We start from the raw sequence: 121,896 nt of genomic DNA on the forward strand, positions 1-121,896 counted from the left end.
TGTTCGTCATACGTTTTAAAGTTCAGTGTGAGGGGAAAAATGCTTACTACAATGGTTCTCTCAGCTGAGTTGGAAGACAATTTCATTCATTCTTTTTATCACTACAGAAAGTTAGGTCAGTTACATTTTGATGTTGGTCCCGGGTTTGATTTCCAGTATGATAATACTAATAAAACGTTTCAGCAGTAAGACTATTTGAGATATGATCATTTTTTTAGGATTGGTCGTGTAGTCATTTTGATACCGTTAAACATGTTAGCGATCTCTGAATTCAATTTTAATTTGTACCTTTTTCTTTTCTCATTTTAGATATTTGTTTTATTTGCCTATTCCGTTCTTTGTTTTACCTTACCGTTTCCTATTTGAATATGGCTACCTCTGGCTTTACTGTCTTGCGAGAAATCAATAGATATTATCGGCGTTTTAATCTTGAAGGACGAATGCTGGAAATTCAAATCAATGCTCCGACCAGTGACACCGATATTGTTGAGTGGGTTGAGTCCTCCTTTCAACAGATGTTGGATTACTTATTGGAAAATATCGACGAATCATCGATGGTTGGATTATCTATTTTATCTCATGATGAATAGAACAAGCCGTTTTATTTATTTTTTCGGCGTGCAAGTAATTTGACACTGGAGACTTTATGGGCTTCCTTGATCGCATTCTTCAAAGTAACGATAGTTTTCTGATGAACGAACCGTTCATTGTACATTTTCATCATGTGGATGTGCCCCGTGGATTTGGAAGAATACGTAGAGGTCTTTTATCAAATGACGAGTTACTAAAACGCAAGACTGGCATTTTGCGTGTAAAAAACACCGACAAGAAATGTTTGGCTTATGCAATTGTGATTGTTATTGGCCTAAAGAAATATAAGGATACAAATAAGAAACTGTACAGACAATATCAGGACCAGAGGAAGTGTGTTGTTCTTCCTGACGTACATGAACTTTTGTCTAGATCCTCAGTGAATTTAGATCATGAGGGATCCGTGGAAGAATTGCGAACGCTACTTGACCGATTATAAACTCACCGTATACTCCAGCTTTTCCGGAGAAGATATTCTGTATGAAGGGCCGGGTGGCGAAGACCAAATTCCAATCAATTTAATGTGCATCAATTCTCATTATGACATCATCACGTCATATACGTCTGTTTTTTCTACCAACTATTACTGTGCTGCATGCCACAAAAAATATGATCATGTTAATAGACACGTTAAGAACTGTTCGGCCATGTGTGAGAAATGTTTGCAGAAACCGCCATGCAGTAAGACCAATACGGAGAAGCAGTGTCCAAAATGCAATCGTGAATTTTATGGTGAAACATGCTATACAAATCATCTGACTGTACCATATCATAAGGTCCAGCCAGTATACAAGATGGTAAAACAGTGTTCCAAATGTCTACGCATTTATTCGTTTGTCCGTACAGGGGAAAGGCAACATGATTGTAAAGATTATTTTTGTAATGTGTGTCATAAACACGTTTTGTCTATCCACCAATTCTACATGAAGCCTGATACGACTCAATTAAAGCCTGGAGTTCCATCAGTGTTACATGCCAAGAGGGCTATGATTGTCTTCTATGATATCGAAGCCACACAGGATACTTTCTTCGATGAAGACACGTTCATTCATAAGCCCAATTTACTGGTGGCCCAACAAGTATGTTACAACTGTGTTCAAGATGAAGATATACATCATCCGTGTGAAGTTTGTGGACAGCGGGAAAATAGTTTTCAAGATGATCCGATCCATGCCTTTCTTGCGTATTTACGTCAACCACGACCCAACATCAAGCTTATTTTATCTTTGGCACATAACTCTAAGGGATATGATGGTCATTTTATTCTTAAATCTTTAGTGGAAGAACATAAATTGAAACCTACTTTGATCTTAAACGGAGCAAAAATTTTAAGCATGAAAGTGAATCACTTATCGTTTATTCACTCCTTAAATTTCATGCCAAGGGCTTTAAATGAAAATGAAATCTTTGTTTTACGTCCAACGGTTATGCCGGTTAGGCTAATAGAGACGATGATGATGACTAATGAATGAAATGGTGGAATGAAGAAAGTGGGAGGAAACGGGAGAACCCCGGGAAAACCCACGCACACGGCCAATGGCTTTAAGTAAATTATCTAAGGCATTTCATTTACCAGCGACCAAAGGATATTTTCCACACTTTTTTAATACTGCTGCAAATCAAACGTATGTGTGAAAATTACCGGATATCCATTATTATGGTGCAGATGAAATGAAAGTGGATGAACGAAAAAATTCATGACATGGTACAACGAACACCAGAACGATACGTTTATTTTCCAAGAAGAATTGGTGAACTATTGTGTTCAGGACGTCAACGTACTTTAAATGGCTTGTATATCTTTCATGACCACTTTTGAACAAGAAACTCACGTCAATTCTTTCCTGGAGGCTATCACTTTGGCGAGTGCGTGCAATTTAGTATTTCGACGAAATTTCTTAAAACCCAATACTATTAGCATTCTTCCTGCACGAGAATACCGTCACAGAAATAATCAGTCACGGATTGCTTTGCAGTGGCTTACTTACATGGAAGAAAAAGAGGGCCATCCAATTCTACATGCTGAAAGAGGGAAAGAAGTTTATGTTGCTGGTTTTCATCTGGACAGCTACTACAAACATCCCGACACTAAAGAGGAACACGTGTATGAATTTGAAGGCTGCAGAAGCCATGCCTGTCCTCTATGCGTCCCTACAGGCCGTGATCAGCCCATTTATGATAACTCCGAAGAAACGATGAACTATCGCTACGACAGAACACAGCGTAAAATGAAATTATTACGATCCATGGGATATAAAGTACATGAAATGTGGGAATGTGAATTTCGTCAAGTGTTAAAATCCAATCCAGCATTGGCCTCTTCTTTAAGCACATATCCTTATACTAATAAGACACCATTAAATCCAAGAGACAGCTTCTACGGTGGTCGTGTTAATGCAATTAAATTGTATCACGTCGCAAATGAAAATGAAGGTGAAGAAATTAAATTTTCGGATATCGTTTCACTGTATCCTTATGTGAATAAATGTGGACGGCATCCAATAGGGCCCACGAATATATCTACAGGGAGATCCAGAAATGCCCGACATTCAAGATGTCAACGGATTAGTCAAGTTGAAGATTTTGCCTAGCAGAAATTGTGTTTCATCCAATACTTCCATTTCGCTCAAATAAGAAGTTGTTGTTTCCACTTTGTGCTGCCTGTGCCACAGCATTAAATCAAGATTCCGAATGTACACATACCGACAGTGAACGAAGTCTAACAGGAATGTGGGTGTCCTATGAAATTCAAAAAGCCATTGAACTTGGGTATCAAGTCATTGAAATTTACGAAATTTGGGATTACGACATCACCGTATATGATCCAGAAACCAAGACTGGCTGATTATTCAGCGAATACATTAACACAGTTTTGAAATCTAAGCTAGAAGCTTCTGGATGGCCCGCCAATTGCGTCACCGAAGAAGAAAAGCAGCAGTATATTCAAATGGTACAACAACGTGAAGGCATAACTTTGGATGCAGCAAATATAATGACAAATTCAGCACGTCGCAGTATTGCAAAACTCTGTTTGAATGCCTTCTGGGGACGACTCGCTATAAGAGACAATTTCAGCGAAACGACCATCATTAATGACCCCAAAGAACTGTATCAAAAGTTAACTGCTCCAGATATAAAAGTCAACCAAATTTTACCTGTTAATGATTCGTTGTTATACCTTGTTGGCAGTATGAAGATGATGTTCCAGTAGAAAATCACAATGCTAATGTTGTCCTTGAAGCATTTACAACGTGTCAAGCTCGTCTGCTACAAGAATTGCTTTAGAATTGCTACAAGAAAGAGTACTATATTTCGATACAGATTCCGTAATATTCACGCAGCGACCATCAGAGCCCACAATAGAACCAGATGTATTTCTTGGTTCAATGTCAAATGAACTGGAATCAATTGGACCAAAAGCATACATTAAAAAATTCGTGTCTGGTGGCAAAAAACAATACGCTTTGGAAATCTACGACCCCGACACGAAATCAATCAGTTATGTATGCAAAATTCGTGGATTCACACTCAACTATACTGCAAGTCAAAAATTAAATTTCAATAGTCTGGAGCAAATGACCGTAAATCAATCCAGTGAAAAAATCTCCATTAACACGCCACACAAAATTTACAGAACCCACGATAATCAGCTTGTCTCAAAACCTGAAGAAAAGAAGTAGTTTCAACTATAAAAAACGCCGATTAATACCAGACACATACGAAATATTGCCCTATGGGTATGGAAAAGCCAGAACAGAATAACAGCCATATTTTTTTCTAATCCCACCAACATCACCTCCTAAAGATGGGCAAAGAATCAACCGCAACACGAAACATGCTTCAACGATGCACGAGCGGAGACAAAATCAGGTGATATCACCTTGCAGAAACCAGTGAAAAAAAAAAGGAATTCAGGTACGTCATATTTGCTTTGCTTTTCTCACCTCACTCTCTCTTGATCAGTTAGTTTATGTTCTTGTTCGATGTTAATAATCTGTTTTTCTTCTTTCACAGGAAACAAAATAAATATTACCATGTATATTCATATGTTTTTATTTTTTCTTTAGAGAATTTGTACCTGTCACGGTCCGTTTTTCTTTGAAGAAAAATAGATGCACACAAAGATGAAGAAAAATAAATTCTGTATTCTATTTCACATGCTAAAATAAATGTATAGAAGCATGAAAAAAGTAATTCTGTGTTTTCTTTCAATCCTAAAATCAAATTCTTTTCCTGTATTGCGATTACAATTTATTTTTTCTGAATCAGTTTACCGGTAAAATAAAATTTCTAAAAATATTTTACGGTAAAAAAAATCAAACTAAATTTTTTATTTCAGAACTTTTTTTCGTGTACGAAATTAAAAAAAATGTGTACAAAATAAAATTCTGTTTCAGATTTTGTGTAGGAAACAAAAACTGATTGAGAATATTTTTTGTGTACAAAATAAAATTCTGTTTCAGAAAATTTTTTGTGTACGAAACAAAATTTGTTTCAGAAAATTTTTTGTGTACGAAACAAAATTCTTTTTCAGAATTTTTTTTTGTGTACAAAACAAAAATCAGTTTTCGTCACGAAACTGCTCCGACTAAATGAATCGATTCATTCTGATAGTGTTGGCAACGTTGGAAAATCTCGCTAAATAACGCTCAGGCACTGAGTTACAGCGAACACAACTAGATTCGAAACAACAACCCTAAACGTCTGATTCATCTCTAAATACAGCCAACTAAACAATAAGATGTTTATACGTTTTAATGCCAATGCTTAGCACTGAGTCAGCAACGTTTCCTTCAAGGTCAAAGTCGTACACGAAATAAAAAAATGACAACACAGACTTTCTATCTTTCTATATGAAACATTAACCTAGTATGAAAACTGCTCACACCGAATTATGTAATGTAACATAACCTGCCAATGTTATTTTCATACGTGAAATTGCTCGCACCGAAGGTGGCATGGTGGCTTGGCGCTAATTTCTGATGTGTGAGGTCTCTGCTTCAATCCGCAAGCAAGTAAGTTTATGATGTTTTCTCATTTCATCATTTCTCATCATCGTTTCAAGGGGACGTTAAAATTTGCTAGCACTAGCACCAAGAATCAAACTCGGGACCATTACATAGTAATCAACAAACTAAAACTTCTCAATGGGGCACGGTCGCTTAGCGCTTGTCTCTAATGTGTGAGGTCCCTGCTTCAATCCTCAGTCAAGTAAGTTCATGTTTTCCCCTGTTTCGTCCTATCATTTCTCATCACCATCGTTTTCGCTGGGGACGTTAAATTCAACATGTCCTAAACTAGCACCAAGAATCGAACTCGGGACGATCGCAAGGTATCCATGTTCACCCCTGAAGCGGAACAAAATGGATCACAAAGTACTTATCAAATTTAAGGGAATAATTTTAAATACGTCTCCATATAACGTAATAAGGCTCCAAAATCAATACTCATCAAAGGGAACGATGACTCCCAAATTTAAAAAATAAACCATTGTACTCTATTATATAACAAAAATGTCTCGTGAAAGATAATAGGATAAGCTAAAAAAAAACTTCTAAAATTGATATTTGCCGGCTTCGGATGAGGGAGACCGCACGTGATAGGTAGATACGAATTTGAATTGAGTTTAATTGATTTTGAGTTTAACGTCCCTTTCAGCAGCGAGGCTATATGAGACGGGATCTACTGATTAACGTGGAATCCGAACTACATGAGCTCCTGCCGGGAATCGAACCATGATCTCCCAAGTAAGAGGCGCATACGCTAACCGCTTAGCCACGAAGGAACTCCAAAGTTTTCAAGTTTCGTATTAATACTAATACTAATTCATACTATTACTGGAGTCTACTAGTTCATAATGTAATAGATCATCAAGAAAGAGATCAAAGACCTTGTTTTAGTAATTTTATACTCATAACAAGAAACAAAACAAGCCATCATAACCTCCAAGCTAAAAATCCCAGTTCACTGACGTAATACGAACACATTAGTTCAAACCAAATACCCCTAAGTCATTCGCACGAGTAGAGAGCGCGGTGGCTGAATGTTAAAGCGTTCACCTCTGCTGTATGGGGTCCCTGGCTGGATCCCCGCGAAAGTAGTTTTATGGTGGATAACATTATGCTCAGGGTTCTCCCTTTCCTCCCACACTCTCATTCCTTTCTCGTGGTCACCGTCTCCTTTAACCTAACCAACATAACCGTGGGACGTAAAACTAAAGATTTCATTTGCACCAGTGTTAGTCCATCTCATCAAAGGGATAACAATCTCCAAATTTTATGGCATATAAGGAAACGAAAATAAATCTGTGCTATTTCGTAACGTAATAAATCATCAAGAATATGTTTTTAATAATTTTAAAGAATCATCATAACCTCTAATCCAAAATTCACAATTCAATTACGTCCTAGCCGGGCCAAGGTACCTCTGACTCATTTGCAGCAGCGTGCATGGCACCTGAATAAGCATATGCAAAATTTCCATAGGTTACGCAATCCCGGGCCAAAGCATCCCTGATTCATTCACTATGGTCCATGAGGCCCCAAATTGAATAATTAAGAGTGCGGTAGGGTAAGGCCCTTACTACTATAGACCGTGTAGCCTAAATGATGAAGTAGAAAATGAAGTAGGCGAGGATGTTAAAGGATTTAGTATTCTTAGGGATGAGTATGAAAAGGCTATATCTGAGATTAGGAATGGAAATGAAACGGTAATAGAAAACATACCAATGGAATTCATTAAAAAAATAGGAGACAAGGGAAAGAAATAATTGTTCCGTCTATGCAATGAAATATATTAAACAGGAGAATGGCCAAATTATTTTCTGAAAACGATCATGGTACCGATGGCTAAGAAATCGAACCCAAAGAGATGTGAGGATTACAGAACTATTAGTCTCATATCTCATGAAGGTAAAATTCTGCTCCGAACACTCAACAGAAGGTTATATGAAAGAACAAATAAAGAAGTTGAGGAGGAGCAGTTCGGGTTCAGAAGAGGCAAGGGCACAAGAGATGCAATTGGATTATTAAGGGCGATCGGTGAAAGATTTATAGAAAAAGGGAAAGAGGTGTATGTTGAATTTATTGATCTAGAAAAGGCTTTTGATCTAGAAAAGGCGTGAATTGGGAATTATTGTTTGGAGTTCTAACGAAGATAGGGTTGGAATGGAAAGATAGAAGACTCATAAGAACTTATACATGAAAAAACAAGTAAGTCTTAGGATAGGAGAAGAACTGACGGAAGAAAGTGCAATTGGAAGTGCAGTTCGACAAGGATGCTGTCTGTTGCCAACACTATTTAATGTCTATCTAGAAGAGATAGTGAAAAAGAGCCTATATGATGATGATGGCATTTCTGTAGGAGGTAGAATGATTTGATGCATAAGATTTGCAGACGATATGGCGCTTGTTACAGAATCTGAAAAGAAAATCAATAAAATGTTAGAAAAAATGAGAAAGGGCTTTGAAGAATATGGGATGAAAATAAATGTTAGAAAGACAAAAGCCATGGTGATTGGAACGAAGGAGTCTGTGTCAAATATAAAAGTGGGAGGGGAGAAAATTGAACAAGTGAATAGTTTTCGATATCTGGGAAGTATTCTTAGTAATAACGTAAAGTGCTAACGTGAAATAAAATCAAGGATAGGAATGCCGAAAAAAGCCTTTAGGAGGAAGAATGTTTTGTGTGACTTTGAATAAAGAGTTGAGAAAAAGACTCATAAAATGCTTCGTGTGGAGTGTTGTACTGTATGGGGTGGAAATGTGGACATTACGTAAAGGTGATGAAAATCGACTGGAAGCCTTTGAAATGTGGGTGTGGAGAAGAATGAAAAGAATTTGTTGGGTCGAGCGGAAAACGAATGAGAGGGAGTTAGAAATGGTGGGTGAGAAAAGAACACATTTAGATATTATTAGGAAGATTAAGGGAAACGGATTGGGTCATTGCCTAAGAAGAAATTGTATTATGAGGGACGTCCAACAGAGTATGGTGGCGCGAAAGAGAGGGAGGGGCGAAGGAGACTACAATTAATGGATGATATAAAAACAGAAAGATCATACGCGAAGACGAAGAAGTTAGCGGAGAACCGTGGAGCATGGAAGCTTCTCAGTTGCGGCAAGTGACCTGCCAATAAAGGCAGAATACCTATGATGATGATGATGTATGTGTGTTAGGGTTACAGTGTTCTTTCATACTATGTATTAAATGTTATTGTGTGCATTGCAAACTGAGTAAAAAGACAAAGTAGACACAAAAATATAAATCAGAGGGGGAGAGCAAGGAAACACTAAATGTTGGTTAAAATCCAGTAAAAGTGACTTATCGCTTTTGCAATGCATGTGACAGTGACATTAATATTGCAGCTGAAGAGAAAACTACACTACAAAGACATGCAGAAACTAGAAAAGCATATCGACAACGCGAACGTATTAGTGAGACAGTAATGTCCCTCACACGTGAGTCTGTCAAAATAAATAAGAAATTAAAGAAGTAGAAGTTCTTCTTGCGGCATTCTTTGCCGAGCATAGCATTTCTTTTAATGTTATAGAACATTTGTCTCTTGAATTAAATCATTCTGCCCAGATTCTCATATTGCCAAGCAATTACGTGTGGTTGTTCAAACGCTACAGAGATTGTAAAACACGTTTTAAGAGAAGAAAGCTAAGCTACGTTATGTTATTTACTAGGGAAAAAGAATGTTTCGGCAATTGTAGACGAATCAACAGATACTAGTGGTGCATTGTGCAAGTCGACTCAGAAGACAGAAATGTAACATATATTTTTTTTTTACTTTAATGCGATAAACTAGGTAAGCGCTACTAATTTATGCGACTCCTTCGTTCAAGCTTTCGAATCGAAAAATATTCCGTAAAAGGAAAACCTTATAGGTTTTGCTTCTGACAGGGCTAGTGTCATAATGGGGAAACATCATTCTCTTTCAGTTCTTTTAAAGAGAAACATAGCTGATTTGTTTGTTTTGAAATATTTTTTTCCATTCTTTTAACTTATGTTCATCTTATGCTTGTTCTAAGCTTCCACGGGAACCAGAAGATTTGGTTCATGATATGTTCAATTATTTATATATGAGCGTAAAGCGTCTAGAAGCTTTTAAAGAAATTCAGAGTTTGTCTATATAAACCCGAATAATTGTTACACCTAAGCCAAACTAGAAGGTTCTATCTTGTGTTAGCTGTTTGTCGAATGTTAGAACAATATGATGCTCTAATTCTTTTCTCTATTAATGAGGTTACCTAGGATAAATTGCTCGTATCCAGTGCTATATTTTTAATATTGAAATTCCATTACAATAAATTATATCTTCAGTTTCTTCAATTTGTTTTACCTATTTTCAATATCTAAAACAAACAGATGCAACGTGAGGAGCCTCAACTTCATAATCTTAGGTCTTCTATAGTTTCCTCATTGCGAATTATCCTCGACTGCTTATAACAGTACGTGTTTCGTGTCCTACAGATCCCTAGGTGGGCATGGGGATTTACAATGGTCCGGGATTCGATCCTCTACGATTTATACGTCTCCCTTAAACTTTATTAACGGTTTGGATCGTCCACCAAAGCCGACCATATAGCCACTGGACAACACGGTTCAGAGTTCGGGTCCGAACGTTCTGGGAAATCGACACAAAAGCTGATTCTAATTGTATTCTCAATGCCGATGCAATTTAATAATGTGAAATTTTTATATTGCACAGACGCTGGTTATTTCTGCTGGAAAGAAAAGTAAATTAGGTTAATTCTTAAGAGTAGCAAATGTAAATTTATACCATGATAATTATTTTGGTAAAGTATCGCAAGATTTCACTTTTCACTTTAATTACAACACTAAAACTGCATATACATATACATCTTTATAATTGGCACTTTAATTTGAATGATTGAATATGATAATATAATTTAACACTCGGCCCATTAAATATTACTGTAAGCGCGGAAGGCGCGGTAGTCGCGGTTTTCCGGTTGTGTTCCGTTACATCGTTGCCTTTAACAATTTCGCACTGTCGCTTTTCACTCGCTTTGGTGCTGAAGGAAAATCATTTTTGGTGATTCCAGGGGAGATGTCCTGAAGGTTGGGGGTGAATTCCCTTGTTGTCATTCTATCTTCTTTGCGATGGACAGGAGGACGCTTTTTACTGCTCCACTGCTTCTCATCATCAAGACGATTTTAAAGTTAACATGATTTAAGATCTCGAGGTTTCTTCTTAAGACCACATTTTCATTGTTATCAACGCACTTTTAATGCATTATAGCGTTGCACTTAACAACGTAAGAAAATGAATAATAATACACTCAGTGTTGTGTGTTTACTCGTTCAAAACAGCTTGCATGGTAACTCGCTGTTGTCATATCAGAAACACTTGTCAGACTAACTTAACTTTTCTCTCCGTCTCCTCTCGTTCCTACGCAGTCGATCGGCTCACGATGAAGTCTGGTGATGACAAAGTTAAAGATAGCTATCACAATTCATAGGCAGGAATTTTTAGAGACGAAGTTTGTTTCCTGTGCTGAATTTTAGCACTTTACTTGGAGAGACGAAAGGATCACCAAGATCTCCGTCGCAGACGAGAGGCACACACAAATATGCATATTCGTCTGTTTGCTGAGAGAAAAATTTCTACGAGTGCTTTTATACGAGGTTCACTTGAAAATTAAAAATTTTCTTCATTAATAATCGGTCAGCTAAACCATATGGTTATATTGACGCTCGACAGGACGTATGTTTTGAGGGGAAAGAAAACAAACAGAACCCTGCAACAATGATCACTTCACTATTGTCATCAAATTTCTTCGACTGGTCTCCAAAGGGTTAACATCAATTAAGTATTCTTGTGATGATACGGTGAAAAATTTTTAAAGTTCATTCGGAAGTACGGTAACCAACACGTGGGCCATACTAGACGAATTTCGGATTACGATTGGGCCATAGTTTTCATAAAGTTTATTAATGTCTTTTATTATAGTAATTTTTATCGTTTTAAAATATTTAAGTGCCACAATTTCAAACACATCAAAATATAAACAAAATTATTATTATTTTCTTTCAAAATAATATATTTGAAGATTTGAATAACTAATTACTGGCGTGGTTTACCATTAAACACATATATTATATTTATAAGTATATTAAATAGTTATTGTAACCTAAGATATTTATTAATATAGTGCCTTGTGCCCTTACGTTTCGCATGAAATAATTTAATTACTATTATCAAAAAACATTCATTTTCAATATTTACTTTCATTTAAAATAACTTCGAACACATTGGAAAACTAACACAATAAATGTATACTTGTTTTCATTTTTTTATTAGTAGAAGTATTATTTTAATTATTATTACTACTATGAAACAAATATATAGCACACAAATTAAATCCAAGTAAAAATACACGTAAATATTTTCAAAATATTAGTTACGATATCAAAATTTTACTTAAATCTACAACAACACTAATTAATCATGATACTTTACATTTATTACATTCTGGTTAGGAATTAACCAAGAATGGAGTGAGCAGTGGATGGTTTGTCAGACCATTACACTTTTTAAAGTGTCTGCCCTCCTAAATTTAGAAGATACTACCCACATAATTATTATAGTTATCTGTTTCCCGTCCCCGAGATGAGGTTTAATTTTAGAGTAAAAAGGTTAAAATTTAAAAGAATAAAGACGGGTATAATACGAAAATTGCCTACTCCGGGCTTTAAACAAATATAAAATTACCCAAGATGGGAGGGAATCTCGTCTCATGTCTTGGCGAGCCACTTGGCATATTATTCCTTATTCAATAAAAGTCACTTAGTGGGTCACGGCCGTCTACTAACGCCGATCGTAACAGAATAATTATTATATTGACGAAAATATTGAAATTAGACGGACTTCTTTCTTTTCTTTCTTTTTCTTTAAAATTTATAGTGCTAAACTGTGATCTCCAGTTCCTGTTCTGTGTTCTCGTAACATTGAATGTGTTTGTCGTTGTCGAAAATGGAGTGCTAGGTGTAGAAGTGTGTGATGAAATAGATTTTTTTTACCCTATACGATTAATATAAAACAATGAATGAAATTAACAATGATGCATAATTTGGAAAAAAAAATATATTGCTATACAACTTTTTTTTTGAAATACCAAAATCATTTCAAGTGTCGATTTCATAAAATACAAGCAGTCTGGCTGAACGAAGTTTTTATTTCTCCTACACCTACCCGAGGTTTTTTGAACACAAAAACAATTTCGAAAAACTTCATTTGCCAATAAACAACTAATGTGAATGTATAAACTACTATGTGGTTTTCATCAATTCTGGTTGCTTTAAGAAGCAGTAGCTTTAAACACAGAGTTGGTTTCTCAATGATTATGATCACTGCATTACACGAGAAATTGACTAACTTTTTACTGCTTGACTTGCGATTACTTTTCTTTCGGGATGTTTCTCTATACGCACCAATTTCACTGTATTCAGATTGAACACTAAATTGCCTTTTTCGTTTCACTAAATTTTTCCATTTACCTGTGTGCTTGACCTTTTTACTGCATCTCGATCAGCTGATGGCATATCACTGATAGTAGTTGATGATTGACATTCAATTTTGCTATTACGTTCACTTTCAAATCGCTTAAACATAAGAGGTTTATTCACCCAATTACCACGTTCTTCCTGAAAAGGTTTGTGATTTTTGTTAACTGCAGGTTATGCGTGGTCAACACCTGATCCTTTTACTAAATCGTTAATTGCTAAGATGCTAGCATGATTCGATTTGAAATTTTGATGACCTTTTTCAAAAATACCTGCAGAATATTGGTTATCATGGTGCAACAAAACAACTTTACGGTTACGACTACTTGTCTGAGCATTGGTGTGACTGTGACATTTATTTCCCAAAGAAGATTTGGAAACAAACTTGGAAAATTTAGAAAGACAATATAACATACGTTTAACTCTTTTTAATTTTTGTCTGACTTTATGTACTTTCTTTGTATGTTGCTGGTGCTTTTTGCCATAACGAGCTTGTAAATTATATTTCCTTACAATTTGACAAACAACATTTCGTAACCTACTGAGATTTTCTTGACAGATTTTTAATTTCTTTTCCCACGTTACTGAGTTATTATTACTATTATAAGGCCAAGGCATAATGCCATTTTTACTATTTTCTAAATTCACAATTTGTGTGCAAGTGACTACGCAGAAAGTAGCACATCTCATTTGTTTCATCCGTATTTCTTTAACTTTCAACTCACAGCTTTAAAAACTACTCTTCTCTTGACGCACCTCTACAACCGTGACAGCCACAAAAAATAAACAAGTTTTGTGGAATATAACACATTCTAATTTACAGGATAGCAAGGTGCCGTAGAAGCCATTTTGCTGTAACAAACACAATGCACTACAAGGATGCGTGAATGGGCTACTCTCGCCTCCATTTTAAACGTAATTTATTACTACTCTCGTAAACCTTTTTGTAGTGAAGCACGCATTGCACCCATGAATGCTTTTCGTTCCTTTACAAAACAAACAAACAATAGCGGAAGCAGCTGACCGCTGACTCACACATACAGCTGCAGTAGACGTGACCAACTCGCTGTTTCGGGGTTGCGATTGAGAAACCTTTCTAACAGCTGGGTTGAGTTCGTTACTTTTTTTTTTTGCTTTGCTCCTATCTACAATAACACTATTCGAAAGAGAGAGAGCAAACTCCTTGGCCTTGTTTAACTCAACATTAAGATGACAGAAATCAGGAATTATTTCTTTTTCTACATTTAATTCACTATCGGATATTTCTTCAACCTGTTCAAAATTATTGTCAAGAAATACAATGTTGGCTCGATTTAAAACAATAGGTGATGACTGAGAACTAACACATGGCAAAATAGTACAACTTTCAACACATTCATTTTTCACTGCTCGTGCATATGATTTTTGAGCTACGGGGGCAATGCCCCACAAAATACCTTCAAACTCAGGTCTAACAAATTCTAAATTATTTTTAGCAAATTTTATTTCCAATGGTACTGTTTTGCTTTTCCAATTCTAGCGATTTTGAATATTTCCTAAATTACTAACTTTTACAGAAGGATGCACAAATGTTACAATTTCAGGAGAATCAGTAAACCTAACCCGTTTTGGTGGTACAGTTTTACAATTCGCCTTCCGGTCATCACTGGAATCCTTATTACAACTAACATTCTGATATTTTAAATGCCTTTTATATATCCTTTCAGCTAACGTTTTTTTGAACTGCCTACTATGTCTAAATTTTCGTAATGGACTTTCAACTTATATTTAATGTCTGACAAAGAAACACAATCAAATTAAAAAACACATTCATCTTTGACTTTTTGATAGAGATCAGATTTACGTAATACACGCATTTTAGCAAACAATTTTATCTTCAATTTCAGCCCTATATTCTATGTTCCTTTCTAAAAGAGATTTTGCAATTTCCTGCTTAGCTCTTTTACGAATTTCGCACACTTCCTGACCTATCTTTAAAGCATTCTCGACTTCTAACTAGTGCTCTCAAACGGGTCGGGTTACGGTCGGGTCTGATCAGGTCAACTCGGGTCGGGTTGTCGGGTCAGGCTACTTGGGTCGGGTCAGTCGGGTCAGCTCGGGTCGGGTCAATCGGGTCAATTCGGGTCGGGTTATTCGGGTCAGCTCGAATCGGGTTGTCGGGTTGGGTTATTCGGGTCGGGTTGTCGGGTCGGGTCAATCGGGTCAGCTCTGGTTGGGTCACTCGGGTCGGGTTGTCGGGTCGGGTCAGTTCACTTTGGTCAACTGAGCTTAGGTTGAGTTTAAACTCGGCTGGAGTCGAAAGCTGCTGTTTTTCACTAGCTGCCTAATTAAAAATAGCAATTTTCAATTGATTGTATAGAAACCATAAATCTATTTTGAACACTTGCAGCTAGTGTTTTTATGATAATTGCTTATTTTTGTACTTGTGTGTACTTTAATTTTTAAATGTGGAAGATTGATTTTACCAATCGACTGTAATATTAATATCTACGCCAATATGGAGTCTGGATTTAGAACAAAACTAGAAGTTGTTTAAGCAACGGCAAAAGAGATATTGGATATCGACGACCAAGCCCAAGCAGAGCCGCGGTGGCTCAGTGGTAGAGAATTCATCTCTGGTGCATGGTGTCCAGTAGCGTAGCTAGAGTTTTTTTCGGGGGGGGCAATGAAGGGCCCAAGAGAATTTTGAGGGGGACATCTCATATATATATATATATATATATATATATATATATATATATATATATATATATATATATATATATATATATATGTGTGTGTGTGTGTGTGTGTGTGTATTCAAGGTGAATGTTTCCATCTTTATTGTTCATGATTTTACTCTTTGGAAAACAGTGAAAATATAAGAATTTAGTACCTCAAACAACTAGGATTCATTAATGCAATTGATTTCTAATATAAGTAAATAGTTATTTAATCATGGCGTTTAAAATATGTGTAGCTGGTTGACTTAAGTGGAAGCAAATACACTTTTACAGGTAAAGAAAATAACTTATAGGTTCATGCCTCTACTTGAAGAGGATCTTTCTATTCGTGTGGGCAGCAGCAAACATATCCACAACTTGTTAAAGGTCTAACGATTTAGCAATTTTCTTCTCAATATACAGTAACACTAAGTTTTTCAACCTATCATGAGTTATTGAATTGCGTATACAAGTCTTTAATCTTTTCAAAGAAGAGAATGACCTTTCACATGTAGCACTAGAAACTGATATAATCACAGAGATGATACCTAGCTTGTAGGTTTCTAGGAATGCGTTTTTGTAGACACAAAGAAGATCAACGAAATTCGTAAAGGAATCAGCTTTCGTTTTCTTCTCGTCTCCACACAACTTAATTGTTAGAGCAACCCACATTATGCTTTATTTCTTGTTTAATTATGCTTTTTTTTAAATTATGCTTTATTGTTAATTTCAATGATTATTTTACATTAATCGTGTATAATGTATATTTATTATACAGTAGAGCGTCGATTATCCGAAGTAATTGGGGGACATGGGTGTTCGGAAAACTGGTTTGTTCGGATAATCGAACTGTACATGTTTATTTGCCAAAAAGAAGTACTGTGCAGTAAATTCATTAATAAAAACAGGCATCTCTTTAGGTATTACAAAGTAACGTACAAAGGCAACTTTAGTAGGAATATATAGTATGTGGTACAGTTTATTAAACAAAAATATGTACATATTACATACGCATTTTGCATGAACAATACACACAGTACACAAAATTAACGTTTAAAAAAATCCTTTAAGCGAGCGAGTACACAGTTCGGTTAAGCGGTCGTTCGGTTGACCGACGTTCGGAAAATGTACATTAAATATTCAAATTTCTTGATCTATTTATTGATATTTTTTGCAACTAGTTTCTCTCATATTTAATGAACTTTCTACTTAATTCGTTGTAAAGAGATGTGCTTTGCTCGAATAAATTTTTTCTATCATTTGTGTGCGCCTTACAGGTACATATATACAGAAAGGGAAAGTAAAAGATGCCACCAAAAAGTACAGAAAGTGCTTAAGTTCAAAAAGTAAACATAACAACACAGTGATGACGCCAGAGGGGGGCAAGGGGGGCGAGCCCCCCCTAGTAGCTACTTCTGCCCCCCTGACTGCCACCTAGACTGCCCCCCAGACTCGTACAATCTTTAAACATTCTTCATGTAGTATTATATATCAGTATCATAACCAATCTCATTGATAAATTGTAGTCTACTTTCCATGAATTTACTATGTGGCAGATTAATCCTCAAGCTTTCTTCTTTGAGCGTCTGGGTATGCACGCACATTATCTGTTTTCTAATTTAGCCCCCTTTGAGGTAAATTTTAGTTATACTTCTTTCTTATGATTTTTAATAATTGTGCCTAGCGAACAATAGTAGATTTGGTCGACTTGTTTTCTTCTCATTGGATCAACTTCGATTGGAAACAAAAGAAAGGTAAAACCAGTTACGTAACTTGTTTGTATTTGTCCAGGTTTGAAGTTTTCAGTTTCATATTTTGTTTTATTTAAAACTTCTTTTTTCTGAAACATTATTCTCGGCTTCCAATATTCAGAGGATGTGCTTATAACAGCTTAGTTTGCAACTACCAGGGCTTAATTTTTTGACGGAGATAAAAAGAGTTGTGTTTTCCCTTCCTGCAAATGATAATAACAAAATTATGGAATGAAATTGATTCCCAATAAAATGTATTGTCAGAGTGCTGATCTTTAGTTAGTAATTGGTTTATACTAGTGCTCCTTTACGTATTTTGTTTCAAAGTACTGACGTGACGTCTACCATATTGACTAGGAACTGCTGAAAAATTCGTAGCCCAACCCAGGAGTGCACGTGGATTGGTGAAGTTTTACTTCTTCTTCTCTTCCCCCCGAGAGTCAATATACTACCTTGTACAGTGCTCCAGCTTTTGCAGAAAAGTTAAAAAAAAAATCTAGATTTCCTCGCACCACTGTTCGTAGCACTACTCCTATCAGATCTAAAATGGCGTCTTTCAAGTGTTATTTAAGTTTGGGAAATAAGTACACGTAATAGTTAGACGGAGCTAAATCTGCGGAATAAGAATGATGATCTAGACATTGAAATCCTAGATTATGCAATGTCAGTTATGTTCGCAGGGGCTTGATGGACAGGTGTATTCTCCTGAAGGAACAGAATTCCTTTCTTTTCATTTTCCGCAGCGTTGAACTTTGAATCTTTCTTTCAGTTTTGTAAGTAATGTAGAGATTCTGGATTAAATATCTGACCATTGAAGAGGTAGTCTACCACTCCATACTTATACCAGAAGAATGTTCCAAACAGTTTCTCAACCTACTTCTGTGTTTTGAACTTCTTGGGGCGATGGAGAAATGAGTGCTACTACTCCATTGACTTTTGTTCCGATTCAGGATCATAGTGGTACAACCATATTTCATCTATGGTTACTATTCGTCAGCGAAATTGATCAGCATTACGGTCAAATTGGAAGAATACTTCTCTTAATGCCGTTACCCTTTTACTTTCCTGAAATATATTTTGGGAACCCATTATGCCGAGAACTTGCGCATACCCAAGCCATTCTGAATTATGCTACCGACGAGTTCCAAAGAAATGCCCAGAATCTCTGACACAAGTTTTGCTGAGAAGGTAAAAACTGAGAAAGCGGGGTGCAGACCTCAGACTATAATAAATATAAATAGCTTAAATTATTTTTGTCACACAAAAACTGGGGTGGCCTAGGCCCTCCGGCCCCGGGCTATATCCACCACTGGCTGAAATGCTGCAATTTTCAAGAATAATGTCACAAATTGCATCCATGATTTCAGGAAGAGTCATTGCTTTTAATCATCCTGGATGTAAAGCATAATTTGTTGCGAAATTGCTACGTTTATACTAAGCCACTTACTTCTTCACCACTATATATAACGGAGGAGAGTCCCGTGGTGTTTCACTGATTTCCTAATTAATTTACTTCGGTGACTTTCCTTGGTTGAACAAAAATGTTATAACAGTGAGGATCTGGATGTTCGTGAAATTATCTGTTTGGGCACACATAATCACTTCAGAGGCCTGAGAAACAATAAAAATTTCACTATTCTATTAATATGAAAATTTATATTTGTACAGAGAGAGAGAGAGAGAGAGAGAGAGAAAGAGATACCTAGCATATAGACGAATGTGTTACTTGTAGCATACGCGAAAGTAATCCAATTTATGTTTAGGCTTCAAAAGTTTCATTGAAAAATATTTCATGTGCAGTCGTTACTTATTTGTTAGTTACAAATTTTATTTGAAATAAGTTTAATTTATAATCATATAGATCTAACATAAAAACAGCAACGAAATACACAATGTAATGTAAAATAAGTCAAACGTAATAAATATGTCATTTTTCGTATGGCAAATAGCCGCCCCCCGAAAATGTATCTGCACCTCCTTTGCCCCCCTAAGAACTTAAAGCTGGCGTCGTCACTGTAACAATATAGTATGGAGTTCTTGCATACTATTCATTGTTGGCGGAAAAATTTCTTCTTTTTCTTTTTTCTTTTTTCCACATCAAAGGATTACACCGAAAAGTTTACAGAAATGAAAATAAGCTTTTCATTGTTGCATTGTTATGTTCTCAATGATTTTGCATTGTAAATATTGGCTTTAAAAAATATTAACAAAGTATGTTAAACTTTCAGTTAAAGAGAATTTTCCAAGAATTGTGCTAATATATTTTATATTATGTTTTATGCTTTATTTTCTAAAATTATGCTTTTAAAACTAGTTTCTCAATGTGAGTGCATTTTGGCTTTCACCCAGTGTCGTGACCATAGTGCTCTCAAACAGGTCGGGTTACGGGTCGGTACGGGTCGGGTTGTCGACTCGGGTCAGTTCGGGTCGGGTTGTCGGGTCAGGCTACTCGGGTCGGGTTGTCGGGTCGGGTCAGTTCGGGTCGGGTTGTCGGGTCAGGCTACTCGGGTCGGGTTGTCGGGTCGGGTCAATCGGGTCAGCTCGGGTCGGGTCAATCGGGTCAGCTCGGGTCGGGTTATTCGGGTCCGGTTGTCAGGTCGGGTCAACCGGGTCAGCTCGGGTCGGGTTATCGGGTCAGGTCAATCAGATCGGATCACGGTTCGGGTCAGTCGGGTCGGGTCGGGTCATCGGGTGGGTCAGTCAATTCGGTTCACGGGTCGGGTCGGGTCGGTCTTCAACCCGACCCGTTGAGAGCACTACTTCTAACAATGTAAATGTTTTTTTTCTATATCCGAACTGAGTTTCTACTATTAAATACTCTGTTTCTTTCCATATTTTCCGCATTTCGTATAAAACAGGTATTATTTCTCTATTTACGGACATGATGATTAATTTACTAATGCCAGAAAAACAAAATAGTACTGAAAATGCACTACAAATTTATCTTAATAAAAAAATACAATTGGCGTCGCCTTTATGCCATTTTACCAAACGTTCCTTAGGTATAGGGCGCCATTTTATAACAATACGTGGTTCGTGACCTACAGATCCCTAGGTGGGTTTGGGGATTTATAATGGTCCGGGATTTGATCCTCTACGATTTATACGTCTCCCTTAAACTTTAATAACGGTTTGGATCATCTACCAAAGCCGACCATATAGCCACTGGACAACACGCTACAGAGTTCGGGTCAGAACGTTCTGGGAAATCGACACAGAAGCTGATTCTAATTGTATTCTCAATGCCGATGCAATTTAATAATGTGAAATTATTATATTGCACAGGCACTGGTTATTTCTGCTAGAAAGAAAAGTAAATTAGGTTAATTCTTAAGAATAGCAAATGCAAATATATACCATGATAATTATTTTGGTAAAGTGTACGCAAGATTTCACTTTTCACTTTAATTAACAACACTAAAACTGCACAAACATATACTACTTTACATTTGGCACTTTAATTTGAGTAATTGAATATGATAATAGAATTTAACACTCGGTTCTTTAATTATTACTGTAAGCGTGGAAGTCGCGGGTTTCCGGCTGTGTTCCGTTACATCGTTGGATTTCACAATTTTGCACTATCACTTTTCACTCGCTTTGGTGCTGAGGGAAAGTCATTTTTGGTGATTCCAGGGGAGATGTCCTGAAGGTTGGGGGTGAATTCCCTTGTTGTCATTCTATCTTCTTTGCGATGGACAGGAGGACGCTTTTTACTGCTCCACTGCTTCTCATCATCAAGACGATTTTAAAGTTAACATGATTTAAGATCTCGAGTTTTCTTATTAAGACCACATTTTCATTGTTATCAACGCACTTTTAATGCGTTATAGCGTTGCACTTAACAACGTAAGAAAATGAATAATAATACACTCAGTGTTGTGTGTTTACTCGTCCAAAACAGCTTCCATGGTAACTCGCTGTTGTCATATCAGAAACACTTGTCAGACTAACTTAACTATTCTCCCTGTCTCCTCTCGTTCCTACGCAGTCGATCGGCTCACGATGAAGTCTGGTGATGTCAAAGTTAAAAATTGCTATGGCAACCCATAGGCAGGAATTTTTAGAGACGAAGTTTGTTTCCTGAGCTGAATTTTAGCACCTTATTTGGGGAGACGAAAGGATCACCAAGATCTCCGTCGCAGACGCTACGCACACACACATATGCATATTCGTCTGTTTTCTGAGAGAAAAACTTCTACGAGTGCTTTTATACGAGGTTCACTTAAAAATAAAAAAATTTCTTCACAGGCCGGTAGCCAGCCCAAAAATGTAGGGGGTTCCCGGCTGAAGATAGGGGGGCCCGATCCAACCATTTATAGTTCATCACCATATTGTAGTGCATTTGCAAGCCTACCGTGAAAATTTTAGGGGAGGCTAGCGAAAATTTAGGAGGGGCGCCCCCTAAATTCCCCTGGATAGGACCTGTTTCTTCATTAATATTCGGTCAGCTAAACCGTATGGTTACATGTTATGTTGAAATTTATGTCCTCAAGTCTGTAGAAATTGCAAATATTGACTATCGAGATCTACGGATTTCTTTCCTATAAAAGAAATGAATTTGGGGCAAAGTACAACTATCTTCTAGGTGAACACACAAAAACATTTAAATTACGGTATCTTGACTTCTATATCGATTGAGTTCATCAAACTTTGGCTCGTTTCTTAATCGATGACTCATTTATTAAGTCATTGCAGGTGTTGGATCACAGTAAAATTCAAGAGGTTCGATCTATTGCTCCACTTGCTTCCCTTTTCCCTCGCTTACTGAAGGATGATGAAATTGAATAAAGTGACATAGATTGGCGATTTCTGCGTAACGCAGACATTCCTTGTGATAGCAGAAGTACAATAACAGACTTTGTGATGAAGTAAGAAAAAATGTATGCTGATTCAAAGCCAGTATTTCCTATATTATCAAAGTTTATCTGGTGCCTATTAAGTCTTCCCCATTCAAGTGCCACAGTGCAAAAAGTATTTTCAGCTGGGAATAGAATAAAAACAAAATTAAGAAAACGCTTAAGCGTGAAAACAGTATGTTGAATTCTTCACACAATAAGATTGTTCTTAAAATCGGACTGCCATTCTTTACCGTAACAAACTCGTTGTTTTGGATGATTAGTAACGAGAATATGACAGTGAGAAGGTTGAGCAGATGACGTGACAATATAAATTCCTTTGTTGGTGAAGGAGTGACCAGCGTTGATGAAAAGTTTATTAAAATGTTATATTAAATGTATTTTGCATTCATATAATTTAATTATATAAACACGCCCAGTGGCGGCAGATAAGGTTCATGGGGACTGTCTACCTCCAAAGGATCACCTAATCATGGGAAACGTTCTTTATAAAATTTGCTTTGAAGCAATTAAAATTCAAATTTATGTTTTGAAGGTGTAGCTTTTATTTCAAATGAAAATGATAATGGAATCTGGACTGCTTGTTATAACCATTTCCCCCTTAATAATGCAAAATTCCCCCTGGATTTACACTGAAAAGCCGCCACTATATATCTACTGCTCTCTCCGGGGCTTTCTTGTCTTTCTTTATCTTTGAGTTTTTTGCTTTTCCAACTTTTCTGTCGGAGTTCGACAGTGGCCGTTACGGCGAGTGCATCGTTTTTTGTGTGCTCTGTGAGGAAGAGAGTTGATTGGGCCTTTCTATATATATACACAATACTTACACGAAGGATCTTATAAAATAGAGGAACTGCCCTTACGACAAAATCTTGAAGCCATACGTCAGAGTTTCGCCACCCCTACTCTGCCCACTCAGCCCAATAGGTTCGCAATGTTTTGAGCCAACAATCATGGCGGAAACGAAAGTAGCCAATCAGACAATGGTAGAAACTAGAGTAGAAAATCAGACGTGCCGATGCTCGGTTGCTTTTTGGCTTCACCGATTTAATACGATGAAGATACATATGGACCGACTCTTATTTAAAAGATCCTTGAATTACACTCTTTTTCTCCATTTACACGTTCATACATTCCCTTCTTTATTCAACACTTTTTTCCATTCGTTTTACACTCCCACCATTCACCTTTTGCCCTGCCCATCTTTTTCTTCAGGCCTCTTTAACTGTTCGAACTTCTCTTCCGATTTTTACCTTTACCCTATTGTGTCATACTTCTCTCCTGATTCGATTTTTTCCCGATTGTGACATTACCTTTTTCACGTATTTTTTTCCTTTATCATACTTATTACTTTGTACATGTCATATACCATAGTACTCATCTTATAACTTTTTATCATTTCCCCTCTAATCAAAGCATTATATTTTACATGTTTAATTACCTTTGTAAATTGCCGATAAATCTTTTTCAAGACAGCGACAACATTCTTTGGCGCCACTTTTGTGACGTTTCTATAAATAAACAATGAAGTAAAGTGGGAGTTCGGCAAGGCTGTTGCAGTAGGTGCCTCGTGTCTTGTGGTGCTCCGTGAGGAAGACGGCTAAGTGGGACTTGCTATACACCTACACTACACTTACACTTTCTGTTACATTTACACGTACATACATTCCCTTCTTTTTATACGCTTTCTTTTTTTCATTTTACACTACCCATTTAGCCTTAATTTTTGCCTTGTTCATCTTGGCTCTTCGCCTTCTTTCCCTGTCTGAACTTCTTTCCCGATTTTGACCTTTCCCTAACTTTGACTATTTTCCTGACTTGTGTCATTTCTTCCCGATTGTGTCCTGTATTTTATTCTATTTTGTTTTTGAATCATAAATCCTCTGTTTGGGGTACAAATTTGACAATTTAGCGTTTCCAGCACACATGACTAATAAGCTGGTGCACCCACCTATTTGTCTGATAATAGTCATAAGACAAGACAAGACAAGTAAAGTGAAGACTAGACGAATACGGTTTCGCGCGTGGTACTGTGTAGTCGAGTGACTACATAATCGCGAGTGAAGTGCTGAGTGTTATTAATTGACGTGTTTCCTTAATTTGTTCTACTAGTGACAGTGATTCATATAATTCATATTACGCATTATATGATATAGGGAAGTGTTAATCATGGCTGAACAATCGGGAGGAGACCCTCCTCCTGCACATTCCATGGTCACGGACCCTCCCACAGACACTACATTTGCTGATTCTGCAATCCCTAGAGGTCACCGTTGAAACTATACCACCCGTGAATCTTTACCAAAACCATCACTTTCCAGATTTCGTAGTGCACGTGACATCTGATCCTTCTTCTAATACCAATCCAAATATTGGGCGCAAACACCCCTTCAGTCTTGGTAGACTACTATTTCACAATAAGGTTCCAGGAATAAAATCTTTTCAACCTACGGGACGAAATCTGATTAAAGTGCTTTTTTATACCGGACAGCAAGCTAATGACTTTCTGACTAACCCGATTCTACGAGAAAACGGATGAAAAGCATAGATACCAACCTACGCCACACATTCCGTTGGCGTGATCACAGGAGTAGATACTGACATAACGGATGCTGAACTCAAAACAGATATAAAAAGTAGGGCAGAAATAACGCATATCCGCCGCATTTATCGCCGGCATGATAATGAGTTCGTCCCCACCACCACAGTGGTACTTACTTTTGCCTCTTAAACTCTGCCAGAGGAATGCTCGCTCTACTATGCGAAATTCCGAGTAGCAACGTATATCCCCTCAGTCAAACAGTGCTGGGGGAGTGTTTCCGCCTGGGACACTGTAAAGTTGGGTGCCGCTCCAAACAAACAATATGCGCTAAATGTGGAGATTCACATGATACTAACACTTGCGTCAAGCCACTTTGCTGCATCAATTGTCACGGACCGCATGCAGCCACTGAACGCACCTGCACGGCCCGGAAACGACATGAGCGAATTAATCAACTCATGGTATTGGAAAAATTATCTTATAACTAAGCGCGAAAACGAGTACTTCCATTGCAGCGCTCATCTCCTAGCCCTTCCTTGGGTGTACCTAACTCTAATTTCTACTCCCCACTCCTTGCACTACCTCAGCAGCTCACGCCTGAGCGCCAGCCTATTCCTTCCTCTTCCACGAAAGTGAACACCCTTTCGTACCACTTTTCTCCCAAACCCCAACGACCTCCCTCTCGTAAAGAAATAGAACTCCACGATGAACATCGTCACATTCTTTCTGCAAAACGACGACGACCTACTGGACATGATTCTATCCAATCGGCTTCACAGAAACAATCATTTATTCCAACCTCGACCAATTACTCTTCCTCAGAAGAACGTGCCTTAATAGGTTCTCCAGGATCCTCTTCGGTTAGACGGACTCGCATGTTCAGAGGAGATACCTTGTACACCGGCTCTTCGAAGCCAATTTGGAAGCAAGAACGTGATACTAGTCATGCCAAGAAACAGGAACTATTACAGGAATTGCATCAGTTAACTCCCAAACTTCAGTCCGACACCCAGCCACTTACCGCATTAGATTTACAGGCGTTACTACTACGAATTATTCGCTTTCTGGAACATATCCAAGAATGACTCAGTTGCAGCAGTTAAGAATAATACAATGGAATCTCCAACAATTTCGTGGCAAGGAGGTGTTTTTTATCGCAAATATGCCGCTTTTTTACTCCGGCTATCATACTGTTACAAGAAAACTGGACCCGCCTTGAAGACAACTTAAGAATTCCTGGATACCGAGTTTATCACCGTCCTCGGGATGACCACTACGGAGGGATCGCCTTGGGTATCCACACATCCTTACCGGCTCGTGTTATCTCAACACTTCCACCAACCGGGTCAACAAAAATACAAGTGCTCGGAGTGCTGTGTGCTGGACTCACCTTTATCAACATCTACGCCCCACCAGACAGCCCTCCTACAACTCATTACTGGCAACAATTATTTACTTCAATCCAAGGTCCCTGTGTTATTGCGGGTGATCCGAACTGTAAAAGTGTAAAATGGGGCAATCGTTACACCAACGTAGCTGCCCGGAACCTTCTCGCTGCAATGGACCATACAACTCACCTCATTGCAAATGATGGGACTGCTTCTCGCCTCCCGAACCTCAATGGTTATCCCAGTGCGCCTGACATCAACATCCTCAGTTCTGCTCTGTTTGCAAACCATAGTTAGAGTGTCTATGGATATACAGGTGGCAGCGATCATTTTCCTATTATAACTACATTTGAAGGAGTTACTTTTCCGAGAACACCCAAGGCTCACCTTTCGCCCTATGCTCCAACCGTTTCTCGCATTCCTCAATCATACAATCGTACAACATACCAGAATTCGACCGACGAACTTTTCCGGTATTTTTCAGTACAAGTCACTTCTATCGACACCTTTTCTTTCATACATATTATTGAAGCAGCAGCATCAGGAGCCTCCACATCTACTTCTCAAATTCCTGGCCAGACTCGAACCCAAGCATCCCGTTCCCATTTTCCTTGGTGGAACAGACGTTGCCAACAACTCCTAAACGATAGTAAACAGAAGCAAAAGGCATTTTTTAAAGAAAAGAGTCAACAAACATGTGTACTCTATCGCCAGTCCCATGCGATGTATAAACGATACATCCAGCAACGTCGCAAACAACACTGGCAACTATTTTGTGCCACGCTCCACCCACAGGCTACTTCGTCTTCTATCTGGACATTTATACGGAACCAAATTACAGGATCTCCTCCACGCGCAGTTCCTACTGACAGTCTACCGCCTTGGATTGATGAATTTCATCGCCTTCTCACGCCTCCAGAACCACTGAATGACAGACGAACTATACAACCTCTTCTTGATCCGGAGTGTGATTCACCAATCTAAAAGAATATCACCATCCAAGAACTGAATCTGGTGTTAACTGCTCGGTGATCCACAGCTCCTGGGAGAGATCAGATTATATATCGACACTTGTACGACCTATCTCCATATGGTCGATCCGTACTTCTTCAAATCTACTCTCAGATATGGAGGACAGGACACATTCCATCTTCATGGAAAGATTTAGCGGTAGTCCCTCCACTTAAACCACACAAACCTATCGGGTTGGCTCAGAGTTATCGTCCGATTACTCTTATTTCATGCGTCGTGAAAGTTTTTGAGAAGATCATCCTCTCTAAATTGAACTGGCACTTGGAATATTTTTCAGTCTTCCCACCCACATTAACTGGTTACCGGAAAGGCATGTCATCTTTGGACTCGGTTGCTGCTCTTCTTCTCGATATCTGGAACACATTGCAACATCGACAGTATTTGATTGCTGTTAAATTGGATCTGGAACATGCATATGACTGCATCATTCTCGATCGCCTCATCACTCACATGGCACAACTCCAACTTCCTACACCTTTTCTCCGATATACTCATAATTGGTTGGCACAGCGTCGCATCTACATTAAATACCATAACAGATATTCTTCTTATCATTCAACATCATTGGGTATTCCTCAAGGGTCTAGTCTCTGTCCCAATTTATTTAACATATACACACTCTCTCTCCATCAACGACTTAGAAAACTGGTTCGTATTCAACAATACTGTGATGACATGTTGTTATATCTCAAAACTTCCACCATAGTGGACGGGATACGCATATTGCACGACGCTCTCCTAGAACTTCACTCCTGGACCTCTGAAAATGGCATGTCAGTCAACTGGGCGAAATCTTTTTGCACTCTCTTCACCCGGAAACGTTTTCAACCTCCAATTCATCTCACGGTAAATAACACTCCTTTACCAGTTACACCTACTTTACAATATCTTGGTTTTCATCTCGATTCAAAACTAAATTGGAAGCATCATCTCAAAACAATAGCACTTAAAGCCCAACCTTATGTTAAGTTGCTGTCTTGCATCAGCCACAAGGGGTGGGGAACAGATATATCCTCCTTGCAACAAGTCAGTACTCAATGTGCGGATGCAAAACTTCAATATGGCGGAATATTACTCTCTCCACTACCCAAACGGATCAGCGAACATCACATCCGTCTTCAAGCCACAACACAGCGAATTATATTCCGACAACCTAAGACGGCACCTTCCTCCGCACTTTTAGAAGAAACGAATAATTCCTTTCCCAGTGAAAACATATTTTGTGGCTAAAAATGCCTCCTGCAACGCATATGCTGCACCTCATCCCTATTATTACCGAAATTACAATTCCTATACAATAGCAACCTTCATACCAGACTTCCATATTATAAACAGCTATCTTGGATATATCGAGCATTCGTTAGTATTCATAAAAGGCTCAATCAATTGCATCGAGGACCGAAGCTACCATGTTATACTGCACAATATAATACTCTTCTACATTCTCCCACACTTGAGCAACCGGTGGTCCCTTTCAAACGTCTTCGCTCCAATCAGCCTCAGATAGTGCGCCATCTCTGGGAACACCACATTCAATCTCATCACTCCAATACCGTTTTAATTTACACGGATGCTTCTAAACAGCATACCGAACATGGATCTGTGGTTGGAGCAGGAATTTATATACCAGCGCTTAATTACGCAGAAACTCACAGACTTCCACCGAATACATCCATCTATTTAGCAGAAAGCTGGGCAATTCGCACGGCATTGAAAGTCGCCCTACAACGAAAACTACCTATCGTGGGTATTTGTAGTGATAGCCTTAGTGAGTTACAAGGAATATGTAGAACCCCATGGGCATCTGCCAATACAAGGTTACATATCAATATTCGCCAACAGCTTCGAATATTACATGACAATCATCAAGTGGTTACGTTAACCCTTTCGGGATCCTATGGTACAATTTGTACCATATGCACTTTTCATGGTACATTGCGTTATTTCTCTTCTATTTGAGCTTTTTCGTCCGGGTTTTTTTGTTTTCCAAGTCTAGAGTCCTTGTAGAAGACATTACATATGGTTTCAGACCGTCCTGCGTCCAGACATAGGTGGTGATGACGTCATAAGTCAAAAATTTCTCTTCTCATTTTTTAAGCCTATGTTCAATATTTTTTGGCGGGCTTATTTTTCTACGTAGAAGATTGAAATTTTGCACAAACATTCAGTCCACCGAGTAGTATTTAACAGATTTTTTGTTCCGATGTCAGTGCTAAAACAGAGGGGGAAATAGAGGGGAAAAGGGGTAAAAACAGGGATTTTTTACACCCAAAATCCCGTTTCTCGTCATTTCTCCGCCTCACATACATGATAGGACCACGTGAGTCATACCGTCTGAAAGGCCGTTCCATTGTAAAGAGAATGACGGTCGAATTATTATTCTAGGGTAATTAGGGACGTCTCAGGGATTTTTTGAAAAATATACTTCTATATAGGGAAATATGGGGCATTGTCGGTATATATATATTTTTTGGCGGGCTTATTTTTGAACGTAGAAGATTGAAATTTTGCACTAACATTCAGTCCACCGAGTACTATTTACCAGATTTTTTGTTCCGATGTCAGTGCTAAAACAGGGGGGGAATCAGAGGGGCAAAAGGGTAAAAAAGGGATTTTTTACTCCAAAAATCCCGTATTTCCTAATTTTCCCGCCAAAAAAACATGATAGGACCACGCGAGTCATACCGTCTGAAAGACCGTTCCATTCTGAAAAGAACGACGGTCGAAATATTATTCTAGGGTAATTAGGGCCGTCTCAGTGAATTTTTATCCAAATATACTTCTGTATAGGGTAAAAGTGGGGCATGGTAAAGAAATTTTTTCTGGCGGGCCTATTTTTTCACGTAGAAGATTGAAATTTTGCACAAACATTCAGTCCACCGAGTAGTATTTACCAGAAATTTTTTTCCGATTTCTGCGTAAGAACAGGGGGGGTCCAGAGGGGCAAAAGTTGAAAAACGGGAAATTTTGCCCCAAAAAATCCCTTTTTCAGGAATTTCCCGCCTTAGATACATGATGGAGACATATGAATGGTACCACCTGAAAGGCAGTTCTATTCTGAAGAGAATGATGGGCGAAACATGACCCTAGGGTAATTAGGGATGTCTCAGAATTTTTTTCCCTGAGATCATAGTGTTTTATGGTACTTTGGGGCACTGTGGGAATTTTTGATAAAAATTCTCCCGCCCTTACTATTCAAGATAGAAACTTGAAATCTGGCACACACATTCAGTATACTATGTGCTTTTTATCAGATTTTTTTAGATGGCTACTATCACAGAGGGGGGGTCCAGGGGGGGCCAAAGTTCGAGAAAAAAATTTTCCCTCCGAAATTTTCACTTTGACATTTTTTTCCCGCTTCTGGTATATGGTATGAGCACGCAAGTTGTACCATTTGAAAGCCAGCTCTATTCTGAAGAGAATGAGGTATGAACCATGATCCTAGGATAAATAGTGACGATACAGTAGCTGCTTGACTGAAAGTCTAAAAAATGGCCCAAAAAGCCAGGATCCGGAAAGGGTTAATTCATACGCCCTCACACTGCGACATCCCAGGGAACGAAGTTAGCGATATCCTGAGCAGATATGCAACACAGCATGGCACACCGATTGATCTCCGGCTCCCAGGATCTTCTTTCGCCGAGATGCTGCTCCAGAAACGGCAAACGGAATGGCGAACCTACCAACAACAACAACGAACAGGACCAGAAATTTATTATTGGCAACTTGAACCGACTCCCACCACGAGAAAATGGGAGGCCCCTCATAATTGGACAAAAAAATATCATTGTTTATATTCTCGCCTTCGTCTACATACTGCTCAGACTCCCATACAGCAATATAAACAGCAGCAGCGTTTGTCACGTTTGTCTTATCACGTTTGTCTTATTGTGCAGAAAATGAAGGTTCTATTGACCACCTGACCTTTCAGTGCTTTCTAACGCCTGGTTACCGTCCGATACTCAACACAGTCATTCATTCTGTTTATTTCACTAGCCCCGTAACAGTGTCTTTCTTACTAGCTAACAAAAACCACCTTGTTCTTTATCATCTGCTTCAATATTACATAGTGAACAACTACGACTTGTAATGGTGTCAAAGTGATCAACAGTGCAGTGCTCTTGTTATTCCTAGCAGTTTGTAATATATAGTTTCTTCGACATAGTTAGTGTTCCACATGAAGTGATTGTTTTGATTGTGTTTATTTATTTTGTTCCCAAATTGATCCTGGACCATTCCTTTCTACACGTATAGATACCCATTTAACCGTCTGTATTGCTCAGCTGACGAGTTCCTGCAGCATCAAAACATTGAGAGAGAGAAGACAAGACAAGATAATTGATCAGTCTGGCAATACTGTTTACGCTATAAAGCGTACAATCCCAGGCCTCTCTCATATCTGAGTATATAAATTATAAATATATATTTACGAATCAGGTTAGTATTTCATTCAAATATTTTTTACTTTAACAACCCTTCTCATTGTTCCGAATATTTCTCGCCGGGCCACGTGACAATATCCAACGTTGTATAAATGAAATTCAAGGCATTCACTCGAAATTATTGTTAATAAATTCGTAGTAAGCTCTTGCAAAATCCTTCTACAGTTTGCGTGATCATAATATGGGCTTCAATAATAAGAATAATAAGAAGAATCATATACAGTGCAAAATGGAAATTTACTATAAAGATCCAGGGGTTAAATTCCAAAGTTGGGCGTCCGTTTCCAGCAAAATTTTTAAAATTTACAGGAAAGATATGGATACTTTGATCATTTGTGTGCTTGATAATATATGAGAGTCTCGAAAAATCTGTTTATTTCTTATATATAAGCGGTTATAAACATGGCACTACACGGTGAGCGGATGGAACTACTTGGCGCAAGGTAACTGAACAGTTGCATTGTGGGAAAGAAACGAGCATTTATGTTATCAACATGGCGAATGTACAAGGGGAATTAACTAACAGTTTTAACATTTGTGAAGCAATACGTTGATAACGAGCAAAATCTTTTAAAAGTTTGTGAAGAGCACGGATTAATGAACCTAATAACAAATTGCAGAAAGTGTGGAAAGGAGATAACAGCGAAAATACGTGGCGAAAGCGGACGCCCAACTTCGGAATATATGCCAGATCCAGAGTTGGTTCAGGATCCTTCAATGTCGATTCATTAATTTTCACCTTACTCCACCTCTTCTCATGCCTATTATCTGTATTTACAACGATCTAGGTTATCTGGCATTTTATATCTCATTCGTCCATAACAATAATATGTAATGCAAACTGCACATGTGCTATATGTATTAATAACTTTGTAAGATTTACGTAAGAACTTTCGGTAAATGTTTAGCAGACGGTGTCCAAAAGGCGTAAAAAATGCAAAATTTAAGGGGGAAATTGAAGATGCAAGTACTTAGACCTAGCATAACCTAACCAATACAATACTAACCTGAACTAACCTATTAATAATAATAATAAGGAAAATGCTATCACTTTCGGAAAATATGCTGGATCCCGACACTAATATAATCTAATTTCAAGTAACCTAAACTAACTTAATGTGAACAGAAACAACCGAAATTATAACATTTTTTTAGAAAGAATACCCTTCTGTTAAACATTGTCCGAAATATTTAATAATATTCTTATAGAGTATTGTGGACATAATTGAAATATGATGTACGTGATATCTGAGATGCGTATTTACTAGGAAATATAGAAATGAGAGTGGAAACTAGTATTTACGTATTCTGCCCCAAGGTTATTACAGAGGTATTCGTACTTGGTGTTGGTTTACTTGGGGCATCACATTTTGGAAGATTTACAGGTAAAGTTCAATACTTTGCATGAAAAGACATATTTATAAAGAAAAAATACTGTAAGCGATAGAACTAAATACAAATAATACACCTGTATTTTATGTGGCAAGGTTTTATATTACTGGTCCCCCTTACCATTGAGCAGTAATAAAGACAGAAAACAACGTTCCCTGCGGGGCTCTAACCCGCCTTCACTCGCTAACGCTCGCTCTACAATACCGTGTAAATTAAATGCATAAACTTTATTACAGAAAGAAACCAAACCAGCTACTAACCTAAAGTAGGGAGCTAGCTTTAATGCGAGGCTGAGGAATTCAGAGTTGATTGACAGGTGCCCCACTCACGTCACCACGAAACGGTCACTCGACAATCTTGGGCAGGGTTGCCAGTTCTTTGTAAAAAAAATCACCTAATACTCACTTAATTCAAAGAGTTTATGCACATCATGCAATCGCTATCGAAAGATTTTTTTAACTCGTCATTTACAAACTTGCATAAGCAGTTACCGTATTTGGGTACATTTTGCATATTATTCACTTCTGTATTTTATAGCTACTCGCGTGGCGGACTGGTCTAGCATTTTAGTCTCCGATTCCAATATAAAGGGGTCAGTTCCGCTGGGGACAGCTGAATGGAATGGTTCAAATCCCACTTTATGCAAGAAAAATGTAGGTTCTACATTTAGAAGCTTCTAAGCTCGTTAGAGCGTTAATTCTTATAAATAAATAAATAAATAATATAAATAATAATAATAATTTTAATTCTTATTAATAATAATTATATCTAAGAATATTCCGCTCTTTCGAAGGTATTTTGTTGGCTCTAAAAATAGCATTGTCTTTGTATAATATATTTATTTACAATCTAATTACAGAGCTTATATATATCACTTGAAATAAATAAATTATATACATTCCTATTAACACGTAACAGTTTACAAGTGCAATGAAGAATATACCGGTATGTTTTATGTTTACGTTCAATTAATCATTATCACTAGAGACCAGATGTTTAGGCATTAAAAACCTGGAAAATAGGTAGGCAAATAGGCACTTAAAATTTATAAAATAGGCACTAAAATGTAACTCAAAATAATGAAGATACATACTCAATACAATTAAAAATAATAAATTCACGTCTTAGATAATGTTCAAAGAATATAGAAACATAGGCTACCTGTTTGTGAATATCTTCTTTTCCTGTATATATGAAAACGAAGCTTGCCACATATTCCGAGTATATTTGGTAAATACATTCTCTACTGCACTTTTCCACTATACATCAGTCCAAATTTTATATATTTGTCAGTACACACAGCAATCCAAACTTTTACAGCACTTTATTAGTACGCATAGCAGTCCAAAGTTTTACGGCATCTTATCAATATAAACAACACTTATATTTCTCGGAAGAGGCAGAATCCTTTCTTGAAATTTTAAATTATATACTTTCTCCCAATAAAGTCTAATTTGGAAGAAAATTCATAGAATAGGCAATATTAGGCACTAAAGCAATTATTTAGGCAGGAACGGGCGAAATAGGCAAAATAAAATTGTCCTAAATTGAAATTATAACCTTCAAAACTTCAAAACCGATTTAAACTTCAAAACGTTATTTTTGATTATATTTTTAATATTAAAGAACAGACATTTTGTCTAACATCCGGTCTCTAATCATCACTATCGGACATGCGCTGAGCAAGTTCAGAATCCGAAGACGAATTCTCGTCCTCTTCGCTTATATCATCATCACTGTCAATACCACCAAGTTCAATTACAAAATTATCTATGGTATCCTCTATTAATCCATCTTTCTCCCAGAACTGCTGCTCCACTCTAATCACGTGGTTGTTGTACCCCTCCCAATCCTCCGGTGTCACAGACTTCAGAGCATCTCTGGTCATTTCCTCCAATCTAGTCAAAGGCAAATCCCCTGTTGGATTATTTTCCCTAACAATTCTTTTGATTTTTGCCCAAGCTAGTTCAATGGCATTAAGTTCACACATGTAAGGCGGAAGGCGAAGTACGTTATGACCATTGATCTTCAATAATTCATCAATGCGATATACTTTCTCCTGTGGCTTATGTTGTTCAATCAGCTGATGTAGTTCAAACTTCTTCATATTTTGAGAAAATGGAACTTGGTTGTCTTGAAGCCAGTTCATCATCTCCTGTTTTACAGCATACTTTGATGGTGGTTTGTTAATTTGTATGTTGTGGTAGGGAGCATTATCAAGAACAATGATACTTTCTTTAGGAAGATTCGGGACAAGTTTTTCCGTAACCCATTTCTCAAAATTAAGTGAGTTCATTTGTCCGTTGTAGTCCCCAGAAGCCCTTCCTGCTCTAAAAGTTAAACTTGCCCTATCAATAAACCCACTACTTGCTCCAGCATTCACTAAGATCAACCTGTTCGAAGAACTTGGGTTTGAAGACACACCGTGTAAAGTTTCACTCTGCCAGCATTTCCCAAAAGTCAGATTGTTGTCTACCCAACTTTCGTCTATGTAAACGATATTTCTATTTTGTGACCTGTAATTTCTAATGGCCCTCAAATACCTTCCCCTCCAATTCACAATATTTGGACGCTCGATGAGAATGTTCCTATTACTCCTGCATCTTTTCCACTGAAACCCCATACTATGAAGCAACCGCCGTAAAGTGTGAACCTTCCACGGGAAATCAACTTTTTGTTTGATGACTGGCAATAACTTTGGTGCACTTGGAACAATTTTCTTCTGCAAATAGAAGTCTTGAATGATATCACGTATAACGTGCCTGTCAAATTCATCACAATGAAACCTATACTTTTCCGCTTTAGGTCGTTTTTTACCTGGAGTGGTGAGTGATGATTCACCAGCGTCCATTCCCTCTTTCCGTATGTTTGTCACACTTCGCACAGAGATCCCTGTATAGGTGGACACACGCAAATTAGGATTTGATAATAAATGCTTCAGTTTTTTCTCCCTCGCTTCTTCGTCGCACTGTACTATGACCTTCCTTATTACTTCCCTAGCTTCGCTGTGTATAGTTTGCACTCTCTTACGCTGTGAAGCCATTGTCAAATGATTAACAAGCAATAAAACCGCAACCACAACAGCACTCAACAAATAACCAACTCACACGAACTCTTCAGAATGACATTCACGTGACAATTTTCTACTCCTGGCAACGCTGGCATATAGAAGGAGGGTAAGGGAATGTCGCAAGAGTCAGGTAGAAAGCATGTTGGAATTTTTTCCCCTCTACCTCAGCCCCCGCTGGTAAACAAGCCTGCTCCCTATAGTACATGGGGGACAACCTTCCAATTTTATGTCTATAAATTATGGTTACCAGTGTAAAATCTCAACAGGTGCTTCACTACCGGTAAAACAAGTGAGTGCATATGAGAAATTACGATATAAACGTATGCTTACCGACAATAAATAAAATTCGAATGCAGAACTTATAAAAAAATATTCCACTCCTTTTTTTAGGATTTTTAATTGATAATCACTTGAATTGGCACGACGGTATCCTTAACGTGGAATCTAGAGCTAGTAAAGGAGTTTATTTAATTTGTAGATTATGATTGTGCGTAAGTTTAAAGTTACTTAAAACTGTTTATTATGCGTAAATTCTCATTTAAGCTGTGACACGACAAATTGGGGTCATCAGTCCTCCATTGTATTGGATTGCATTGCATTAAAACCCTATTGAAAATACAAAACATATGTAAGAATAATGGTAGGTCTCCTTAGTCGTGCACATTGTAGGTGAATCTTCGTTAAATTAGGAATTATGACAGTACCTGCAATTTTCATATATATTAATGTTTGGTTTACATCAAGGAAAACAATTATATTTACAATGAAATAGGGTACTCTCTTATTATTCAAACTAGAAACAGGAATAGTTTAGGATTATTTAGATGTGAATATAGTAAGGCACAAAAGATCTTTTTCTGCATGTCTATTAAACTTTATAATTTTCTTCCTATATTTCTAAGAGAACTTCAATTTCTGGCTTTTAAAAAACAAGTACAGAAATTACTTATTAATAATTGTATATATAGTGTTGAAGAATTTTTGAACTCAAAATTGATAGTTTTAATATTTGCGTCTGTTGTCCAGTGATCTTCGTTTACACTATGGTATATTATGGTTTGTTATATATTTAACTCTAAAATTCTCAATTTTTATCTGTTTCTGTTGATTGTAATACATCTGATGTTCTCAGATATTTCTGCAATAAAATTTGTGATTATTATTATTATTATTTTCAACCGGCGGTGTACTTGTACACAGTGTACTCAGGTTGTATTTTATGCTTACAAGTTGAACGCTAGTAGTATGAAACCATGACAAGTGGTACTGAAACCCGTATCATTGCTAAAACTTCCTTGTTTTCAATACCCTCGTTTAAGTATATACCCGGTGTCGCTGATGCGCCCGTTTCCGTGGGAAACCCCCGTCGGTAACGCACGGGCCCTTCAGCTTCGCCCTGCCTGCCCTGGTTTGATTAGGTAAGATTGATGCTTTTAGTGGCCATCTAGTTCAAGGGTTCTTTTTCTTGCACTGCAGTTGTTATACATACATATGAACGCTGTATTTATACGCTAATCATAAAAGGATTAAAATTTTCCAGAATTGCTTATGGTTGCTCCCATGAGATCTAACTATGCCATTTGAATTATTTTCATGTCCCCAGTGCAAATTATTTAGGAAGCAATACGAAAAATTAGGAAAAGAATTCTAGTTTTTGAACAATTATTTCGAGTGGTGCACCGAAAGTAAAACTACAAGATGTAGTGTGTGAAATGGTTATAGTAAAGTACAACTGATATTGTATTAGAGTACTTTATAAGCTATCGAAGAAGTGTGTGGTTTAACGTCCGACACGGATTTTTACTTTTTTTTTTTTTTAAGAAAATTGTGTTATATTTTACAGTTTCTTTCACGTCAAGCAGCCATAGAGAAAAGTGTATAGACTGTTGGTATGTCCTTCATGTTGGCCCGTACAAATTTCAAATTCAGATGATTACCTTACCAAAAATTAGGGGGGCGGCTGAGAGAGTAAATCCAACCATATTATAGTTGATCACCGTATAATATAGTTCATTTGCAAGCCTACCGCGTAAATTTTAGGGAGCAACAAAATTTACGGTGTGCCCGGCGCCGCCTAGGTACGGGCCTGGACCAGTTTGAAGTCGAGTTGACCCGCACATTTTATCTTTCTGTGCAATTCAAAACAAAACGAGGGAGCGCGGTGGTTTGGGGTTCCTGGTTTGATCCCAGCTCGCAGCGTGTGGACTTTGTGTTGGACAAACACCGTGATCGTGGGTTTTCTTCATTCCACCATTCACTCATCTCTCATCAACACCGTCTCCTTTAGCCTAATCGGCATAATCGTGGGACGAGAAACTTAAAGATTTCATTTCATTTCCAAAACAAAACGGTACCAAAATTTCTAGCTAATATGTTCCAATTTGTACCACTAAAAGTAGAATTTGTACTCCCACCAATTTCGAGGAGGTTAAACTTTAGATGACGGGGCTAGCATGATGTCAAGCTGATCCGCACAATTTATTTTTCTTTGCAATTCGAACCGGAAGGGTATCAAAAATTTGCACCCAATACATGCCAAGTTGTACCACCAATTTAGAATTTTTACAATCAAAATTTCGAAAAAGAAAAATTAACTTTTCATGAAGTTCCAGCTTGACATCAAGCTGTCCCACACAATTTATTTTTCTTTCCAATTCGAACCAAAATGATATCAAAAATATGCTCTCAATATGTTACAATTTGTACCATCAAAGTTAGAATTTTTACCCTACCAATTCGAGAAATTTGAATGTTTGATGATGGGTCAAGCTGGTCAGCACAGCTTATTATTCTTTCCGATTCGAATGAAAATAGTATCAGAAAGTTCATACATGGTATGTACAAATTTGTGCCACCAATATTGCAATTTGTATCCCCACCAATTTCGGAAAAGGTGAATTTCTGTTGGCGGGTCAAGCTGGGCAGTACACCTTATTTTTCTTTTGAATTCGAATCAAAGCTTTATCGAGAATGTGTACTCAATATGTACCACCAGAACTAGATTTTGTATCGACCAATTTCGAGAATTTGTGAACATTTTATAGCCTGCGAGGTAGATGTTAAGCTGGCCTTCAAAAGCTAATTTTTCTAATTCGATAATAAACATACCAAAAATTTATACTAAATATGTGCTATTTTGTACCACGAAAACTAATATGTGTACTCTCAGCTCCACAATTTATTATTTCTTCCAATTCGAATAAAACGGTACCAAAAATTTGTACTCAATATATTAGAACATGTATAGTCAAAATTATGATTTGTACTTCCACCAATTTCGAAAAATTTGAATTTTTCTATCGCTGATCAAGCTTGCCCGCACAACTTATTTTTCATTCAAATTCGAATCAAAACGAGGGAGCGCGTTGGCTCAGTAGTAGAGCGTTCACCTCCGGTGCTTGGGGTTCCTGGTTCGATCCCAGCTCACGTCGTGTGGACTTTGTGGTGGACAAACACCGTGGTCGTGGGTTTTCTCGGGATTATCCCGTTTCCTCCCACTTTCTCCATTCCACCGTTTCTCTCATCTCTCATCATCACCGTCTCCTTTAGCCTAAGCGGCATGATCGTTGGACGTAAAATTTCGTTTCATTTTTCGAATCTAGACGATAGCAAAAATTCATAGCAATCTGCGCAATATGTAGCAATCTGCGCAAGAAAGATTAAGATTTTATCCCCACCAATTTAGAGAAATTTGAATCTTATGTCGAATCAAACTGGCCGGCGAATTCTTGCACAGTACTAGAAAGAATAAAGCAAAACATTATCACAAAACAATTGAGTAGGTAGGGAGTACATTAAATAAATATCATTGGGTTTTGTAGAACTTTGTTGGGGGAGAGAGGTCAAACATCTACACGTGTTGTTTACCCCATAATATTTTATGAATAGTTGATTCTTTTCTCCAACAGTCTGTGATCATGGAGAGTATTAATTTTTATTATGGAACTCGTTCAAAGGATTGGTTTGGTGTGAAGTCATCACCATCTACTCATATCTCCGTTTCGGTAACAGAATTTAAATTTCAATTTTGCCGATACAAATTGATACAAACTCAAGCATCAATAATAATCAGCAGAAAAATGTGTATTTAATGGAACCAGTCAAAAATTCGTTTGCAAAGTGCTGGCGTTGAATTTAAAAGTATGATTATGGTCACTACCATCAAATCAAATAGATCCACATATTTGAGTTAAGACTTCAAATTTACTGAATTGGTAGAGGTTCAATTTTAATTTTTTGTTTCAAATTGTGCAGATCTTTCCTAGGCAGTTTCCATTTGAATTCTAAACAAGCGCTTGCATTGGAAGATTTGACATGGTGACATATTGGCTGTTCGTTAAATAACAACCTATAAACTTTATTCATACCTGATTTTCCCGATGTAGGTTATATGCAAATTTTTCGTGCCATTTTTACTAATTCAAGAGAATCGCTTTTACGCATGCTTGTTCGATTTGAATGAAAAAAAAATTGGCGTGCTCGCGTTCGGCGATGGAAATTGGAATTTCTAGAAACAACAAATTCTAATTTTGGTAATAGCAATTGGTATATATTGTCATAACTTCTTGGTAACATTTAAATTGAAATTTGTAAAAGAAATGTGTTACGCGATCCAATTTTGACATCAAGTTGGCCCGAGGAATGAAACCTCAAATATCGCTAATTTATTGGAGGGTAGGAATTTAACTTTAGTAGTACAAATTGGTACATATTGGTTACAAATTTTTGATAATGTTTTGGTTCGAATTGAAAAGAAGAATTACTTGTGCGGGCCAATTAACGTCTAGCTGATCCGCTATTGAAAATTTAATTTTTCGACATTAGTGGGGGTACGAAATTCTAATTTTGGTGGTAGATATTGGGTACAAATTTTTAGTACTGTTTTGGTTTGAATTGGAAAGAATATAAATTTTGTGGGTCAGCTAGACGTCAAACTTACCATGCATTAATACTGTAAATTTTTCTAAGTTGGTAGGGCTACAAAAACTAATTTTGATGGTACAAGTTGGTATATATTGAATAAAAATTTTTAGTACCGCTTCGGTTTGAAGTTTAAAGATAAATATATTGTGCAGGCCAGCATGACGTCATACTGGCCCTTCGTGAAAATTTCAAAATTTTCGAATTTAATGGGGCTACAAATTCTAATTTTTTGTAGTACAAATTGGTACATATTGGATACAAATTAATAGTACCGTTTTGGTTTGAATTCGAAAGAGCGATAAACTGTGCGGGCCAGCTTGACGTGACCCTGGCCCTCCATGAAAAATTCAACTTTTTCGAAATTGGTAGGAGTACAAATTCTACATTTTTTTGTACAAATTGGGTACAATGTTTAAGTACCGTTTTGATTTGCATTGGAAAGAAAAATAAACCCTGCCAGCTTGACGTCAAGCTGGCTCTCCATGAAAAATTCAAATTTTTCGAAATTACTGATGGTACAAATTCTAATTTTGGTTGTGCAAATTGGTACATATTGGGTACAAATTTTTGGGAATGTTTTCATTCGAATTTTAAATTTGTGCGGGCTAATTTCGTGGACATTTCTTGGAAAGATAATCAGAGTACCGATTTACGAAAGTCAAGGGTTTAGAAGCGAAACCATTAAATTTTGGTAATGTAGTAAATAGGCCTATACACTGGAAAATTATTAATTGTCATTTCCGGAATTGTAAGTAATGCCGATGATGAGTGGTGTACGGTAGTGCGTAAGTATAGCTACAAATTGACGAAACGGTTGGAACTCCATCATATTAGGAGAAATAAAACGTTATTTAAATTGAGATGAAGATAAAGAACTCAGCCCTCCGGGGATTCTAACACCCTTCACTCGCTCAACTTTTTTATATTGTAAAGTTAGGATTACTCCTTTCTTGTCGCCACCTTTTTTTTAAAGTGTAAAAAAGGTAGGAAACACCGAGCTCTGCTACGTTTTGTTGAGATAAGTTCGTGCATTTTACTGACCACTTAGCGCAGGATAGTTGGTGTTTTCGCAATAGGCATCTTAACATTAACCTTCAGCGGCAAATGCAAGTGCACACCTCAAAGTATAGAAATTGAATGCAAAGGCAAAAAAGCTCGTTTTTCATGTACTTTTTTACGGATCCATATAGTAAATCTGTACGCAACGTAAAATAGTCAAACTAACTTCTGCTAAGTAATCAGCAAATAGAACAAATTCTGTGTAACTCAGGCAGGCAGTGTGAATCTAGTAAAAGCGCTCGGCGGTTCGAGTATGCACCTCTAGGGGAAGGGACATCAGCCACTCTGCATTTCCTCATAAACGATAAGAGTGGAAACACGAGACAGGCATTTCCAGGAATGCAGTCTTTTTCTTTTTTTTTTTTCTAAGCTTGTCTATTTTATGCAGGCCTACCTTACTGTTGGATCGAAAAATAATTACTACTTAAATTAGAAGTTCACTCATTCTATTAATATTTGGTTTGGTTAAATTCTAAATATATATTTTCCTTCGTCTAAAAAGAAATTTTTCTATATTAAAATAATTAGAACTCGAAGTGCAATCATATTAGATCTCGAAACCTCGAAATATAAACATTATGTGTCACACTTCGCCGAGAAGCTTGACATTTCCTCTTTATTTTGGTGTATAATGGTTTGTGCACTAGGCCTTCGTATTGCATACAATTCACAAAAAATGACACGTTAAGGAATGTACATGCTAAAAGAAACCATACGAACTATATTTTGTGTACTCTATTTTATTGATCCATAATTGAAAAGATCCCTCGTTATTTTCATTCCCCTATATTGTATTGATTCATAATGTGAACTCTTTTCATAAATGAAAAAAAAATCGAAGCGAGTTCTTTTAATAATTGTGACTTTGTGGTGGAATTTTGTGTGAAATATGCTTTCCTGAGTTCAGTCTAGTATTTACATATTTTCAAAAGATTACTGCATGGATCCCCACCTTTATATAATCAGCTGCTCGCCAATTATTTTCATAAATTCAGAAGAAATAGCTTGCTGCTAGTAGTCTGCTATACATTATGGAAAAATTGAGCAGAACTATTGAAATGTGTGATATGACCCGTCCATCGAAAAAGATTACCGGTACCTTAGATAAATTCCTGTTCCAAATTTAAGGGTGTTCTTACATGAGACATATTCTCTCGCCTTATTTGCCGTAAGGAACATTCACATGGCTATCGGGTGGGAAAACCAACAGAAAAGTAAAGAGCTTTTTCGCGTGATAGAGTAATTAAATTACGTTCTATGTATTCTACAGCATAATCCAAGATTGCTAACTCCATGTAAGTATGAAGGATAACACAAAATAGGAAAACATTCGATTTACGTTCTTATACTATTTTTTATATTTTTTTTAATATCTTGTAATCCCTTTCACCTATCTCACGTAACCGTGAAATATTGTTTTCTCAGATCCACTAGCTAAAGTATGCTCAATATTATTTCTTCATTAAATTAACTGTGACTTTTTTAGATTACCTTTTATTTAAGTTAATAATCTTAACACATTTATCCTCAACATTTAATATCTCACCATTTGTTAGTTTCGGCCATCTCCTATAGTACTTCCTATTTTTATTGTCTTCTATTTCTTTCCTTGTTATTATCTTTTCCAGTTTCGTAGGTGAACTATGTTGTCTCCTGTAAATTTAATATAAAACTCCTTCATAATCTGTCAGTAGTTGGTAATCACTAGTATTCACCGAATTAATCTCATTTTCTTTTTTAGATTACTTTTCTTTAATTGCTGCTTCTTTTTAACGTAATTTGAAGTACTTGTTCATGTGCTAGGTTGTTACTAAAACCTTTCTGTAGTTTGCTTGACAGTTCTTCTAATACTTCATTTAAAGATTTGTAATGCAATGTGTCCCATGTCAATACTTGATGCAAGGCTTACACTTGACTCTTGTCTCATCTGGAAGATATTTCATGTGCCTGTTGTACTTGCTGTTTCAGTTCTTGTACATTTTGATTAACTTGATCATCTATATGTAGTTCGTTTATTTCTGTATGCAGTTTTGTTGTATACAAACTTTAGCAAAAATGATTAATTCTAGCGCATTTGAGTCATCTCTTGTCGTAAGCTGAGCAATTATGTCTAACATGTAAGGGTTGACAATTCCGTCACTTAATAACCTTTACTTTGCCTTTGTCTGATGATTCTTACGATATTGAGTAACTTAATTTCTGCCTTGTACTTCCTTGTGAGTTACTAGGATTTGAAGAATGCCAAGATCTTGGAGCGTTACTAGTACGTGTAATATACGGTGATCTGACTTTTTACTATTTTCGTTTCTCTTATTCCACTAGGTTGCATCAAGTTAACTTGAAGCTGGTTTCATTCACTCGCGATGTTGATTACGATTCGTGTTTTCTACAGCTGTAGCAATATCAACTACGTGTTGAAAAATGAAAGAGCTAGACGTCAAAATCCGTCTTCGAGCTACATTATTTTCCATTCCAAACACAAACTTGTCTCGTGAAGAATTTTTTAAATACGTATCAAAGTTACAGTATGCAGCTTGGTTTTCTAGTTTCATCTCAGTTTGTTCAACCGTCTGAAGTTTATGTTGAATACACTTATGAAACTTAAACCTTTCAGCTGTTGCGTTAGTCTTAACTCCATAATACTGCAACGTAAATCCTTTAAATTCTTCGTATGACTAAGGTTTATCTGGAGTGCACCTAAATTCTTCGTAAGCTTTTCCACCCGTAAGTGCTAAAAATTTGCTATAATCCTATCCTCAGGCAAGGCTGGTGATAATGCCACTTGTCCAAATCTTTCAATGTAAATTTGTGTTTTTCCTGTCTAAACGTCAAGAGGCTCGAAAGTGCTAAATGTAGCCGTTGTTAGTATTTAAATGTGTAATGTTCTTTACTACAGACTGCGCCAATTGTTATGCTTACTTTTCTTTACTGTTTTTAAATATTTTGTAATCTCTTTCACCTATCTGATTCAACCGTAAAATACTGTACATTCAAATCTACTAGCTACCATATACTCCATGATATTTCTTCATTAAATTATTTATGACCTTCTCGAGTTACCTTTTATTTAACTTAATAATCTTATCACATTTATTCTCAACACCTTACTGTTTTAATTAATCAGAATCTCATGAACTTCCTGTATAATATTTAACCTTGAACTAATTCGACACTTTATTCAAACATTTCGCTCAATTTTACACAAACGCAGTCACATTTATATAGCAACGTTCTTCTGTTCTTTCTTATAAGTATGTTACACACGTAAAGCAATACACTCCTAACTGACGCATTTATACGTGATTAGCACTCAGTGTTAATATTCCATTCGAGTAATGAAGTGTTGCAGTGATGAATTCAGGAGATTTCTCAATGAGATTGAAAGGCATACTGCGAAAGCACTGGCAACCCTAGTTGACTCCCATCGCAAAAAAGTTTAGGGAGAATTTCGTAGCTTTGGGAAGTGGCATTCACTGTCATAGAAGAAGAAATTCCTTTGGCAGTTTTGCAGGAGATTATCTGGCAACTGTTACATAAAGTTCGAAAAGCAACGTCTGACTCGAACCAGTATTTATAAAACAGAACGAAAATGGTATAATATTCTTTATTTTTCTGGTAGGAAGTATAAAGGTAATATAGATCGCTCAACTTTCTATTTAACTTTAATTGTGAAAAGAAATTAAATTTTTCATTTTCATATATTTCCGATAAGGCTGTTCGATATTAAGGTTTGGTTATATTGATTTTCGTGTTATAAATATCGCAAAACTAAAATAGCAAGAAAGCAGATCTAGTTTTATGAAATGGTTGAATTCAGTAAAATATAAAATACACTTACGGCTATAAAACGTTTGTTCTTTCGTTAGTTTAAGGTACATATACGCTGAACTGCAGAAAGAAAAAAATCTTTAAGTTTTACGTCCCACGTATATCTCCGCTAGTCTTAAGGACACTGTGATGAAGAATGATGAATGTGGAAGGAAACGGAAGTACCCTGAAAAACCCATCAGCACGGGGTTTGTGCACCAAAAATCACTTCTCGTGAGATGAGATCGAAACAAGAAACCTATGCGCCAGAAGTTGATTCTTTGCCACTGAGTCAACGTGACCCCCTGGATCATAAGAATATTGGGTGGGTTTATACCCAATTATATCACTGTATAAGAGCTCTCTATGTGGTCTCTTCTTAACCTGCGAGTCTTCTGTGCAAAAGATACGTTCGTTTCTGGTAAGATTTTATGTTGCTAGAATCTAACATTAGCCAGTACTTCCATGTTACAAATAACATCGGTACTAAAATGGATGCTATACTTCAATATTACCAAGAAACAACATAAGTTACTAGAAAAAAAGAATCTAGTGACAATTAAACGCTGAGAAACCGAAACGGAACGAGAGAATGTCACGAAAAAAAAGAAAGTGCTGTAAATTAAATCATACAATAACGACTGCAAAATAAATTTCTTTAGAAATTGCTAGCGCTACATGTATTTGAATAAATACGAAAAGTTGCAAAGAACAAGTAAATCTGTGTTTAATACGTGTTGGAAAGGTTGTCTACATTTAAGTGAAATATTTGTATAACAGTTTTTTTTTTTTTTTTTTTTGCATATTTTATTTCAGAAATATAAGCCTGTAATGTAGAAAGGAAATTTTAGTATTTATCGCTTTCTTTCCTCATGCAACACTGATCGTAGGTAGAGAATTTTTTACTTTATTTAATTAGGAAAAAGTGATTTCATAAAATGTAGCTATGTATAGCAAAAACAAAGATATTAATGTGGATGAAACATAATATAGGCCTGTACTATACTTGTGTGTAAAGTCTAAGAAAAATATATTAGGTTTCACTTTAGCAAGTCAGATAGTAAAGAAAGAAATCAAATATTAAGCAGTATTTCCATATTTCGGTATGGTACTGTATTTTCGGTATTTAGGTATTTCGGTATTTTTCTATGAGTTGTAACAAAATTTCGGATTCTTTAAAATACTGGTTTCAGTATATTTTACATCCCTAATCCAATCCCAAACTATTCCATCCACTGATTAAGTTAACTAAAATGGTATTCATTGTTGTCCTCTCCCGGCTTTCCCTAAGTTTTGTTAAAACAAAAAGTAATTTTCTTATTGATTTCAGGTTTGGTTTTCTTTAACAATATCTGCGAAAGGTTTCAAATCTCCAGTTTCAAAAGGTCTTTGTGCTAGCGAGATGGCTTTTGATCATTTTAACTTTACTTGTAATATAATTGAAATGGAAGCAGACGACGTTCCTGTTAAAGTTGAGGTGAAACCAGAAATTGAGACACCTGAAGAATGTATTTATGAACTGTATAATAGTGACACAAATGATCAAGAAGATCCTCTTTCAATAAGTGTTGAATGTATGGAACGAGGAAGTGACACGGAACGAGAGAATGTCACTTCAGAAAGTAATGAGGAGAAAACAATATCAGATTCAAAATTAACTCCGAAACCAGTATGTTTGGTCAAGCGTTTATCAACAGGTGAAGTACTTAGAAATGCCAAACGTTTTCACAGTAACACCAAGAAAAAATCTTCCGATTTTACACATAACACGAAAGAGTCAAGCAGTCACATCTTATCCACTATTGTAGATAATAACGGAAACGACGACGTTGAAGGAAATAGTAATCGAGAAGGATACAATGCCCAGGCCCTCAGGTATGTTGAAATGCATTATTTCATCAGAGTTGTGTCTTTATAAATATTTGTTTTAAATCGCTTTTTTCTTTGTAGTCTGGTTCACACCTGAATGCATATAGTTTCTGCACTTGGCTTATTTACTAATCTTTATTCTCAGCCCACTGTTCCTTGATAATAAGGTGGGGATCGCGTTTCATCACAGTCGTACTGATCAGTTCGGGATTACACACCCGAATTAATGTTCCTTCCCGGCCAATCCCCATGCAGCGAAGTGTTGGGACGGAGAAAGTTTCCCAGAAGTTCATACCTACGGGACCAAATCTAAAGTACAGTCCTGAGCAATTCAGTGTGTACGTGTGGGCGATTTCGTGTCGTTTTCTACATATAATGCTTTGAGCGAAGCCAAGTGCACAAACACATAGACAAACATACATAAGCTTGTGAGAGAGGCTGTTTTAAGAATTCTCCCATATTTTATACAAGGCTGGTTAATCAATTCGAAGTTAACACAAACTGTTTATCTTGTTTTTTGAAAGCAATTGATGAGCTTCAAAAACGGTGTCATCCTTTCAATACTTCCAATACTTAGTTAAATATGTATTTTTTCGTTTACCTGAACCTGAGTTAATGGAATCGCAAAATTTGAGCACATAATAGAACTCGAACTGTTGCTTAACTTTATAAGAAGTGAGACAGTTCGGCAGTTAAATAACTTTCCAAACGTAATAGAAAATTGCTATAAATCTCGTTCTTACATTAAGCCGAAATGTAGCAATGAAGACCCTGTATATTCATCCAAGACACTGAGAATTCACCATGGGGAATGGCATATTGGAAAACACTGTATATATTAGAGCACATTTCACTTGTCTGACTAAGTATAAGGTTATTCATCCTGTATTACGTTAAATCCAGCTTTAGGCCATCGTTAATAAAGTCTTTTGTTTATTTTGTCATTATACTTCTTTGTATCTGTCATTTTTTAGGCTTATTTTCTTTTCCTTTTTTGTAATATTAGCTTCTCACCATAAATACATATTTCAGTATGTTTCTCAGTCTTTTTCATTGAGTGTATTATATGACTTCATATATTTAGAAAAACAAAAGCATATTAAAGAACGTAAACACCAAAATACTTAAATTCTAAACAATAATACATGTTGTTTGTGTTGCTTTCGAAAGTGTTGTTTGTAATTTCTTTTTCTTTTTACGGTAAAATCTAAATTGCTAACGAGTGTCTGTTGTGGTATAATATTGTGTGTATGCAACTTTTTTTTACAATATTTGATCCAATCGGTAAACCGTTTGTGCAAACTAAAATTCATTTCATTAATAATCAAATGTTAAATCATCAGCATTCTTTTCGATATCACATTTGAGTATAATATATGTATTCAAAATTTCAAATTTCAGTGTTTGTCTTCCTCAAACGACAAAGTGTACAACACATTTGAAACATTTCAGTTGAATTTAGAATCACATGTCAACTCACAAAATAATTTCTTCGACCTTCCCATTGCTTAAAACCCATATGACAGAAACATTTTTATTTTTCTTTGTGTTCTTAGCAGCATTAACAACGTAAATTTGCATTTTCAGTAATCAGAAATCAATATCGACTGAAATATTCCGTAGTCATTGATGTTAGTGCACGGATTTCTACAATATTGGTGAACATACCATCATTAAATGAAACGCTTATAACATTGTCTTCAACAAAACATTTTACTCGCAATAACAATCATCAGCTTATAACACGCTAAGAATATTCACAGGTATTAATCGTAGACGAACATTATATGAGGGATACACTACCCACCTCAAATAATATCAAGCATTTGCAATAATGATTCTCTACTCATTTAGCCTTAACAGAATAGGTATTTGGAAAGTGCGGAAGAGTAACCATCATCCCCAAAGGTGTTCTGCTCTTTACTACCTATAGCGTCACGTTTACATGCGCACATTACAGTAAATCTAGATAAAGATGCTCTTAAGTAGCCTTTTAGGATTTCAAAATTGCCCTAAGTCACTATTTCTGCTCGACTACCATTCAAATAAACTTAATTGCATACAACGCAAAAGTGCTTCAAATACGATCATTTTGTTCACTCAGTGACCATTTTTAATATCCACGTGCGAGGTTAACTCATGCCTCCTAAAATGAGTGTACTTTAAGTAGCATGTGTTCATGTGATGGAAGCAATGTATTACGAGTGTCACTGAATTTATTTTTTCCCTGCACAAATTCTACATCATCTTGAAATTCACTAATTTCCACGCTCCAGCGTAATAATCTATTATTCCATGGTTTGACACATTTAAGGAAAAGAAGAGCATGATGATCAGTGACAGTAATTATACATACCTGTTCCTAATGACATGTTTCCATTTTCTTAAAGCGTAAATTACTGCTAAGCATTCCAATTATGAAATTGTGTACTGATGTTCGCATGTTGTGAAAGTACGGGTAATGCACTGAATAATTCGCTTTCTGTTACCTTGCCAAAGTGTACAGCCCAATCCGACTGTTGATACATCCACCTGAGTGTAAAAGGGTTTTAAAAGAGCTGCACGTGTTAACAAAACGTTGCTGCAAATATCCCTTTTAATCTTATTAAATGCTTGTTCACACTGTTCACTCCATTGCCATTTCCGGGTTTTAGCCTGCAATTCACATAATGGGGCTGCTTGAGTAGCGTAATTAAGTAGAATGTTCTGTTACCACACATATAATTCTAATGCAGATTGCACATTTTAACATTAGTTGGTGTTATTAATTCCTTAACTGCTTTGATTGTTTCATTTTTTATTCCGTTTGGGCCAATAATATATCCTTAGAACGATAATTCCGGCGCTCAAAACATGCATTTATCAATATTCAGGGTGATGTTGTCCCCTAAATTTTATCGGAAATTAGCTTTAATAAATTCAAGCGTTCCTCATAAGTGTTATTCGTGACCAACTTGTCATCGGTATATCTGGTGATCTTGCTGTGTACGTCGACCTAGCACATGGGACGTCATTGCGTTAAGGTCAGTGTAAAGGGACAAATTTGCCGATAGTTGTCACTACAGTTTTCGTATCTCTCCCGTGTATTTTTTACCATTGACGAAAATTTACAATTTCTCTTACATATTTCAGCCTAGAGACTTCATTTTTTTTTAGAGAAGGAACTTCATAACCTATTAAAGGGAAGAATCCGTGTCGATTTTTTAATTAGAATTTTCTTCATTGTTGAAATAGTTCCACTCTGAACAGTTTGGATATCTTTTTCAACAATGAAGCCATTTCAACATTGAAGAAAATTCTAAATAAAAAATCGGAACGGATTATTGCCTTCGATAGATTATGAAGTTCCTTTTCTAAAAATTTGACGTCTGTAGGTTGAAATCTGTAAGAAAAATAGTGAATTTTCCTGAAAGGTAAATAATACATGGGAGAGATACGAAGACTGTAGAGCCATCTATCGGCAAAACTTGTCCCTTTAAACCAACCTTAAGGCTTGTCCGCCATTATGGTATCCAAAGGGTACTCCTGATATTGATACCACTGTCTCTCAAAATTGAACGCTGTATATAGTTGAGATTTCGGATGCAAGTAACTCCAATGGTACGAAGAATGTTGTTCCAGAAGGGTGGTGGACAGTTTTCCTGCAATTTAGCCAACAAAGCTATCGTTTCTGGTTTAATTTGCTACAAAACTGAATGTTCATTAATAGATCTCACATCGATACATAGCCTCTGTTTATCATTAGGGGGCGCGATGGGTCAGTGGTAAAGCGTTCACCACCGGTTTTTGGGGTCCCTGGTTCGATCCCAGCCAGCGCCGTGTGGACTTTGTGGTAAACAAACACCCGTGCTCGTGGTTTTTCTCGGGGTTATCTCGTTTCCTCCCTCTTTCTTCATTCCACTATTTCACTCATCTTTCATCAATACCGTCTCCTTAAGCTAACCGGCATAATCCTGGGACTTAAAACTCAAAATTACATTTCATTTGCTGTTTATTATTCTTTGGTAAAACTAAAATAGGGTTACTGTCAATAGATTGACAATTTGTGATAATCCCGAATTGCAATAACTTTTTGGTCTCACCTCGTACAAAAGGGAAGTATTTGTACGCGATCGAATACTGTTTTCTAACCACTTGTTTATTAGTATCGATTTCCATTTCATATTGAAATTCTTTGAACCTGGCGGAGTAATTCGTAAAAATTTCTCTACACTGAAACAATAGATCCAGTAAATGCTCTTTTTTATTTTGTGATCTTGTTTGCTTGCACGACTAACAGCTGCTCTCAATTGCTCTGCTGATGTTATTCGTTTAACAACCGTATCATCCTGATTACAAGTAATACTACTAATGGGTGGGTGTTCTGCGTTGATATTTTTATCAGCTGATTGGACCAAAGTGTCATCAGCATCACCACAATTGTTTTATTCAACGGGGAGAAGAGAGACTACTACTCTAATGTCGTATTCTTTTATGATTTAATGTTACCTTGACTAAGGTGAATGATACTTTGTAATTGCTCAGATGCATTCAGACCTATAAAAAAGTTTCTCATTAACGTCGGCTACGTCAAAAACTTCTGATGTAAATGCAAGTGAATCTTTTTAACGTTGATGACGGTCCTTCCTCTACATTTTCCCTTAACTTCCCACTATAATCTACAATGTGGACGTCTTCAGTTGATTTTAATTTTGGAAATGAAATATTCTTTGTAATTTCCTTCCAAAAATCATAAGATACTAGCGACGTTTTGCTATCGTCTCACACAATGTTCTTATTCTGTGCCGTTCACACTCGCGTTAATGTAGACAGAATATTGTCGACCATTGGCCGTGACAATAGTTTCTTCAAATTTATCTTCTTCTGTGTCATTTCTTGCATCCTGACCTAAATCCGACTCAGATTCAAATGTAAAATTTCGAACGCGAAATACGTTTTTGGGATTTGACTACCTTTTCTCTCTACGGATATCCCAACTTGAAACCCATCTCCATTTAGTTTTCCGGTCTCTCATCTCACTGGTCTCGAGTTCGGTCCCAGTTAGTTCTCCCATTATTTAGTTTTTTTTTTTAATTTTTAGCGTTTATTTCGTCGAACTTGATTATTTCCTTGATGTGGCTGCGATCTACAGTTAATATTACTAGGCCGATTGTTATCCCTATCACTGCAAAGCTCTTCTGAACGATTTTGTTCATTATTCGTACGCGCATTCTCCCAGTCATTATTCAGTGCGTTAGCTTGGTTCCGTCGATTATCATTATTGTTGTTATTTTGTTTTTTGTTCCTTTGCTGGCCTTTCCGTGCTTATCCGTTTATCTTGCTGCACTCGAAAAGAGCAATTGTCCTTATAGTTACTGCTGCTGTACGTGTTATAACCTCGCCTTGCATTATTGTTTTCCGTTAACGTTAACGATGTGTGCCACTGATTTTGAATGCGCTCACCAGAATGGACAAGTGATTATCTTACGGTCATTCTGCCCAACCTTTCTTGTGGACTTCAATTATGTCATTAAAAAAGAGATGGGTTGAGATAAAAAGGGAATTTAAATTGAATCCTTCTAAACATTTAGTTCAAATTTAAAAGATTATTGGTCATTAATTTATCCCCATCGAATTTCGAATATTAGGGTTTTATTTTTCAGTTTTCTGTAAATACCCATCATCATCGATCCGCCAGCACAAGTCAACGATACTAATTCATAATCGGGTACGTTTGTTTAAAATGTTATGATTTGTTATTTTACAGCATTTGTAGATTCAGGAACGAATTTGGAAGCCAAAGAAATTACAGCATTTAGAATTCTGAAACAGGTACACAATTTAGAATCGGAATTCGTAATATTATACTAAACCACCACTTTTGAAAATTAAAAGTATTCCGTTTCGTGTAAAGATTCTCCGTATCGAATTCTTGTTAGAATGTTTGTTTTTGCATGATTTACTCATTCTCAGGTGTTTCCAGTTTTTCGAGGTGATAAGCTATAATCAATTTTTTTACGTAATCTTATTTGGGGTTTCATTTATTTTCCCTTATATTTGTGTTTGTTTATCTGTCCCCATGCAATCATATTGTTAGAGAAATGATTAGGAAATTGAAGATGTCTACAGATTTGTTTAGAGAAAAAATATTAAACTTAAACTTTAGCTAATTTCAAAATAACTTTTTTTTTTTTTTTTTTTTTTTTTTTGCTTTAGTGCTGTTGACGTATATCAATGATGCACTGAATTTTGAATGCGAGGTTAATTTGCCAATGACACATTTTAAATTCAGTAAAATTTTTAGCAATATTTAAAATATTTGGCGATTCTTATTTGGCTTTGCAAAACTATTCGTCAGTTTGTTTTCCTAAAATGCACACAAATGAATATTCAATATGTATTTGTTGCAATAATACTGAAATTTAGATATCGATTGAGTTCAGCAATAGCGCTATTATAGTCCGAGAAGAGTTTGGAAATATTCTCATACAACCGCTTAAGGAAACCACTTTTGTCTTTTCATGATATAGTAGTGAATCAGGGTGGTGACCGGTTAGGATCCTTAGGTATGTGCAATGTTTGCCAGTTGATTGCATATCTCAAAACTTTGTTTAAGTATTTAGTATATGTCATGTTAAGAAAAGACAAGATAAAGTAAATAGAAGTAAAATTGACGTTTGGATTTTAGACCTTAACGTAATGTTTCGTTTCGATTTAAGAGGAAAATAACTAAATACTATCCCTACTGAGTCTTGAAATAACTATTTTCTACTTTTGTTGTGCCGCTCGTCGTGAATTGGCTTCGGTTAAAGGGAAAAAATAGAACAGCTCACACTAGCTGTGTACCCCAATGGTACGACACACACCACTAGATTTGACCATATTACCGATAGTACTTTTATTATCAAATGCACATGCCAGTGAGAGCGCATAATTTGGCCATTGCTCATTTTTCCCAAAGGGATTTCTTGTCATTTTCATTGAATTCTTTTTGTATAATGCCTCCTGTTGACAACCCAAATTGGGGTCGGGAAAATTATACTCAAATGTGTCATAGTAAGAATGCATAAGCATTCAACTATGAATCGTTAGGAGAATTTGGCCACTCCTGCATACTTCGGGCTGATAGACAGTAAGTTAGCGGTCGTTGAGATTAGCGATCAATTCAATAACCTATATATTTCTTTATATATATATATATATATATATATATAATTGGCTTACACCTGTGACGCATCAGTTTACAGGATAGCGCCTTATGAGCTTCATCACCTTCACCCCATTTATAATATATCGAATGTTTCACGAAAAAGTAGTCACGTTATAGAACTTATATATATTCGTTTTAATTATTTTATGTGTATTTATATGAAATATATAAATGTTAGATAGAATTTTTTTTCACGATAATAATTACAAATGTATAGCTTTTGTCTACCTATTGAAACTTTCCCAATCTTGTAGTAGATTTTTTGTGTTTTGTAATTGAAAAATAATTAGTATTAAAACTTTGTAAGAATATTTTGAAATGTTTTGTGTTAGGATATTTTAACGATTATTTTGAATGACATAATTAAGGCGATGAAGCTGTTTACAAACACGAAAAACACGTATTAAAGAAAGCTAGATAAAGTCATTTTGTTTCAATGATCCTTAATCAGTTCTCCCATTGCTCAGCGACTCACATATAAAGGAGAGCAATTTTAATTTCGTTTCGAGTATTAATTCTTTTGAAAAATTTCATTAATAAAATTTTAGCTTAGTCTTTATTTTCCTTCATTATAACCGATATAATTTTAAAGAAACTTCCGTTATATTATTGTGTAAACAAAATGCACTCAACCAATGGCAAAAGCGCTTATTGGTTCGAAAAAGAGAAATCATTGTTTTCAGTATCAACTTGTCAATAACCTGACATACTAATAAAAAATGAAGAATTTAATTCTGCATATTAAGTTGAATTTCGAAGTACAAAATTCATCTTAATATGCAGAATTAAATTCTTCATATTAAGTCGAATTTCGTACCTCGAAAATAAATATTCCGATTTTAGCAAATAACTGTAACAATGTACGATGCATGAGTTTAACATCTGTTTGTTCTCATAATTATTAGGCATCAATCACCACTCTGATTACCAACGGGACACATGTATCCTATAGGAATTACTCATAATTCAAACATAATTGGAAATTTTGTTTTAGAAAATTCTAAAAAAATAGAATTCTTCCATCCGTTCAGGTGTAACCAGAAGACTGTTTAGTTTGCAAAACTGTGAAAAGATGTCAAGAATATCCCAGATTAAAGGAGTCGTACACATACATATAAATGAATATTCACGTTAAGAAAATTGGTATTCAAACGGTTAATGAGCTCCTCCGTGGCTAAGCGGTTAGCGTACGCACCTTTGGCGCGGGAGATCCGGGTTCGATTCCCGGCGGGAGCTCATGTGGTTCGGATTCCACGTTAATCAGTAGGTCCACGTCTCATATAGCCTCGCTGCTGAAAGGGACGCTAAACTCAAAATCAACAATGTGGTCCCAATATGCCGTTAACCCATATTGAATTTCCATTGACTTAAATCCGTATACAGGCCGTTCCATAATACAGCGACTAATCTAGTGTCACTTAAGTGAAGTCCTAATCCTTCGAAGGACAGGATACTCTACGAACATCGAATCAATTCACTCAGAACCATGTGAGCGTGATAAACGATTTCACGACTTTTTTGAGGCTCATTAATTGTGTTAATCAAATGGAGATAGATAGTTTAAACAGTGCAAGCTTTCAGCATTTTAAATAGACCTCTTATGAAGAAAATTCCGGAAACTTCCTCTCCCGCTAGCATATACATGTATGTTTGCATTTGTCTGCGTAAATTATTTGCTACGATCGAATCGCCAGAGATCCTTATATGGCGAAGAAGAAAAAAAATCACTCAGCAGTGAACTCCATAGGAGGGTCTCTTCGTTAATTTTAGCTTCGTTTCAGCAACGACGTTACAAATGAAAATCGGAATTTAATTTCAGGGCCGAGACTACATAGGGATTGGCTGCGATGACAACTCATTCGGGCGGCGGAATCCGATCTCGAAATTAAATCTGCGAACATTGTTTTGGTTTAATGTGTATAATAATAATATTTTAATATATGCCAGTGTTCAAAGTGAAACTTCATTTGTTAGTGTATTAACGAACAGGATTCTAAATATTTCAGCGCGAGAATGCCTACATATTTGGTCGTGGAGGAACTCCGAATTTCAATTCATAGGATCAGCCTATGGAACCTGCTAGTTCGTAGGGTCGTACGATACAAGAGCGGACTTCAAGTTGAACCTATTGAGCAGACATCGTATTAAGTATTACAAAGATTATAATGCAATAACTACCTGGTAAATACGTCGGTAGTAATTCGTCGAAGGGCCGAGCTTGGAAAATGATATATTATTAACTTTCTGTAAATAGAATAATAGTACATTCTGAGTATTCTTCTTAATGTAAATTGCACATTACTTATTTACAGTTACAATTATACGTCTGATGTATTACGTAGTTGAATTTCATTTTCTTGTTAGATCAGTTTTTAGCATGCAATTTGCATTGAGTTAATTAAAACATTCACTTGACACCTATTAACAGTGCTTATATCGAAATACATCCTTGCCAATTTCGATAGATGGTAGATATGAGCGCAGTGAAACTGGTTTGCTGTGGCAAATTGGGAAATGAGAGAGTGGGATGAAGAGATATATAGAGTAAGGAAAGAAAAGTAAAACAACAAATTATTTTATTTCGTTCAAAATAAATGTTTAGCTTACTCAGGTAAGTAAAAAATGAACCATAACCAAACACACTCTCACATTAACGTAATCTATAACATGTTACTTTCTTTTTTTTTAATATGCAGAGAGGAGCTTTTAACATTACACGCCCTTTTAACTTTTAAAGTAATAAACAATAAACATTGAATTTTTTACGATGCAAATAACGTATGAGAGCCTGGGAACCCAGTAATTTTAATATACACTATAAAGGAAAAAGTATCTTGCGTTTGTTGCTCTGTTTTACATACAAGCGTTTGCATTCTTTGATGTTTACTTTTCTTATCTTCTTGAATATTTTACAGCTTCCATAAATATACTGTTTTCATAAAAGCCACAGGAAAGGGAACAATTTTTCACTCTGATGAGAAATCTAAGGAGTATACTCGATCACATTTGAGAAGAAATATGCAAACTCATGAAGATGAATATTCTAATAGATGCCAACAGTGTGGAAAAGGATTTATTCGAAGATCATTTTTGAAGAGACACTTGTTAACACATTCAATTGTAAAACCTCACCCGTGTCAAGAGTGTGGGAGGGGATTTATTGAAAGTGGTAATTTGGTAAAGCACATGTTAATACATAGAGATATAAAACCTTATAAGTGCCCAGAGTGTAAAAAGGAATTTAGGAAAAAGTATACTTTAGATACTCACATGTTAATACATACAGGTATAAAACCTTACATGTGCCAAGAGTGTAAGAAAGGATTTAGGCAAAAGGGTAATTTGGTAAGCCACATGTTAATACATAAAGGTATAAAACCTTACATTTGCCAAACGTGTAAAAACGAATTTAGATACAAGAGGGATTTGACATACCATATGTTAATACATGAAGGTAAAAAGCCTTACATGTGCCAAAAGTGTAAAAAGCAATTTAGACAAAAGGGTACTTTAGCAAAACACATTTTAATACATAGAAATAAGAAACTTACATGAGTCAAAAGTGTAAAAAGGAATTTAGACAAAAGGTTAATTTAGCAAGACACGTTAATACATAATTGTATAAAACCTCACAAGCGTCAAGAACTTAAGAAGGAATTTCGTCAAAAAGCTAATTTGCAAAGTTAACATTAACATATTAGTAAACCTTAAAAATGACAAATCTGGTGAAAGAATTTTAGTCCAAAGTCTACTGTGGCAAAACATAGTGCAAAAGATATGTAAAACGTCAGACACCTGGCAATACTGTGCAACAAGATTTCTTCGAAGTTCACATTTAACACATCACATGCTAATACATACGCGTGAAAAAATTCAAACTAGCCATGGATGTGCCAAAAAATTCGTTATATCATGTGGCCACACGCATATTAAATATACTCAAGGAAACTACTTCACACGTGGTAATATTTTGTAAGGAGATTGTCATTATACATGACAAACATGTGAGGAAGAATTTATTTCAAAAAAGCGCTTCGCAACGCACATTATATACATAGTGTTAGAAACCTCATAGCGCCGACAGTGGCGAGAAAGTATTTAGTTAAACTTCAATCAGTGAAAGCGATTTTTTACATATAAACGTAAGAATCGCCAAAACTGCCGAAGAGAATTTGATAACACACATGTTCTGATTCAAATGCTGTAATACTGACGTTTTCCGGCCATTTTTAGAGGCTCTCTAAGTTATGCTTTTATATATATTAAACTGAGTATTCGAAATTTTGTTTCTGAATCCAGTTTCCCTATGAGGCTGTTGAAAGCAATTGTATATCTAAGAGTTTTGATTGACGCTAAGCTTTTTCTTAAACTTATTGGTTATGCCAGTACATGTTTTAGGCGTAGATTAATTAGGAGCAACCCTCGTAAATCCTATCAGCATTTCTTGAGCTCTGTACATATATATATTATGCATCCTTGTGTGTGTATGCTTTTTATAATAAGGCTCTGGCTACGACACTCGAGTGAGATACTGTACTCATACGTTTGCCACCAATCTGCAATACTGGTTAGTAGTTAGAATAAGAATATATTTACAAAGTAAGCTTTCATGTCTTCTGCGATGAAAATAGAGAATAAACCAGCTATTGAACAATCTTGTTTTATTATAGATTCGTTAACCTAGCACTTAATTAAGGTTACATATCTACGTTGCCTTACGAGGTAAATATGGAATTCCAGTGTCTCTCAACGGCCATAACCCAATCGCGTAATAATAAATGATTTACCAAGAAATAATAGTGTGTAAGTAGCATAAAATTAATTGTAAAATTAGGAATCCAAAAATATTGTGTGGATTAAATTAGTTTCCTTTTCCACAAACACCACTTAGAAGCCAGTGTTAAATTATTACGTGATGATTTTTTTTATATTTAAAAGGTGAGAACGGAAGTATTCAACTATATCCCGGAAAGTGTTTTCCACCGTAATTTCAGCCACTTTCCTGATTTGTATTTTTCGTCCCATTCTCTCCAAGAGACAGGGAAAAACTTGCTAATTTGTTAGGGAGACACCATTTATTCTAAGAAGACAGGATTAATTTCTCATTCCTTTGCTTTTGCTTATTTTTCCTGTTGCCTGCAACTAACGTCAATTTACTGTTGGTGTATAAAAACAAGGAGAGCGAAAATATTACCGGAATTAGAAATTCATAATTAACTAAGTATACACATAAATTTAAAAGGAAATTTCAATGGGAGAACTAACTTCGTATTTGGTTAAATTTTGTTTTTGCAAGGAATCTTCGATTTTAATCAAAATATTGATTCGTGTGTCGGATTGAACCGATTTGGGATTTCTTTTTATATTTCGAGAGTTTCATTTCAGAATAATTCAATTTTGACAAAATGTTAAGATAGTAGTGACTGAATGTTTACGTAATAGGGCTACCAAGTATGGTATACATTACCCCAGACTTTACAAAGTTACGCCAGAAAATAATTTCATATATCTACGCACACACACACACACACACACACACACATATATATATATATATATATATATATATATATATATATATATATTGTTATGGGATGTTATGGTACTTGGGTTCAGTTCTTGGTAATGCTACATTATATTATATTGAATGTAACTTAATTTTATTAACATAATAACTAGTGTTTACGAAATCATATTACTCGGCAGAGTTTAGAAAAAAATAGCGTTAGAAAGATTATTCACATTGTTCATGACGTTTTATCTTTGTTACGAAAAGCAAATACTGCAACATAGTAATATTACGTTAAAGAGAATTTACGTAACAAAGTCATTATATACCTTTTAGTTAACTATCATTAATCAGCTTTTTAATTCCAGAATTGTAACAGCAAATGCTTGTAATATTGTAACAATCTTTGTACTAACTTGTCCAGAAATTTCTTAGATTCACGAAATTTAAATCGTCCGGAAGATTGTGTCATGAGATCTTAAGAATTTTCCCTGTCAGCAGAACGTTCTTTCTCAACTGAGTTTCTCAAGATGCATGGTTCGAGATGCTGAAGAATTCCAAAATATTTACATTAGCTTATTAGAGCATGGTAGGAGATGCTGAACGATAATAATTGTCTAAATATATTGCATTGACCTGCTACGATTTTAGAATTTCTAAATCTTTAGATTAACTCATCAGAACAACATGAAAAAAACACTAAAAGATCCCACAATAATTGAAGTAGTTGCGCGATACTGATTAACCCACCCACGATTGGTGTGCTCAGTATATTAGTTTATTTTCACAGACACACAAAATATATATTGTGGGTGGTGAGTCAATATTAGATATTAGAGGTGGGACCAAAACTATCGAAACCTTAAAGCATCTCCGCCGTGTGAACTTTCCTGGTTCAGTGTCTAAATTTTGGAGACGAAATTGAACGCAGGAAAGTTACCTTCCGTTCACCTTCTAAAATGAACGGAAATACGAAAGTAAACATAGACTAAGCGAGAGGTAATAACTTGCATGAAATGATAACTCAAATTCGATAAATAATTTGTTTATGTATTCTCAATTATTGTGTAATGTGTTGTGTGCCAAATTCGGGCATTTCTTTCCTGGCAGATCAAATACGGCATCTAAGCATTGAACCTTGGCAACTGATTTAGAAAGTAACACATACCTCCAATGTTCCTAGTAGTCCTTGAAAATGATGAGCAGCTCCGCAAAGGCAATCCCAGATGGTTGGCGTGATCGATGGTCTTTAGGTCTCCTGGATGTCGTGGGTGTATCTCACTAACAGCGAGGCGTAATATTTTAGTTCTTCATGGTAATAACGATAGAATGTAGTTTAACTGAATTCAACATAAACTACGTCTTTTTATAATTCGAATCTTCTCCGTGACTGTAAACCTATAAGTTCTTTATCTTAGAATACTACTTCTCGACTTCGCGCTCCGGAGTTCTCTCCACCTCTACTTCTCTACTCAGCTACTTCTCTCTCCGCCATACTCTCTCTACTTCCTTCTCGAGACCTCCCAACTTCTGGTTTTTGTTGACTTAATCAAATCTGGAATCTGCATTCTCACCATGACGTCAGAAGCGTGTTCTCTTTCTGCTCCACGAAATTCCTAACTTTCCTCATTGTTGTACAGCGATTACAATCCTTAGAATGCCTGTGTCCGCGATACTTGGCAGTTCTGACATACCCGAAATTGTGTCAGTGTTAACATTCTATAAACTTCATGACATTAGATTTCTGTAATTCTTTGCAGTAATACATAATTTAAATTTTGTTCTCATTTTTAACTATTAGATTCATCTGCCAAATTGTAGTTTCCTTAATGCCAAATTTATATAATCATTTAATAAACTGAATGCAATGTCAAGCTTTCATGTAATCTGCTTTGTTGTTCGCTTCTTTCTTAACTTTGTTTTGCTGAACATCATTTAATGATTAATATCTGAAATTTACTTGTACATGAAAAGATAAAGTCAAAAGTAGAAAATTAAGTAAAATTAATAACAAAATATATGCGTTCTGCCACACGCCACCCACCTAATTAGAGGCTGCTACACTGACTCACTAGATCTCAAAGGAGATCTATTATTTACGAACACCCTGTATATAAAATTTCAATATTACCATAAACTATGTAAAATATGAAATATTACACAAAATATATTATAAAACGGATTAAACATCTAATGTCAAATTTAAATATTCCTATTTCCAAAATATTTTATTTTATTATTATTTTCTAATTCTTCTACTACTATTTTGAAATTTAATATATAGATTCAGTTTATCATTGAGCATCCTCGCTCTATCTACTGGATGCAGCGAGAATTACTGCGACTCGAGACTTTATACCTTACAACTTAATCATGAGCTAAATCCTTTAATTTCTGCATGTCGTCTTTTGCAGTCTCTTGGCAAGTACAAAGTTAATGGAATTTTCAAATCTCTTAACACAGGAAGTCTATTAACAGTATTGCCACTTTGTGGTAATAATTCTGCTCTTGCATGATTCGTCACGGCACGGATACAAAATTTTTCACATACTGCTTTCACTTTATTTTGAAAACAAACATATTTTTATTCACTATTTTATATACAACACTCACTTTTGCACTTCATTTCAATAATTTATTATGTCTTGTTTCTATTCAGAACAACGTAACATATTCTACCAGCACCACTATTAAATACACTATGACAATCAGGTTTTGAGAGGATTGCTACCCTGTTCTTGTCTTTGCTGACACCTCGGTTTTTGAAGTTCAATGTGAAACTAATTCTACGTGGCTCTTTCAGTGTAGCGTCCCTCCCTGAAACGTCTTGAACTACGTGTCCCTTTTCCCGTTGAATTTGTATCCTTGGTACCTTTTCCGAATTGATTTCCCATTTATTTCGCATTTTTGCTTGGAATTAGTTCGTAATTGCGGTTAGCTGTCGGGACCGCTATATCGCACTACACTCTCCTTTTCGTGATCCTTATAGTGTCTTCTCTGAGTTGTGAGTGTTCAGATACAATGTAGTAAATGACGTTTCATGGTCTGGCGGATTTTCATTGTGAAGTAGTTTGTGTGAGATTTCTTGTGTGTAAACTGTATCAGTGTTAGTGCCTACAAATGTTAACCTGTGCTTGTGCACTTTAGAATATATTGGAGTAGAAAAATGCATGAAGTGAGTATCTATATTGCTTGTTTCTTCCAAATCCGAATTACTTTTAAGCTTATACTTTTATCACATCTATTCCTATTTTTTGGCTGCGTTCAAACTTCCTTACTTTACTAAAAAATAACATGTACTTATAGCTACAAATAACAGCGTGATCCTTAAAATCGTAATAACTAACACTAGATACAAATTATCGAAGTCCATCTTTTCCAATATTTATCTGTAAGAGAAAAAAACCGTTGGAAGAAACAGGGCTCATTTTAAGTTCTAATATTTATCTATTATCTACTATTATGTGTATTTTTTTACTTTCTCAGCTTTTGTCTATTTTACTGAGATCGTAAATCTACATCATTATTTAAAGTAGGCCTATAACACTAGTTAACAAATTTAAACTTTTTGTTTGTTACATGAGAAAAATCACCTGATCTTAAAGGAACATTTTGCGCTAAATTCGAATATGCACTCGGTTTCTCTCCATCACGTACAGTTTTCCCGTAACAGAGGGATTTTCGGGACATTCCCTCAAAATTTCCCTTTTTCAGATATTTTATTCCCCTAGCTCCTGTCCCCTTACATATAGTAACATAGAAATTATACCTAAGTATACCTTGATTTATATTTAATAAACCCTAAAAGTTTCGTAAAAATCGCTTTGTTCTTTCTAGAGAAATAAATATATTTGTATGTATACTGTGTGCACTGTTTATTGCACCTGATAGTAATGCTTTCAGATCTCCTGAGTTGGGGTAAAAACGATTTGCTTTATTACTACAAACACAGACATAAAAATGAATATTTACAATAGTCAACAACACACTTGTATTGCTCTCTGTAAATACTTCCAACGTGTATTTTTTTTAAACGTACAGTATATCTATATCTTAATACATATATATACAATTCTCCAAGTTTTTTCGTTTTGTTCATGAAATGGTTATTAATATTTGTTATCAAATGTAACAGAATGCAAAAGAAAAAAAGAATGGAATACAGACTCATTGTTGACAACAATGAACTAATGCAGTCTGAATTTTCCACTACGGTATCGTTTACCGCGCATTTTTTTCTTGTGTTCTTGACACCTGGTGAGGGAGTTTTGTACATTTTTATATTGACGTGTGGTTTAACACTACTTCACTTTCAAAGTTGTCTTTGCTGCTAAGAGTGCTTTCATGTTTGATCTTAACGGCATTATACCCAACTAAGACCAGAAGTTTAGTTTGTGATCAGTACAATGGCGTCAAGATGACGGCGTTCGTGTGTTAACTCACCAAATAGTTTTTGTTATGTGCGTGGCCAGTTTGTAGTTAAAGGACAGTGTAGATCCATTACGCCATCGGTGAAACTAGCATATTATAAATATTTCGGATGTCGTGTGGGAGATCAGGACAAAACTTGGGCACCCAACATAATTTGTGCGTCGTGCTACGTCACTTTACTTGCATGGGCCAAAGGGAAACGGAGGTTAATGAAATTTGCTGTACCAATGGTGTGGAGAGAACCCACCAACCATCTGGATGATTGTTATTTTTGTCTCACAGTAGTTAAGGGACATTCTAAAAAAAAAGCAAATACACAATAAGTTATCCCAACGTTAAATCCGCAATTAGACCTATTCCGCACGGGGATGAACTTCCACTTCCCGAGCCCCCTACCAACTGGGAAGAGATATGGCCAAAAGACTCTGATGATGATCATGACCTTGATGAACCATCGACATCAACATGTACATCCAAGGATCCAACGTTCATCCCTGACTGTGTTCGCGAGCCACATTTCATCCGGCAATGTGAACTTAATGACCTAGTCCGTGATTTGCACCTGAGAAAACAAGAGGCGGAACTTCTGGGATCAAGGCTCCAGCAGTGGAACTTATTGGATGCAGAAACAAACATATCAGTGTACAGGAAAAGGCATGTTCAATTTTCAAGCTATTTCTCAATGCAATATAATGTGTGCGTATGTACGGATATAAATGAGTTGATTGCGGAGCTAGGAATTCCTTACGTTCCAGAAGAATGGAGGTTATTTATCGACGCGTCAAAGGTCAGTCTTAAAGCTGTCCTTTTACATAATGGAAATAAAAAAACTTCTATACCACTTGCGCACTCAGTGAAGATTAAGGAATCCTATGACACCATGTCAACTTTGCTAAATCTTATAAATTACAAGGACCATTGTTGGCAAATATGTTGTGATCTCAAGGTAGTTGGTATTTTATTAGGACTGCAGTGCGGTTACACGAAGTACCCATGTTTTTTATGTTTATGGGATAGCCGAGCTGATGACAAACATTATGAAGTGAAGGAATGGGAACCTAGAGTGAATTACGTACTGGAGAATGCAACGTCAAATACGCTCCTTTGGTAGATCCTAATAAGATATTACTACCGCCACTTCATATCAAGTTAGGACTTATGAAAAACTTTGTCAAAGCCATGGACACATCTGGTGAAAGTTTCAAGTATTTGCGAGATAAGTTCCCTAACCTGAGTGATGCTAAGATTTCAGCGGGAGTGGTTATTGGTCCCCAAATTAGGAAATTAATGCTTGATGATAGCTTTGACAGCAAGTTAAACAATGTTGAGCTAGCTGCCTGGAGAGCATTTAAGTGTGTTGTGCGCAACTTTCTGGGCAATAACAAAGGTGAGAGTTACACAGAAATCGTACAGGACATGATACAGAAATACAAAGAGTTGGGTTGTAGGATGTCTTTAAAAATCCACTTTTTGCACTCCCACCTCAGCTTCTTTCCTGCTAACCTAGGTGCTCTCAGCGACGAACAGGGGGAAAGATTCCACCAAGATATAATGGCAATGGAGAAAAGGTACCAGGGACGATGGGATCCTTCAATGATGGGGACTATTGTTGGGGTCTTGTTAGAGAATGCAACATTTCTTACAAAAGAAGCAAGTAGTGTACGTATTTGTAACCCAATGAAAGTTTCATATATTGTGATAGTTTTGATTGTCTTTTCATGACCTTTTGGTACATTTGTATTATTGTTTATTGTAAATTGTCACACTTGTAAATTATATTGTCTTATATTTTATATATGTGTTTGTGGTAATAAAGCAAAACGTTTTACCTCATCTTAAGAGATCTGAAAGCATTACTATAAGGTGCAATAAACAGTACACACAGTATACATACAAACATATTTATTTCTCTAGAAAGAATAAAGCGATTATTACGAAACTTGGAGGGTTTGTTAAATATGAATCAAAGTATACTTAGGTATAATTTCTATGTTAGTATATGCAAGGGGACAAGATCTTGGGGTGTAAAATAAACGGAAAGGGAAATTTTTGAGGGATTTTCCCGAAAATCCCTCGGTTACGGGAAAATCGTACGTGATGGAGAAAAACCGAGTGCATATTCGAATTCAGCGCAAAAAGTTCCTTTAAGAACAGGTATTTCCTTTTATGTAACAAAACCTTTGTTAACTAGTGTAATCGTTTTAGTTCAAACCTTGCACTTCTTTATACAATTTATGTATTATACGTGTAATGTTACTTATTAATTATTACAAGTGCGTGTAATATACTCTCGTTATCAAAACGTACTTATTACACCTTATTTTTCCTCTTTTTGTCCTCTTTTCTGCAAAAATTAACGCAAAAGTTGTGCTTACTTTTATTGCCATTAATTCCTTATTTAAATATATTTACCTATTTTTAAAGCCATATTTAAGTTTTCTAAGCCTTTATACATACTAATAATTGAATATTTTTATTGTATATAGTCATAAACTCGTTGATTTTATTATAAATCGTAGCATCTATTTCGTATGTTGTTCTTATAAACTAAGAATGGGCGGATAAAATAAGTTATCTGGGAGGCGTGTCCTTTCCTGGAAGACGGGTATCTTAAAATTAGCCTACATACAAGGTCTCATTCCTGTTTCGTCTTTCCACCGCTTAATGTCGGTAATAGTCCGTAACTTGTTGATCGCAACGTAAATAAATAACTTCGTTCCCTAATTAACTTCTAATTTCAAAATCGAGGTAATTTATATATGTTACAATAAGTAAATGATCTTGACCTCCAATACGCGCGCGAGCTACTATTGTAGCCCATCGTTTTTGTTTTCCTTGTGGCAAAGTACAGGGTTTATCCGGAAAGTAATAGAACTGAGTCGATTAAAAAAAAATGAGCCGATCGTTACAATTCTTTAAAAATTTTCAAAATAGGCTCCTTCTGCGTCGATGCAGCGCTGCCAGCGCGATTTCTAAGCATTGAATGCGTCACGGAAGTCATTCTCCAGAATAGCCTTGAGAGCCGCGGTAAGCTGCTTGGATCCCCTCTATCGTCTCAAAATGCTTGCCTTTCATCGGGCGTTTCAGGCGAGGAAAGAAAAAGAAGTCCGGGGGCCCACATCTGGGCTGTAGGGCGGCTGCGGAAGCGTTGGGATGCCGGCCTTCGTTAGGTAGCTGTTCGCAAGAAAGGGGGTGTGAGCCGGGGCGTTGTCGTGGTGCAGCTTCCAGTCGGCTCCGATGTCTGGTCGAACCCGATTGACCCTTCGTTTGAGTCTCTTGAGCACTTCCACGTAAAACTTGGCGTTGACGGTTTGTCCAGGAGAAACAAATTCATGGTGGACGATGCCTTTGATGTCAAAAAAGACAATGAGCATCGTTTTCACTTTGGATTTGCTCATTCTTCCCTTTTTTGGGCGAGGAGACGCCGGCTTTGCCACTCGGAAGATTGCCTCTGTCTCGAGATCATACTCAAAGATCCATGATTCTTCACCTGTGATTACGTTATTCAAAAATTGGGAGTCACTTTCACACATGTTCAAATTTTCTTGGTACAATTTCACTCGCCGCAATTTCTGGTCGTCAGTGAGCACTTTTGGGACAATCTTCGCGCAAACCTTGCGCACGTTCAAATGCTCCGTCACAATTTCATGAACCACAGTTTTTGGTAAGTTTAACATCTGGGCAATTAAACGAATACTTAGTCGACGGCCTGAGTTCAAAACTTCGCGCACACGACTCACATTGTCGGTGTTTGTCGAAGTCGAAGGTCTTCCAGCACGGTCTTCATTGGCGACCTCTTTCCGTCCCTCCGAAAAGGCCTTGTGGCACCGAAACACACCACTTGTTGCTAAAGCATCATATGGGTAAGCCTGCTTGATCATATCAAACGTCTCTGTCGCAGATTTACCGAGTTTAACACAGAATTTAATCGCGTACCTCTGCTCTAACGAACGCTGCATTTTCGGCTTGCACCACTCACAGAAACACGTCGCGCGAAAAAGCCTGTCCTGACTTTCCGTGTGCTCGGAGACAACTGACCAGCCGCTCGTTCGTTAGCTAGGAACGCCCTCTACCGGATCCAGTCGGTGCGCGCACGATCCGAAGTACAGTCATGGCGGAATAAAATCAGTCCTACTACTTCCCGAACAAACCCTGTAATTCGAGATGCTAACTCAAAGTATGTCCTTGTACCTTTTTATCAACTATCATTCTGCGTGTTTAGTGTGTGGTTGAACGTAAAATCGGAAAGAGCTTATTGTTATTTTGCTTGAAAGTTTCATGGGCTACATTTGTAGCCCGCGTGACTATTGCTGTCACGAATGTTCCAAAACGTCAAAGTTTTTTCATTATAGTTTGAGTGTTGATCAGATGGTCAATGAGTTTGCAAAATGGCAAATCTGATGAGGAATGTTTTCTAGATGGCAATACTGAACATTTTGAGACCGCAGAAATGCATTTTTCGGACACAGAAGTAGAGAAAATTCAGATGATGTGACAATTCCGGGCGGCAGGAATCACTGATACCTGTTGATAGTAGTAAAAACAGTTGTGAAGTAAATTATCATGTACCAAAGGACAAATTCAAATAGAAAAGAGACACTCCTACTCGTAATATTCTCACTCATGCTCATAATATTGTGTTTCGTTTTCCACGACCTAAAGGTGAGGCTAGGTCTGCGTTGTCGCAGCTTGAATATCTAGAAGTGCTTTTAGATGCAAACAGATTGAGACTTAAGGTTGATTGTACCAATATTTATATTGACAGTGCTCGATTGAGATTTGTACTTAACCGCCATGCAAAACTTACAGACGATACTGTACGTTCCCTTATTCGTATTTTGATGTTTTTGATGAGTGGTCAATGCTTGAAAGAAAGTGTGCATTGACCACTCATCACTTGTGTGCAGAACATGCTTAGAAGGACGTGAATAGGAAACATATTCAACATGTTCAAAATAAACATATTTCTCAAATTGTGTATAAAAGCCTTAAAACAGTTTATAAATACAATTTTCTACAAGAAAGATAGAAATATTAACAAACTAGGCAACATAATAAAATAAAAACAAATGGGCTACAGTGGTAGCCGCGCAACTATGCACGTCACAAAAATCCGCGCGCGTATTGCAGTGTTAATTTATACTTTATTGCATTTATTTATTATTAATCAAATATTAAGCGAAATTAATTTTAAAGAATTTTTTAAGTGTTAAATAATTTTCAAAATTTTATTACACATTAATAACTTCTTATATTTTCATACAAAATGTATTATTGTATATACCACGTAGATAGGATACCAACACCATTTTGTTCTATTCTCTTCTTGTTTGCCTCATACCGAGGTAACATATTTCACTTGCTTATTTCCTAGGTGGTCTATTCCATATACGTATTTACTTCTAGTACTATTTTTTCTTTAGGCCTTAGAGAATCCTTTTAACCCTTTAACTGACAATGTTTTCCTTATGCAAAATGTAATCATTTCATAAGCGCTTACATAATATTTTTATTTTTATTATACATATAGTACTAATAATCTCTAGTAACTAATAACTATTTTAACCATATTTGTCTAGCTTTATCTATTTAATATTATTAAATATGCATCGTTCTTTTCTTCTAAAACTTATCACTGTGCCGTTATGATGTTTTTGATATTTTGAACTCTATTATTTCCCTCTTTTCTCTCGTAACATATTTGTTAACTAGCCTTATCTAGCTTGTCTAGGCTTTATCTATTTCTATCGTTCCTTTTTTCTTTTTTTGTTTATCCGCGTATTTCGTGATCTTAATTGGATTTCGTGATTCCACTTTCTTCTTATTCAATTGATTGGTCTAGTCTATACTTAGTCATAGACCTATCTATACCTATGGGTGAAGGTAATGGCTGATATGTAGAAACCTACTGCATGTTTTCTATATATCTGTTGAGTATTGTACCTTATTCATTTTCTATGACTAATGTTTTCTTTTTTTCAAATTTTCCAATTTTAGGTATTTTTTGAAACAGATATTTTTAAACCTTTATTGTTTTTGTGTCACAGGATACAAACAAACTTTGCCCTTACTTCTGTTTTCTTGTTAATAATATTATTATTATTATTATTACTTATGCTTCTTTGTTTTGCAGTTCACATTTCCTCATCGATTTATATAATCTAATACAATATTACCAATGAACTTGTAATGATTAGTACAATCATAATTGCTGCAATTGTATAAATCATGTATCTGTTTTTTAATACCAATCGTGGTACAGTTGTATCAACTTTCAATTTTGGCAAATTTTCGGCCAATGAATTTAATTCTTGCGTATGTAATGTAAAATTCAATTGTTTTTCCGTCCAATTTCCTATTAAGTTCAAATCTTCATTGTTAACTTCGATTACTTTTTTGGTTGGGATAGCTAATTCTCCAATTATTATATCAAATTGACTGTAGTTTATAAAATATAAACGGTTATTACCGTACATCAAATTCGTTGATGTAACCTCTTGATGTTCACCTAATTTTAAATAGCCTTCCTGTTATTACGAATACAGTACTCCTGCGTGTATCTATATATTACTTTAGCTAGAAATTTTTCCGAATTTTGTTGGTAACTATGGAAAGATCCAATAAATGCATTATTATTCAAGCACTTCGCCTCATCATCTAATGTTTTGTTTCGCAAAAATATAGAAAACTTTTGAATTCGCATTTTGATTTGTCTAACGTGTGATATACCATTCGCCAAGTAAACTGCTTCTGGTAATTTATAAAATATCCTAGAATTTGGTATTAAATAGCTCATTGAAATAATAATATACATTATCGACACGCTATTATCATAAATAATTGGCGTTTTCAACAATAAATCGATATTAATTTAATTATAATGATATTTCATAAGATATATAGAAGGTACTCGATAAAACATACTAATATCCCATCGGTAAATTGAATGTTTTAATACATCATGCGAATTTGTAAACCTTTTTACGTCTGAATTGTATAATATATGATAAGACAAGTGATTATTCAAAATATTATTCATAACTTTCGTTATACGTTTCTTTACTAAATGAGCAAATAAATGTGTTAAAATTTTCCTTTGTGCTTGATGCAAATAACAGTACAGTTCTTGCAATTTACTTCGGAAACCCTGCAACACATGTTGTACTTTAATAACCATACCGTGAGTTATTAAAATTTCGTTATTATATGAAGTTTTTAAAAACTTTTTTTCTGTTCACACATTTTCGTGTTCAGCCAACTGCTTCATCGAAGATGATAATTGTTGAGTAGGAATGAAGTTATATGTAGATAAACCTATTGATGATAGTCCTAATAACCATGCAGATATAGATTTCTTACTTCCCATATTATGCATACATTTTGTACTACCATTTACATAAACAAAGTGACATGTTTTAGAGTTAACAATATAATTTTTAAACTTTCTCTTTTTCAGCATACTCATTTAAAATATCATAAGTTACACTACACACGTTATGCATCGGAACTGCTTGATGAAAATTTATGTGCATTTTGATTGTTGAATAAACCATGTTCGGCGAATGTACCCCAAGTGCGTCTTGTACTAGTGCGATCACCAAATTTTGCAATGTTAATTGCTGATATTCTGCTTTTCCTATCACGGATGTCATTGCCAAAATATTTGACTGAAGAATAATTGAAAACGCCATTACTTGATTTCTTTCTTAGTTTCCCAAAATCGTTCTCTGGAATTGATGGAAAATTTAATAATTACAAATTTATCCGATTTTAATTTATTTACGTATAATTTTATCTATTTCTTTCTTTCCTTATTTGTTTATTTGTACCCTAGAGACACCGATTGTTAAAGAGTGTCATCTTCAAAACAAATTTATGTATATATATACATTTATATATATATATATATATATATATATATATATATATATATATATATATATATATATATATATATATATATATATATATATATGTGTGTGTGTGTGTGTGTTTGTGTGTGATAACTCTAACTTCCTAATCGTCTAAACATTATAACGTAAAAATGTCCACCGATTCAAAATTCCGATGGAAGTCTGCATTTCCTCAGATCTCGGATTAGGCTTTGGTTGTTAAACTGCCTCCCTGCTGGCAGTCCATCGATAGACCCAGTTTGTTTACAGCTACATAAATTCCTAATTACTTCAATTTTAAAATCATTTCAGTCTATCCCAATTTCTTACAATAACTTTACGTCCTTTTTCTTTTTTTACATATTCTCTTTTGTTTAAATTGATGTATCTTAACATAATTATTATAAAATAAAAATCAATCATAGATCATAAATTATCTCGTTGAAGTTTTACGTAAGTTCGTACATTCGCCAGGAAATATTTCTAGTCTGTTCCTATACGCAGCCTACATTCGATTAGTGAAATTCGAGTCACCAGCCTCCAATAGCAGCTAGAAATAAAGGTAAAATTTCAAGTTGGTAGACCTTTCTTTTTTCTTTCCTCTTTCTAAGTTCCACTTTCCCATTCTTGATCATCTTCATCCACCTCCTCAACTTTTTGATCTATAAACGGTTTAGTTCTAATAGCTATGGTATCAACCTTTATTTCTCCTTTCTCTGTTTCGTACTGAACCTTATAGAAATCATTGTTGATCTTATCAAGTATTATGCCTTTAACATTATACCGTCCTCCAAAACAACTTGGGATCCCTGCTCTGAGCATTTCCTTTATAAGCACAGTTTGACCAATGCCAAAACTCGGTTGATGAAATCTTTTCAATCTGTTTCTTCTGCGATCTGAACTTTTTCTGTAAATTTCGGTACGCAAACTTTCTCCCCTCCTTAACCGCTTGAATTCGTACTTCGTTTTCTATGTACTCACAAGGGATGTCTAAGTCCTGTTCCAAGAAAGTTCTTGGCTCCTGTCCGTGCAATAAATAATATGGCGAAAATCCGGTCCCATCATGTACTTGAGTATTCATTGTAAATATTACACTCGGTATTTCATCCCAATTCGTAAATTCCTTATCAATATACTGTTTCATGACTTGTATTGACGCTGTTGCTCGTTCAGAACTGCCTATTGAATAATGAACTCCTGTGTTCGCAAAATGAAGATTCATTCCAAACATTTCGGCCATTTTTTCCAAGATCTTACTCCGGTGAGCAAACAACCTGTGCAAATTCAAAAATTCTGGGATCCTGTGCTTAGTAATTTACTCTTCGAATATTACCTGCCCTATTATCTACGCATTTGTTGCAGGTACTGCTCGAGGAATCATATAACGGGTCGCGTTATCAAAAAACACTCAAAATATATTTATTTCTATTGCGTTACAAATTGGAAAGGTACATAATTGGAATTAGTTTGGGCATAAAACGGTACTTTACATCTTTTCCTCTTCTGTATTTTACAGCTTACACATTGCTTTATTTTTCGTGGAAGAATTTCTTCATATTAGGAAAATAAATTACCCGTAATCCTTTTTATAACATTTACTGAAGGAGTAATGACCTCCTCCATATATCGAACAATGTAATTGCCTAAAAGCTTGTTCCCTTAATGAGAATGCAATACACAACAATTTAGTTCCACTTGCCAATCTTTGTGTTCAGTATAATTTTTAGTTCTTAATGATGTACCGCCTTGCCTGTTTCTGAGCATATACATCCGCGTCTTCTGGATGTTCAATTGCATTCATAATTGGACCGAAAAACGAGTCTTCTCTGTAATTCACCAACATCCACGTCCTTGTCAAATGTTAAATTAACTTCAAACTCTTCTTTATTCACCTTTAACGTCCTTAAATCCACATCCACTTTTGATGGTTCTATGTCTGTATTCGTGATAATATATCGCTGGGATTTTTCTCTTCCGGACAATAAACGGGCGTATAATTGTACTGCGCTAATTCCAGACTCCAACGAACTAGCTTTGGAGCTAATTTTGGCGTTGTTTTGAGATATGTCAGCGCCCTACAGTCAGTAAACAAACCGAACCCTTTGTTGAATAAATAGTAATTGTATGCTTTTAATGCACTCACCAGAGGTCAAGTTTCTAACTCTACGATGTCTCTTAGCTTTTCTTGTGGTCTTAAATACGCTACAGGAGTCCATTCTCCTGTTTCTGCATGAATACCAACCACTTGACTTCGTTGATGAGTCTGTATATACCCTGGTTTCTGAGTCCTCCCGAAATGAAGCTAGCAAGGAAGCATATATCAATGCTTCTTTTAATTTTCCAAATCCGTCCTGATGATTCTCGTTCCATTCGAATTTTGACCCTTCTTAAGCAAAGGTTGAAAAACTGCCGCTATTTCCGCATAATTTTTACAAAAGTTTCGGACAAAATTTGTTAAGCCTAAAATAACTTTAATTTCTTAACCGATTTTGGTGGCTTAAGAGCCTTGATTGCTTGAATGACCTTCGGGCTAATCTCGTAACCTGCGTCGCTGACTAGATGACCTAACGCCAGTAATTTTTCTCCCATGAATTGGCATTTTCAACGGACAACTTTCGACCATAGTGTGTCAATTTATGAAATATTGGTTTCAACACCTGGACCATTATTTCTTGCTAGTTTACATACACAAATATATTATCCCTGTAAATGGTGCTGCTTCCGGACTTACGTTCGCAAGCGGCATTGTCATTTAGTGTATACCGCTCGTGATTGAACGTATCCCTTTGGTAAAACCTTATAGGAATATGCTCCTACACCTTGTATATTGAATGCTGTATGTTCTCTTGATTCTTTAGAGATAGCCACGTCATGATATGCCGCTTTTAATCTAAAATGGAATACCATTTATGGCGTCCCATACATGCTAAAATTTGGTGAATTGGTGGTAACGCCACGCTGTGAAACTTAGCCTTTGAATTTAAAGTTCTACAATCAAGGACCGCTCTCACAGCTACAGAAGGTTTCCTAGTAAACAACATCGGTAAGTTGTATTCACTACTAGTTTCCTCTATGATGTTCTGCTCTATCAAAATATTTATGTGTTCTTTAACCTTTTTCATTAATGCTATCGGTATTGGATACTGTTGTCTTCTAAATGGGACCTTTGTTTCCAGTTATGTATGATGTTCAAAGTGGTTAACTCGATCTAACTCATTCTTTTTTCATGCATCCGCATAATCATAGCACAACTTTTCTATCTGGTCTTTAATTTCTAGTTTTGTATTTTTCCCAAATTTTAGTCTAGATTTGTCAAAATTGTTTCTTGCCTCTTAAATCTTTTCTGTATCCTCCTCCGTTAATCCTTCTACTCTTAACTCCCTCTCACTTACATTCTCAGCATTTCTTATCATCACATTTGGTTTTAACATGATTAAACTATTTGAGGGATACACTAACTCTATCTTATTATTTTCTTCTGACAACAATACACGGGGTATAAACACGTTATATTGTTTTTCTAAATCTCTATTCGGCTCTAACAAAAATTCTTTACTATTCCACGAATTCACTAAATTAAGTACAACTGTAGTTCGACTTCTAAGAGGTTAGTATGTGACGTAATACCCATTTAGGTTTCAAGCTATATATTAGACCTATCGCTACATTGTCTGACACAAAGATTGATTCTGGCATATCGCTTTTCTTAATTTGAGGTTTTCCAAATCTCTGTACAATTATTGTACTTTCTCCATAGTTTATTTGACAATCTTGACTTTAAAAAACGTTACCAATTAGCACTTGGTATGGGAAATCTCGAATTACCCCAAACGCTAAGTGGATGGTCTGATTTTAAATCTGACACTTTACGATTGCCAATTTATTTATCACTAATACATTCTGTGTGATCCCTTTAATCCTTGTCTGCTGAGAAATTAACTTGGCACTAGATTGTATCAAACGTTCATTTTATTATCGATATTTGCGATCCGCTATCTAATACTGCCTGTAATTTTCTACCTTCCATTTCTATTGGTAGATGTAACATGTCATTTTCTTGGCTTATTGAGGCTACAATTTCACGTACCTTTATACCATTACCAGTAAATGTGCCTCGACCATTTACAGTACTATCTAGTTTAAATTTTGATTAGCCACCGGCTGTTAAAAGGTTGTTCCATTCACTTGATTTGGTACCACTTGTACACACTGAGGTTTTTGACTCACACTCGATTGACCTTGACTATAAAAACACCCTTGCCATTGACCCCTATTTCTATAGTAATCTCTTTCTGACCTACCCTGCCAAAAATTCTGTCTTTGTCTTCCTCTATTACTACGCCAGTTACCACCTCTATTTATCTATTTACAAAACTAGTGTTTCCTCTATTATTATTCCAATTGTTTCTGCTGTAATTATCCTGACTTCTGTTCCAGTTCCTATTATTGTATCCTCTATACAGATTTCGATGTCTAATTTTAAAATTTATATTTCCTCTACTACTTACACTCTTTTGATCTTTGATAAATTTCCTTGTTGCTCTTGTTGCTCTTCATTCCCTTAAAATTTCGCTGATAACGTTAGTTGCAGCTGACCTAATTTTTTCTCTACCTTAGCTAACTGTGCTATACTTTGGGGTTCCTACTTCACTTTACGTCATCCTTATTTCTAATTTCCTTCTTCAAAATTATCCTATCTGCTTCCGAATCACTTTCATCTACCTGCTCCTTAATTTTGTTAACCAAATCTTTAATCGTAACCTAGCCAGTCTCTCGTTTTACACATTTGTTACCTTACATTTATTCTTCTCAATTTTCTGTATGTCTTCCACGAATTTGTCTATTGTAGAGTACGACACTGTTCCTACTTTTTCCATATAATATGGTTGTAATCCACTTACTATAATTCCTATCTTCTTCTTATCCGACATATTTGAGTCTAGCCTCTCACACATAACTAGCATATCGTATACGTAATTTATTATAGGTTAATCTTCCTGATGTAATCTTTCCCTAATCTTTTCTTCTATATCCATTGTCACATTTGTCCTAGTAAATTCTTCTATTATATTGTCCTACAGATCTTTATAAGTTATTTTTTCTACATTTCTCCGTTTTAAAAATAATTTGATCCATGGTCTTCCTCCACCTTTGAATACACTCGGTAACAACTCTTTCCTTTTATTTTCATTAACTCCTACCATCTGACACGCGTCGTCGAACTCATCAAAGTAACCTATTATATCACTATCTGCTTTCAAATCAAATTTTGGTAAATTATTTACATCGACGCCATTATGTGTTCACTACTAACTCTATTTTCTATACTCGATTCAGGATTTTCTTCACTTGTATTATATATACTCAAATTCTCTTCTACCTTTTCTTTATCTATTAAACTATTATCAAATTGTGCAATGGACTCAAAGTCTTCTGTAAATGATTGAACTATCGTACTCGAGGGAATATTCTCTATTGGTCCTAATTGAAAATTCGGTTTAAGTCTTGAACATCCTAATTCCTTATCCTGTTTTATTGTTTTAGCTTGTTTTCTTTTACCTGGAATTCCTATATTAAATAAATTATCAATGTCAATTTGTATACCCCTAACTGCTTCTGAGCCCGTGTTCGAGTTACTTCTTCATTCTTACAATATTTATCCTAATCATGGCAGGTATGGGTGGGTTTTCTACTATAATCATTACTATAGATTAGCAGCGAAGGTGGGCCGGTCTGGTTTAATTTATCATGTTAACTAATGGGGTTGGTTAAATTCTGAACATTGTAACATATTTTCGGGAACGTACCGTGGACAAAATTCCACAGACCAAACCTGCACTATAATAATGGTGGGTCAATAATTTGTATGTCCGCGGTGGATACAAGCGGCGTAGGCCTCACAGCATGTCTCTACCATGTGAATGGTAAGTCAATATTAAATATTAGAGGTATGGAACAAAAAGGTAACTAAACCTTAAATCATCTCCGCCATGTGAACAATCCTGGATCAGTGTCTAAATTTTGGGGACAAATTTGAACGCAGGAAAGTTACCTTCCGTTCACCTTCTCAAAAATAAACGGGAATACGAAAGTAAACATAGACTAAGCGAGAGGTAATAACTTGCATGAAATGATAACTCTAATTCGATAAATAATTTGTTTATGTATTTTCAATTATTGTGTAATGTGTTGTGTGTCAAATTCGGGTATTTCGTACCCGCCAGATCAAATACGGCATCTCTAAACACTTAATCGCTGATAACTGATTTAGAAAGTAACACATACCTCCAATGTTCCTAGTAGTCCTTGAAAATGATGACCAGCTCCGCAAAGGCAATCCCAGAGGGCTGGCGTGATCGATGGTCTTTAAGGCTCCTGGATGTCGTGGGCGTATTTCACTAACAGAGAGGCGTAAACTTTTACTCCTTTATGGTAACAAGATAGAATGTAGTTTAACTGAATTCAACATAAACTACTTCTTTTTATAATTCGACTCTTCTCCGTGACTGTAAACGTATAAGTTCTTTATCTTAGAATACTACTTCGCGCTCCGAAGTTCTCTCCGCCTGTACTTCCCTACTCAGCTACTTCTCTTTCCGCCGAACTCTCTCTACTTCCTCCTCGAGACCTCCCAACTTCTGTTTTTTGTTGACTTCCTCAAATCTGGATTCTGCATTCTCACCATGACGTCAATACGTCGTTTGTGTTGATTTACCAAGTTTTTGGCAAATTTTCGTAACGCCACTTTCGTTGTTCGAATTAGCCTGTCTTCGTAAATTAGAGATTTAATAGTGTACAGTAAGAACAGAAACGAAGCACAGTGTACAGCCACCAGCGAATTATCTTCCCCGTAAGTTCTCTAATTCCAGTACATGGGGTCCAGACAATTTGCAGTTGTGGAAACGCCTAGAGAGATGCAACCCAATTTACACGTAGCCTTTCTCGGCATTGACAGCAGTTAGTAGCACTGAGTAAGGTCGTTATGCATATTGTGAGTAGATGACGCACGAAACAATTTTCCATTCTAAGGAGAATCTCTATAGTTCAGAGCGTGTTGCTCGCTGAACATCATATGTTATTCTCAATATTGCTGTGTATGTAATGTATTGCTTCCACTGTATTTCAAAAAGAATATATGTATTTCGAATGCATATATTTATTACATTTTAAGACGTGCGAATTTGAAATTTTAGACGCATTAACGAACCTCTCAAGTTCAGATTGTAGTTCAAAGTTCAAATTACAGTTGTTCAATATGTCCTCTATCAGCGACACGAACAATATCACATCGATACTCAAATTTCTCCCATACTCGGGCAAGCATGTCTAGCGCCACTGATGTTATGACAGTACGGATCCGGTTGTTCAACACTTCCAGGTTCTGTGAGAATAGTGGTATATAAACGTTGTCTTCAACGAAACCCCACATGAAGAAATCACAGGCTCACAAATCCGGTGACCGTGGAGGCCAGCTGAAACATGCTAAGTCACCAGCTCGTTGACGACGAATCGAACGGTAGAGTTTCATTCAGATATTCAAGCACTTGGCGACACCAGTGAGTGGGGGGCGCCATCTTGTTGAAAAATGAAGTCTTCGTGCAGCCTCGGACACAACCACTTTTGTAACAGCGAGATACTGGTGAATGTTAACCGTGTTTCCATTAAACAAGAATGGGCCGTAAGCAGATGATCGGGACATCGCACAAAACACATTGAATTTGGGTGGATCTTGTACATGTTCAATGACTGCACGTGGGTTCTGTAGGTCCCAAACTCGAACATTTTGTTTGTTTACCTGAAAACTAACACGGAAAGTCGCTTCATCACTGAACATGACGTTGTGCAAAAGTGTTACATTGTCTATAGCATCCAGAATCTCGTTACAAAATACCACAGGTTTCCGTTTGTCATCAGGACGCAGAGCTTGTAACAGCTGTAACTTGTACGGCTTCATAACCAACAGACGTCTCAAAACATGTCAGATTGTTGTTGTCGGCACTTGTAACTCCCAACTGGCACGACGACTTGATTTTGAAGGACTACGTGGGAAAGCAGTTTGAATTCATGCAACATTTTCTTCAGGAACACGAGGGCGGGCAGATCTGTTTCCATTACATACAGAACCTGTATCTACAAACTATCTATACCATCTGCGAATGTTCCACCGATTCGGTGGATCAATTTAGAATCTCAACCTCAAACATCTTTGCACTGTAATGACGGAATTGCACTTCCCAAACTCGAGAACACAAAATGATTACTGCGAAGTAGTCATTTTAAACATATGACGGTTACCAAGGAAGACAAAAGACAATTGACATCTATCGGCTATTAATATAAACTAGACTATTCGTTTCTCCAATAGCCGAGCCGAAGCGCAGCGATCGATATTTTGGGCAAAATAATTATTCTTAATACGTATATTCTTTTTGAAACAGGTTAATAATAGAAAATGGATCGATCTGGCTCAACATTGGCCAACATAGAACAACTCAGGAGCCCCTGGGAAATTGAACACCTTACACCGTGAACCCACGGTCTTTTACGACCTCCATTTTAGGGGTGAATTTATTCCCTTTTATGAGCACTTTTTAGGGGGTGTACTCGTTCTCTTTATGACCATTTTAAAGGTGAACTCGATCCGTTTTATGAGCATATTTTCCAACCCCTATTTGAACAGAACAGAAATTACATAAGAATACGAACACATAGAAGAGCAGATAACACATAAGACTACTAAACATAGCAGGGGTGTACTAGTTCTCTTTTATGAGCATATTTTCCAACCCCTATTTTAACAGCAGATAACACATAAGAATACGAACACATAGAAGAGCAGATAACACATAAGACTACGTAAGACATAGCAGAACATAAGACTACGAAACATAGCAGGAGTGTATTCATTCCCTTTTATGAGCACTTTTTAGGGGTGAACTCGTTTTCCAACCCCTATCTGAACATAGCAGAAATTACGAACACACAGCAGAGCAGCTAATATATAGCACAACTAATAAAAGATTATGGTTCATTTTTCAACCCTTATTTTACCATAACAGAAATCACACGGATACTACGAAACATAGCAAAGTCCACCTCTATTTAAACATAGTCCATTTTAGGGGTGGATTCATTCTCTTTTATGAGCATATTTTCCAACCTTTATTTTAACATAGTAAAGAATACATAGTAGTTGGCCTATTTTTCCATTTAAGATATGCCATTTTAACTATTTAAACAAAACGAAAGGATAAATTTGAATGACTTATTCAGTTTTGTACCAACGAGAAATGCCATTTTATCTAGCTTAGAATTTTATATTATTTTGTATTACTCAAATAAACAAAAAAACGAAGATCTTTATACCATTTTGTACTATTCCAATAAACGAAGGAATACCAGAAAAAAGAAGTGAAGATTAGGTGGATTATTTTCTTTTGTACCAACTGGAAAAGAGAAGAAGACCTACTTTAACTAGCTCATTATGTACTGTCTAAACAAACGAAAATTGAGAATTATGTAACTTTTGAACTACTGAAATGTTCTTTTTGTATTTATCAGAAAAAACGAAGAAGGCCCATTTTAACTAGTTCATAATTTCTATAACGAAAGAATAATTTCGATGATCTACTTTTTCTACCAACGAGAAAAAATGAACTAGCTGAATATACGAAAGAATAAATTTAAGTGACCTATTCAATTTTGTACCAACGAGGAATGCCATTTTATCTAGCTCAGAATTTTATATCATTTTGTACTACTCAAATAAACAAAATCCGAAGAGCTTTACACCATTTTGTACTACTCCAATAAACGAAGGAATACCAGAAAAAAGAAGTGAAGATTAGGTGGATTATTTTCTTTTGTACCAACTGTAAAAGAGAAGAAGAAGAGCTACTTTAACTAGCTTGGAATTTTATATCATTATGTACTGTTTAAACAAACGAAAATTAACCATTATGTAACTTTTGAACTACTGAAATGGTCTATTGTTTTATCAATCAGAAAAATGCGAAAAAAGACCATTTTAACTAGCTCAGAATTTATATACATTTTGGACTAATCAAATATACAAAAGAATAAATTTAAGTGACCTATTCAATTTTGTACCAATGAGAAATGCCATTTTAACTGCTTCAGAATTTGAGTGGTCTAAAAATGGCGAAGAAGCACTATTTTATGTAATTTTACTACTCAAATAAACAATGGAGTACCACCGAGAAAAAACAAAGAAATTGTACCATTTTGGTGTATTCAAATAAACAAAAGAACTTATAATTTGTGTCAACTCTAAGAAGGACCATTTTAACTAGCTCCGAATTATACATCATTTTAAGCTAGTCTAATAAACGAAGGCATAAATATGAGTGAGCTATTTAATTTTGTAGCAACCAGAGGATCATTTTGTACTACTCAAATAAACGAAAGAAAAAGCGAAAAAAGACCATTTTAACTAACTGAGAATTTCTGTACCTTTTTATACTATTTAAACAAACGATGGAGCAAATTTGAGTGGCCTGTTTTTTTGAACTAACCAGAAAATCGAAGAAGGTACCTTTGACTATTCCAATGAACGAAGGAACAAATTTGAGTGTTCTACTTTTTATACCAAACAAAGAAGAGCCATTTTGTACTACTCAAATAAACGAAATTAAAAGCGAAAAAAGACCATTTTAACTAGCTCAGAATTTATATACATTTTGTACTAATCAAATAAATGAAGGAATATTTAGTTTTGTACCTAGCAAATATGAGAAAAAGAAGTGAAGAACGAATAAAATTCGGATGGACTATTTTCTTATGTACCAACAAAAATGGAGCAAATTTGGGTGGCATACATACTTTTGTACCAACGACAAAAAAAAACCTATTCAGTTTTGTACTAAGCAGAAAGAATTGAAGAAGGAATAAAATTTAAATAGCTCAGTATTTATGTACATTTTGTACTACCCAAATAAACGAAATAAGGGTCATTTTATACTTTTTTGTACCATTAAAAAAACTAAGGATAACTTGAGTAGTCTGTTTTTGTACTCATTCCAAGAAAAGTAAAGATGATACATTTTAACTAGCTCAACTTTTTCATACCTAATGTTGTAACCATTTATAATAGGCTTAGATTTTTGTACCAAACAGAAAACGCTACAGAAATAAACAAAGGAATAAATTTGTAATAACCACAAAAAGCGGAGAAAGACCATTTGAGTGGCCTATTGAATTTTGTACCAACGAGAAATTCCAGGCCATAAAAAAACGAAGGGATAAATTCGAGAAAGCGAACATGGACTCAGAATTTTATATCATTTTGTAATACTCAAATTTGGGTGGAATATTTAGTTTTGTATCAAGCAGAAAAAAGGAAAGAAAGGTATAAATTTGTAATGACCAGAAAAGCGAAGACATTTAAAAAAATAAATTTTGTAAGGTGTCCAATTTCCTTTATAATTTTTGTGCTAACCATGTTAAATAGCTCAGCATGTTATAACTTTTTGTGCTTATGGTCTACCCAATTTCTTGACCATGTTGTACTATTTAAACAAACAAAGGAATACATTTGTTTGACCTATTCACTTTTGTAACAAGCAGAAAAAGGAAAGAACATTTTGTACTAATCAAATTTGGATGGTCTATTTAGTTTTGCCCATTGTAACTAACTCAAACAAACGAAAGAACAAATTTAAGTGGCTTAAGCAAAGAAGGTCAATTTATACCTTTTTGTGCTATTAAATTTGAGTGACCTATTCAATTTTGTACCAAGTAGAAAAATTTTGTTTGCAATTAAAAAAGCGGAAAAGTCTATTTTTATGTACATTTTGTACTACTCAAATTCTACTTTCTGTACCAACCAGAGAAAAACAAAGGAATAAGCGCAGAATTTCTATACCTTTTTGTGTTATTCAAATAAACGAAGGAATAAATTTGTTTGACCTATTCATTTTTATAGCAAGCAGAAAAAGCCCCTTTTAGTTTGGTACCAACCGCAAAAAAAGAGAAGAAGGTTCATTTTGTATTACTCTAATAAATTTGGATGGTGTATTTCATTTTTGTAAAAATCAGAAGAAAAACTCAGAATGTTATACCTTTGTGAGAGGTTAAAATAGTTGTGTCATAATTCGATTATAACTTAATTCTGTAGAACATACTTTATAGCAATTAGGGTTATTAAGAGACTAAAACGTTCTAAAGAAAACTGATGAAGAACGAGGAATCGTGACAGCATGCTTGGCCAATTTTGAATCACAGCAGAAGAAGAGATCATATCAAAGTAAGACAAGTTTTCAAAGTTCCATGTTGCACACCATCTATAAAGAGTGCTGCAGATATTTAAGCAACGTTACAAATGCGTCACCTAACAGGTGTATTGCTAAGGTACTGCCTATTGCTCAACGATTCAATTATTTTTTAAACTTTCTTTCCTCGTCTAAGGTAAATTCTATGAAACTTATTAAGACCAAAAAGACAAACTTATATGTTTGCATTTATGTATTTTATTATAATGGATATAAGTTTATGGAGTATATTTGAAAATAATAGAAGATACATCATGTTGTTATATTAACGAATTGTTTTGTATTGACTTCAAACGTTATTAAAAACGGAGAATGCATAGAATGCTTTTATTGTAGGTATATAAATAGATGTATCACACTTGATTTGTTTTTGCTGAAGAGCATGGAGAATGTTTGTCTTACCTAGAGAAAAAATTCAGCGTGAAAACGAAAAACCAATACTGTTAATTCACCCGTCTGACCCCGATTTGCCAGATGAATTACGTGATAAAGTGAGAATCATATATCCATCACAAGAAATAGAAGAAGTGTATTATTTTAGACGCTATAATAAATATAATGATGAAATACTCCCGGAAAGTGATGATGACAGTGTTTAAAATATTAACTGTTTTGAAGTGGAAGCTAATGAGTGCGAGTGTACTAGTGAAAGTATTGGTGATGATTGTGTTATACAATTATTTAATGAGTACACACCAAATTCAGTATTATGTGAAGCATGTTCTGAACATAATGAAAATGAAAGAGATCACAGCTGTTTGCTGCAGTATGATTACGAATTATTACAAAAGGTATTGACGATATTAATTAAACGTGAAATGAGAGAGAAAATCTATAAACCTTATTTAAAGAAGCATTTTAAAGGTTATAATATTAAGAACACTTATACTTTGGAGAAAAAATTTAATCTGGTATATGAATACTTTACAGAGTTTGATTATTATATCAAAGAAATAGTAGAAATGTTTTTAGATAAAGATAAACAATTATTTAATTATGTAATGAACACCGAGACATTGTAGCATATGCATTTGGTTGTGTATGAATAGAAGTACATATTAGGGCTAAATACTTTCGTGTAAGTTGAGAATTGAACTGTTAACTAATATTAAGAATTTAATATATTACAAACATTGGACTCTGGCAACTGAATTGTCAGTGAGAGTCAATTTAAATTGTTCTCTGGATGACACAAAAATATACAAAATGGTTGTTCTTTGTTTGGTATAAAAAGTAGACCACTCAAATTTATTAGAGTAATACAAAATGAACCTTCTTCCCTTTCTTGTGGTTGGTACAGTCCGCAGCAAAAAACCTGCAACATGAGCATGTAAGTTTATTGTTAAACTACGTATAACAACGCAGTGAATCAACCTAACGTGTAAGTGGTACGAATCACGCCAGAAGAAACCTCAGCGTCCTCCATCTGCACACTTATTTTGGAGCAAAAGACATCGTCGTTTCACAATAAACTTGAGTGACCTATTCAATTTTTCTACTTGGTACAAAATTGAATAGGTCACTCAAATTTAATAGCACGAAAAGGTATAAATTGACCGTCTTTGCTTAAGCCACTTAAATTTGTTCTTTCGTTTGTTTGAGTTAGTTACAATGGACAAAACTAAATAGACCATCCATATTTGATTAGTACAAAATGTTCTTTCCTTTTTCTGCTTGTTACAAAAGTGAATAGGTCAAACAAATGTATTCCTTTGTTTGTTTAAATAGTAGAACATGGTCAAGAAATTGGGTAGACCATAAGCACAAAAAGTTATAACATGCTGAGCTATTTAACATGGTTAGCACAAAAATTATGAAGGAAATAGGGCACCTCATAAAATTTATTATTCTTTAAAATGTCTTCGCTTTTCTGGTCAGTACAAATTTATACCTTTCTTTCCTTTTCTGCTTGGTACAAAACTAAATATTCCACCCAAATTTGAGTATTACAAAATGATATAAAATTCTGAGTCCATGTTCGCTTTCTCGAATTTATCCCTTCGTTTGTTTATGGCCTGGAATTTCTCGTTGGTACAAAATTCAATAGGCCACTCAAATGGTCTTTCTTCGCTTTTGTGGTTATTACAAATTTATTCTTTTGTTTATTTCTGTAGCTTTTTCTATTTGGTACAAAAATCTAAGCCTGTTATAAATGGTTAGAACATTAGGTATGAAAAAGTTGAGCTAGTTAAAATGTATCATCTTTACTTTTCTTGGAATGAGTACAAAAACTTATACTCAAGTTATCCTTAGTTTTTTAATGATACAAAAAAGTATAAAATGACCCTCCTTTCTTTTATTTGGGTAGTACAAAATGTACATAAATACTGAGCTATTTAAATTTTATTCATTCTTCAATTTTTTCTGCTTAGTACAAAACTGAATAGGTTTTTTTTGTCGTTGGTACAAAAATATGTATGGCACTCAAATTTGCTCCATTTTTGTTGGTACATAAGAAAATAGTCCATCCAAATTTTATTCGTTCTTCACTTCTTTTTCTCATTTTTGCTAGGTACAAAACTAAATATTCCTTCATTTATTTGATTAGTACAAAATGTATATAAATTCTGAGCTAGTTAAAATGGTCTTTTTTCGCTTTTTCTTTCGTTTATTTGAGTAGTACAAAATGGCTCTTCTTTGTTTGGTATAAAAAAGTAGAACACCCAAATTTGTTCTTTCGTTCATTGGACTTGTACAAAGGTACCTTCTTCGATTTTCTGGTTAGTGCAAAAAAAGGCCACTCAAATCTGCTCCATCGTTTGTTTAAATAGTATAAAAATGTACAGAAATTCTCAGTTAGTTAAAATGGTCTTTTTTCGCTTTTTCTTTCGTTTATTTGAGTAGTACAAAATGATCCTCTGGTTGCTACAAAATTAAATAGCTCACTCATATTTATGCCTTCGTTTATTAGATTAGTTTAAAATGATATAAAAATCGGAGCTAGTTAAAATGGCCCTTCTTAGAGTTGACACAAATTATAAGTCCTTTGTTTATTTGAATACACCAAAATGGTACAATTTCTTTGTTTCTTCTCGGTGGTACTCCATTGTTTAGTTGAGTAGTAAAATTATATAAAATATTCCTTCTTCGCCATTTTTAGACCACTCAAATTCTGAACCAGTTAAAATGGCATTTCTCATTGGTACAAAATTGACTAGGTCACTTAAATCTATTCTTTCGTATATTTGATTAGTCCAAAATGTATATAAATTCTGAGCTAGTTAAAATGGTCTTTTTTCGCATTTTTCTGATTGATAAAACAACAGAACATTTCAGTAGTTCAAAAGTTACATAATGGTTAATTTTCGTTTGTTTAAACAGTACATAATGATATAAAATTCCAAGCTAGTTAAAGTAGCTCTTCTTCTTCTCTTTTCCAGTTGGTACAAAAGAAAATATTCCACCTAATCTTCACTTCTTTTTTCTGGTATTCCTTCGTTTATTGGAGTAGTACAAAATAGTATAAAACTCTTCGGTTTTTTGCTTATTTGAGTAGTACAAAATGATATAAAATTCTGAGCTAGATAAAATGGCATTTCTCGTTGGTACAAAATTGAATAGGTCACTTAAATTTGTTCTTTCGTATATTCAGCTAGTTCATTTTTTCTCGTTGGTGGAAATAGTAGAACATCGAAATTATTCTTTCATTATAGAAATTATGAACTAGTTAAAATGAGCTTTCTTCGTTTTATTTCTGATAGATACAAAATAGAACATTTCAGTAGTTCAAAAGTTACATAATTCTCAGATTTTGTTTGTTTTAACAGTATATAATGAGCTAGTTAAAGTAGCTCTTCTTCTCTTTTCCAGTTGGTACAAAAGAAAATGATCCACCTAATCTTCACTTCTTTTTTTCCGGTATTCCTTCGTTTATTGGAGTAGTACAAAATGGTATAAAGATCTTCGTTTTTTTGTTTATTTGAATAATACAAAATAATATAAAATTCTAAGCTAGATAAAATGGCATTTCTCGTTGGTACAAAACTGAATAAGTCATTCAAATTTATCCTTTCGTTTTGTTTAAATAGTTAAAGTGGCATATCTTTGCTTCCTTTCTCGAAGTAAGCAAGTCATATTTTTTCATTCTTCACTTCTCTCTGCTTGGTACAAAACTGAATAGGTCACAGAGGCTTAAATATTTGACTTTTGACCTCGATAGTCAGTACTTTTTTAACATGTACTAGTTGATGACCAATTACTAGATTTGGAAACAGTAGCTCAATATGAGGATCCGTTTTCGAGTTTGACCTTTGACCTCAATGGTCATTATTTTTGGAGCCTGTAGTAGTTGATGACGTATAAATGTGGAAACAGCAGCTCAGTATGTGGATCCATTTTCGAGTTATTAGGTTTGAAGTATTTTGAATTTTGACCTCGATGGTCATTATTTTAAAATTTGCAGTAGTTGATGACCAATTACTAAATGTGGAAGCACCATTTCAATATGTGGCTCCGTTTTCGAGTTATTATGTTTTAAGTATTTTGACCTTTGACCTTGATAGTTATTATTTTGGAACTTGTTGTAGTTGATGACCAATTACTAAATGTGGAAACAGAACCTCAATATGTTGCTTCGTTCACGAGTGATTGGGTTTTAAGTAATTTGATCTTTGACCTGGATGGCCACTAATTTTGGGACATATAGTACCTGATGACCTATTGCTAAATGTCGAAACAGCACCTCAGTATGTGGATCCATTTTCGAGTTATTGGGTTTTAAGTTTTTTGACCTTTGACCTCGATGGTCAACACTTTTGGGAAATGTGGTCTTTGATGACCTATTACTAAATGTGGCTCCACCTCTGTTCTCGATGGTCAGTAGTTTGAGAACATGCTTATGTCATTTCCGCTATGTTAAATTAGGGGTTGAACGAATACAGTTGTGTGTTCGTAGTCTTATGTACACTCCCCTTTGCTATGTTACATAGGTATTCATTGTCTGCTAAAATAGTGGTTGAAAGAGGGAATGAATCTTATGTAATTTCTGCTATGTTAAAATAGGGGTTAGAAAAAGTAATCATAAAAGGGAATGAGTTCACCCCCTTAAAATGGAGTATGTTTAAATTGGGGTTGACAAATAGGACAACTGCTATGTATTCTTTACTTTGCTAAAATAAGGGTTGGAAAATATGCTCATAAAAGAGAATGAATCCACCTCTAAAAAGGACTATGTTTAAATAGATGTGGACTTCGCTGTTTCGTAGTCTGTGTGATTTCTGTTATGGTAAAATAAGGGTTGAAAAATGAGCCATACTCTTTTATTAGCTGTGCTATGTATTATCTGCTCTGCTGTGTGTTCGTAATTTCTGCTATGTTCAGATAGAGGTTGGAAAACGAGTTCTCCCCTAAAAAGTGCTCATAAAAGGGAATGAATACACCCCTGCTATGTTTGTAGTCTCTGCTATTTGTTCATACTCTTATGTTCGAATAGGGGTTGGAAAATATGTTCATAAAAGGAAACGAGTCTTATGTATTATCTGCTCTGCTGTGTGTTAGGTATTCTCTGCTATGTTCAAATAGGGGTTGGAACGAGTCTACCCCTACTATGCTACGTACTCTCTGCTATGTGTTCGTAGTCTCCATGTAATTTCTGGGGGTTGAAAACTTGATCATAAAAGGGAACGAGTTCACCCTTGCTATGTTATGTGTTATCTGCTTTTCTATGTGTTCGTAATCTTACGTGTTATCTGCTATGTTAAAATAGGGGTTGGAATATATGCTCATAAAAGAGAACTAGTACACCCCTGCTATGTTTAGTAGTCTTATGTTCTGCTATGTGTTACGTAGTCTTATGTGTTATCTGCTCTTCTATGTGTTACGTAGTCTTATGTGTTATCTGCTCTTCTATGTGTTCGTATTCTTATGTAATTTCTGTTCTGTTCAAATAGGGGTTGGAAAATATGCTCATAAAAGGGAACGAGTTCACCTTTAAAATGGAGGTCATAAAAGAGAACGAGTACACCCCCTAAAAAGTGCTCATAAAAGGGAATAAATTCACCCCTAAAATGGAGGTCGTAAAAGACCGTGGGTTCACGGTGTAAGGTGTTCAATTTCCCAGGGGCTCCTGAGTTGTTCTATGTTGGCCAATGTTGAGCCAGATCGATCCACTTTCTACTACTCAGGTTATATACTCTATGTTCAGAGAATAAAGATACTAACCACACATTAATTAGAAAATGCTTGAAAATAGATGAAAATATCAAATTTAAAACAAAGGAAGGAAATAAGTTTGTAAATCAGTGTCTCCATTAATAGAACTTCTATTCTCCTCATTCCAAAATCTTTTTCTTTCTGGAGAGATGATCTTGCTTGAAGACTCAATTTGCAATGAAATTGAAATTGAAACATTTGAAAAAGGTTAAGGCTGAACGAAATATGAACCCGGGTTTTACGAATAGAAGTACAATACACTAGCCACTTACCTAACACGTCACTTCATTTTCTACCTAGCTAATACCTAATTAAAATCGTTTCGTGGAACACTATACACAAGATACTAATGCTCGTGTAACGAGACGTTATTTTTGTGAGTGTCACAATGGCGTACTTCAAATTTCGTTCTTTAACTCAAAAACAAATTATATAAACGCTCCTCATTGAGGAAAATATCACCAAACGTTCTTCAAGTTGAGACTAAGTCACCGTTATTACTTTTTCTTTATTGGAAATTGATGTTTATGTAATTGATATTCTAATTCTAATGTTTCGTTATTATTATTATGTATAATATTCTTAGGGCAAAAGAAGGAAAGTAAAGTCAAATAGTCGAAGCTATTCATCGGGAGAGTAAAGATACGTGTCAGATGTTTTTTAGGTTTACACATGAACGCAATATTATTAAATGTATGGATTTAAAGACAGAATTACTTTGTGGCACCAAGGAATGGAGTATAAATATTTGTTAGCCGATAATGGTAATAAATTTTGTTTCGCCTTTCTTCCAGGAAGAAAGGTGAGGTGATATCTTAAATACAATCAAGTTGCAAGTTCGATCAATATTTGTAATTTGTGCAGAGGTAGGAACAATTTTGGCCCCTACCAAACCACAACACAATTTTGGCCCATACTGACAGTGAGTTAGTTTTAACAGCACGGTCCAAAAGACCGTGCGCGACCTGTCAGTTACGAAACTAATACGCGACTTTTGAAGGCTTCATCTTATATGTTGCGGGAGAACGATTGCTTTTCGGTTTCGGCCATAAATATATCGAATAGTAACTCTCTCTACTTCCTCCTCGAGACCTCCCAACTTCTGTTTTTTGTTGACTTCCTCAAATCTGGATTCTGCATTCTCACCATGACGTCAATACGTCGTTTGTGTTGATTTACCAAGTTTTTGGCAAATTTTCGTAACGCCACTTTCGTTGTTCGAATTAGCCTGTCTTCGTAAATTAGAGATTTAATAGTGTACAGTAAGAACAGAAACGAAGCACAGTGTACAGCCACCAGCGAATTATCTTCCCCGTAAGTTCTCTAATTCCAGTACATGGGGTCCAGACAATTTGCAGTTGTGGAAACGCCTAGAGAGATGCAACCCAATTTACACGTAGCCTTTCTCGGCATTGACAGCAGTTAGTAGCACTGAGTAAGGTCGTTATGCATATTGTGAGTAGATGACGCACGAAACAATTTTCCATTCTAAGGAGAATCTCTATAGTTCAGAGCGTGTTGCTCGCTGAACATCATATGTTATTCTCAATATTGCTGTGTATGTAATGTATTGCTTCCACTGTATTTCAAAAAGAATATATGTATTTCGAATGCATATATTTATTACATTTTAAGACGTGCGAATTTGAAATTTTAGACGCATTAACGAACCTCTCAAGTTCAGATTGTAGTTCAAAGTTCAAATTACAGTTGTTCAATATGTCCTCTATCAGCGACACGAACAATATCACATCGATACTCAAATTTCTCCCATACTCGGGCAAGCATGTCTAGCGCCACTGATGTTATGACAGTACGGATCCGGTTGTTCAACACTTCCAGGTTCTGTGAGAATAGTGGTATATAAACGTTGTCTTCAACGAAACCCCACATGAAGAAATCACAGGCTCACAAATCCGGTGACCGTGGAGGCCAGCTGAAACATGCTAAGTCACCAGCTCGTTGACGACGAATCGAACGGTAGAGTTTCATTCAGATATTCAAGCACTTGGCGACACCAGTGAGTGGGGGGCCCCATCTTGTTGAAAAATGAAGTCTTCGTGCAGCCTCGGACACAACCACTTTTGTAACAGCGAGATACTGGTGAATGTTAACCGTGTTTCCATTAAACAAGAATGGGCCGTAAGCAGATGATCGGGACATCGCACAAAACACATTGAATTTGGGTGGATCTTGTACATGTTCAATGACTGCACGTGGGTTCTGTAGGTCCCAAACTCGAACATTTTGTTTGTTTACCTGAAAACTAACACGGAAAGTCGCTTCATCACTGAACATGACGTTGTGCAAAAGTGTTACATTGTCTATAGCATCCAGAATCTCGTTACAAAATACCACAGGTTTCCGTTTGTCATCAGGACGCAGAGCTTGTAACAGCTGTAACTTGTACGGCTTCATAACCAACAGACGTCTCAAAACATGTCAGATTGTTGTTGTCGGCACTTGTAACTCCCAACTGGCACGACGACTTGATTTTGAAGGACTACGTGGGAAAGCAGTTTGAATTCATGCAACATTTTCTTCAGGAACACGAGGGCGGGCAGATCTGTTTCCATTACATACAGAACCTGTATCTACAAACTATCTATACCATCTGCGAATGTTCCACCGATTCGGTGGATCAATTTAGAATCTCAACCTCAAACATCTTTGCACTGTAATGACGGAATTGCACTTCCCAAACTCGAGAACACAAAATGATTACTGCGAAGTAGTCATTTTAAACATATGACGGTTACCAAGGAAGACAAAAGACAATTGACATCTATCGGCTATTAATATAAACTAGACTATTCGTTTCTCCAATAGCCGAGCCGAAGCGCAGCGATCGATATTTTGGGCAAAATAATTATTCTTAATACGTATATTCTTTTTGAAACAGGTTAATAATAGAAAATGGATCGATCTGGCTCAACATTGGCCAACATAGAACAACTCAGGAGCCCCTGGGAAATTGAACACCTTACACCGTGAACCCACGGTCTTTTACGACCTCCATTTTAGGGGTGAATTTATTCCCTTTTATGAGCACTTTTTAGGGGGTGTACTCGTTCTCTTTATGACCATTTTAAAGGTGAACTCGATCCGTTTTATGAGCATATTTTCCAACCCCTATTTGAACAGAACAGAAATTACATAAGAATACGAACACATAGAAGAGCAGATAACACATAAGACTACTAAACATAGCAGGGGTGTACTAGTTCTCTTTTATGAGCATATTTTCCAACCCCTATTTTAACAGCAGATAACACATAAGAATACGAACACATAGAAGAGCAGATAACACATAAGACTACGTAAGACATAGCAGAACATAAGACTACGAAACATAGCAGGAGTGTATTCATTCCCTTTTATGAGCACTTTTTAGGGGTGAACTCGTTTTCCAACCCCTATCTGAATATAGCAGAAATTACGAACACACAGCAGAGCAGCTAATATATAGCACAACTAATAAAAGATTATGGTTCATTTTTCAACCCTTATTTTACCATAACAGAAATCACACGGATACTACGAAACATAGCAAAGTCCACCTCTATTTAAACATAGTCCATTTTAGGGGTGGATTCATTCTCTTTTATGAGCATATTTTCCAACCTTTATTTTAACATAGTAAAGAATACATAGTAGTTGGCCTATTTTTCCATCCCTATTTGAACATAGTCCATTTTAGGGGTGTACTAGTTCCTTTTTATGAGAGCAAAAATTATATAACAGTTCGTTCCCTTATATCAGCCCATTTTAGTGGTGTATTCGTTCTCTTTTATGAGCCTATTTTTCACCATTTGAACATAGTCCATTTTAGGAGTGGACTCATTCTCTCTTATGAGCATCGTTTCCAACCCCTATTCGAACACAACAAAAAACTAAAAAATAATGGGGATGTACTTGTTCCCTTTTTAACCCCTATTTCCCACAGAGGCTACGGACATAGGAGATTACATAGCAAAGAATTCTTTTTACCTGGGTCTTGTAGTTTATGTGGGATACGCCCTTTCTATGACAATTTTAACCGATTTGGATGAAACTCGGTATATAGGGGTTTTCGGACATGCTGATTACGAATATCATATCTATTTTTACCTGGGTCTTACAGTTTATGTGGGATACGCCCTTTCGATGACAATTTTAACCGATTTCGATTAAACTCGGCATATGGAGGTTTTCGACCATGCTGATTACGAATATCATTTCTATTTTTTACCTGGGTCTTATAGTTTATGTGGGATACGCCCTTTTTATGACACTTAAAACCCAATCACTCGTAAACGAAGCAACATATTGAGATGGTGTTTCCACATTTAGTAATTGGTCATTAACTACTACAAGTTCCAAAATTAGTGGCCATCGCGGTCAAAGGTCAAAAACCCGAAAACGGAGCCACATATTGAGATGGTATGTTCACATTTTGTAATTGGTCATCAACTACTACAAGTTCCAAAAATAATGACCATCGAGGTCAAAGGTCAAAAACCCGAAAACGGATCCACATATTGAGGTGCTGTTTCCACATTTAGTAATTGGTCATCAGGTACATGTCCCAAAATTAGTGGCCATCGAGGTCAAAGGTCAAAAACTCGGAAACAGAGCAATATTGAGGTGGTGTTTCCACATTTAGTAATTTTTCATCAACTACTACAAGTTCCAAAAATAATGACCATCGAGGTCAAAGGTCAAAAACTCGAAAACGGATCCACATATTGAGGTGCTGTTTCCATATTTAGTAATTGGTCATTAGGTACTACATGTCCCAAAAATAATGACCATCGAGGTCAAAGTTCAAAATACTTAAAACCTAATAACTCGAAAACGGATCCTCATATTGAGGTGCTGTTTCCAAATCTATTAATAAGTCATCAACTAGTACATGTTAAAAAGTACTGACTATCGAGGTCAAAGGTCAAATATTTAAGCCTTAATAACATTAAACAAAGCCTGTGTGACCTATTCAGTTTTGTACCAAGCAGAGACAAGTGAAGAATGAAAAAATATGACTGGCTTACTTCGAGAAAGGAAGCAAAGATATGCCATTTTAACTATTTAAACAAAACGAAAGGATAAATTTGAATGACTTATTCAGTTTTGTACCAACGAGAAATGCCATTTTATCTAGCTTAGAATTTTATATTATTTTGTATTACTCAAATAAACAAAAAAACGAAGATCTTTATACCATTTTGTACTATTCCAATAAACGAAGGAATACCAGAAAAAAGAAGTGAAGATTAGGTGGATTATTTTCTTTTGTACCAACTGGAAAAGAGAAGAAGACCTACTTTAACTAGCTCATTATGTACTGTCTAAACAAACGAAAATTGAGAATTATGTAACTTTTGAACTACTGAAATGTTCTATTTTTGTATTTATCAGAAAAAACGAAGAAGGCCCATTTTAACTAGTTCATAATTTCTATAACGAAAGAATAATTTCGATGATCTACTTTTTCTACCAACGAGAAAAAATGAACTAGCTGAATATACGAAAGAATAAATTTAAGTGACCTATTCAATTTTGTACCAACGAGGAATGCCATTTTATCTAGCTCAGAATTTTATATCATTTTGTACTACTCAAATAAACAAAAAACCGAAGAGCTTTACACCATTTTGTACTACTCCAATAAACGAAGGAATACCAGAAAAAAGAAGTGAAGATTAGGTGGATTATTTTCTTTTGTACCAACTGTAAAAGAGAAGAAGAAGAGCTACTTTAACTAGCTTGGAATTTTATATCATTATGTACTGTTTAAACAAACGAAAATTAACCATTATGTAACTTTTGAACTACTGAAATGGTCTATTGTTTTATCAATCAGAAAAATGCGAAAAAAGACCATTTTAACTAGCTCAGAATTTATATACATTTTGGACTAATCAAATATACAAAAGAATAAATTTAAGTGACCTATTCAATTTTGTACCAATGAGAAATGCCATTTTAACTGCTTCAGAATTTGAGTGGTCTAAAAATGGCGAAGAAGCACTATTTTATGTAATTTTACTACTCAAATAAACAATGGAGTACCACCGAGAAAAAAAAAAGAAATTGTACCATTTTGGTGTATTCAAATAAACAAAAGAACTTATAATTTGTGTCAACTCTAAGAAGGACCATTTTAACTAGCTCCGAATTATACATCATTTTAAGCTAGTCTAATAAACGAAGGCATAAATATGAGTGAGCTATTTAATTTTGTAGCAACCAGAGGATCATTTTGTACTACTCAAATAAACGAAAGAAAAAGCGAAAAAAGACCATTTTAACTAACTGAGAATTTCTGTACATTTTTATACTATTTAAACAAACGATGGAGCAAATTTGAGTGGCCTGTTTTTTTGAACTAACCAGAAAATCGAAGAAGGTACCTTTGACTATTCCAATGAACAAAGGAACAAATTTGAGTGTTCTACTTTTTATACCAAACAAAGAAGAGCCATTTTGTACTACTCAAATAAACGAAATTAAAAGCGAAAAAAGACCATTTTAACTAGCTCAGAATTTATATACATTTTGTACTAATCAAATAAATGAAGGAATATTTAGTTTTGTACCTAGCAAATATGAGAAAAAGAAGTGAAGAACGAATAAAATTCGGATGGACTATTTTCTTATGTACCAACAAAAATGGAGCAAATTTGGGTGGCATACATACTTTTGTACCAACGACAAAAAAAAACCTATTCAGTTTTGTACTAAGCAGAAAAAATTGAAGGAATAAAATTTAAATAGCTCAGTATTTATGTACATTTTGTACTACCCAAATAAACGAAATAAGGGTCATTTTATACTTTTTTGTACCATTAAAAAAACTAAGGATAACTTGAGTAGTCTGTTTTTGTACTCATTCCAAGAAAAGTAAAGATGATACATTTTAACTAGCTCAACTTTTTCATACCTAATGTTGTAACCATTTATAATAGGCTTAGATTTTTGTACCAAACAGAAAACGCTACAGAAATAAACAAAGGAATAAATTTGTAATAACCACAAAAAGCGGAGAAAGACCATTTGAGTGGCCTATTGAATTTTGTACCAACGAGAAATTCCAGGCCATAAAAAAACGAAGGGATAAATTCGAGAAAGCGAACATGGACTCAGAATTTTATATCATTTTGTAATACTCAAATTTGGGTGGAATATTTAGTTTTGTATCAAGCAGAAAAAAGGAAAGAAAGGTATAAATTTGTAATGACCAGAAAAGCGAAGACATTTAAAAAAATAAATTTTGTAAGGTGTCCAATTTCCTTTATAATTTTTGTGCTAACCATGTTAAATAGCTCAGCATGTTATAACTTTTTGTGCTTATGGTCTACCCAATTTCTTGACCATGTTGTACTATTTAAACAAACAAAGGAATACATTTGTTTGACCTATTCACTTTTGTAACAAGCAGAAAAAGGAAAGAACATTTTGTACTAATCAAATTTGGATGGTCTATTTAGTTTTGCCCATTGTAACTAACTCAAACAAACGAAAGAACAAATTTAAGTGGCTTAAGCAAAGAAGGTCAATTTATACCTTTTTGTGCTATTAAATTTGAGTGACCTATTCAATTTTGTACCAAGTAGAAAAATTTTGTTTGCAATTAAAAAAGCGGAAAAGTCTATTTTTATGTACATTTTGTACTACTCAAATTCTACTTTCTGTACCAACCAGAGAAAAACAAAGGAATAAGCGCAGAATTTCTATACCTTTTTGTGTTATTCAAATAAACGAAGGAATAAATTTGTTTGACCTATTCATTTTTATAGCAAGCAGAAAAAGCCCCTTTTAGTTTGGTACCAACCGCAAAAAAAGAGAAGAAGGTTCATTTTGTATTACTCTAATAAATTTGGATGGTGTATTTCATTTTTGTAAAAATCAGAAGAAAAATTCAGAATGTTATACCTTTGTGAGAGGTTAAAATAGTTGTGTCATAATTCGATTATAACTTAATTCTGTAGAACATACTTTATAGCAATTAGGGTTATTAAGAGACTAAAACGTTCTAAAGAAAACTGATGAAGAACGAGGAATCGTGACAGCATGCTTGGCCAATTTTGAATCACAGCAGAAGAAGAGATCATATCAAAGTAAGACAAGTTTTCAAAGTTCCATGTTGCACACCATCTATAAAGAGTGCTGCAGATATTTAAGCAACGTTACAAATGCGTCACCTAACAGGTGTATTGCTAAGGTACTGCCTATTGCTCAACGATTCAATTATTTTTTAAACTTTCTTTCCTCGTCTAAGGTAAATTCTATGAAACTTATTAAGACCAAAAAGACAAACTTATATGTTTGCATTTATGTATTTTATTATAATGGATATAAGTTTATGGAGTATATTTGAAAATAATAGAAGATACATCATGTTGTTATATTAACGAATTGTTTTGTATTGACTTCAAACGTTATTAAAAACGGAGAATGCATAGAATGCTTTTATTGTAGGTATATAAATAGATGTATCACACTTGATTTGTTTTTGCTGAAGAGCATGGAGAATGTTTGTCTTACCTAGAGAAAAAATTCAGCGTGAAAACGAAAAACCAATACTGTTAATTCACCCGTCTGACCCCGATTTGCCAGATGAATTACGTGATAAAGTGAGAATCATATATCCATCACAAGAAATAGAAGAAGTGTATTATTTTAGACGCTATAATAAATATAATGATGAAATACTCCCGGAAAGTGATGATGACAGTGTTTAAAATATTAACTGTTTTGAAGTGGAAGCTAATGAGTGCGAGTGTACTAGTGAAAGTATTGGTGATGATTGTGTTATACAATTATTTAATGAGTACACACCAAATTCAGTATTATGTGAAGCATGTTCTGAACATAATGAAAATGAAAGAGATCACAGCTGTTTGCTGCAGTATGATTACGAATTATTACAAAAGGTATTGACGATATTAATTAAACGTGAAATGAGAGAGAAAATCTATAAACCTTATTTAAAGAAGCATTTTAAAGGTTATAATATTAAGAACACTTATACTTTGGAGAAAAAATTTAATCTGGTATATGAATACTTTACAGAGTTTGATTATTATATCAAAGAAATAGTAGAAATGTTTTTAGATAAAGATAAACAATTATTTAATTATGTAATGAACACCGAGACATTGTAGCATATGCATTTGGTTGTGTATGAATAGAAGTACATATTAGGGCTAAATACTTTCGTGTAAGTTGAGAATTGAACTGTTAACTAATATTAAGAATTTAATATATTACAAACATTGGACTCTGGCAACTGAATTGTCAGTGAGAGTCAATTTAAATTGTTCTCTGGATGACACAAAAATATACAAAATGGTTGTTCTTTGTTTGGTATAAAAAGTAGACCACTCAAATTTATTAGAGTAATACAAAATGAACCTTCTTCCCTTTCTTGTGGTTGGTACAGTCCGCAGCAAAAAACCTGCAACATGAGCATGTAAGTTTATTGTTAAACTACGTATAACAACGCAGTGAATCAACCTAACGTGTAAGTGGTACGAATCACGCCAGAAGAAACCTCAGCGTCCTCCATCTGCACACTTATTTTGGAGCAAAAGACATCGTCGTTTCACAATAAACTTGAGTGACCTATTCAATTTTTCTACTTGGTACAAAATTGAATAGGTCACTCAAATTTAATAGCACGAAAAGGTATAAATTGACCGTCTTTGCTTAAGCCACTTAAATTTGTTCTTTCGTTTGTTTGAGTTAGTTACAATGGACAAAACTAAATAGACCATCCATATTTGATTAGTACAAAATGTTCTTTCCTTTTTCTGCTTGTTACAAAAGTGAATAGGTCAAACAAATGTATTCCTTTGTTTGTTTAAATAGTAGAACATGGTCAAGAAATTGGGTAGACCATAAGCACAAAAAGTTATAACATGCTGAGCTATTTAACATGGTTAGCACAAAAATTATGAAGGAAATAGGGCACCTCATAAAATGTATTATTCTTTAAAATGTCTTCGCTTTTCTGGTCAGTACAAATTTATACCTTTCTTTCCTTTTCTGCTTGGTACAAAACTAAATATTCCACCCAAATTTGAGTATTACAAAATGATATAAAATTCTGAGTCCATGTTCGCTTTCTCGAATTTATCCCTTCGTTTGTTTATGGCCTGGAATTTCTCGTTGGTACAAAATTCAATAGGCCACTCAAATGGTCTTTCTTCGCTTTTGTGGTTATTACAAATTTATTCTTTTGTTTATTTCTGTAGCTTTTTCTATTTGGTACAAAAATCTAAGCCTGTTATAAATGGTTAGAACATTAGGTATGAAAAAGTTGAGCTAGTTAAAATGTATCATCTTTACTTTTCTTGGAATGAGTACAAAAACTTATACTCAAATTATCCTAGTTTTTTAATGATACAAAAAAGTATAAAATGACCCTCCTTTCTTTTATTTGGGTAGCACAAAATGTACATAAATACTGAGCTATTTAAATTTTATTCCTTCTTCAATTTTTTCTGCTTAGTACAAAACTGAATAGGTTTTTTTGTCGTTGGTACAAAAATATGTATGGCACTCAAATTTGCTCCATTTTTGTTGGTACATAAGAAAATAGTCCATCCAAATTTTATTCGTTCTTCACTTCTTTTTCTCATTTTTGCTAGGTACAAAACTAAATATTCCTTCATTTATTTGATTAGTACAAAATGTATATAAATTCTGAGCTAGTTAAAATGGTCTTTTTTCGCTTTTTCTTTCGTTTATTTGAGTAGTACAAAATGGCTCTTCTTTGTTTGGTATAAAAAAGTAGAACACCCAAATTTGTTCTTTCGTTCATTGGACTTGTACAAAGGTACCTTCTTCGATTTTCTGGTTAGTGCAAAAAAAGGCCACTCAAATCTGCTCCATCGTTTGTTTAAATAGTATAAAAATGTACAGAAATTCTCAGTTAGTTAAAATGGTCTTTTTTCGCTTTTTCTTTCGTTTATTTGAGTAGTACAAAATGATCCTCTGGTTGCTACAAAATTAAATAGCTCACTCATATTTATGCCTTCGTTTATTAGATTAGTTTAAAATGATATAAAAATCGGAGCTAGTTAAAATGGCCCTTCTTAGAGTTGACACAAATTATAAGTCCTTTGTTTATTTGAATACACCAAAATGGTACAATTTCTTTGTTTCTTCTCGGTGGTACTCCATTGTTTAGTTGAGTAGTAAAATTATATAAAATAGTCCTTCTTCGCCATTTTTAGACCACTCAAATTCTGAACCAGTTAAAATGGCATTTCTCATTGGTACAAAATTGACTAGGTCACTTAAATCTATTCTTTCGTATATTTGATTAGTCCAAAATGTATATAAATTCTGAGCTAGTTAAAATGGTCTTTTTTCGCATTTTTCTGATTGATAAAACAACAGAACATTTCAGTAGTTCAAAAGTTACATAATGGTTAATTTTCGTTTGTTTAAACAGTACATAATGATATAAAATTCCAAGCTAGTTAAAGTAGCTCTTCTTCTTCTCTTTTCCAGTTGGTACAAAAGAAAATATTCCACCTAATCTTCACTTCTTTTTTCTGGTATTCCTTCGTTTATTGGAGTAGTACAAAATAGTATAAAACTCTTCGGTTTTTTGCTTATTTGAGTAGTACAAAATGATAAATTTCTGAGCTAGATAAAATGGCATTTCTCGTTGGTACAAAATTGAATAGGTCACTTAAATTTGTTCTTTCGTATATTCAGCTAGTTCATTTTTTCTCGTTGGTGGAAATAGTAGAACATCGAAATTATTCTTTCATTATAGAAATTATGAACTAGTTAAAATGAGCTTTCTTCGTTTTATTTCTGATAGATACAAAAATAGAACATTTCAGTAGTTCAAAAGTTACATAATTCTCAGATTTTGTTTGTTTTAACAGTATATAATGAGCTAGTTAAAGTAGCTCTTCTTCTCTTTTCCAGTTGGTACAAAAGAAAATGATCCACCTAATCTTCACTTCTTTTTTTCCGGTATTCCTTCGTTTATTGGAGTAGTACAAAATGGTATAAAGATCTTCGTTTTTTTGTTTATTTGAATAATACAAAATAATATAAAATTCTAAGCTAGATAAAATGGCATTTCTCGTTGGTACAAAACTGAATAAGTCATTCAAATTTATCCTTTCGTTTTGTTTAAATAGTTAAAGTGGCATATCTTTGCTTCCTTTCTCGAAGTAAGCAAGTCATATTTTTTCATTCTTCACTTCTCTCTGCTTGGTACAAAACTGAATAGGTCACAGAGGCTTAAATATTTGACTTTTGACCTCGATAGTCAGTACTTTTTTAACATGTACTAGTTGATGACCAATTACTAGATTTGGAAACAGTAGCTCAATATGAGGATCCGTTTTCGAGTTTGACCTTTGACCTCAATGGTCATTATTTTTGGAGCCTGTAGTAGTTGATGACGTATAAATGTGGAAACAGCAGCTCAGTATGTGGATCCATTTTCGAGTTATTAGGTTTGAAGTATTTTGAATTTTGACCTCGATGGTCATTATTTTAAAATTTGCAGTAGTTGATGACCAATTACTAAATGTGGAAGCACCATTTCAATATGTGGCTCCGTTTTCGAGTTATTATGTTTTAAGTATTTTGACCTTTGACCTTGATAGTTATTATTTTGGAACTTGTTGTAGTTGATGACCAATTACTAAATGTGGAAACAGAACCTCAATATGTTGCTTCGTTCACGAGTGATTGGGTTTTAAGTAATTTGATCTTTGACCTGGATGGCCACTAATTTTGGGACATATAGTACCTGATGACCTATTGCTAAATGTCGAAACAGCACCTCAGTATGTGGATCCATTTTCGAGTTATTGGGTTTTAAGTTTTTTGACCTTTGACCTCGATGGTCAACACTTTTGGGAAATGTGGTCTTTGATGACCTATTACTAAATGTGGCTCCACCTCTGTTCTCGATGGTCAGTAGTTTGAGAACATGCTTATGTCATTTCCGCTATGTTAAATTAGGGGTTGAACGAATACAGTTGTGTGTTCGTAGTCTTATGTACACTCCCCTTTGCTATGTTACATAGGTATTCATTGTCTGCTAAAATAGTGGTTGAAAGAGGGAATGAATCTTATGTAATTTCTGCTATGTTAAAATAGGGGTTAGAAAAAGTAATCATAAAAGGGAATGAGTTCACCCCCTTAAAATGGAGTATGTTTAAATTGGGGTTGACAAATAGGACAACTGCTATGTATTCTTTACTTTGCTAAAATAAGGGTTGGAAAATATGCTCATAAAAGAGAATGAATCCACCTCTAAAAAGGACTATGTTTAAATAGATGTGGACTTCGCTGTTTCGTAGTCTGTGTGATTTCTGTTATGGTAAAATAAGGGTTGAAAAATGAGCCATACTCTTTTATTAGCTGTGCTATGTATTATCTGCTCTGCTGTGTGTTCGTAATTTCTGCTAGGTTCAGATAGAGGTTGGAAAACGAGTTCTCCCCTAAAAAGTGCTCATAAAAGGGAATGAATACACCCCTGCTATGTTTGTAGTCTCTGCTATTTGTTCATACTCTTATGTTCGAATAGGGGTTGGAAAATATGTTCATAAAAGGAAACGAGTCTTATGTATTATCTGCTCTGCTGTGTGTTAGGTATTCTCTGCTATGTTCAAATAGGGGTTGGAACGAGTCTACCCCTACTATGCTACGTACTCTCTGCTATGTGTTCGTAGTCTCCATGTAATTTCTGGGGGTTGAAAACTTGATCATAAAAGGGAACGAGTTCACCCTTGCTATGTTATGTGTTATCTGCTTTTCTATGTGTTCGTAATCTTACGTGTTATCTGCTATGTTAAAATAGGGGTTGGAAAATATGCTCATAAAAGAGAACTAGTACACCCCTGCTATGTTTAGTAGTCTTATGTTCTGCTATGTGTTACGTAGTCTTATGTGTTATCTGCTCTTCTATGTGTTACGTAGTCTTATGTGTTATCTGCTCTTCTATGTGTTCGTATTCTTATGTAATTTCTGTTCTGTTCAAATAGGGGTTGGAAAATATGCTCATAAAAGGGAACGAGTTCACCTTTAAAATGGAGGTCATAAAAGAGAACGAGTACACCCCCTAAAAAGTGCTCATAAAAGGGAATAAATTCACCCCTAAAATGGAGGTCGTAAAAGACCGTGGGTTCACGGTGTAAGGTGTTCAATTTCCCAGGGGCTCCTGAGTTGTTCTATGTTGGCCAATGTTGAGCCAGATCGATCCACTTTCTACTACTCAGGTTATATACTCTATGTTCAGAGAATAAAGATACTAACCACACATTAATTAGAAAATGCTTGAAAATAGATGAAAATATCAAATTTAAAACAAAGGAAGGAAATAAGTTTGTAAATCAGTGTCTCCATTAATAGAACTTCTATTCTCCTCATTCCAAAATCTTTTTCTTTCTGGAGAGATGATCTTGCTTGAAGACTCAATTTGCAATGAAATTGAAATTGAAACATTTGAAAAAGGTTAAGGCTGAACGAAATATGAACCCGGGTTTTACGAATAGAAGTACAATACACTAGCCACTTACCTAACACGTCACTTCATTTTCTACCTAGCTAATACCTAATTAAAATCGTTTCGTGGAACACTATACACAAGATACTAATGCTCGTGTAACGAGACGTTATTTTTGTGAGTGTCACAATGGCGTACTTCAAATTTCGTTCTTTAACTCAAAAACAAATTATATAAACGCTCCTCATTGAGGAAAATATCACCAAACGTTCTTCAAGTTGAGACTAAGTCACCGTTATTACTTTTTCTTTATTGGAAATTGATGTTTATGTAATTGATATTCTAATTCTAATGTTTCGTTATTATTATTATGTATAATATTCTTAGGGCAAAAGAAGGAAAGTAAAGTCAAATAGTCGAAGCTATTCATCGGGAGAGTAAAGATACGTGTCAGATGTTTTTTAGGTTTACACATGAACGCAATATTATTAAATGTATGGATTTAAAGACAGAATTACTTTGTGGCACCAAGGAATGGAGTATAAATATTTGTTAGCCGATAATGGTAATAAATTTTGTTTCGCCTTTCTTCCAGGAAGAAAGGTGAGGTGATATCTTAAATACAATCAAGTTGCAAGTTCGATCAATATTTGTAATTTGTGCAGAGGTAGGAACAATTTTGGCCCCTACCAAACCACAACACAATTTTGGCCCATACTGACAGTGAGTTAGTTTTAACAGCACGGTCCAAAAGACCGTGCGCGACCTGTCAGTTACGAAACTAATACGCGACTTTTGAAGGCTTCATCTTATATGTTGCGGGAGAACGATTGCTTTTCGGTTTCGGCCATAAATATATCGAATAGTAAAATGTCAATAATTACTTGGAGTATAAGAATCGGGCTATTTGGAACGTTCTGTACCCTAGAACTTCATAGAGTAATACAAGTCAAATACAAGATACTGGTATTAAAGAATATGGGAATTCGATCTGTTGGGTTCAGGCAATTGCAACTGTAATATTCCTCTTCACAACTACGTTAATTCTTTCCTGAATATGAAACAAGAGACTTTAGGTTTTCCTGTTTGGTGTGAATGCAAAGGAAAAGAGGTAAATTATGTTGCAGACTGTTATAATGCACACAAAGGAATATAGTTAAATCAAGCAGAACAAACACAGCCTTGAGGTATATTGCAATGCTATTCCTTTACTCATTCTATGGTAAATACTGACAAGAAACAAACTACAATCCTTGATACGTAAGGAAATTTTTATCAGTTATCTATGAGCACCAAAGTACGAAGTAGACAACGCAATAGTTATTCGAAAATATCTTATATACACAAATAACCCTTAACTGGAAACGCTAATTTTTTTCGCTGAGAGGAAATGTGTGTCTGTGGGACACGAACATGTATAAAGCAATATCTGTTTTAAACATGTGTAATGTAGATTAGTGAAACTTTATATTTTGTACTTCGAGTAAAATATGATAAACAAGAATTACATACATTAATTCGGTTCTATTGCCATATAAATACAGAAAAAATTTTAATATCTAAATAAAAATAGTACATAAATTAAAAAAAGTGACAAATTTTAAGTTAGTATAATTCTACACATTACTACCATGCAAATATGCTATTTATCCACGTGTAGCTACCCTGTCAAATGTGCTATTTGTCGAAAAGAGTTTGGAAACGTTTGACGGACATGGTAGCTCTAAATAGAGGTAGTCCGAAAGTGTCTTGAAAATGATGTACGCATGTCTTCGTATCCTGATTTACAAATAGAACAGTACATTAGGAGAACAATGACATTTTACTAGCCAAACTAAACTCTTTCCACTTTTCTCAAGAGTACAAACAGTTAATATCTTTCTACTTAAGTAACCGTAGGCAATCAGTTGTTTATAAAGGGTGTCTCTGAAAAGTTCAATGCTTTGTCAGGAGTTCCCCAGGGCTCAAATCTCGGACCTCTTTTGTTTCTCTTAGCAGTGAATGATTTGCCGACTAGAATTAAATATGCTAACTGTCTTCTATTTGCAGACGACCTCAAAATATATATTAAGGTAGATTCAATTGATAATTGCAAGAAAGTACAACAAGACTTAACTAACATTATGAAATGGTGTAATAAAAATAAATTTAAAATGAATGTAAATAAATGTAACCTCCTACGTTTTACACGTAAGAATAGTTATGTAGACTATACTTATTCGATTGATGGGACAAAATTAAGCTCTCCTAAGTATATCAAAGATCTTGGAATTTACTTTGATTAAAATTTAACATTTAAGCATCATATGGAACGAGGCTTATAGAAACCTTGGTTTTATCATGAGGCTAGGTAAAGAGTTTCGTAACGATTTAACTTTAATGAAATTGTACTTCACTTTCGTTCGGTCAAAGTTAGAATATGGTACTGTTTTGTGGACACCAAATATGCAAAAATACTGTGATATGATTGAGGGAATACAGAAAAAATTCCTAAGGCTTCTAACGTACAGGAAAACTGGGCTTTACCCGAAATATGAATCTTACAGAGAGTTACTGGAAAATTATCAACTACCCACTTTATACGAAAGAAGAAGATATAATGATCTAATATTTTTATATAAATTAATACATGATAAGATTGACTCTATTGAGCTGCGTTCGTTGCTTTGTTTTCAAGTCCCATCAACCAGAACGAGGATAGGAAACACATCTACGTTTTATCAAAGAAAGGCAAGAACAAATATCCTTCGGAAATCTCCTATATGGAGGATAAGCACTCTCCACAATGAGATCGAAAAAGACTTCAATATTGATATATTTAGCATGTCGGAAAGCGTGTACAAAAGAACAATTAAACAGGCATGTTTTGAAAACGGCATATAAGGAGCTCATATGCTAAATACAATATGAATGTGCTTTTTTTTTAATTGTCTATTTTGTAATGTGTATTTCTTTTAATTATTTGTATATCTCATTGTTTTGTATTAATATGTATTTCGTTGTCAAAGACAACACAATAATTGGGCCTAGAGCCTGTTGTGTTGTGCTTGAACTAAAATAAATAAATAAACAATAAGGGCCTTATTTTCAGATAGGTCAGTAGATCTGTAGTTTGACTATTCTACTTCAAATTTCTTTCAACCTTCTTCCAACTTCATGTTGAAATCTCTTGCATTATATCACCACATAAGGTAGACCAAATATCAACTTTCCTAGAATTCTTTCCCCCAGATTTCTTACATGGGTGGCTATACCAGGCATCCCTCTTACTATGTTTTGATGAAGAACCCTTCGGTTTCTTAGTAGGTCATTTGAATTCCAAACAAACCTGTTTTTACCTCTGTATCTGAGGCTTTTGTTATCACATGAAACTTGAGTAGGGCAGCTCACATTGACACTTCTGTTACTACTTGACCTCACACCTTGCACTGTATCAGAATTTGTATCACCCTCACTGTCAGTATGTAATTCTTGACTTTCAGGAAAAAGTGAGATGTCTTAATCAGAATCTACTGAAGACAGGAACATAAATTCCTCCTCCACTTTTATCATTTTTGGAATTTTTGCCGTGGAATAAGGATCTGCTGTATTTACAGTTTCTTTCTTACATTTGTTTCTCGAAGTACTAGCTCTATATTGCCAACCTGGGTTGCTTTTGATGGAAATTGAATAGAGTTTGACTAGGTAGAGCACTCTGAGCTCCCAGATTGATCTAATTAGCATTAAGCAACTCTGTGTTTACTCACATTATGTGAGAGGTAATTTGGGGATTATCCACCACAGGTTGCATTGATTGAGGGCCAACCAGAACCCTATTGAAAATGATAACAAAAATGCCTACTTAACAAACTCAATGAACAGTTGTATGATAGTGTTGGTTGTGTAATGAGGACTCGAGAGTAAGTGGTTTAGTGTATGAACCATGAATAGTGAATTGGATTAGCACAGATTTTGGTTTTGACACATACCTGATGTTGGTGATGATGTTCGTACCAAGCACTGAATGTTCGTATCCCAGAGACAGCAGTCAGTTGTATTTGACGTTGATGCTTCCTTAACGATTTTCTGGATAACAATACTTAATCTCGACGGAATCTTCGTCCAAACATTGAATAACTGATCTTTGAATGAACGTCCTCTAAGTAATAATCTTAGAATGAATGCCATTGAATAAAATAAAAGGTTTTTATACAACTCAGACTGCTGACGTTCCGGTAATACGATTTCAGCACTCGGGCTGATTTTCATCCACGTGCGTCTCAGATCTGAAAAGATCTTATTCAACCAAATTCTCATAACCTCAATTCAATCATGATGACACGAAACAATATCACTTTTCTTGATGTCCTCATTGTCCGAAGAAAGTGTGAATGTTAACAAATTTATTACATAACTTTACAAACTCTTGTTGTTGGACTAGAATGCATACCATCTGGAATATACACATAGTATATTACTTGCACATTACAAACAAACAACATTAAATTAGGTTTCCTAAACTCAAGACAAAATTACAAATTAAATCAAACAAATTAATAAATGATCAATGGTCTTGACACCCCCGCCGACAAGACTCCAGCTTGCCGCCGCAAGTGGACACCAAGAGACGTACGCGAAACATCAAATTTTTAAAATTTCTACAAAACAGTACTAATAAATATAAAATTGATAATAATTTACTAAAATACAATATTGTGTAATATAATAACCATAACCTCAAACTTAAGTCAAAATTCATCAAAGTGTATGAATATTTAGATTTTACTGTATAAAATTTACAACGCACAATAAAATTTTCAATGCTTAAATCATTTCTCGATTTCTAAAATATTGGTGCCACTATATGTACATAATTCTTGCAGTACTCCTAGGTATCTGTGTAAAAAGATTGTGAACCAATAACCAATACATAACATTAATAGAAATATACAGAACATATAATAATATATTGAAATAAACAATTTATTAAATTCATTGAAACATCATTCTGGCAGAAGCTCTCTCATTAGGTTTAAAGCCAAGTCTTTTAAGAGTCTGTATCACCCCTCTCTATAAAATGCGAAATAGAGGTTATCTCCTTTCATCCTTGAAGCCAATTCACACAACCAATCTTCATCAAAATTTGAGGAGAGCAAGTTGAAGGTTGAATGAAGGGTGGCCTTGATACATTTTGCTAATTTATTGTTTATTTCTGCTATTATTATTATCCTAAAGTTGTCAATTTTTCGAACATTATAAACGTGAAAATAGAAGTAAATTCATGAATTTTGATCAAGACCACCACAGAAGTAGTCTTCATTTGTAAAGTTCAAGCACAAGAAACATAATTATTTAATTCGTATATTCATAAACACGAGAGGAGCGAAGTACTTTATTCAAAATTATTGTGTCATTCGTTTTCCGTCTGTGATCAGAAAGTTAAATCCATCTCTCCCTCTGGTATGGTCAAGCTTCCTCACTCTCCTCACCCCGTGAAGAACAGAGGAACCTTGCCATTTCGTGAAGACCTTGGAAGCACACAGGAAGCAGGAGGGGGTGGATAACTCTGCAGGAGGGTGAGTGGCACAAAGGCAACAAACGAAAGGACAAAACAAATGTCAATCGTTCGGTACCAGTCCTATGGTGGAGAAAAATGTTGAGATGGAACTAAATCAGGTTTAAAGAAGTTTTGATGTTTCAAACTCGAACGTGATATAGGGAGGAGCCGGGGCAAGGGAGAATGTCCCCCTCAGATTTCAATATGACTGAGTTATATATATATATATATATATATATATATATATATATATATATATATATATATATATACAGTGGCGGATCCAGGATATGATCAAGGGAGGGGCTAAGCCATAGTTTGCCGCTTTATCTAGTGTAAAACAGGATTGAAGTCCATTTTATCCAGTGTATACCTGAGGGTCAAGGGAAGGGGGGCTATAGCCCCTATAGCCTCCCTTGGATCCGCCCTTATATATATATATATATATATATATATATATATATATATATATATATATATATATATATATATATATTCATTTTAATTATTTTATGTGTATTTATATGAAATATATAAATGTTAGATAGAATTTTGTTTCTCGATAATAATTACAAATGTATAGATTTTTGTCTAGCTATTAAAACTTTCCCAATCTTGTAGATTTTTTGTGTTTTGTAATTGAAAGATAATTAGTATTAAAACTTTGTTAGAATATTTTGAAATGTTTTGTGTTAGGATATTTTAACGATTTTTTTGAATGACATATAATTAAGGCGATGAAGCTGTTTACAAACACGAAAAACACGTATTAAAGAAAGCTAGATAAAGTCATTTTGTTTCAATGATCCTTAATCAGTTCTCCCATTGCTCAGCGACTCACATATAAAGGAGAGCAATCTTAATTTCGTTTCGAGTATTAATTCTTGTGAAAAATCTCATTAATTAAATTTTGGCTTAGTCTTTATTTTCCTTCATTATAAGCGATATAATGGTAAAGAAACTTCCGTTATATTATTGTATGAACAAAATGCACTCAACCAATGGCGAAAGCGCTTATTGGTTCGAAAAAGAGAAATCATTGTTTTCAGTTTCAACTTGTCAATAACCTGAGATACTAATATAAAAGGAAGAATTTAATTCTGCATATTAAATTGAATTTCGAAGTACAAAATTCATGTTAATATGCAGAATTAAATTCTTGATATTAAGTTGAATTTCGTACCTCGAAAATAAATATTCCGATTTTAGCAAATAACTGTAACAATGTACGATTCATGAGTTTAACATCTGTTTGTTCTCATAATTATTAGGCATCAATTAACACTCTGATTACCAACGGGACACATGTATCCTATGGGAATTACTCATAATTCAAACATAATTGGAAATTTTGTTTCAGAAAATTCTAAAAAAATATGTTGTTCTTCCATCCGTTCAGGTGTAACCAGAAGACTGTTTAGTTTGCAAAACTGTGAAAAGATGTCAAGAATATCCCACGTTAAAGAAGTCGTACACATACATATAAAAGAATATTCACATTAAGAAAATTGGTATTCAAATGGTTAAGTAGGCACGTGGTTATTGATAGTGCTCATTGAGTGAACATAACAATTATTGGAGGCAGTTCTGTATTCTTCATAACCACAGTGAATGGCATTTGAGCAGAAAAATATTTTAGTGCTGTTTTAAGATGCTAAAAGGCTAATAAGCAGTAGCATATATTACACATTTATTGTTATAGAATATGCGTACGTTAACGTGGTGCAAAGGCCACAGGGGAGCACACATTTAGAAAATGATAGTTAATTGTCGTCAATTTTTTAATACCTTGTTTGTAGATACTAAAAGAGTAGAAAATATTTTTTGTAATTGTTTGATAATTTCTAAAGGTGGATAGAGTATCCTTCATGTAATATTTACTTGTGGTTGATGCCCATAGGTGGTTTTAGTGTGAATAAATTTGCCATTGCCAGTAAAATGTCTTGTTGAAGACAACGTTATAAGTGTTTGTTTGAGTCATCAATTGTATGTTCACCAATATTGTAGAAATCCGTGGAATAATGTCAATGCGTACGTAATACTCAAGTCAATATTAGAAACGCAAATTCACATTCTTGTAGCAACTAGTAATTTAAAGAGAGAGAAAAGGGAAATGTTTCTGTTGTATTGGTTTGAAATAATGACAAATTCAAAGAAATTTTGTGAGTTGGCATGGGATCTTAATTCGTTTGAAATGTATCAATGTGTTTTACACTATGTCGTTTGAGCAAGACAAATACAAAAATTTCAGATTTTGAATAACCTCGTATCATTTTATTATTTTAATGCTGTTGCCATTTGAGAATTTTAGTAGTCAATGTACTATCAACATAAAGATTACCTTACCAAATGTTCTTTAGATGCATTATTACTTTTGTGTATGAATATATATTATTTTATATAGTTATATCTAATATTAAAAGGAACGTTTAAATTTTAATATCTAATTGTTAATAAAGTGAGTTCAATATGAATTAAATGCTTACTTAGTAAATAAGTAGGATTTTGAGAAGGCTATAGCCGAGATTAGGAATAGAAGGACAACCGGAATAGATAGCATACCAATCGAATTCATTAAAAACATGGGAGTAAAGGGAAAGAAATAATTGTTACGACTATGCAATGAAATATATGAAACAGGAGAGTGGCCAAAAGACTTTCTCAAGACAGTCATGATACCGATGGCTAAGAAATCGAACCCAAAGAGAGGTGAGGATTATAGCACTATTAATCTCATATATCATGCTGCTAAAATTCTGCTACGAATACTGAACAAAAGGTTATATGGAAGAACAAATGAAGAATTTGAGGAACAATTTGGGTTCAGAAGAGACAAGGGCACAAGAAATGTAATTGGATTATTAAGAGCAATCTCTGAAAGATTTAAGAAAAAGGGAAAGAGATGTATGTTTTCTTTATGATCGAGAAAAGGCTTTTGTCTGAGTGAATTAGAAATTGTTGTTGGGAGTTCTAACGAATATAGGGTTGGAACGGGAAGACAGAAAACTCAAAAGAAACTTATACATGAACCAACAAGTAAGTTCTAGGATAGAGGAGAGACTGACGGAAGCGAGTGCAATTGGAAGGGAAGTTCGACAAGGATGCTGCCTCTCGCCAACACTATTTAATATCTATCTAGAAGGGATAGTTAAAAAGGGCCTATATCATTATGGCATTTCGGTCGGAGTAGAATGATTAGTTGCATAAGATTTGCAGGCGATATGGGGCTTGTTGCAGAATCTGGAAAGAAAATCAATAAAAAGTTAGAAAAAATGAGGAAGGGATTTGAAGAATATGGTATGAAAATAAATGTTAGAAAGACAAAAGCCATGGTGATTGGAACGAAGGGGTCTGTGTCAAATATAAAAGTGGGAGGGGAGAAAATAGAATAAGTGAATAGTTTTCGATATCTGAGTAGTATTCTTAGTAATGACATGAAGTACAAACGTGAAATAAAAGGAAGTATAGGAATCGCGAAAAAGGCCTTTAGGAGGAAGAAAATTCTTTTTTGTGGGACCTTGAACATAGAGTTGATTGTTTCGTGTTGAGTGTTGTACTCTATGGGGCGGAAACGTTGACATCACGTAAAAGTAATGAACATCGACTGAAAGCCTTCGAAATGTGGGTGTGAAGTAGAAGGAATTAGTTGGGTCGGGTGGAAAACGTACAAGAGGATGTTAGAAATAGTGGGGCAGAATAGAACACTTTTAGAAATTATTTAGAAGAGGAATTGGTTGGGCTTTGCCAAAGAAGAAATTGTATCATCAGGGACGTCCAGGGACTATCCCGTATGGTGGCGGGAAAGAGAGGGAGGAGCGAAGGGGACTACAATTAATGGATGATACAAAAACAGAAATATCATATGTGAGGAAGAAGTTAGAGGAGGACCGTGGAGCATGGAAGCTTCCCAGCTGTGGCAAGTGAGCTGCCAATAAGGGCAGAATACCTATGATAATAATGACAATGAATAAATATTCTAAAATGGTGAATAGTCACGTTATCACGCACCATCATTCACACGTTAGGAATTTCGATCTTACCGTCCAAACCGTTATCTGACTACACTATCGAAATTAATATACACATATTTTATGTTACTATTTAGTATTTAAGTATTTTACGTGTCTATGCTTATTTATGCATAATATTCGTATTGTCTAATATTTTTTTCATACAGGGTTTTTCAAAACAACACTGACAAGGTTTCGGGTGTGCTTCCTGACACCAAGATAAGACGAAAAGTAGACACCAACCTGGGTGCACAAATGAATTCTTTCGGAGTTGTAGGCTGCCGAAAACAAGAAAAATTGAAATATTAATAGCTCCAAGAATATCGTAAGCCCATAGCTCCAAAAGTATGGGACCTACCGTATTCGGGTCAAGGCTTCACTTAGGAACTAATATGTGCACTACTCAAAAATACATGTTTCAGAATCCTAAGCTAATCATTTAGCAATGTTTGCAGATCGAGTTTGGCTACGGTGATGTAACTTGAAATACTCAAAAACTACCTCTATAAAAATTGTTGCGCAAGTACCGCAGGATTCTGAAGCATGGATATTTGTACAGGGCACAAACTAGTTCTTAAGTGAAGTCTTAATCCGACTACAGTAGGTCCCATAGTATTCGAGGTATGGACCTGTAAAGTTAATTTTTTTTTTATGTCGGCCGCCTATAACTCCGAAAGAAGCATTTGTGCATCCAGGTTGGTCTATACTTTTTGTTTTATCTTAGTGTGAGGAATCACGTAGCAAACGTTGTTGCTGTTGTTTTGAAATATCCTGTACATATATAAGTTGATACACTATGTTTAATGAAAATGATTGAGAACATATCGAAACGTGTAACCATGGTGAGACACCAATATTTGCAAACAAATTATGAAAGATATAATAGAGCGAGATGGACATATGCAAATGAACATAATAAAAATAATAATAAGAAGAAGAAGAAGAAGAAAAAGAAACTGTTAATGATGCCTTAAAAGTGATCTTAAAAGGAATGGTGGCTTTAATGTAATTAGGATGAATAGCTTTGCGTTTAATGCAAGAACAAGTTCATCGGGTTTTACTATATACAATGTGGTGCCAATATGCCGTTAACCCGTATTGAATTTCCATTGACTTAAATCCGTATACAGGCTGTTCCATAATACAGCGACTTCCCTAGTGTCACTTAAGTGAACTCCTAATCCTTCGAAGGACAGGATACTCTCCGAACATCGAATCAATTTACTCAGAACCAAGTGAGCGTGATAAACGATTTCACGACTTTTTTGAGGCTCATTAATTGTTTTAATCAAAAGGAGATAGACAGTCTAAACAGTGCAAGATTTCAGCATTTTAAATAGACCTCTTATGAAGAAAATTCCGGAAACTTCCTCCCCCGCTAGCATATACATGTATGTTTGCATTTGTCTGCGTAAATTATTTGCTGCGATCGAATCGCCAGAGATCCTTATATCGCGAAGAAGAAAAGAAATCACTCAGCAGTTTACTCCATAGGAGGGTGTCTACGTTAATTTTAGCTTAGTTTCAGCCCCGACGTTACAAATGATAATCGGAATTTAATTTCAGGGTCCAGACTACATACGGATTGGCTGCGATGACAACTCATTCGGGCGGCGGAATCCGATCTCGAAAGAGGTTCTGCGCAAAACCGCGCGCACCCATCGTGTTAACAACCCTTTGGTGGTTTCCATATTAAATCTGCGAACATTGTTTTGGTTAAATGTGTATAATAATAATATTTTAATATATGCCAGTGATCAAAGTGAAACTTCATTTCTTAGTGTATTAACGAACAGGATTCTAAAGATTTCAGCGCGAGAATGCTTACATATTTTGTCGTGGAGGAACTCCGAATTTCAATTCATAGGATCAGCCTATGGACCCTGCAAATTCGTAGGGTCGGACGATACAAGAGCGGACTTCAAGTTGAACCTATTGAGCAGACATCGTATTAAGTATTACAAAGATTATAATGCAATAACTACCTGGTAAATACGTCGGTAGTAATTCGTGAAAGGGGCGAGCTTGGAAAATGGTATATTATTAACTTTCTCTAAATAAAATAATAGTACATTCTGAGTATTCTTCTTAATGTAAACTGCATATTAGTTATATACAGTTACAATTATACGTCTGATGTATTACGTAGTTGAATTTCATTTTCTTGTTAGATTAGTTTTTAGCATGCAATATGCATTGAGTTAATTAAAACATTCACTTGACACCTATTAACAGTGCTTATATCGAAACACATCCTTCCCAATTTCGATAGATGGTAGATATGAGCACAGTGAAACTGGTTTGCTATGTCAAATTGGGAAAAGAGAGAGTGGGATGAAGAGAGATATAGAGTTAGGAAAGAAAATTTAAAAAAATATTTTGTTCAAAATAAAAGTTGTAATTAGCTTACTCAGGTAAACAAAAAAAGGAACCATAACCAAACAAACTCTCACATTAACGTAATGTATAACATGTTTCTTTTTCTTTTTAATATGCAGAGAGGAGCATTTGACATTACATGCCCTTTTAACTTTTAAAGTAATAAATAATAAACTTTGAATTTTTCACGATGCAAATAAAGTATGAGAGCCTGGGAACCCAGAAATTTTAATATACACTATAAAGGAAAAAGTATCTTGCGTTTGTTGTTCTGTTTTACAAAAAAGCATTTGCATTCTTTGATGTTTCATATTGTTTACTTTTATTATCTTCTTGAATTTTTTACAGCTTCCATAAATATACTGTTTTCGTAAAAGCCACACGAAAGGGAACAATTTCTCACTCTGATGAGAAATCTGAGGAGTATACTCGATCACATTTGGTAAGAAATATGCAAACTCATGGAGATGAATATTCTAATAGATGCCAACAGTGTGGAAAAGGATTTGTTCTAAGATCATTTGTGGCAAGACACATGTTAACACATTCAATTGTAAAACCTCACACGTGTCAAGAGTGTGGGAAGGGATTTATGGAAAGTGGTAATTTGGTAAAGCACATGTTAATACATAGAGGTATAAAACCTTATATGTGCCCAGAGTGTAAAAAGGAATTTAGGCAAAAGTGTACTTTAGATACTCACATGTTAATACATACAGGTATAAAACCTTACATGTGCCAAGAGTGTAAGAAAGGATTTAGGACAAAGGGTAATTTGGTAAGCCACATGTTAATACATAAAGGTAAAAAACCTTACACTTGCCAAACGTGTAAAAAGGAATTTAGACAAAAAAGTAATTTGGCAACCCACATGTTAATACATAAAGGTAAAAAGCCTTATATGTGCCAAGAGTGTAAAAAGGAGTTAAGACATAAGAGGGATGTGGCATACCATATGTTAATACATGAAGGTAAAAAGCCTTACATGTGCCAAAAGTGTAAAAAGCAATTTAGACAAAAGGGTACTTTAGCAAGACACATGTTAATACATAGAAATAAGAAACTTACATGAGTCAAAAGTGTAAAAAGGAATTTAGCCAAAAGGTTAATTTAGCAAGACACATTAATACATACTTGTATAAAACCTCACAAGCGTCAAGAGCTTAAGAAGGAATTTCGTCAAAATGCTAATTTGCAAAGTTAACATTAACATATTAGTAAACCTTAAAAATGACAGATGTGGCGAAAGAATTTTAGTCCAAAGTCTACTGTGGTAAAACATATTAGTGCAAAAGAGATGTAAAACATCACACATCTGGCATTACTGTGTAAGAAGATTTCTTCGAAGTTCACATTTAACACACATGCTAATACATACACGTGAAAAAATTCACACTAGCCATGGATGTGCCAAAACATTCGTTATATCATGTGGCCACGCGCATCTTAAATACACTCAAGGAAACTACCTCACACGTGGTAATATTTTATAGAGAGATTGTCATCCTACATGACAAACGTGTGAGGAAGAATTTCTTTCAAAAAAGCGCTTCGCAACACACATTATATACATAGTGTTAGAAAGCTCATAGTGCCGACAGTGGCGAGAAAGTATTTAGTTGAACTTCAATCAGTGAAAGCGATTTTTTACATATAAACGTAAGAATCGCCAAAACTGCCGAAGAGAATTTGATAACACACATGTTCTGATTCAAATGCTGTAATACTGACGTTTTCCGGCCATTTTTAGAGGCTCTCTAAGTTATGCTTTGATATATATTAAATTGAGTATTCGAAATATTGTTTCTGGATCCAGTTTCCCTATGAGGTTGTTGAAGACAATTGCATCTCTAAGAGTTTTGATTGACGTTAAACTTTTTCTTAAACTTATCGGATATACCAATACATGTTTTAGGCGTAGATTAATTAGGAGCAACCCTCGTATATCCTATCAGCATTTTTTGAGCTTTGTACATATATATATTATGCATGCTTGTGTGTGTATGCCTTTTATAATAAGGCTGTGGCTACTATACTCAAGTGAGATACTGTACTCATACGTTTGTCACCAATTTGCAATACTAGTTAGTAGTTAGAATAAGAATACATTTACAAAGTAAGCTTCCATGTCTTCTGCGATGAAAATAGAGAATAAACTAGCTATTGAGCAGTCATGTTTTTTTTAAAAAAATTAGTTACTCTAGCACTTAATTACAGTTACATATTTTCATTGCCTTACGAGGTAAATATAGAACTCCAGTGTCTCTCAACAGCTATAAAGCCCATCGCGCGATGATAAATGATTTACCACGAAATAAGAGTGTGTTAGTAGCATAAAATTAATTGTAAAATGGAAAATTCAAAAATATTGTGTGGATTAAATTAGTTTCCTTTTCCACAAACACCACTTAGAAGCCAGTATTAAGTTATGATTTTCTTTTCTTATATTTAATGATTTTCTTTATATTTAAAAGGTGAGAAGGGAACTATTAAACTATAACCCGGAAAGTGTTTTCCACCGTAATTTCAACCACTTTCCTGATTTGTATTTTTCGTCCCATTCTCTGCAGGAGACGGAGAAAAACTTGCTAATTTGTTAGGGAGACACTATTTATTCTAAGAAAACATGATTAATATCTAATTCCTTTGCTGTTGCCTGCATCATTTTACTGTTAGCGTATAAAAACAAGGAGAGCGAAAATATTACCGGAATTAGAAATTCATAATTAACTAAGTATACACATAAATTTAAAAGGAAATGTCAATGGGAGAACTAACTTCGTATTTGGTTTAATTTTGTTTTCACAAGGAATCTTGGATTATAATCAAAATATTGATTCATGTGTCCCCAGAGAACCCTGTTGTATGTCAAGGAATGGGACATTCAACTCACTGATATCCAGCAATGGAAGTCAACTATTTAATAGTGCACTAGTGAATTTTGTTCCGTGTAGTTGCCGGAATCGTCGCGCGCGTTTACGGATCGTCGCGAAATCTTTTACTATGGCCAACTTCTTTTCGAGTGAAATGTTAAAAGTAATATGAAAATATTAGTCTTGTTTTAAGTCATATGTATTCTATCGAACAAAAGTGAATATTAATACAAAGTTACCCATAATTCTCGTTATTTTTCCTGAAAGTGTAGATAGTGCTAACCAAATGTGTTTAATAAGTTATGCATTTCTTTTAGCGATTGAAATGTGTCCAAGTTAAAGTGTATGCGGCATAAAGTGTTTGTCACAAGGTAAGGTATCTATAAATAGAGAAGTTCAAACATTTACTTTCGTTTCCCACTACTCGTCTGGTGTTAATCACGCATGGCTGTCCTACCTTGCACTCTTTTACAGGTATTGACCAGTGTATCTTCGAGCTGACGCAACAGCGATGGTGGGTATACGGCTTATGCCTCTGATATGTATAACGCCCGAATCCTAGGACCGTGGAGAAGTGAAGATACTTGTTTATTGCCAGTCTCTTACGTCAATTTACTAATTTGTGCATTTGAATGATGTTGTAAAGGAGATTTTTGAGAGATCCAAGGTTCGGATCCCAATATTATTATTAGTTGGTCTTCTCGAACTGGAACAAACGAGTATTGAACCCCATTCCCCTTATACACTAATATATACAAAAACTAAAATATCATATTTACAATATAAAAATCCCACATGTTAAATCTTTATTATGATACCCCCAAGGAACAGTGTTTAAGCTACAATTTAAAATTTTTCTTATATCGTCATGCGGATCTAAGGCTAATTTTGTTACCTGATTTGTTGTTACATTGTGATGTTTAGTTTTAAATTCAAATTTAGTTTTATGAAACGTTTCGTTTTGAAATAGACATGATTTATAATCGTCAAACGTAATTTGTTCCTTAACTACATTTTTCTTGATCCCTTTACATTTTTCAATTCTTTATTTTCAACAGTTTTTATTGAACAATTTTTTGCTCGTAATCCAACATATTCAATAATGGGAAGTCCACCTAATTCATCTTTCATTTTGCCTACAGCTTTTTTATTTTTCCGTGGAATATCATACGGATTAGGTTGAGAAAAATTTGAGGTATCAAAATACTCAAT

At 35.2% G+C, this 121,896-nt stretch overlaps 2 protein-coding genes across 6 annotated transcripts; one reads left to right on the forward strand and one right to left on the reverse strand.

Annotated features, from left to right (window-relative positions):
• Window positions 1-31,094: 31,094 nt before the first annotated feature.
• LOC145676337 (uncharacterized) lies at window positions 31,095-119,971 on the forward strand. Of its 5 annotated transcripts, none has more exons than XM_081747179.1 (3): window positions 31,095-31,830; window positions 47,417-47,961; window positions 118,160-119,970. In XM_081747179.1, exons 2-3 carry the CDS (start codon window positions 47,489-47,491, stop codon window positions 118,881-118,883), a joined length of 1,197 nt encoding a protein of 398 aa, XP_081603305.1. In that variant the 5' UTR covers window positions 31,095-31,830; window positions 47,417-47,488; the 3' UTR covers window positions 118,884-119,970. The 5 variants fall into 5 exon arrangements, with proteins under 5 accessions (XP_081603305.1, XP_081603309.1, XP_081603306.1 ...); XM_081747183.1 differs by lacking the exon at window positions 118,160-119,970 and adding an exon at window positions 58,060-59,798 and having other exon boundaries at window positions 31,237-31,830; XM_081747180.1 differs by lacking the exon at window positions 31,095-31,830 and adding an exon at window positions 32,043-32,623 and having other exon boundaries at window positions 118,160-119,971.
• Window positions 34,882-36,078, reverse strand: LOC145676331 (uncharacterized). Its single transcript, XM_081747168.1, has one exon. It carries the CDS (start codon window positions 36,076-36,078, stop codon window positions 34,882-34,884), a length of 1,197 nt encoding a protein of 398 aa, XP_081603294.1.
• Window positions 119,972-121,896: the final 1,925 nt, after the last annotated feature.

This window comes from Thermobia domestica (assembly GCF_964235325.1).
Source record: "Thermobia domestica chromosome 7 unlocalized genomic scaffold, izTheDome1.hap1.1 SUPER_7_unloc_1, whole genome shotgun sequence".
In the NCBI taxonomy this organism is placed as follows: Eukaryota; Metazoa; Arthropoda; class Insecta; order Zygentoma; family Lepismatidae; genus Thermobia; species Thermobia domestica.

Bases quoted from the DNA above. Each gene is read 5' to 3' on its own strand.
- LOC145676331 (XM_081747168.1), bottom strand. From the start codon at position 36,078: ATGGACGCTGGTGAATCATCACTCACCACTCCAGGTAAAAAACGACCT.
- LOC145676337 (XM_081747179.1), top strand. From the start codon at position 47,489: ATGGCTTTTGATCATTTTAACTTTACTTGTAATATAATTGAAATGGAA. The intron at 47,962-118,159 runs GTATGTTGAAAT...AATTTTTTACAG, and splicing joins TACAATGCCCAGGCCCTCAG to CTTCCATAAATATACTGTTT.